A 144,179-nucleotide genomic window follows, 5' to 3' on the forward strand; every position below is an offset into this window, starting at 1 on the left:
CTTTCTGGGCATGATCTGGTTCATGCCATTGGAAAGGGATGATTGTAAACTGTTTGGCGTGGGCGCAAAGCCAATTTTTATGCCCACATGCTATTTTCCAAGATGGCCCCATGTCTGGCGAGGTGGGAAAATTGCCCCCGCTGGTTCTAAATTCCTTGTTAGTTACCATCCCAGAAGGAAACGCCAGTAAAACTTAGGAAATGACAGGTACTGGTCGAAACTGGTCTGGAGTACATTCAAATGGAACTCCAGTTCCAAACGTAACTCTTTCTCTTCTTTCTGAGACAGCAATCACTGAAAGAATGGGATGAGTTTTGTTAGCTAGGTGCCCTGATGATGGTTTTGATGGATGGGACAACACTGCCTTGCCTATGTGGGGAGTCCCGGATGGATTTCAGGCCCATTGTGCAGTTAGTGGAATGCTGTTAGGGCTCATATCCCTCTCAGGGATGAGAGCCTACCTCCAGGTCCTGTTGGCTGATGGGATAGCTGACAGTTCTGTAGGCACAGCAGCACCCACCAGGACTGGTGATCACTATCAGGACTGCGCCCAGCAAGGTTAATGAGGTTGGGGGTTGGTGGTGTCAGTCAGGCAGACTACAGCAAGGGACGCAGTGTGAGGATTTAATGAGGATAGTGGAGAGGTGGCTGGGGATGGCTATTGCTGCCAGAAAGGCCTCCATTGTGCCCAGAAGTCCTGATTTAGAGCCCCCAAACCATGCTGAGACAGATTTCACCAGGAGTTCTCACCACATGGTGCAGCATCCAATGCTGATGGTAAAATGCTAGCAGTGGTGGGGAAAAAAACCCATAATGGCCTTTTAAGAGGCACAATTAGCCTTTTGGGCGGTCCTCCACCTTCCCTACCACTGGCAGAATAACATGGCAGTGGGAAGGCAATGGGCACTTCAGCCTCCCAACCACCCTTCCCCCACCAGTTTATGGGGCTCTCCCACCTCCTCCCCTGCTCTTTCAGGCCCCATGAAGTTCAGCCTAGTTAATAACATCAGTGGTCACTGTGACATAGTGGTAATGTTACTGGACTGCTAACCCATTGGCCCCAATTCTGGGAGCATGGGTTCAAATCCCACCACACAGCAGCAATTCAACCAGTGAATATAACTAGAATTAACAACTAGTCTTGGTAAGGTTGATCATATAATTATCAGATTACCATCAAGTCTATCTCTTTCACTAATGCCCTTCAGGGAAGGAAGGAAATCTATTGTCCTTACCTTGTCTGATTTACATATGACTCCAGAGGTCTACAATGTGTTGACCCTGAAGTGTTCCAGCAAATCACTTAGTTGTACCAACCCACTACAGAATGGTCTTAAAGGAATAAAACCAGGTGGAGCACTTGGCACTGGAAATGAAAATGGCCAACAGTGCCCATTCAATCCTGCAAATCCTCCTTACTAACATGTGGGGGCTTGTGCTAAAGTGGAGGGAGCTGTCCCATGGCCTAGTATATATTAAAAGGAAGTATAAGCTATCAGGAAGAAAATTCACGCAACTCCAGAATATGAAGCCGGCCATTTAGAGGTGAGTCAGACACTGATGTTTTCTTTAAATGAGTAGGGAGCAGCTCAATTGCTTAAATCCATTATGACAACATATCCATTGATGCTGCACTTACAAAGAGGCTTCTCTAAATGCCTGGAGATCCTGTCTCTCAGAATACTTTCTAACAACTTACCCACTACAGACGTTAGGCTCATCAGCCTGTAGTTTCCAGGCTTTTCCCTGCAGTCCTTCTTAAACAAAGGCACAACGTTTGCCACACTCCAATCTTCAGGCACCTCACCTGTGGATGTCGCTGTCGAGAGAATGGAAAGACAATGCAGGGAGGTTCACCGGTCCCATTCCCCACTAATGGGAATCTCGATAGCCTGCTGAATAGGACGCAGGGCTTAAAATATGATTGCCGCCGGGTGTCAAAGCATTTCTGATTCACCCTCATGGCTCCGGCAGCCCCAATCGGGTTCCTGCCCCGGGCAGGCGGCAGTCTGAAATTATGCAAAACCCTTCACTTTAATATAATTAGCAGACTGGACGGCTGATTCAGCAGCCTCCTGACATGTACCTGTCTTCCCAGCCGGGTGCTAAGGGCCGGGGGACCAGGGAAACCCTCATAGTCTCCAGGTTTGCCACTGAGGAGGATAAATGTCCAGCAGTTCCATCCCTAATGGATGGAACTGCTGGACATTTTATCGTTGCCCTTGTGTCCCCACTTGCTCTCAAACCTTGGCTCCCCCTTCCTCCAGCCCTCCTCTCCTTGACGGCATCCAGCATCTGGCCCACATCAGCATCCAGAAACCCAGGGGCTGCTGTTCTGGTAGCCATGGTGCTGGCTGAAATGGGGTTAGGTGTTGCAGCGAGTGCTTATATGCTGCTCCCACTTGTCAGGGCTAAGAGCTGATGCCCAATTCCAGTGAATCAGGCACTGCAGGTCCATTAGAATAGGCTGAGTGGGGCCTGCTGAGCACTGGTTTTCCTGGTGATGTGGACCCTTGGAGCCAATTTGGGTGAATTGCACCCAATATTTATCTGAGTACAATGTCATAAACATCAGCTCCATGAGGTGTCAGCCTTTTCTTCTTTTAAGTTAATTTATTCGCGTCAGAAGTAGGCTTACATTCAAACTGCACTGAAGTTACTATGAAAATCTCCTAGTTGCCACACTCCGGTGCCTGTTCGGGTACACTGAGGAAAAATTTAAGCATGGCCAATCCATCTAACCAGCACTTCTTTGGGAGGAAACCAGAGAAAATCCACGCAGACATGGGGAGAATGTGCAAACTCCACACCGACAGTGACCCAAGGCAGGAATCGAATCCAGGTCCCTGGCACTGTGAGGCCGCAGTGCTAACCATTGTGCTACCGTGCCGTCCCCTTCTACAGCTTCCATCAAGAGAACAAACACTGTTGTTGTCTTTTGGAATACTGAATGCTTGAGGTGCACATCATTCACTGCATCAACCTTAAAACAGCCTTACGTGAAACATCGGTGATCTGTGCATCTCCTTCAGAAAATAATATCTTTTAAACTCAGACTTTCCTGAGATTCAGTTCAAATGTTGTTTTACTGAGACCAGAACATAGCTGCGCTCACAATCTATGGTGACTGAGGCTTTTGTGAGTCATCCAAATAATTAAAAATAAACTTTCATTGCATGACCTCAGGAGGCCAAGTGAACAATGCAGAGTGTGCTGCGGTTCAAAGACTATTTATTGTGCTCTTCTGGGTGGAAATTTCCGGAACAGGCAAATGTCCGAAAAAAACGGCTGAAGAATTTTACAGCCCTGTTCTGTGTTTGTAGAATTCCATTCAATGAATGTAATTAAGTGAAAACAGAAACTTGTACGTTCTGCTGAATTTTATTGTTTTATTTATTGTGAACTGCCAGAGGCTGCCATTTCCAGGATCCTATTAAAAACAAACATTGGGATTAAAACAAACTGGTGCATTTCCACTCTAGATATGAGACACTACAAGGAACTACATGACTAAGTCCATGACTGACTATCCTATGTTACTTCCTCAAGCTAACACAACTAGTTACACTAACCATAATCAGAAGTCAATCGAAAGTAAAATAATTTAAAACAGTAACTCCACAGGCTGGAATTCTCTGACCTCGCCCGCGGCTGGGATTCTCCAGTCCCGCGGCTATGAATGAAAATTTGGCTGAGTGCCGCTGCCAGTGAGGAGTGAATGAATAGGGAATTCTAGCCCACGGCCGGGACTCTTCAATCTTGTACGCCCTGCCACTGGTGCCAGCGAGAATGGAGAATTTGGAGCTCAGCCAAATCTCCATTCACAGCGGCGGGACTGGAGAATCCCAGCCGTGGGCGAGGTCGATGGGCGGCACAGTGGCACAGTGGCTGACACTGCTGCCTCACAGGTGCCAGGGAGCGGGTTTGATTCCTGGCTTGGGTCACTGTCTGTGCAGAGTCTGCACGTTCTCCCCGTGCCTGTGTGGGTTTCCTCCGGATGCTCTGGTTTCCTCCCACAGTCCAAAAGATGTGCTGGTTAGGTGCATTGGCCATGCTAAATTCTCCCTCAGTGCACCCGAACAGGTGCCGGAGTGTGGCAACTAGGAGATTTTCACAGTAACTTCACTGCAGGGTTACTTGTGACACTAATAAATAAACTTTTTAAAAAACTTTTTAAGAATCCTGGCCCACATTACATAGTCTTAATTGTGTTGTAAAATGTAACAACAGCTGAAGTTGTCTCATAGAACACCTGCCTCAGTAGAGATTATTGATATCCTCTGACCACAATTCAGTGATAAATTCCTGAATATGTCTCATTATTACAGCTCTCAACTCTTTCAATTTAGGTTAAAATAGCACATAAAGGAATTCGACACAGATGTGTTAGCCAGTGCTCTGCCAGATAAGATTAAAACATTTAAAGGATGCAACTCCAATTATCAAGCTGTTGATCAGTCCACCTGTTGATAACATTTCCCCTTACTCACTTTATTTTTCAACAGTGAGTTTGTTCCCCTGTTCCCCTGCCAGTGTAGTCCTGGAATGAGTAGGTGTAAAGAATGATTTACATTATCATTTCCCTTGGTCCCTGCAGTCTGTGCAGCCAAGGTTACAAGCTGTAAGGAATTAAAGGTACCAGCTCAAACTTACTGGGCTTTCAACCCCCTCACAGTTTTATACTTTATAAGAAATTGCAATGATGGGCAAAGATGTGCAGGTTAGCTGGATTGGCCATGCTCAATTGCACCTTAATGTCCAATGACATGCAGATTAGCTGGATTGGCCATGCTAAATTGCCCCTTAGTGTCTCAAGAGGTGTAGGTTAGGTGGATTGGCCATGCTAAATTGCACCTTACTGTCCAAAGACGTGCAGATTAGCTGGATTGGCCATACTAAATTGCACCTTAGTGTCTCAAGATGTGTAGGTTAGGTGGATTCACCATGCTAAATTGCCCCTTAGTGTCTCAAGATGTGTAGGTTAGGTGGATTCGCCATGCTAAATTGCCCCTTAGTGTCTCAAGATGTGTAGGTTAGGTGGATTCGCCATGCTAAATTGCCCCTTAGTGTCTCAAGATGTGTAGGTTAGGTGGATTCGCCATGCTAAATTGCACCTTAGCGTCCCAGGATGTGGGTTAGGTGGATTAATGGGGTAAATACGTGGGGTTACAAGGATAAGACCTAGATGGGATGCTCTGTCAAAGAGTTGGTGCAGACCCGATGCACTGAATGGCCTCCTCCTTCACGATAGGGATTCTATGGGCAGGATTTTCCCGCCGCGCTCACTCCAAAACTGGAAAATCCCACCCGAAATCAATGGACCTTTGCATGGTCTGCACCCCCACCCTCACCCTCCCGCCTGCTACAATTCCTGTGGCAGGCAGGATGGGAAACTTCCCCCATTGATTCTATGACTGAGCAAGAATTTATTGTAATTACAAGCTAGAGATTACTGAAATTACTGAAATTACCCCATTTGGAGTATTGTGAGCAGTTTTGGGCCCCGTATCTAAGGAAGGATGTGCTGGCCTTGGAAAGGGTCCAAAGGAGGATCACAAGAATGATCCCTGGAATGAAGAGCTTGTCGTATGAAGAACGGTTGAGGACTCTGGGTCTGTACTCATTGGAGTTTAGAAGAATGAGGGGGGATCTTATTGAAACTTACAGGATACTGCGAGGCCTGGATAGAGTGGACGTGGAGAGGATGTTTCCACTAGTAGGGAAGATTAGAACCAGAGGGCACAACCTCAGGCTAAAAGGACGATCCTTTAAAACAGAGATGAGGAGGAATTTCTTCAGCCAGAGAGTAGCGAATCTGTGGAACATTTTGCCGCAGAAGGCTGTGGAGGCCAAGTCATTGAGTGTCTTTAAGACAGAGATAGATAGGTTCTTGATTAATAAGGGGATCAGGGGCTATGGGGAAAAGGCAGGAGAATGGGGATGAGAAAAATATCAGCCATGATTGAATGGTGGAGCAGACTCGATGGGCCGAATGGCCTAATTCTGCTCCTGTGGTCTTATGGTCTTATGAAAGTAAATTATTGATTTGGTTAAGTGATTGGTTGGACAGTAGAAAACAGAGAGTAGTCTAATGGATATGTACTTGAATTGAAAGGGAATGATTGGTGGATCCGCCCAGAACTTCTGGGGGGGCGATTCTCCTATTCCGATCCGCTAATTTTTTGGTGGGTCGGAATAGGGGACATGTGCGTGCGCTGATTTGCGGGATTTGCGCATGCATTCCTGACGCACATGCATCACCCACCACCGGAGAGCAGGCGCAGTCGGGACTGTGCTGGAAACCGGCGGGAAGACGAGATAAGTGACTTTAATCTATTTGTAATGTAATTTAAATGTGATTACTGGGCCCAGGACTGAAATCTCCAGGCCCGATAGCATCTCCCACCCCACCAGGAGTATTTCACTCTGGCGGGGTTTAGAGTAGCTCCCCACTTTCGGGGAACTAGCTGGAAACCCCACTGGAGTGAAGGGAGGGCAATCGGGGCCCTCCAGGGGTCAGGCAGTGGGGGATGGTGTCCACTTGGCATAGGCACCCTGGCAGTGCCAGCCTGTGCCCCCTGGCACTGCCCAAGGGGCAAAGTGCTCATGCCCAGGGGGCACTTTGGCACTGCCCACTGAACATTGGGCAGTGCCAAGGGGGTGGGGACTCAAGAGTGGGGCCTAGGGGGCGGTGCCATTGGGGGTGGGGCCTAGTGGTGATCTGTGGCATTGGGGGGGGTCCCACTGCCACTCTGCATGGGGATCGGTCGGGGCTGGAGGGAGGCCAGCGATCAAGGTGTCTTTGTGCCCTGTTTGTGATCAGAACTCCCACCCACCTGACGAAGGAACAGCCTGTTCCGAAAGCGAGTGGCTTTTGCTACCAATAAACCTGTTGGACTTTAACCTGGTGTTGTTAGACTTCTTACTGCGTTTACCCCAGTCCAACGCTGGCATCTCCACATCAAGTTCTGACATGCGCAGAGTTCCGGAACTGTCAGACTCTGGCGTGAATAGGCTCCGCCCATGAGCCTTTAATGATATTCATGATTGTGACCTCTGCATTGCACAGTGTGGGAGATTTGAGTCTGAACTCCCACTGAAAAATAGTCATGAATTACACCGTTTTCCCACCAATTCTCTCAGAATTCCTTTGGGAGAATCGCCTCCCTGATCTCTGGATGGTTGCACCCTGGAGATATTCCCCAAGATATGCTACCTTGGATGTCTCATGGGATAAAGGGGGAGGTGGCTAGATGGGTGGAGAACTGGCTTGGTCACAGAAGACAGAGGGTGATAGTGGAAGGGTCTTTTTCTGGCTGGAGGCCTGTGACTAGTGGTGTTCCGCAGGGCTCTGTATTGGGACCTCTGCTGTTTGTGATTTATATAAATGATCTGGAAGAAGGTGTAACTGGGGTGATCAGTAAGTTTGCGGACGACACAAAATTGGCAGGACTTGCAGATAGTGAGGAGCATTGTCAGAAGCTACAGAAGGATATAGATAGGCTGGAAATTTGGGCAAAGAAATGGCAGATGGAGTTCAATCCTGATAAATGCGAAGTGATGCATTTTGGTAGAAATAATGTAGGGAGGAGCTATACGATAAATGGCAGAACCATAAAGGGTGTAGATACGCAGAGGGACCTGGGTGTGCAAGTCCACAGATCCTTGAAAGTGACGTCACAGGTGGAGAAGGTGGTGAAGAAGACATATGGCATGCTTGCCTTTATAGGACGGGGCATAGAGTATAAAAGTTGGGGTCTGATGTTGCAGATGTATAGAACGTTGGTTCGGCCGCAGCTGGAATACTGCGTCCAGTTCTGGTCGCCACACTACCAGAAGGACGTGGAGGCTTTGGAGAGAGTACAGAGGAGGTTTACCAGGATGTTACCTGGTATGGAGGGGCTTAGTTATGAGGAGAGATTGGGTAAACTGGGGTTGTTCTCCCTGGAAAGACGGAGGATGAGGGGAGACTTAATAGAGGTGTATAAAATTATGAAAGGCATAGATAGGGTGAACGGTGGGAAACTTTTCCCCAGGTCGGTGGTGACGTTCACGAGGGGTCATAGGTTCAAGGTGAAGGGGGGGAGGTTTAACACAGATATCAGACGGACATATTTTACACAGAGGGTGGTGGGGGCCTGGAATGCGCTGCTAGGCAAGGTGGTGGAGGCGGACACACTGGGAACGTTTAAGACTTATCTAGACAGCCATATGAACGGAGTGGGAATGGAGGGATACAAAAGAATGGTCTAGTTTGGACCAGGGAGCGGCGCGGGCTTGGAGGGCCGAAGGGCCTGTTCCTGTGCTGTATTGTTCTTTGTTCTTTGTACTAACTATGCGGTATTTACCCAGGAAGTTTGAACTTCCATTGGGCAAGTCTGCTCTGTCCAGACCCTCCGAAAGAGTCTCCAACTCTGAGTTAGAGTTGAGACGTCAGATGAAAAGCCCACCAGGAAAAATTAGAAGGATGGAAACCAATTCTAACTCCTGGGTAACGGTATTACTGACTCCCGAGACTCCCCACAGAACACCTGAATCCCATAAGAAGTCTCACAACACCAGGTTAAAGTCCAACAGGTTTATTTGGTAGCAAAAGCTTTCGGAGCACTGCCCCTTCGTCAGGTGAGTGGGAGTTCTATTCACAAACAGTAAAACCTGAATCCCACCCACCAACACATCCCCCCAATACCTGCTCAGACACAACAAACCCCTGAACTGGGGATCACCCCACCCGACTAATCTCCCCAAACACCTGACTATCCCCTGACGCCTGACTATCTATGCCAACCCCCTTGCTACATCCCCAACACCATGGCGAACTGCTCCGACCCAACTAGCCCACCAACCACCTGACTGTCAACCTGGTCCAACTACCTCAATCCCTATGCCCCATACACAGAAAAGAATCGAGACTTATGGAGATAAGATTGGAGAGTGGAGTTGAAGATTATCATATCAGATCAGTCACAATCTCATTGAACAGTGGAGCAGACTCGATGGGCTCAATGGCCACTTCTGCTCCTACGTCTTATGGTCTAAAACAAGTGAAGGAAGACAATGCATCTCATCAGTTGGACATGTGGAAGAAGACTGCAGCATGTTATGACACGTCGCTGAAATCTGACCACCAATCCCACAAGGTCATGCGGACAATGAACCCAAGATCTTCACGTTAATCAAAATTGGACCTAGACTTTTTCAGGATCTACCCCAAGGTCTGTAGGTTGAGAATCAGCCTGTTCAGTCACATGAAGACCTAACGTCAACGACATCCTCAAATCAAGGGACAGCTGCTGATGGCAACATAGGAAATTGCAATTGTACCAACAGTAGTAATTATACAAAGCAAAACAGTTCATAAAAAACAAAATTGAGACATTGGCCGAAACGCTATCAGAATGGAATTTCCCAGGACAGAAATCACTGTTGGCCTCGGGCGGGATTTTACAATATTGTCCAAGCGAGGCCATAAAATCCCGCCCATAGTCTGCTCATTTTGGTGTATATTTTTAATGGTCAGTACTCCATAGTGTAGATACTTCATTTATGATAGACACAAATAACATTTTCTGCTCAGCAGCAGATCCTGACATCTGCTTGCTATAAAACTGCACTTCTGACATTTGAGCTGACAGAACTTTGTGCAAATAGACGTCAGAAACATCAGCTCCATGAGGTGTCGGCCTTTTTTTCCTTTAAAGTTTATTTATTAGTGTCACAAGTAGACTTACATTAACACTGCAATGACATTACTGTGAAAATCTCCTAGTCGTCACACTCTGGTGCCTGTTCGGGTACACTGAGGGAGAGTTCAGCACGGCTAATCCACCTAACCAGCACATCTTTCGGACGGTGGGAGGAAACCGGAGCACCCGGAGGAAACCCACACAGACACGGGGAGAACGTGCAAACTCCCCACAGACAGTCACCCAATCCAGGAATCGAACCCAGGTCCCTGATGCTGTGAGGCAGCAGTGCTAACCACTGTGCCACCGTGCCACCCATTTGTGTAAGTAGTAAAGCAAATGTGATTAGTTAAAGCTTGAATCAGCTGTTCAGCTTTGTTTTATTGTGATCATGATGAGTGTTGGTGCAGGAAAAGTAAATTTTCCACAATGTGTTATTTCACTAAAGGGGACAGATAAAGCCACAAATGAAAATTCCCAGATCAGAGCAGTGGAATTAATTGACGCTTTTGAGAATAAATCAGAAACCCTGGGAAGGTGAATAAATGAACTCTGAAGAAGGTACGAAGTAAATTCATTCACCTTTACCAAGAATCACACTGCATATAATTTTTCTGAAAAATTTCACGGTTACAATATCTTTGGGCCTCGTCAACGTAGTCCGGGAAAGCTATGGGCCAGAATTCTCCGGTCTCGCCACTTCTGCAGCGAGAATGGAAATTTGGTGCTCAGCCAAATCTCCATTCACAGCAGCGGGATTGGAGAATCCCAGCCGTGGGCGAGGTGGGGAATTCTGTCTCGACGGTCAGTTCACCTGATAGACAATGCAGTTTCAGCTTGAATTCCCAAGGGAAAGGAGAACAATAAGAATTGTTGAGGGGGTGGGAAACAATTGAGGTTGACAGGTGCAATAACTGAAAGCATTTTGAGAAGTTACTCCACTCAAAGCAGCTACATTTCTGAAAGGGGCACTGAAAGGTACATTCTTCCTCCATCAGGCACCGTGTCCTAAGAAGGCATTAGCGACTACAGATTGTTCCATGATTATGTGTGGCCAAATACAGAAATGGTTTGCTGTTGCCTTCTGCAAGTTTAGACCATAAGATCGTAAGACATAGGAGCAGAATTAGGCCACTCGGCCCATCCAGTCTGCTCCGCCATTCAATCATGACTGATATTTTTCTTATCCCCATTCTCCTGCCTTTTCCCCATAACCCCTGATCCCCTTATTAATCAAGAACCTATCTATCTCTGTCTTAAAGACACTCAATGACCTGGCCTCCACAGACTTCTGCGGCAAAGAGTTCCACAGGTTCACTACTCTCTGGCTGAAGAAATTCCTCCTCATCTCTGTTTTAAAGGATCGTCCCTTTAGCCTGAGGTTGTGCCCTCTGGTTCTAGTTTTTCCTACTAGTGGAAACATCCTCTCCACATCCACTCTATCCAGGCCTCGTAGTCTCCTGTAAGTTTCAATAAGATCCTCCCTCATCCTTCTAAATTCCAACGATTCCAGACCCAGAGTCCTCAACCGTTCTTCATACGACAAGCTGTTCATTCCAGGGACCATTCTTGTGAACTTCCTTTGGACCCTTTCCAAGGCCAGCTCATCCTTCCTTCGATACGGGGCTCAAAACTTCTCACAATACTCCAAATGGGGTCTGATCAGATTAGTTTAGCTGACCAGGAAACTGTCCCGCTCTTACTGCCTGCCATCAGGCATAATAGAAGGATTTATAGACTGATAGTCAACCTGCTTGGCCATGACATTAATGTGCCATCCCTGGCTATCATATCCTGGAGTGGGACTTGAATCTGGTGCCTCTTGTCCATAGGTAGGAACACTACCCATTGTGACACAATACCTTCCCAAAACAGGCTCTTCATTTGCATATGCAAAGGGCTCACTTCTTTTAGGCGACCACTCCAGCTGCCTGAAAAATGGATGGATGATTTTCTAATATTCAAAACATTGTGCCCTAAACTTTTTTCCCTTTTTGTGCTTTTTTAATGCCTATAAAATTGCCACAAAAGTCAAGTTTTACCCTAATACATGTGGCACATAAGTTAATTAGGCTTCACGTAGTTGGGTGGTCCAGCTTTTCCTGAAACATGCATGACACATGATGCAGTGCAAATGCATCTTCAGATACTATGACGTTGAGCTTCGGGGGAAACTGTAGTACTCAGTTGCCTATGGATAGGAAAACCTGCCCAGTGAAAACTGACATGTATCAAGCTGGAGTTTTGGGTTATCTAGAATGGTGTTATCTGGCACCACATATGTTCAAAACTGTATGTAGCAGACTTAGGAATGGGTAATGAATGCTGGCCTAGCCAGCGACGTCTACATCTCGTGAATTAATTTTTAAAAAGCAGCTCAGTAAAGTTTTTCATCAGTGCTAGCTTATACTTTCTAACAGATCAAGGAATTTTAAAATGATTGAAGTATAAAATACTTACAAATGTGCCTTGATGCTGACTCTACCACTCAAATAAGTAAGTCTTTTTACAGACTGCCATTTTTCGCAGGACCAAGGTTAAAATGGAAGCTTGGGCGTCTAAATATGGAAGTCAATAGTCTTATATTAAAACTGTACCAGGTTGTGATTAGAAATATTTCAGTACTGGCTTGCATCAGCACTACATGTCATAGTAAAAACCAATATTTTGCAGATAAACATTCTTTCAAAGACCATGGGGGGAGTTTTCCCATCCCGCCTGCCACGGGAATCATGGAGAGTGGGAGTGGGGCAGACCATGCAAAGGTCCGTTGACTTCGGATGGGATTTTCTGATTTTGGAGTGAACGCAGCTGGAAAATCCCACTCCAGATGTTAATTTGGGCAGATGTTTGAGGCACAATTTTGTTTTCTGGCTCTGCCTCATGTAACATTCTAACACGTATCACAATGATTAGAAGCTGTCAGCAAAGAATACTTTCCTTTGACATATTTCATGGATTTGACGCAAATACAGAAAATGTACATCCTTCCAAGAAATGCACTCTTGTTGCTCTTCACATCAAGGAAAGAGAAATGGCAGCAAATCTTCCTGTGGGATTTTAAGAGCTGAAATGAAACCGATTTAATCAGATACGTCTCCTAGTCGTCTACAGTTCTTGAATATTTGTCTGTTATTATTGGCTTTGGTTTTATATCACTCGGTCGATGGAGTCTGTGATTGCAGTGATTCTATTGTCACTGGCAAATGCCCAGAGTCGAAAGATGCATTCCTGGGTAAAAATAGAGTAATATTTCTGAAAGTTTGAAAAGGATAGCAAATGAATGTGGGTGATCCGGTGCAGATGTATACACAGTGGGGAGTCTTCAAGCCCATTAATGGCTATAAATAATACTGTGGGAATAGCTGCTGCTAATTATTGTATTGCAACCATTTCTTTGCAAACTGAGGTCAAAGAGGGAACTTAATGTACTACAGCATTCTAATATAGTTACATGTATTTCAACACTGGCTAAATCCCGGAATTAAATTACAACTACATTTAAATTTAGAACAATTGATTCACGATGGCTCAAGATATTTCTGACTCATGAGGTTCATGAAATCTTGGGTATCTGGGCAATCTAACACAGTGTCCAAATATGTATTCAACTGCCTCTGCTGGTTTTCCATTTGATGAAGAGAACAGAACTGTCCCAAGAAGGGCATGAGTTGAAAGTGAAATTTAAAGTTCCAAAAACAGAGAGCAATATCAATTCCATTAAAAAATATAACAAAGCAATGGCTTTCTTATTCACAAAGAAATTATTTTTGCATATAGCTGAGAGGGACAGGGGTGTCACATTCTTCCTCAGGATCATCAGAAGCATCCTTTCTGGATGTATCACAGCTTGGTATGGCTCCTGCTCTAACCAAGACCGCAAAAAACTACAAAGGATTGTGAACGAAGGCCAGTCCATCCCGCAAACCAGCCTCCCATCCATTGACTTTGTCTACACTTTCCGCTGCCTCAGAAAAGCAGCCAGCATAATCAAGGTCCCCATGCACTGCGAACATTCTCTCTTCGACCTTCTTCCATCAGGAAAAAATACAAAAATCTAAGATCACATACCAACCGACTCAAGAACAGCTTCTCCCCTGCTGCCATCAGATTTTTGAATGAACCTACTTTATCGTAAGTTGATCTTTCTTTACACCCTAGCTATGTCTGTAACATTAAATTCTGCACCCTCTCCTTTCCTTCTCTCCTATGTATTTGATTTGATTTGATTTATTATTGTCACGTATTAACATACAGTGAAAAGTATTGTTTCTTGTTCGCTATACAGACAAAACATACCGTTCATAGAGAAGGAAACGAGGGAGAGCAGAATGTTGTGTTACAGTCATTGCTGGGTGTAGAGAAAGATTAACTTAATGCAAGGCAAGTCCATTCAAAAGTCCGACAGCAGCAGAGAAGAAGCTATTCTTGAGTCGGTTGGTACATGACCTTAGACTTTTGTATCTTTTTTCCAAAGGAAGAAGATGGAAGAGAGAATGTCCGGGATGCGTGGGGTCCTTAATTATGTTGGTTGCTTTGCCGAGGCAGCGGGAAGTGTAGACAGAGTCAATGGATGGGAGGCTGGTTTGCGTGATGGATTGGGCTACATTCACAACCTTTTGTAGTCCCTTGCGGTCTTGGACAGAGCAGGAGCCATACCAAGCTGTGATACAACCAGAAAGAATGCTTTCTATGGTGCATCTGTAAAAGTTGGTGAGAGTCATAGCTGATATGCCAAATTTCCTTAGTCTTCTGAGAAAGTAGAGGCACTGGTTGGCTTTCTTACTTATAGTGTCAGCATGGGGGGACCAGGACAGGTTGTTGGTGATCTGGACACCTAAAAACTTGAAGCTCTCAACCCTTTCTACTTCGTCCCCGTTGATGTAGACAGGGGCATGTTCTCCTCTATGCTTCCTGAAGTCGATGACAATCTCCTTCGTTTTGTTGACATTGAGGGAGAGATTATTGTTGCCGCACCAGTTCACCAGATTCTCTATCTCATTCCTGTACTCTGTTTCATCATTGTTTGAGATCTGACCCACTACGGTGGTGTCGTCAGAAAACTTGAAAATCAAATTAAAGGGGAATTTGGCCACACAGACATTGGGTGTATAAAGAGTATAGTAGGGGGCTGAGAGCCTTGTGGGGCACTGGTGTTGAGGATGATCGTGGAGGAGGTGTTGGTGTCTATCGTTACTGATAGTGGTCTGTGGGTTAGGAAGTTCAGGATCCAGTCGCAGAGGGAGGAGCCGAGGCCCAGGCCACAGAGTTTGGAGATGAGTTTCGTGGAAATAATAGTGTTGAAGGCTGAGCTGTAGTCAATAAATAGGAGTCTGACATGGGTGTCTTTGTTATCTAGGTGTTCCAGGGTTGAGTGCAGGGCCAGGGAAATGGTGTCTGCTGTGGACCTGTTGCGGCGGTAGGCAAACTGTCCGGGAGGCTGGAATTGATTCGTGCCATGACTAACCTTTCAAAGCACTTCATAATGATGGATGTCAGAGCCACCGGCTGATAGTCATTAAGGCACACTGCTTGGTTTTTCTTTGGTACCGGGATGATGGTCATCTTCTTGAGGCAGATAGGGACCTCAGATTGTTGTAAAGAGAGGTTGAAGATGTCTGTGAATACCCCCGCCAGCTGATCCGCACAGGATCTGTGAATGGTATGGTTTGTCTGTATAGCATGCAAAAAACAGTACTTTTCACTGTATTCCAATACACGTGACAATAATAAATCAAATCAAATCAAATCCCAACCCAACCCCACCCCACCATACCCCACCCACCCACCCAAATGAATTCAGAGACTGGGAACATCGGAACCTTGTGAACAACCTCAACAGCAACTGACCTGCGATACCATACTCCGGCACCACGACATCCATATTGCCATCCTGAGCGAGACACGGCTGGCAGGAGAAGACCTGCTTAAACTACAAGGTGGTGGATACACCTTCTTCTGGAGGAAGGTATATCCGCCGAAGGGACAAGCAGAAGACCTCATGGCAACACCCCTGCTCGCAAGTCCTGGCACCAAATAAACTATATCATCATCTGAGTGAGGGACCACAGAAATGTCTGCATCACCCGCCCCATGACCGAAGCCAACGACTGCTGGACTGACCACTGACTAATCCATTCTACCAAAACCCTGGCTCAAACCGGCAGAGGCAGAAAACAATCTGTCACAGGAGACTCAATGTCGCTGGGCTCAAAGGCACTGAGAAGAAATATCTACTCAGTCGGTGCCTCACAGGTAACCTGGTGATGACCAATGAGCAAAAAGCTGCAGAATCCCCGCAGCGCCTGGTCTGCCTTAAAAGCCACCTTACTCAGCACCTGTGAGGAGATGCTCGGGCTCTCGACCATAACGTCAACCCCTCAAAATCAGCTTTTCTCCAATCTATTAGCTTGGTTTCCTTCACACTTATCTCCTTTTCTAGCATCATCTCAAAGCATATTACGTTATGATCACTCTTGCCCAGATGCTCTCCTACTTTTGCTTCTCTTATTTGCTCTGTTTGATCCCACTACTGGATTCAAAAGTGAATGCACCCTTGCTGGGCCTTTTACATATTGGGTTAGAAAAGAGTCCTGTACAAATTGTAGGGGCTTCGCCCCCTTATCCTCTTGACCTACCTCTTCTGCCCAATTAATATCAGGGTAGTTAAAATCCCCCATGATTATTATTCAATTGACATTAGGCTGCTTTCCAAATTTTTCCACCCGCTCATGATGATGCCCGTTGCTGGCAGGATTGGAAAACCTGTGTTTTTTCCCCCAATTCTGTAATTTCTCTAATTTGATTCTTCCCTCATACAAAAGTTCCATGGAAAGCTGGCAGCAAGCAAAACTTGTCTCTTGAGTTAGTTTGTGTTGTTTTTTCATCACTTACTTCGCTGTGATGTCATGCCAGTGTCATGAAGCTTCATTACAATGTGTTGAAATAGGAAACAGCGAAACCCAACTCATGTCTACGCTCTCATTAAATTTGAGGAATTAGACACAAAGCAGCGCAAACAAGTATCTTTGGATCTGGTTAATGAAAAAGCTGCACTAGTACGGAATTTCCTTTATTTCATTCTGAAATACTAAACCTCTCAAACTGTTGATTGCCGAGTTGGAATAGCTGTATTTACACGCTCCTTCCTGCCTGTTGCAAGGCTTGTTACCACAGCCACACCCGAATGATTAATCAAAATTCTTAAAGCGGCAATAGAGTCATAGAGGTTTACAGCATGAAAACAGGCCCTTCGGCCCAACTTGTCCATGTCCCCCTATTGTTTTAAACCCCTAAGCTAATCCCGATTGCCCACAGTTGGCCCATATCCCTCTATACCCATCTTACCCATGTAACTATCTAAATGCTTTTTAAAAGAGAACATTGTACTACTACCTCTGGCAGCTTGTTCCAGACACTCACCACCCTCTGTGAAAAAATTGCCCCTCTGGACACTTTTGTATCTCTCCCCTCTCACCTTAAACCTATGTCCTCTAGTTTTAGACTCCCCTACTTTTGGGAAAAGATATTGACTACTTAGCTGATCTGTGCCTCTCATTATTTTATAGACTTTATTTTATAAGATCACCCCTCAGCCTCCTACGCTCCAGAGAAAAAAGTCCCAGTCTATCCAGCCTCTCTTTATAACCCAAACCATCAAGTCCCGGTAGCGTCCTAGTAAATCTTTTCTGCACTCTTTCTAGTTTAATAATATCCTTTCTATTATAGGGTGACCAGAATTGCACACAGTATTCCAAGTGTGGCCTTACCAATTTCTTGTACAACTTCAACAAGACGTCCCAATTCCTGTATTCAATGTCCTGACCGATGAAACCATGCATGCCAAATGCCTTCATCACCACTCTGTCCACCTGTGACTCCACTTTCAAGGATCTATGAACATGTACCCCTCGATCTCTTTGTTCTGTAACTCACCCCAATGCCCTACCATTAACTGAGTAAGTCCTGCCCTGTCTTGTGTCAGAAAAGCTGAGGCTATTTCTTTTCAAACGCGTATGACAAGTCAAAAACGCACCACTTGTGAGTGATGTTGGCATGCTGGAAATGGTACGCAGGTTTTCTGGGTCAGTCCCAGCACCACAAGGGGAAATGGTAGCCTAGTGGTATCACCGTTAGGCTATTAATCCAGAAACTCTGCTAATGTTCTGGGGACCTGGGCTCAAATCCTGCCACGGCAGATGGTAGAATTTGAATTCAATAAAAAATATTTGAAATTAAGAATCTACTGATGACTATGAAGCCATTGTCAGAAAAAACCATCTGGTTCACTAATGTCCTTTAGAGGAGATCTGCTGTCCTTACCTGATCTGGCCTACATGTGACTCCAAACCCACAACAATGTGGTTGACTCTCAACTGCCCTCTGAAATGACCTAGCAAGCCACTCAGTTCAAGGGCAACTAGAGATGGGCAATAAATGCTGGCCAGCCAGTGACACCCATGTTCCATGAATGAATAAAGAAAAAAGCACAGCGTCACATCCTAGACACCTGTTCACCAACAAAGCAGAGAAGTATAGCCAAGGATGATTGACCAGTGTGCTGGGTCCAGCTCTGAACGTCCTTTTGGGTTGCCTCTAGTTTGCCCCTCCATACGGGGACTGCAGTTTTTGCAATGCCCTGGCTTTTCTTCAGGTTCCCAATAGGAAAGAAACAGCTTAGAACAGTGTTCATATTTCTGAGTTTTTACTGGTATTCCATTTTAAGGTACACAAGACCAGTTTGGATCAATATTCTTATTTCGCCATTTTTACTTTTCGTTTTCTTCTGGGTTCTGAAGGAGTAATGCCAGCCTGAAGTCCCAAGTAATTTTCATATGCACCAACATTTGCTGTTTTGTTACCATGTTCAGATCTATGCTGCATTTCTCCAAAATCTAAAATACCTGGGATGAACTACCGCATCCCAGTTGCGTGAAAGGACTCACAAAGGTGGCACAGTGGTTAGTGTGCCTCACAGTGCTGCTTCACAGCACCAGGGACCCATGTTCAATTCCGGTCTCGGGTCACTGTCTGTGTGGAGTCTGCACTTTCTCCCCGTGTCTGCGTGGGTTTCTTCCGGGTGCTCCGGTTTCCTCCCACAATCCGAACGGGGCAGCATAGTGGCACAGTGGTTAGCACTGCTGCCTCACAATGCCAGGGACCCAGGCTCAATTCCAGTCTCGGGTCACTGTCTTTCTGCCCGTGTCTGCGTGGGTTTCCTCTGGGTGCTCTGGTTTCCTCCCACAGTCCAAAGATGTATGGGTCAGGTTGATTGGCCATGCTAAATTGCCCCGAGTGTCAAGGGGATTAACAGGGCAAATGTGCAGGGTTACGAGAATAGGGCCTGGGTGGGACTGTGGTCAGTATAGACTCGATGAGCCAAATGGCTTCCTTCTGTACTGTAGGGATTCTATGAAAGATGTGCTGGTTAGGTGCACTGGCCATGCTAAATTCTCCCTCAGTGTGCCCGAAAAGGCGCCAGAGTGTGGCGACTCGGGGATTTTCACAGTAACTTCATTGCAGTGTTAATGTAAGCCTACTTGTGACACTAATAAATAAACTTTAAAAAACTTGTTCTCTTTACAACAGGGAAGATTCAGCAGAGTTTTAATAGAGGCGTTCAAAATTATGAGGGGTTTTAGAAAGGTAACAAGGGGAAAATGCTTTCAGGACCAATACATGAATAGGATGGGAATAGAGGGATACGGTCCCCGGAAGAGTCGGGAGTTTTAGTTAAATCAGGCAGCATGGTCGATGCAGGCTTGGAGGGCCGAAGGGCCTGTTTCAGTGCTATAATTTTCTTTGTTCTTTGTTTGTTCTTTGTTCTTTGACTGCAGGGTTGATTTGAATCTGAGGATTCAATTTTGGTGAAGGCCCCAGGGGAAATGAAAAGGGAGTTTGAATACAGGTACCAGACCCCTTGAGCAGCGTCCCAAAATCCAGACCCATAACCCGGCTACATTCAAAGCTAATGTCCTGGGTAGCAATTTGAATAAAACCCTTCTATTCTTTACTTTCCATACTTTGTTTTATGTATCATAAGTACATGTTTGGCATGACATCCAAAATCAATATAATATCCGCCAACCCAGTGTGCATCTGGTCCCGAGATTCCAGGATGCCTGCATAAACTTGACAGGGAAAAATGTGCAGGGCCACGTGCAGAGAATAGGGCAGTTGGGCTCATTGGAAAGCGGAAAGCTCTTTCAAAAAGGCAGCATAGACTTGATGGACAGAATGTCTTGCTGTTGTGCTGTAAAATTCGATGGTTCTATGGAAGTGATGACAAAGGGTGTTCTTGCCTCCACTTACAACTAACTTTGCATCAGATGCTGGCTGTTCAAAGCGGATTATCCAAAAACCTTGACCTGAAGCCGGCACCCAGGAAATCCAGGTCTCTTAGAATCCCTACAGTGCAGAAGGAGGCCATTCAGCCCATCATCGCGTCTGCCCCGACTTTCCAAAAGAAAATCTTACCAAGGCCCACTCTCCCACCCTATTTCCGTAATCCCACACATTTACCGTGGCTAATCCTCCTAACCTACACATCTTAGGACATGAAGGGGCAATTTAGCACGGCCAATCCACCTAAGCGGGCGGCACGGTAGCACAGTGGTTAGCACTGCTGCTTCACAGCTCCAGGGTCCTGGGTTCGATTCTCGGCTCGGGTCACTGTCTGTGTGGAGTTTGCACATTCTCCTCGTGTCTGCGTGGGTTTCCTCCGGGTGCTCCGGTTTCCTCCCACAGTCCAAAGATGTGCGGGTTAGGTTGATTGGCCAGGTTAAAAATTGCCTCTTAGAATCCTAAGATGCGTAGGTTAGAGGGATTAGCGGGTAAATATGTGGGGGTAGGGCCTGGGTGGGATTGTGGTCGGTGCAGACTCGATGGGCCGAATGGCCTCCTTCTGCACTGTAGGGTTTCTATGATTTCTATGATTTCTAAGCTGTACATCTTTGAACTCTGGGAGGAAACCGGAGCACCCTGAGGAAACATACGCAGACATGGGGAGAACGTGCAAACTCCACACAAAGGGTGGAATTTCACCGGCACATCTGCCTGAGGTTCATACGATCCCGCCCGGGGCCAACAGAGAATGCGTTCTCCAAGCCTCGCCCGTCCCTGGAATTGGGATGGGTGCGCTGGTAAAATTCCGGCCAAACAGTCACTCAAGGCCAGAATTGAACCTGAGTCCCTGGCGCTGTGAGGCATCAGTGCTAACCACTGTGCCACCATACCATCCCAGGCTACCATCCCATTATTCCAGTGGACTCCTGCCAAAGCTGTGGCCAGAGCACAGCGGAGCGGATGTGTATATTTAAAGCCAATGCCTGTAAAGCATTTGTAATGCCTTACAAATGTGTAACATTTGTTGTAAAGTCGCTGTCCTGTACTCACCATATGAAAGTAAATTTATTCTCTCTTTTTATTCAGAATCATCAAATGAGATATTTTACAATTTAAGCCATAAATCACGGCAATTAACAGTGATAAATAATATTTATCCCTCAACCAATGTCCAAAAATAAACTGGATCAAAGGCAAAATCCTGGAAATTTACTGAACAGATGAACTGGTCAAGAACATCATTTGCTGTTTACAGGATATGGCTTTGCACTTATTAGCTGCCTTGTTTGCCTTTATAACAACAGTGATTACACTTTAAAATGACTGTAAAACATTCTGAGATATCCTGAGGATATGAAAGCTGCCATAAAAGTTCAGATGCTTTCTTTTGGTAAAATACTGATTTGGACAGATACCCATTCAGTAAATTTAGGAGATACTGGCCATTGTTCAGCACATAGCTGAAGGTACTCATTTGAAAACTCTGAAAAAAACATCCAATAAAGACTGGCCCTGCCAGCGACACAACGCCCACATCCCGTAAATCAATTTAGAAATCCCGCAACAAATTGAGGAAGTAGGCTCCAGACGATTACAAACTGCAAAAGGAAGAATCAGTAGTCAAAATGCATAGTGAAACTACCATCAAGTTTATTTTATTAGTGTCGCAAGTAGGCTTACATTCACACTGTAATTGTGAAAATCCTGTAGTTGCCACACTCCGGCGCCTGTTCAGGTACACTAAGGGAGAATTTAGCATGGCCAATGCACCCAACCAGCAGATCTTTCAGACTGTGGGAGGAAACCGGAGTACCCACAGGAAACCCACGTAGACATGGGGAGAACGTGCAGGCTCTGCACAGACAGTGACCCGAGCCGAGAATTGAACCCGGGTCCCTGGTGCTGTGAGGCAGCAGTGCTAACCGCTGAGCCATCAGTATTTTCTTTTTGCTCCCACTATAACAATGAATGATTCAGTGGTTTTATATTACAGAAATGATGCTCATGTTATTATGCAAATGTGCCTGGCCAATGCTTCCCTGTCATGAGCCTAGATTAGATTTCTCGACTGAAACGGAAATCAACCTGCCTGACATTAAAAACTCCGAACATAAGGGTTGGAACCGTCCCAACAATGTTCAGATTGGCTCAGGTGAGAAAACCGATGTGAAGCTCAAAGGCTTCACTTCCAGGCTCTCGCCATATCAGGGCCCGCCCCTCGCTAACCAAACCCTCCCCCACCCCCCCGCCACCATACAGGCTGTCCACTCCACCCTCCCCATACTTTGCAGGCATCAGAAATCTCCTCCCTGTTCTGTCAGCCCTCCATCAGGCAATAGGGCTCTCCCTTCTCCCTTACAGGCATCAGGGCTCTCCAATCTCGCCCCCACCCCCCCACCACACAAAAGAGGAATTTAACCCCCTCCCCCCCGCCCCCCCCTCACCAATGGAACTCCCGCAAGGCCACCCCAGCAGTATCAATTTGGCAGTGCCAATCTGGCAGTGCACACCTGGCACTGTCAGCTCAGCGCCAAGTGTGCACTGCCAGATTGGCACTGTTGGGGCCAGTGCCAAGGTGCCAAGGGGCAATGTCCTCACCACCCAGGGCTATACCCCTGGCCTGGTCACCACGGATAGTTTTCTTCTTTGAAAACCAGCGGTGATTCTCGCCAGCATGACTTCATGCTGACTGAGTGAGAGGATAAGGCGTGGCAGAAGTTATGACATCAAGGCCGGGTAAGTACATGTTAATTTAGTAAACTGTATGGAAATCAGGAACCTGATCACATCACCGGCGGGAGGGATGGGAGGAGTGGGGTGGGGTGGGTGGGAGATCTCAAACTGAGATCTTGCCGGTGCAAATCCCATTTTGGCCCTCTCGCGAGATTTAGCAACAAGTACGGGATTTGTGCCCGTGGTCAGTGCAGCTGATAGATCACAACAAAGACTTCCATTGTATTTAGGGATTCCGGCACAATTGATAACATGGGGCAGAATTTTTCCCATCCCGCCCGCAGTGGGAGCGGAGAATCTAGCATGAGTCAAAAGCTGGAATTCTCCAGTCTCGCATGCCCCGCAGCCACTAACAGCGAGAATGGAGAATTTGGCACTCAGCCAAATCTCCATTCACAACAGCGGGACTGGAGAATCCCAGCCACAGGTTAGGTCAGAAAATCCCAGCCACAGGTGAGATCGGAGAATCCCAGCCACTAAAAAGTCAGAAACCCGCTGGTGTAAAATCACTCGCAATTCTCCCAATGGAAGGTTAATAGTGGGTCAGTCTTCTTGCTGGCTGGTGGTGTGTACATGATTTGCATTCATTTGCATCTCATGAATGCTCAATAAAACAGTTTGCCACCGGTATCCCATCAGGCCTTCCTTGCGTCAAGCCAACGTGAAATTACATCGGCCTGAAACCCGATTGATAAAGAGTGGTGCACACAAGGCAGTCCTCAGCTAGCCAGAGACTTTGAAGTGAATGCAACAAAGCCTTTTGCCATAGTGCTGCACTGCTCCTGATGCACTGTTCCCCACTCTGCTGAGGCAAACCAGTTCCTGCCTTCTATCTTCATGCTGAGCTGGTCCTCATGGGCTGCACCGTGCTGCTGGGTCCATGGACCCGCCTGTGTCAATGTCTTGGAGCAGCTTTGCACCTGGGGTTAGGTAGTGCAGGTGTCTCCTTCCCCCCCTAGTGCCACACACCAATGTCTATCTGGACTCATGCAGCCACCACAACAAAGGTTCAAAATTCAGCTGAGGTGTAACCTGACAAAGACAAGGGGGGGCAATGTGGAAGGAGGGCTGTGCAAGGAGGGTTGGGGGGGAGGGTGAGGGCTCGTGGTGGCAAGCAAAGAGGCAAGAAAGTGAGCGGCATGGTGGCAAATGGTTAGCACTGCTGCTTCACAGCTCCAGGGACCCGGGTTCAATTCCCGGTTTGGGCCACTGTCTGTGTGGAGTTTGCACTTTCTCCCTGTGTCTACATGAGTTTCCTCCGGGAGTTCCGATTTCCTCCCACAGTCCAAAGGTGTGCAGGTTAGGTTCATTGGCCATGCTAAATTGCCCCTTAGTGTCCCGGGATGCGTGGGTTCGAGAGATTAGCCGGGTAAATATGTGGGATTACAGGGATAGGACCTGGGTGGGATTTTTGTCGGTGCAGACTGGATGGGCCGAATGGCCTCCATTGCACTACAGTGATTGTATGGAAGTGGGTGAAAAAGACAAACAATGGAAGGCAGAAGGAAGACTGAGCGGAGGAAAGTCGGACCCTGACAAGGCTGCATGGCAAGTACTCAAACAAGGGGGTCAAATGAATACCACATCATTTACTGGATGGGCATGCACGAAGACTCAAGATGCGGTGGGTAAAGGTCCAAGGGAGAGATAGGCGCCTCAAAGGTGATGGGCTTGGGGGGGGAGGGTGGTTGAATCGAGGAACAGATTTGTTCTTGAAGCTGCTATCCTTTCTCCTCTTGGTTGCTGGCATCTGCACAGTCTGGTGAAGACAGGTGGGCTGGAGAGAGTGACATGAACGTGCTGGACTGATGTTTAAATATGGTGCTGGGACTTTTGAATCCGCCAGCTCACAGTGAGAAGATGAATCAGCTGCTGACCTGCCTGGTGACTCGGAGGGAACCCGCCTGTGCAATAGTTAGAACATAAGAACATAAGAAATAGGAGCAGGAGTAGGCCATCTAGCCCCTCGAGCCTGCCCCGCCATTCAATAAGATCATGGCTGATCTGACGTGGATCAGTACCACTTACCCGCCTGATCCCCATAACCCTTAATACCCTTACCGATCAGGAATCCATCCATCCGCACTTTAAACATATTCAGCGAGGTAGCCTCCACCACCTCAGTGGGCAGAGAATTCCAGAGATTCACCACCCTCTGGGAGAAGAAGTTCCTCCTCAACTCTGTCTTAAACCGACCCCCCTTTATTTTGAGGCTGTGTCCTCTAGTTTTAACTTCCTTACTAAGTGGAAAGAATCTCTCCGCCTCCACCCTATCCAGCCCCCGCATTATCTTATAAGTCTCCATAAGATCCCCCCTCATCCTTCTAAACTCCAACGAGTACAAACCCAATCTCCTCAGCCTCTCCTCATAATCCAAACCCCTCATCTCCGGTATCAACCTGGTGAACCTTCTCTGCACTCCCTCCAATGCGGTTCCAAGCACAGAACCTGGTGCGGGGATCCCACCATTCTGGTCAGCGGGACATGCAACACCAGAGCCGCCCGCCACCACACTGAGACTCAAAAACGAAGAATCCCTCCCAGGGTGTGCTCAAAGGCAAGATAACCCATAATGATCTGGTGCCATCGACCAAATCACCATGGCGAGAATGTGGAAGAGGACATGTTCGTAGCAAGAACCTGAAGACTTATCTCGGTGAGAGGCACACTGAGAATTGGTGGCAATGTCAATACCAGTCAAGAACTCAGTATTCCTTCTGTGGCTGTTCAAAAATCTGTAAAGGTCCACATAGAGCACTGAAAAGTTGATGTTGTACTGGGAGGAAGATGTGGCAGAATGGGCTAATAGTTACACAATGAGTTAGTGACACATATCATAGTCTAGCAATAACATCAGCAGACATGTACTAAAGATTCAGTAGAGCAGCTGGAATAGTCTGTACACAAGAGGGATGTACTTACTCTGAAGCTTATCATGTATAATAAAGTAATTTTGAAGTAGCATACCTGAATCAGAGCTGTTACTAATGAGGAGAGAGAAACCTTCCCAATATAGATTAGCCCACGAAGCAAATCACAAAACAATGGCATCAGGTCGATAGCATCTATGCTGCCTCAGCAGAGTATTGAGGAAGTGCTGTGCTGTTAATAGATTCCTAGTGCAGAAGGAGGCCGTTCGGCCCATTGACTCTGCACAGACTCTCCAACAGGGCATCTTAGCCAGGCCCCATTCCCTTGACCCTATGTACCTATGTGGTTAATCCCCCTAAACAACGTATCCTGAGACACTAAGGGGCAGTTTTACCATGGCCAATGCACCTAACCCGCACATATTTGGACTGTGGGAAGAAACCGGAGCACCCGGAGGAAACCATGCAGACACGGGGAGAACGTGCAAACTCCACACAGATAGTCACCCGAGGGGGGAATTGAACCCAGGTTCCTGGCGCCGTGAGGCAGCAGTGCTAACCATAGTGCCATCGTGTCACCCTGTTGGAGGAGCTTGCCTTCTGGATGAGAACCGATCCCTCTCAGAGGGATATAAAAGTTCCCACAGCACTACTAGAAGACAGCCAGAGAAATCCTGGCCAACACTTACCTCTCAAACAGCTAAAACAGATCATTTAAGCTGGGGCTGTTTCATCCTCACCATGAAGCCGCTTGACACCTTTCCTATATTACAATAATGATGTCTCTTGGGATCACCTGAGGCCACAAAAGGTTTTATATAAATTTAAGTCTTTCTTTCCCCAGAAGGATTGTAAACTCCATATGCGTATGCATGCCTTAGACATCTTCAGAATGTGAGCAGTAATTGAACTCAGCCAAAGAAAACAATTTAATTTCAGAGTGAGAAAAATAAGTGGCGTGTAAAGCACGCGCACATTATCACTTATTCTAACGTTATACCTATGCTGTCTTCCAATTACCTCTCCTCAGACATATAAGGGTGGCAGGGTGACACAGTAGTTATGACTGCTGCCTCTCAGCGCCAGCAACCCGGGTTCGATTCCGTTCTTCGGTCACTGTCTGTGTGGAGTTTACACATTCTCCCCGTGTCTGCATGGGTTTGCTCCGGATGCTCCGGTTTCTTCCCACACTCCAAAGATGTGCAGGTTAGATGGATTGGCCATGCTAAATTGTCCCTTAGTGTCAGGGGGACTAGCAGGGTAAATACGTGGGGTTACGGGGGTGGGGCCTGGGTGGAATTGTGGTCGGTGAAGACTCAATGGGCCAAATGGCCTCCTACTGCACTGTAGGGATTCTATAATTCAATGATATCGAATTGGTTGGCAATTGTGTAGGAATGGACACAGAGGTCAGTTTATCCACAACCAAGTCACAAGTAGACTATCTTAATGTTGCTTTTCAGATGATAAGCATTTAGGTCTGAAACTCTACTTGGCTTCCCTTAATCCTGAAGACTTGAAATTTAAAAAGGCATGCTGTACTACAAAGACCGTGGCAGAATGCACATTATAATTCCTAAAATATCAGTCTGTACAGACCAGTGGGTGTGTTTAAGTGCACTAACCAGAAAATAAGCATTGTTGTTGCAATATGTTACATCCTGGATGACATCAGCACAAAATGTGAAAACTGAGCATGGAGATTTTTCACTCAAAAGGAGTTTCGCATCCTGCAGCTGATTCCACTTTTGTTCAAATTAAAACATCTGGGTTCATATAAATGAGCGATTGTTTTGCCAAGGCCACCCTCCTGTTCCAGTCATTATTATGCTCAGTTATTATTTTGTTTGACATGCAGTAAACTTGTTGGATCAGACTCACATGCGATTCCTGACAAGGTTAGTGCTTAAAACGAGCACGGCAACATTTTTGGAAGCATTTACTGGGGCAGGACCTGTTTTCATTGACATTACGCTGCATGATAAAAGTGCTGTGTCATTTCCATTATTTCTGGGTACTTTTAGAGTATAGGGGGGAGGTCACTGATATACCTGGTAGGGGGTACAGCATTGGAATGCTGAGAAGCTTTCACTTCTGTTCCTCGAATAGTTAACGGATTAAAAGAAGCATGTCTATTCCAGCATTCGTGGAAATTCATGAAAGTGCTTGACTTTGCAGCCTGAATCTTTGAGAATGAATCATAGAATCCTACAGTGCACAAGGAGGTCATTTGGCCACTAGTCCACCCAGGCCCTATTCCCATAACCCCATGCATTTACCCTAGCTAGTCCCCCTGACACTAAGGGGCAATTTAGCATGGCCAATCCACCTAACCCGCACATCTTTGGACTGTGGGAGGAATCCGGAGCATCCGAAGGAAACCCACACAGACACGGAGAGAATGATTGGTGTTATATTGCTTTCACTCAATAATTGAATGCGTTTTGGAATTGAGTTGTGGTTCTGGAGTGGTGGAGAGAGAGTGCTGCCATTTCCCACCAAATGGCAGGTATGAATCACGCATTTAAGGAAGTTATAAGGAGGAATTTCCTCTCTCAGTGGGCAGTGAATCTATGGAATTCTTTACCGCAGAGGGTTGTAGAGGCTGGGTCATTAGCTGGGTTCAAGGCTGGGATGGACAGATCTTTATTCGGTAAGGAAATCAAGGGTTATGGGAATAAGGGGGAAAGTGGAGTTGAGGATTATCATATCAGATCAGTCATGATCTCTGCAGTGATTGCAATCTGTCTTTTTAAGACAGCGCAGCAGTAGAGGGTCACCTGGCTTGAGGGACCAATGGGAACTGAGAGCGAGTGATCACCCTCGAGGGTGCCTTCTCTCATGTGGAATCATCTAGTAGCCATTGTAGTCAACATGTGCTGGAGCTGCAATCCTCTGTACTTGATTTCTCTTTATCACTAAATGCCTGTTGTTCCCACGGTGGCACAGTGGTTAGCAGTGCTGCCTCGCAGCTCCAGGGACCCGGGTTCGATTCCTGGCTTGGGTCACTGTCTGTGTAGAGTTTGCACGTTCTCCCCGTGTCTGCGTGGGTTTCCTCCGGGTGCTCCGGTTTCCTCCCACAGTCTGAAAGACGTGCTGATTAGATGCATTGACCCGAACAGGCACTGGAGTGTGGCGACTAGGGGAATTCCACAGTAACTTTGTTACAGTGTTATAATGCATGCCTTACTTGTGACTAATAAATAAACTTTTCCTAACGAAGCCTGAAGTGTCTTTACGTTGCCCGAGGAGTGCCACGCAATTACAATCTCATTGAATGGCAGAGCAGACTCGATGGGCCAAACGGCCTACTTCTGCTGCTATGTCTTATGGTAAGACAATTTTCAGCAGTTTCATCCCAGGAGCACCCAGTTTAGTCTTTGACTTAATTGCTGTAAACTTTCCAAGGCTCTCTGACGGTTGACCTCATTAAAAATGTTGTGCACCTCTTTTCTGCCTCCTTTCAAAATTCTATTCCATTCGGTGATTGCCTCTCATGTTCTTCCATTCGGAGACATCCTTTATAAGTGCCACAAAATCCCACATGAGCCATCTATTATAGTTAGCTGACAGTTGACTTGCTCTTTCAATATGTTTAATACTAATCCACTGCTACCAAACTTCAAGCTGTTACATATCTTCAGCTTTCCTTGGCATTTTAAAGGTTGTAGTTCCAAATTCAATAAAGAATAGCTCTTAACAGGGCAAATAATGAAGTTAAAATGGATTTCTTGGCACAGATTGGTGAGAACATGAAATTCACCGTCACATGGAATAGCTGCAGCAGGAAATACACATTTAAGGGAGGCTTGATGAAGAGATGATGGGGAAAGGGACGGACAAATAGAGGGCAGAGTGGAGAAAAAGGTAATTGGATTAGGAGACCATTGTGTGGGAAATAAAGAAGTGTAGACCAATTGGGTCACATCGTTTGTTTCTGTGCTGTAAATTCTGTATAATTTCACTCCTCTGATGCAGTAGTCCTGTGTCACATGATGTGAGCTGGTTTTAGAGAGTTAAATGAGTTGACCACATGATTTATGGCACGGTTCTGTGCTGGAGATAGTTGGTGCGCAGAAGTCCCAACCTAGCAAGGTATCATCATCCGGCAAATGGTATTTATGGCCATTGCTCTTTCGGTATAGTTTTGGGACTGTGATACTGTTATTATTAACCACTGCAGCTGAAGCCTTCTGGAGAACGCACTGTATTATTGCTCAAACACTATGGAACCCAGGACAAAAGGTATGAACAGCACAGTGGCAGAGTGGCTAACACTGCTGCCTCACAGCGCCAGGGACCCGGGTTCAATTCTGGCCTCGGGTGACTGTTTGTGTGGAGTTTGCACATTCTCCCCATGTCTGCATGGGTGCTCCGCTTTCCTCCCATAGTCCAAAGATGTGCAGGTCAGGATTGGCCCTGCTAAATTGCCCCTTAGTGTCCCAAGATGTGTAGGTTAAATGGATTAGTCATGGGAAATGTGTGGAGTTACGGGGAGAGAGTGGGGAAAGAGGGCCTCGATAAGATGCTCTGCCAGGGAGTCATTGCAGACTCGATGGACCGAACAGCCTCTTCTGCACTGTCGGGATTCTGTGAAATTAAGATGAGATGACGGATTACATGACTTTTATCCATTGGCAGCGCCAAAATACCCTCCAAGATAGGCAAGTAACTTCACCAACTTTCTCCTTTATGAAAATGAATTGTCCTGCTCCAAACCGCTGTGCTAACTCTACTCAGCTGCAAAAATGATAATAACATTTTTATTTGCGTAACTACACGTTATGAGAAATCTTTAGCCTGTTGCATGTCCATAACGATGTTTCATTGCCCCTGAGATATGAGTCTAACTCCATATGTGGAAATAGTAAGGAGGCTACTGTTTGCTTTTGTTGCTAGGCACCAAGTAATAACATGTAAAACACATTTTTTTAAACGATAATTAAAAAAGCAACCTAACACGCACTGTGGTGATCTGGCCTGACAGATACTGTAAAGGTATCAGCAGAGAAGGCTGCCTAGTTGACCTAAGCCTCACGTCTCATTATCTTTTCATCAGCCCGGACTAAATTTCAGATGAAACGATGTTTGGTTTTGTCATGTACCTCAACTGTGCTTGTCAAAGTAGCAATATTATCCAGACTCTCACATCTAACCTACTTAATAGTTTTTATCGTGCCAAACGTCATAAGTAGGGAATGTTCCCCGATAAATCATCAGAAATTGAGGTATTGTTAGTAAACCAAATAAAAATCTTTCAACAGGCTCCTGCTAACGCCGCATTCAATGGCAAGGAATTTCTGAAAATTCAACAGGGAAAACATGGAATAACATTGATACGTGCAAATGGCGGCCCCAATGGAATGCTTGCTCCGACTTTTTCTTCAAAGCTTTTCGAACAAGCCATATATTGTTTTTCAAAATAACGATAGCAAGGCAAAGGCCAAGTGGAATCAAAGTATCTGTTACACTCAGATGACTGCGAGCTCTATTCATTCAGCAGTGGCCTGTTGTTATGATCACATGCCTTCTTTCCAGTAACAAGAGAGTGTGTGTTTCATCCTGAAAGCCAATTAAATTGGATACAATCCCGTTGAAGTCACCTTCCGCTAAGTCGTTCGCTATCTTCCTTCCTCTGCTTCAGTTTTCTCCCTGTCTCTTGTGATACTTTCTCACCTATGCCAGCCAATCGACTGGCATCTGGACAAAGTGGCCATCCTTTACACAAGTCTAAACAGTGGATGACGTCGGTAGGCTATTCGGTCGGAGTGGTGCGTCATTGTCATCAGTCCTGTCTGTGTTCAATAGGCATGCAAGCGCATCTCCAGCAATAGGTCACTGGATAATGTTAAGAAGCAGGTAATTGGATGATTCCATCCCCCTCCCACCGCCCCCCCCCCCCCCTCAGGGAAGAGATGTCAGGTCCCCCCCTGCCCCCCCCCCCCCCCCACTCCCCTCAGGGAAGAGATGTCAGACCCCCCCCCCCCTCCTCAGGGAAGAGATGTCACATCCCCCCCCCTAACCCCCCCCCCCTCAGGGAAGAGACGTCACATTCCACCCCACCACCCCCAACCAGGGAAAGTCAAAGGCAGCACAGTCAGCAGTGCTGTCAGCGCTGCCTTTGACTTTCGCGCTCGGGCGCGCTGAGTGCGGTGCTCCAACAGATGCAAATGCGCTAGGCCCCGCTCACTGGACCCGTGCCGAAAAAAGGCATATGGGGGCGCTGGAGCGCGGCTGCCAGGCGCGGGTCTGATTTACAACCGCACCCGGCACTTAGAGCCGATTTGGTAAAATCGGCCCCCTAGTGTATTATCACCACAAGGTAATTTTTTTTTTAAGTTACTGGGCTGGGAGCGAGGAACACCCTGTAAAACCCAGCCTAGCATCTTGGAATCCCAGTAACCACATTTCTTAGCAAAAATCAGGAGGGTTGGAAGCTTGGGATTCCCAGTTTGATAATAGGGAACTCCATTTTCCAGTTAGGCTAATGGAGACTATAATTATTTCCCTGAATTCAAAGGTACCTTTTCAAAAAAATCCAACTGATCCTTAAATCCTGTTCAATCGTCAATAAATCTACACTCTTCTTTTGTAAAACTCAGCTCAATTCTAATAAAGAGTTCACAAGTATCTTCCAGTGACTTTCCTTTATTTAGCTGTCATTGTAGAAGTTAAAGAGAAATTAAAGAATGGTTGACTAAATAAGCACCTAAAATAAACGCCCCCTTTAACAGGACACTGTAGGAGTCAACTTATCATCACTGTGGTTCTTCGAATTTCAACATGTTCACAAGCTCCAGAGATAGGTAAACTGGGAAGTACTTAATTCAGGCTTGTGTTCACCTACGGATTAGAAAGGATAATGATGAAAATCTCAATGAAAGTGGTGAAATGACTCAATATTCCACCTTGGATAAGTGAATAGGTGTGACCAGTAAATGGGTCCATGTTTACTTAAATTTACCTAGATGTGGTTGGAAAGATTATATTCTGTCATGCCCATTACACAACTCGAGAAAATTACATAGTCTGGAGTGCTGTCTGCAGTTTTGGTCTCCTTACTTAAGATAGGATATAATTGCATTGGAAGCGGTTCAGGGAAGGTTCTCTCGCTGGATTACTGGGATGAAGCGGTTATCTAATGAGGAATGTTTGAGCAGATTGGGCCTGTACCTATTGGAGTTTGGATGAATGAAAGGTGAGCTTATTGAAATATATAAGATCTCCAAGGAGGCTTGATAGAGTGAATGCTGAAAAGATGTTTCCCTTTGTGAGGGAACCTAGCACAATGGGACATAGTTTAAACAGTAGGGATCTCCCATTTAAGACTGCAATGAGGAGATTTGTTTCTCTCTTAGTGGGCTTTGGAAGTCTCTTCCCCAGAGAGCTGTGTCTTTAAATATATTCAAGACTGAGTTAGTTGACTGACATGAACAAAGAACAAAGAACAATACAGCATAGGAACAGGCCCTTCGGCCCTCCAAGCCCACGCCGCTCCCTGGTCCAAACTAGACCATTCTTTTGTACCCCTCCATTCCCACTGCGTTTATGTGGCTATCTAGATAAGTCTTAAACATTCCCAGTGTGTCTGCCTCCACCACCTTGCCCGGCAGCGCATTCCAGGCCCCCACCACCCTCTGTGTAAAATGCGTCCTTCTGATATCCGTGTTAAACCTCCCCCCGTCACCTTGAAGCTATGTCCCCTCGTGAACGTAACCACCGACCTGGGTAAAAGCTTCCCACCGTTCACCCTATCTATGCCTTTCATAATTTTATACACCTCTATTAGGTCACCCTTCATCCTCCGTCTTTCCAGGGAGAACAACCCCAGTTGACCCAATCTCTCCTCATAACTAAGCCCCTCCATACCAGGCAACATCCTGGTAAACCTCCTCTGCACTCTCTCTAAAGCCTCCACGTCCTTCTGGTAGTGTGGCGACCAGAACTGGACACAGTATTCCAAATGCGGCCGAACCAACGTTCTATACAACTGCAACATCAGACCCCAACTTTTATACTCTATGCCCTGTCCTATAAAGGCAAGCATGCCATATGCCTTATTCACTACCTTCTCCATCTGTGACGTCACCTTCAAGGATCTGTGGACTTGCACACCCAGGTCCCTCTGCGTATCTACACCCTTTATGGTTCTGCCATTTTTCGTATAGCTCCCCCCTACGTTAGTCCTACCAAAATGCATCACTTCGCATTCATCTGGATTGAACTCCATCTGCCATTTCTTTGCCCAAATTTCCAGCCTATCTATATCCTTCTGTAGCCTCTGACAATGTTCCTCATTATCTGCAAGTCCAGCCATTTTCGTGTCGTCCGCAAACTTACTGATCACCCCAGTTACACCTTCTTCCAGATCGTTTATATAAATCACAAACAGCAGAGGTCCCAATACAGAGCACTGCGGAACACCACTAGTCACAGGCATCCAGCCGGAAAAAGACCCTTCCACTACCACCCTCTGTCTTCTGTGACCAAGCCAGTTCTCCTACCATCTAGCCACCTCCCCCTTTATCCCATGAGATCCAACCTTTTTCACCAGCCTACCATGAGGGACTTTGTCAAACGCTTTACTGAAGTCCATATAGACGACATCCACGGCCCTTCCCTCGTCAACCATTCTAGTCACTTCTTCAAAAAACTCCACCAGGTTAGTGAGGCATGACCTCCCTCTCACAAAACCATGCTGACTATCGTTAATGAGTTTATTCCTTTCTAAATGCGCATACATCCTATTGCTAAGGATCCTCTCCAACAACTTCCCTACCACGGACGTCAAGCTCACCGGCCTATAATTTCCCGGGTTATCCTTCCTACCCTTCTTAAATAATGGGACCACATTAGCTATCCTCCAATCCTCTGGGACCTCACCTGTGTCCAGTGACGAGACAAAGATTTGGGTCAGAGGCCCAGCGATTTCATCTCTCATCTCCCTGAGCAGCCTTGGATAGATTCCATCAGGCCCTGGGGATTTGTCAGTCTTTATATTCCCTAAAAAACCTAACACTTCCTCCCTTGTAATGGAGATTTTCTCTAACAGGTCAACACTCCCCTCTGAGACACTCCCAGTCAACACATCCCTCTCCTTTGTGAATACTGACGCAAAGTATTCATTTAGAATCTCCCCTACTTCTTTGGGCTCTAAGCATAATTCCCCACTTTTGTCCCTGAGAGGTCCGATTTTTTTCCTGACAACCCTTTTGTTCCTAACATATGAATAAAATGCCTTGGGATTCTCCTTAATCCTGTCTGCCAAGGACATTTCGTGACCCCATTTGCCCTTCTAATTCCTCATTTGAGTTCTTTCCTATGTTCTTTGTATTCCTCCAGAGCTCCCTCCATTTTTAGCTGCCTGGACCTAACGTACGCCTCTCTTTTCTTTTTGACCAATCCCTCAATTTCCCTGGTTATCCACGGTTCTCGAATCCTACCCTTCCTTTTTTTTTACAGGCACATGCCTATCCTGCAGCCCTAACAACTGTTCCTTAAAAGACTCCCACATGCCAGATGTGGATTTACCCTCAAACAGCCTCTCCCAATCAACAGCTGCCAATTTCTGCCTAATCCCACTAAAGTTAGCCTCCACCCAATCCAACACCTTACCCTTGGGACACCACTCATCCTTTTCCATCACTATCCTAAAGCTAACAGAATTGTGGTCACTATTTGCCACATGTTCCCCTACCGAAACTTTGAAGACCTGACCGGGCTCATTCCCCAGTACTAGGTCCAGTATAACCCCCTCTCTAGTCGGGCTATCTACATATTGTTCCAAAGAACCTTCCTGTACGCATTTTACAAATTCCTCCCCATTCAGACTCCCAGCCCTACACGATTTCCAGTCTATACCAGGGAAATTGAAGTCTCCCACTACAACAACCCTATTTTTCCTGCACCTATCCATTATCTCCTGACATATCCGTTCTTCGACTTCCCTTGGGCTGTTGGGGGGCCTGTAGTATACCCCCAACATAGTGACTGCGCCCTTCCTGTTTCTGAGCTCCACCCACAGTGACTCGTTACACGACCCCTCTGAATTGTCCTCCCTCTGCACCGCTGTAATATGCTCTCTAACTAATACTGCTACTTCCCCCCCTCTTTTGGCCCCTCGTCTGTCTCGCCTAAAGCACTTGTACCCCAGAATATTCAGCTGCCAGTCCTGTCCCTCTTTCAACCAAGTCTCTGTCACCGCAACCACATCCAAATTCCTCATAAGCATTAAGGCCCTAAGTTCGTCTGTCTTACCTGCTACGCTCCTTGCATTGAAGTAGATGCACTCCAGACCACCAGGCCCAGTGAGGTCATCCTCCCCCAGAGTGCTCTTCTTCTTTGCCAGCCTTGTCCTGGCCCCAAGCTTGTCCCCAGCCTCTATACTTGTAGACATAATTTTTTGATCTCCACCCCCCTGCCATATTAGTTTAAACCCACCCGAACTGCACTAGCAAAACTCCCAGCCTGGATATTCGTGCTCTTCCAATTTAGTTGTGACCCGTCCTTCTTGTACAGGTGCCATCCTCTCTTGAAAACTTCCCAGTGATCCAGGAATATGAAGCCCTCCCTCCTGGACCAGTCCTTTAGCCAAGCGTTCAATTGTACTATCTCCCTATTCCTAGCCTCACTGGCCCTAGGCATTGGGAGCAGCCCAGAGATTGCCACCCTGGAGGCCCTACTTTTTAGCCTATTTCCCAACTCCCTGAATTGCTCTTGTAGGATCCCCCTGCTCTTCCTACCTACGTCATTTGCATCAATGTGTACAATGACATCTGTTTTTTTATCCTCCCCTTTTAAAATGCCTCCTATCCGCTCGGAGACATCCAGTACCCCAGCACCAGGTAGGCAGACTACCATCCTGGAATCCTGTTCGCACCCACAGAATCGCCTGTCTGTGCCTCTAACCGACGCGTCCCCCACCACTATTGCTCTCCTAATCCCTCTCTTTCCTTTCCGGGCCACAGAGCCTGACTGTGTGCCAGTGACCTGGTCACTGTGGCTTACCCCTGGAGAGTCATCCTCCTCCACACTATCCAAAACAATATACTTGTTTTGGAGGGGGACAACCACAGGTGACCCCTCCACTAATTGCTCACTCCCCTCCCCTCTCACACCTGTCGCCGAGCCCTTACTATTATGAGAGACAGCCACCGGAATACTCTCTGGTCCGTTACCCTTATGACCTAGGGGGAAGACACGTGGGTCACAGTTAGGAGGAGTAAAGGTCATAAGGGTAACGTACCAGAGAGTATTCCGGTGGCTGTCTCTCATAATAGTAAGGGCTCGGCGACAGGTGTGAGAGGGGAGGGGAGTGAGCAATTAGTGGAGGGGTCACCTGTGGTTGTCCCCCTCCAAAACAAGTATATTGTTTTGGATAGTGTGGAGGAGGATGACTCTCCAGGGGTAAGCCACAGTGACCAGGTCACTGGCACACAGTCAGGCTCTGTGGCCCGGAAAGGAAAGAGAGGGATTAGGAGAGCAATCCCTCTGAACTGGACCAGCCATATAAATACAGTGGCAACAAGAGCAAGTTAGAGGCTAGGAATCCTGCAGCGAGTGACTCACTTCCTGACTCCTGTCCACAATCTACAAGGCACAAGTCAGAAGTGTTTGGAATACTTTCCACTTGCCTGGATTAGTACAGCTTCAACAACACCATCCAGGACAAAGCAGACCACTTGATTGGAATCCCTTCCACAAACATTCACTCACTTCACCACTGATGCACAGTCGCAGCAGTGTGCATTTGATACAAGCTGCACTTCCAGAATACATCAGGCCTCCTGAAACAGCACCTTCCAAACCCACAGCCACTACCATCTAGAAAGACAAGGGCAGCAGATGCATGGGAACACCACCACTGGAAAGCTCCCCACCATCCTGACTTGGAAATATATCTTTGTTCCTTCACTGTCACTGGGTCAAAATCCTGAAACTCCCTCCCTAACAGCTCTGTGGGTGTACCTGCACCACATGGACTGCAGCGGTTCAAGAAGGCAGCTCACCACCACCTTCTGAAGGACAATTAAAGATGGGCAATGAATGCTGGCCTAGCCTGCGAAGCCCAACTCCCTTGAATGAATTTTAAAAATATAATATTTTTTCTTGCCAGCAGTGAATAATCACATTTCCCCTGGGAGGGACCCATCTGTCTAAAAAGTTTTTAAAGTTTATTTATTAATCACAAGTACGCTGCAATGAAGTTACTGTGAAAATTGCCTAATTGCCACACTGTGGCACCTGTTTGGGTACACTGAGGGAAAATTTAGCATGGCCAATGCACCTAGCCAGCACACCTTTCAGACTGTGGGAGGAAACTGGAGCACCCGGGGGAAACCCACGCACACACGAGGAGAACATGCAGACTCCGCACACACAGTGACCCAAGCTGGGAATCGAACCCAGGTCCCTGACACTATGAGGCAGCATTTTTACTCTTTAACAGTTCTTTCTAACCCACATTATCTTCACCTCCAACAAGCACAAGCAGTTTGTGGATTTCTTCATCACTAAGGTCAGATTGCCCATTGTAGATTCTTGTAAGTTCTTCCTTCCCCTTCTGTTTTCCTTAAGTCACAACTCCCCCAGACTCCCCTTACTGTAGAGCTGGACTTGCATCTTTCTCCTCTCTTTCCCATCTCCCCTCATTCTCTCGCCAAGCTTACTTTAATTCATGACACCCACCTCCTGCTCCCTTGACTCCATTCGCACTAAGCTGCTGACCACTCCACTTTGGTGCTGCCCATCCCCGCCCTCCCTCCACCATGCTATTCATCAGGTGCTGTCCCTTCTCCCTATCAACGCTGCTGTTACCGCGCCACTCCTCAAAGAATAAAAAACTTCTATTCAGCACTTTTATTGACTTTGTTTTTCCTGGCTACACTGCTATCTGCATCAGACTGCTTTTCAACCAGTTCCATTCTGTAAATAATTCCTATTGATCTCAAATTAACGTCAGGAGCAGGTCAGTGTGTCAGTGCCTCATAGCACCTTCTAGACCACGAGTCTGCAGATAACATCAGAGGCTGCCTTGAGACCTATGTATGTCAATTCCAGAGAATGGTAGCATCTGCAGCAGACCTCAGACAGTAGGTAGAGAGCAAGTATGACGTGCATTGTAGAGTACCCATTGACCTAAACCTATTGTTTGGGGCTGCAGTCTTTGGGGCAGCAGTGGCAGAGTGGTTAGCATTGCTGCCTCACAGCGCCAGGGACTTGGGTTCAATTCCAACCTCCGGTCGCTGTATGTGTGGAGTTTGCACATTCTCCCCATGTCTGCATGGATTTCCTCCGGGTGCTTCGGTTTCCTCCCACAGTCCAAAGATGTGCAGGTTAGGTTGATTGGCCATTGCTAAATTAACCCTAGTGTCAGGGGGATTAGCATGGTAAATATCAGAGGTTATGGGAAAATGGCCTGGGTGGGATTGTGATCGGTGCAGACTCGATGGGCCAAAATGGCCTCCTTCTGTAGTGTAGGGATTCTATGATTCTATGATAGTTAGGAATTGCTGAATTGTGCAAGAAGGATGTATAAAAAGATTTTACCAGCAATAGAAAGAGAAGTTATTTGTAATTTGATGGCTTGTCTTTGTCCACGACACTATTGTAACAAGAACGAGTGGACTTGAGGATATTGAGGAAGGTGGCCTGGGTAAGATGCTCTGTCAGAGAATCAGTGCAGACCCGATGGACCAAATGGCCTTTTCTGCACTGTAGGGATTCTATGATTCTTGATTCTAAATTGGCACATCATTGACCATGACTGCTCTTTAGTCACGTAAGTGGTACATTGAAGATTAGAATCGAGGTGAGGAACAGAGCGGACTAGAGGCAGTCTCAAAGTGATCCTTGATTAACCTGTCCATATCAAAGCACTGACAATCTTATGGAATTCTCTGATGCTAATACAGAATAATAATAGACAAATAGAACCACTGATTTCTCACATATGAATGCAATTGCTTGCTCACTTAATACCTCCCCCCACCCAATGCCTTCGTCACTCACCTGATGAAGGAGCAGTGCTCTAAAAGCTCGTGATTCCAAATAAACCTGTTGGACTTTAACCTGGTGTTGTGAGACTTCTTACTGTGCTCATATTTTGGGAGGAGGCACCTGGACTTGGGAAATTTCTTATTTCTTCAAACATTAATTCTCACCTGCACTTTCTCTCAGCTTTTTAAATCCTCTTCTAATTTTTTTAGAGTCGTTTGCCTAACAGTTTACACAGTGGAACCATGCACGTTGATGACTTAAATAGTGAGAAAAGTGATAATTTATTGAAAGCTAATGTTTATAAGGGAAGTGATTCAAAAACTTGAAGGGACAGATGTGATGCCAGATTGAGGAACAGCTTCTCAGTGTCCTATGACTTTCTGGACTCAATATTCAGTTCAACATCTTTAGATCCTAACCTCTGCCTTCATCTTGTTCTTTGCGTTTTTGTTAGTATCCTTTTTGCTTCCTTCGCTTTTAATTCCTTCATGTTACATTTAGGTTGTTACTATAGCCATTGGTGCCTCACTTGAACGTGATCTTTAGTTTCTTTATTATAACCATTATTACTCTCTTTGATTTTACCAAAAATCTCTTGTTAGTTAATCTGCCCTCCAACCATCACAGACCTTCCCTTTTGTCCTTGCTGTCCCGTCCACCCCACCATCCCTGACCCTTGTAGTAGCTTAGAAATTCTCACATTATTTCTACATTCCTTCTGTTCTGATGAAAGGTCACCGACCTGGAACATTCTCTCCACAAATGCAGTCAGGGAAGGAGCGGATGAGACTGAGGAGCTTTGGTGGACAATCAGATTCCCCCCTCTGCCCCCCCCCCTCCCCCCCCACCACCAAAGCATGTTGAGTCCTGCCCTGCTGACAGTGTTGATTGCCTTAGTAAGATCTAAAACATTCTATTGCCTCCACTTATTTTGTATGGATAGGATCATGTTCACTTTAGATCTGCCAGCATGGAAATCACACTTGTTCTCCTGGGTATACTTGATCTGCAAGTAGATGGAGACTTTTAAGCATTGTCCTAGCCAAGGCTTTCCCAGTGAGGGTAAGGTGTGAGATGCTTTGAAGTTCATAGAATTTTAGAATCCCTACGGTGCAGAAGGGGGCCATTTGGCCCATCGAGCCTGCACCGACAACAATCCCACCTAACCCCTATCCTCGTGACCCCAAGTATTTACTCTGCTAGTCCCTCCTGACACTAAGGGGCAATTTAGCATGGTCAATCAACCTAATCAGCACATTGGACTGTGGGAGGAAACCGGATCACCTGGAGGAAATTCACACAGATGCAGGGAGAACATGCAAGCTCCACACAGTGACCCGAGGCCGGAATTAAACTTGTCGGAATTGTTGCAATCTCCCCTGCCGCCTTTGTTTTTGTATAACATAATGATTTCCTCATCGCGCATATCCCATGTGAAGCATACCACCTTCCCATTGAAAAGAAGGTCACCTCTGCCGTGTTTTTACAATAATATACAGGCACCATTCACTCAGAAGGCATTGGGTAAACATGTTGTGATTTAATTTACTTAAAGCAGGTACATGAGAACAGATATACCTGGATAAAAAGCTTGAAGACATCAGCAGCAGAGTTATGTGCTGTGTGCTCTGCTCAAAAGCAAATGTGAAACTAAAACTGGATCACAGGGGAGGCAGCTGTGTAGTGGTATTGTCATTGGACCAGTAATCCAGAGACCCAGGGTAATGCTTTGAGGATCCAGATTCACCAACATGGCAGATAGTGAAATTTAAATTCAATAGGAATCTGGAATTAAAAGTTATAATGACCATGAAACCATTATCGAATGTTGTAAAAACCCATCTGGTTCACTAGTGTACTTGAGGGAAGGAAATCTACCGTCCTTAGCTGGTCTGGCCTACATGTGACTCCAGATCCACAGCAATGTGGTTGACACTTAAATGCCCTCTGAAATACACTCAATTCAATGGCAAATATGGATGGGCAATAAATACTGACTCAGCCAGCAACATCCACATTCCCTGAATGAATAAAAAAGTAGACACACTTCCTTTCTAGTAATGGTATGCTGCTATCCCTTAAAGACATAATTAAGCATCCCCCTTTCTTTTTAAAGATACTTTACCCCCTCCTTTCAAACAAGTGTAACTATCTACAATACATGCTCATGTTTAGTTACCTGTTTATGTTAAGTTTACAGGACAGATGAATGTATGAGTCTCTGAAGTGTACAGGTAATCTGCTGATATGTTCATATCTTGTAATGGTAACTTTGTCTGGAGGTTTCTTTAGTTGCTCACAAGGATCTGTGGGATTATCATCCTTAGTTTTATTCCTGGTTGTATTTGGGACCTTCAGCTGAGTGGATGATCCATCTCGGCTTCCTCCTGAGATCCCCAGCATAGAGTCCCTACAGTGCAGAAGGAGGCCATTCAGCCCATCGACTCTGCATCTGACCACAATCCCATCCAGGCCGTATCCCCATGATCTCATGCATTTACCCTAGCTAGTCCTCCTGACACTAAGGGGCAGTTTAGCATGGCCAATCCACCCAACCCGCACATCTTTGGAGTGTGGGAGGAAACCAGAGAACCTGGAGGAAACCCATGCAGACACGGGGAGAACATGCAGACTCCACACTGACAGTGACCTGAGGCCAGAATTGAACCCAGTTCCCTGGCGCTGTGAGGCAGCAGTGCCACCGTGCTGCCCATTGTGCCACTGTGCCGCATCACAGATGTCAGTCTTCAGCTAATTCAATTCACTCCACGTGATGTCAAGAAACAGCTGAAAGCATTGGATATTGCAAAGACTATGGGTCCTGAAAATATTCCAGCAATAGTACTGAAGACATGTGCTCCAGAGCTGGCCACACCCTTAGCCAAGGTGTTCAAATGCAGTTACAACACTGGCATTTACCTGGCAATGTGGAAAATTGCCCAGGTATGTCCTGTACACAAGAAACAGGACAATTAAATCCAGCCAATTACTGCCCCCTCAGTCTACTCTCAATCACCAGCAAAGTGATGAAAGTGCTATCAACAGTTCTATCAAACAGCACTTACTCAGCAATAACCTGCTCATGGACACTCAGTTTGGGTTCCACCAGGGTCACTCAGCTCCTGACCTCATTATACCCTTGGTTCAAACGTGGACATAAGAGCTGAATGCCAGAGGGGAGATGAGAATGACTGTCCTTGACATCAATACAGCATTTGACCTAATATGGTATCGGGAGACCCTAACAAAACAGGAAATCAATGGGAATCAGGAGGAAGATTCTCCATTGATTGGAGTCATACCTGGCACAGAGGAAGATGGCAATGGTGGTTGGAGGTCAATCACCTTAGCTCCTGGACATCACTGCAGGAGTTCCTCAGGGTAGTGTCCTAGACCCAATCATCTTCATCTGCTTCATCAATGACCTTCCTTTCATCATAAAGTCAGAATTAGGGATGATTGCAAATGACTGCACAATGACTGCACGATTCTCAACTCCTCAGATACTGAAGCAGTCCATGTCCAACTCCAGAAAGACCTGGACAATATCCAGGTTTCAGCTGACAAGTGGTAAGTAACATTCAAGCCATGCAAATGGCAGGCAATGATCATCTCCAACAAGAGAGGATATAACCATCGCTCCTTGACATTTAATTGTGTTATCATCAATGAATCCCCTCACTAACATTCTGGAGTTATCATTGACCAGAAGCTGAACTGGATTAGCCATATAAATACAGTGGCTACCAGAGCAAGTCAAAGTGTAGGAACCCTACATTGAGTAACTCACCTCCTGACCCTCCAAAGACTGTCCACAATCTATAAGGCACAAGTCAGGAGTGTGATGGAATACTCCCCAATTGCCTGGATGGGTGCAGCTCCAACAACACTCAAGAAGCTTGACACCGTCCAGGACAAAGCAGTCCTCATGATTGCTACTCTTTCCACAAACATTCAATCCCTCCAGCATAGTGGCAACAACATGTACCATCTACAAGATGCACCGCAAGAATTCACCAAGTTTGCTTAGACAGCACCTTCCAAACCCATGACCACTACCATCTAGAAGGACAAGGGCAACAGGTACCTGGGAAGTTCCCCTTCAAGTCACTGACCATTTTGACTTGGAAATATATTGCTGTTCTTTCACTGTTGCTGGGTCAAAATCCTGGAATTCCCTCCCTAACAGCACCTTGGGTGTTCCTACACCTCAGGGACTGCAGTGGTTCAAGAAGACAGGTAATCACCACCCTCTGAAGGGCAGCTAGGGATGGGCAGTGAATGCTGGCCCCACCAGCGACATCCACATCTCATAAAAAATATATTTTAAAAAGGCCATTAGTTCTAGAATAACGGCAAGAAGAAGTGGTGTGATCAATTTTCCCACATATCCTGAAATGACTTACCTTTAAATTTTGGCCCATTATTTGCAATGATCTCTCTAAGCACAACAAATCAACTGAAAATAGCAATTATAGTGTGCCTGACAGTTGTGTTTGATGTACTGTGCAATTGTCAAATAATGGGGTACTTGGTAAAGTAGTCAATGTTGACAATGAAGTCAGTGCCAAGGACATAAAAGAGGTCAGATGTGATTTTAGACCAAGAATGAGTAGGAACTTCACGTGGAATCAGTGGTTCTTTGTGCTATCTTGGCATATGATCTTGCCTTACACTTCTTGATGACAACTTCAATGTCATTATTCATGCCCAAATAATAGACTGTCTCTCTTGTGAATCTTCCCATCTAATGCCCATGTGTGAGTGGTGAAGTTGTTGATGAATATCATGGTGCAAAGCTTCCAGTAAATGACCTGCCTGCCTTTGGAATCTTTCACTATTCTGCCTCAGAGCTGCTGGGATTTGTGTTCTGCAACTTGTACCAGATCAGTTGATGGGCTTGCTTTCTCCTGAAGGACTAACATTGCATTTCCTGTACATGGCAAGTTTTTTTACACAGAGGGTGGTGGGTGCCTGGAACTCGCTGCCGGGGGAGGTAGTGGAAGCAGATACAATAGTAACTTTTAAGGGGCATCTTAACAAAAGCATGAATAGGATGGAAATGGAGGAATATGGTCCCCAGAAGGATAGGAGGTTTTAGTTCAGTTAGGCAGCATTGTCGGTGCAGGTTTGGAGGGCCGAAGGGCCTGTTCTTGTGCTGTAATTTTCTTTGTTCGTTGTTCTAATGCGAGATCACGACACACCTGTGGACCAGTGATCACTGGGCTTTTAGTGTTCACAAGGGGTGGCATGATGGCACAGTGGTTAGCACTGCTGCCTAACAGCGCCTGGGACCCTGGTTCAATTCCTGCCTCGGGTGACTGTCTTTGCACGTTCTCCCCGTGTCTGCGTGGTTTTCCTTCGGGTGCTCCGGTTTCCACCCACAGTCCAAAGACGTGCAGGTTAGGTTGATTGGCCATGCTAAATTGCCCCTTAGTGTCCCAAGATGTGGAGATTAGGGGGATTAGCAAGGTAAATATGTGGGGTTATGCGGATGTGGGCTGGGTGGGATTGCTGTCGGTGCAGGCTTGATGGGCTGAATGGCCTCCTTCTGCACTCATGGGATTCTACGAATTCTATGAATGTAGACATCGGTGACACCCTGGAGGATTGGTTGTACTTGCACTCCTGGATTATGGAAGCTGCACTTGGAATAACTGTTGCTGAAAGTTGCGCATGTTTGCCATGGCCCTCCATGTCTGTGGATATATTTCCTTTAGAATTCCCAGAGGTAGTGTGTTGGCACTTTCCCCTATGGCAATCTTGGCCAAAAACAAATAGATGCAACTTTCTTAGGACAGATTATATAAATCTTGGCAAACACTTTGGATGGTGAGATAGTGTCTATGTTTTCCAAAAGGTTGACAGTGCAAAACATGTATTCACCACTCTTTGGCCAGAATGCTACAGCCATTCACTCCAGCACGATTTTCCCATCTCACTCCAGTGAATGGAAGTTTGGCTGAGCGCCAAATTCTCCAACCTCGCTGCAGTAGGAGCGTGGCATGAACTGCCGGTAAAATCGCGCCCTTCGCCTCATCATGTACATGTTGGTTTGTCAGTCACTTCATGAACATATTTCTGACAGGAGACCAAATGGGCATTCTTATTGCTTGAATGTACCTGCAGTGTACAGTCTGTTTGGATCAGTGCATGCCTCTTTGTAGCTGCATCAGCCTTTTCTCTATCATATTGCCACTGCCAATGGTCCTTTCTGCCACATGCCTTGCTGGAATGCTGGGAATTTCCTTGGCATGTACAGAAGGTCACACCGTCCACAAGTCTTGCTAGGTTTGGGTGTTCTAGTGAGTGCTTCGCTGACCTTTGCCGATCAGTTCATACCTATGTCGATCCTTGAGTAGTTCCTTGATGCTGGACATTTTAGGCTTATCCAATAGGTCTTTCTGGAATGTTTCCATGGGAGTCAATGTGCCCAGAAACTCTGTGTTGTAATTCGAAAAATCACAGTGAGTGTCCTTTTCTCTGCATCTGCTGATGAAGCGGTCTGTGGATTCTGTCAGCTCTGTTGAGATGACATGAACTCTAGTTGATTAATATGGAAGTTTAACCTGATTCTGAACTGGTCTTCCATGTTGTCCATATCTTTTGGGAATCCTCTGCTATTAATCCTAACATGTTCAGCCCGTGTAGACCTTCATTCTGCAGTTGAGAATTCTGATTAATTCTAAATACCCAACATTAGGATAATTAGCAGCTAATGTTTCAATATGTGGGTTTGAGAATAATACAAAATACCCAATTCTGCTCTTTGGCATAAAATCTGAGATATTTTGCGAAAGCCTGCTAGCGCATTAGCTGCGTAGGTGGAACCATTGATCTCCCATTTTGGCCAAAATGAGATTTGTCTTGTCCTAACTGTATGTTTGTCTGAATATTGTTAGTTTGTAATGTTTTTTATTCTAACATTTCAATGTTTTAATAAAAACTAGTTTAATTGAAGAATTTCATTAAACTGAATAAACTTTTTTTGCCTTTTGTAAAATGAAATGTTTAATGAAAAGATTCAATCTTTAAATTAATCAGGCCACCTAAAAAAATTACCCACAATAATTCCTATTTGCTATGCATTTTTTTATGGATTGCTTGTCTGGCTCAGGAACACCTGAATCAATGAACCAAAGCTCTGTATGCTGTTCAAACATTTTGAATTTGGACAATCGGACAGCTGCAATCCAATTCAAATTGGAGAATTTTGTGGACATTGTGACAATATCCCTTTGTCCTTCCTTTTTCTATAGTACCTGGGACAAGTGTTGCTGTAGCTGTTTTTGTGCATGTTTCTGTTATTATCGCTACTTTCTCTGGTCAAATTTTCATGAGGATTTCTTTTTTTGCTTGACACTGCCTTGCTATCCATATGGCCCACTCGCTGTTCTCGTCACTCGCCTTTCCAGACTAAGCTAATTCATAGCTAGTCCTCTTGATGTACTGTCCAACTCATGGAATTTACAGGCTATGTGCTGCAATCTCACCACAAGAGATCCATCATCTTACTCTTTATTTGAGCGCTATCCTGGTACTGTGCCATCAAAGCTTTTCTTTGCCGCCACCACGGTGCGATTTTAACACTCTCCGATGCTGTGCTTCCATTGTGGTCTGACCAGAATATTAAGGATCATACCATGTATAATGATCTAAAGCTGTTCCCCATGTTGCATCTGTGCTTAATCTTGCTACCAGGCTGTTTGACTACTGCTGTGCACCACATTGTGTTTATATAATGCTATAAAGGCACCAGTCACTCATGAGTGATTGGATAAACATGTTGTGGATTCATTTATTTAGAGTAGGCATATAAGAACAGATAAACATAGATAGAAAGCTTGAAGACATCAGGAGAAGAGTTGTGTGCTGTGTGCTTTGCTCAAAGGAAAAAGTGAAACTATGACTGGATCACATGACACACTTTCCTTTTTGTGATGGCATGCTGCTAATCCTTAAAGTCATATTACAACAATTTCATCTGGTGCTTTTTTTTCATCATAACTTCCGCATTGATGTTAAAGAACAATGGTGATAGTAGACAGTGTTGTCTCACTCCATGCTCAATTACAGATTTAGCTTCACCAAATACCAGGCTTGCCTGGATGGGTGCAGCTCCAACAACACTCAAGAAGCTTGACACCATCCAGGACAAAGCAGCCCACTTGATTGGCACCACATCTACAAACATTCAATCCCTCCATCACCGATGCTCAGTGTGTACTATCTACAAGATGAACTGCAGCAATTCACCAAAGATCCTGAGACAGCCCCTTCCAAACCCACAACCACTTTCATCTAGAAGGACAAGGGCAGCACATGAATGGGAACACCACCACCTGCAAGTTCCCCTCCAAGCCACTCACCATCCTGCCTTGGAAATATATCAGCCATTCCTTCACAGTCGCTGGGTCAAAATCCTGGAATTCCCTCCCTAATGGCATTGTGGGTCAACCCATAGCAGATGGACTGCAGCGATTCAAGAAGGCAGCTCACCACCACCTTCTCAAGAGCAACTAGGGGTGGGCAATAAATGCTGGCTAGCCAGCGACACCCATGTCCCACGAATGAATTTTAAAATATTCAATTACAAATTTAGCTTTACCAAATACCAGACTGTAGCAATCTGTCCCATGTATGAAGCTACAATCATTATTTTATCACTCTAGTCAACCCTGAGTACTTCCAGCACTTTCAACATCTTTTGCCAGGTTGAAACTGGGGCAGCTAAACCTAAAAAAGGGGCCATTGTTTGTGGTAAAACTTTTTCTGCCACAGATGCCCCAAGTTTTTAGTCAGCACTTATTTTTTTTTAATAAAACCCCTTTACATTTTGTCCATTGCTTTCAACTCCAAATAAACTCCATGCACACTTAAATTGCGCAAATCAAATTTGAACAGTTTGCTATCTGGTCAAAATGTAACATGGACACATCATTGCATTGACTCTTTTCTGGAAGGCAGGCCAAACATATTTACATTTCACAGGTGCAAAGGTCACAAACGGACATGGCTAAAAATCTGGGCAATTAGAACTAATTATCAGCAGTGCCTTGTTATTTGTTCATCTGTGTCAAATATATTTATGCTTCTTGTTAAAAGGTTAATAATAAAAATGTAACAGTCAATAAATATTTCTTTCTACTCTTCTAAGAAACTGGCAGAACATTTAATACTGCAATTTACACCATGAACTTGAACTTGCAAGGCATAGAAGCTGGGCAGTTGTCCATCTGGTACAGATCCAGGGGAAGTTGCCTGTTTTCCAGTTATCACTGTTGGTATTGTTGTTCCTTTGATAGCAAGAGGAGACATGCACCACAAGCTTTGTAGATGCGTCACAAGGGAGGAGTACTGAATCTGTAGCAAAGCTTTAAACGTTTGTGTATTCAGCATGTTACAAAGAAAGTTAAGCATCATGGGGTTGGGGGCAATATTGTTTGAGGAAAAACAGAGTGGGAATGAACAGGGGGAGGCGGTGGCCTGGAGGTATTATCACTACACTATTAATCCAGAAACTCATCTAACATTCTGGGGACCTGGGTTCAAATCCCGCCACAGCAGGAAGTGGAATTTGAATTCAATAAAAAATATCTCAAATTAAGAATCTACTGATGACCGTGAAACCATTGTCGATTGTCAGAAAAGCCCATCTGGGTCACTAATGTCATTTAGGGAAGGGAATCTGCTGTGGTTACCTGGTCAGGCCTGCAAGTGACTTCAGAGCCACAGCATTGTGCTGGACTCTCAACTGCCCCCCAAGGGCAACTAATGATGGGCAATACATTCTGGCTAGCCAGCGACACCCATGTCCCACAAATGAATTTTAAAAAATTCAGAATGACAGAGCATAACTAGTGGGTTAGAAATCATAGAAATCATAGAAACCCTACAGTGCAGAAGGAGGCCATTCGGCCCATCGAGTCTGCACCGACCACAATCCCACCCAGGCCCTACCCCCACATATTTACCCACTAACCCTCTAACCTACACATCCCAGGACTCGAAGGGGCAATTTTTAACCTGGCCAATCAACCTAACCCGCACATCTTTGGACTGTGGGAGGAAACTGTGGTTGATCATTATCTGGGCCTCAACCATTTACAACTTATATCAATGACTTAGGTGAGGGGACCAGTAATCTCTTTAAGATTTATGATTTTTTAAAAATCTAGATGGGAATGAGGAGAACACAGAGAAAGGGCATAGGAATATATATTGGTTAAGTGACTGGGCAGATGGAATATTATGTGGGAAAGTGTGAAATTATCCACTTCGGTAGGAAGAATAGAAAAATAAAATACATTATAAAAAGATAGAGATGAGTAAATGTTGGTACACAGAGGAATTTATGCATGAATCACAGAAAGTTAATATGCAGATGCAAGAAAATGATGGACTAACCATTATTTTGAGGGGGTTGGAATATGATAGAAGAATCATAGAATCCCTATCGTGCAGAAAGAGGCTGTTCGGCCCATCGAGCCTGCACTGACAACAATCCCACCCAGGCCCTATCTCCGTAACCCCACGCATTTATCCTGCTAATCCCCCTGCCACTAAGGGTCAACTTAATGTGGCCAATCAACCTAATCCGCAAATCTTTGGACTGTGGGAGGAAACCAGAGCACTCGGAGGAAACCCACGCAGACACAGGGAGAACGTGCAATTTCCGCACAGACAGTGACCCAAGCCAGGAATCAAACCCGGGTCCCTTGCGCTGTGAGGCAGCAGTGCTAACCACTGTGTCACCGTGGCACCCATAAATAACTTCAACCGGTACAGGAATTGAACCCACACTGTTGGTGACAATCTGTATCACAAACTAGCTATCCAGCCAACTGAGCTAAACCGACCCCTAAAATCTAACCTATTTCACACCTTCTCCAACAGTCTTATGTCCTTCCTATAAAGCCACTCTAGTCCCAGATAACAATAGCCTGCCCTCCCCTTTGAGAGTAGTAGTGGAAAGGTATTTTTCAGAATGGAGATCTGTTGCTAGTGGTGTTCTGCAGGGATCAGTTGTTTGTAGTATATATAAATGATCTGGAGGAAGATGTGGATAGTCAGGTTAGTAAGTTTGTAGATGACATGAAGATTGGCAGAGTTGTTGATAGTGCTGAGGATTGTCAGAGGATACAACAGGAGAGATAGATTGGAGACTTGGATTCAGAAGTGGCAGATGGAGTTTAATCCGGACAAATGCGGGGTGATGCATTTTGGAGGATCAAATGTAGGTGTGAATTATAATGTAAATGGCAGAATGCTTAAGAACATTAACATACAGAGGGATCCAGGTGTGCAAGTCCACAGTTCCCTAAAAGTGACAACACTCGTGGCCAAGGTAATTAAGAAGGCATATGGCATGCTTGCCTTCATCAGCCAGGGCATTGAGTACAGGAGTTGGGAAATCATGTTGCAGCTATATAAAACCTTGGTTCGGCCTCATTTGGAATATTGCGTGCAGTTCTGGTCACCACATTATCAGAAGAATGTAGAAGCTTTGGAGAGAGTGCAAAGAAGGTTCACCAGGGTGTTGCCTGCTCTCAAGGGTGTTGGCTATGAGAAGAGGTTAAATAAACTAGGATTGTTTTCACTGGAAAGACGGAGGCTGGGGAGAGACCTGATAGAGGTTTATAAAATTATGAGAGGCATTGACAGGGTGAATGGTCAGAGGTTTTTTCCAAGGGTGGAAGTGTCAATTACAAGGGAGCACAGGTTCAAGGTGAGAGGGAGAAAGTTTAAGGGAGATGTGCAGGGGAAGCTTTTCATGCGGAGAATGGTGGGTGCCTGGAATGCACTGCCAGAGGAGGTGGTGGAAACAGGCACAGTCATAACATTTAAGAGGCAATTGGATGGGGACATGAATAGGGAGGAAATAGAGAGATATGGACCAAGTAAGGTTAAAATGTTTTTTTCATTTAGAACATCATGACCAGCACAGGCTTGGTGGGCCGAAGGGCCTGTTCCTGTGCTGTACTTTTCTTTATTCTTTGTCCTTTGTTAATCTCCCTAACCCACACACCCTGGGACACTAAAGGGCAATTTATCATGGCCAATCCAGGATGAGGGCAAAGGGAAAGAACGATATTGGTGTAGCGTAGGAAGAGGAGAATTGGAGTTGGAAGAGGCTCAGGTAGAATATAAGCGCTGGCATAGTCCAGTTGGGTTGAATGGCCTGTTTCTTTTCAGTTGATGCTATGTTTGTAATTTTCAATGTAAATGTAGAACTTTGGAGGATTGCCAGGGTCCCTGGCTACCCTTGCCCCCACCCAGCATATTTTCTAGTCCCGTTGATATCAAGGATGTTTTGCGTGCTTTGCACCCTCCACTGCCAGGGAAAGCGCTGCGGGAGATCAGCATCAGAGCAACCGGAAGACCACACCTGCGGGAACTGCCAGAAAATTTTAGCCTATGTTTCTGACAATACTGCTGCCTTACAGTGCACGAGTTGTAAAACTAATTGGTATTTAATATGGGTGCATGACTTTGCAGAATGGAATAAATGTTACAATCTGTACGAAGGAGGCAAACATCAGGAATTGAGTTGCAAAGGTCAGTTGGCCTTCTTGTCATCTGTGAGATACTCTATCTATTTGTCATCAAATAAATAAAATTAACATAATTTTATCATTTCTTCACCTGTCTTGATAAGGGAGGGGAATTCTCCCCAGATAACCTACCTATTCCCTCTTGAATCACTATTGAAATAAGAAAAATTAAACGAGGTAGACATTTTCCATTTAAGTGTAATATTCATTTATTCAACAGAACAAAGTTCTGAAGAAGAGTCACTCAAACAGCCATAAAACAAAACAAAATCCAATAAAAAAAAGTATTTTAATGAGAAACTTCCATTTATGTGAATTTATAAATATAATCTATTTTCATTTTGTATTATTAGAGATGCCATTAATCCATCCATTCCAATTACTACTCTCCTGCAAGAGGGACCCAAAGTCAGGGGTCCCTGAATGATTGACAGTCAGCCTTGCATCTGGAGCCCATTCTGATCACAATTGCTGAAAGGAGCCCAAAAGACAAAAGAGAGATCACAATAAAACTTGTGTCCTTTTAAACTATAGAATGAGTGGCATGGTGGCACAGTGGTTAGCACTGCGGCCTCACAGTGCCAGGGTCCCAGGTTCAATTCCGGCATCAGGACACTATCAGTGTGGAGTTTGCATGTTCTTCCTGTGTCTACATGGGTTGCCTCTGGGTGCTCCAGTTTCCTCCCACGGTCCAAAGATTTTTGGATTAGGTTGATTGGCCACGCTAAATTGACCCTAGTGTCAGGGGGATTAGCAGGGTAAATGCATGGGGTTACGAGAACAGGGCCTGAATGGGATTGTGGTTGGCGCAGACTTGATGGGCTGAATAGTCTCCTTCTGTACTGTTCTATGAGAATCCCTACAGTGCAGAAGGAGACCATTCAACCCATCGAGTCTGCACTGACTCTCCAAAAGCGCATCTTACCCAGGTCCACAACCCGCCACCCCCCACCCCTCCACCCCCCCACCCTATCCCTATAACCCTGTGCATTTACCATGGCTAATTCCCCTAATCTACACATCATTGACCACTAAGGGGCAATTTACCATGGCCAATACACCGAACCTGCACTCTTTGGACTGTGGAGGTAACTAGAGCACCCAGAGGAAAACTTTGCAGACACAGGGAATATGTACAAATGCCACACAGTCACCCAACACGAGAATCAAACCTAGGTCCCTGGCGCTGTGAGGCGCCCTTTGCAGATTTATAATGATACTTTGAGGTTGGCGACTTTCTGGATGCTGTTAGAGAACAGCAACCATATCGCACCAATGGGTGACTCCTGGCCCTCCTTGTCTTTGTCCCTGCTTCCTGGTGCGCTGCTCTGCAGAAGGCGGGCTGGCACCCAGGGTGTGACTGAACCATATTAATAATCAAGCCTACAAGATAAGGGAAGCTGGTGGCACAGTGAAAATGTCACTGACCAAAGACCCAGAATGATGCTCTGAAAACATGGGTTCAAATCCTACTCATGGCAGCTGATGTGATGTAAATCCAATTAATTAATCTGGACAATAAAATTACTATCAGTAATGGTAATTATGAAGCTATCATTTGATGAAGTTTTCTTTTTTTGTCTAAGTGCAGGCTCAAGTGAGAAAAGCTGCCTGTTTTTCTCTCCATATTTTCCAGAACTTAGACAAAAAAAGTGCTGGAGGTGTGTCCCACACCACCTGCTCTTGGCATTGCCCTAACAGGCACTGCCCTTTACTTGATGTGGAGGTGCCAGCGTTGGACTGGGGTATACACAGTAAGAAGTCTCACAACACCAGGTTAAAATCCAACAAGTTTATTTGGTAGCACAAGCCACTAGCTTTCGGAGCGCTGCTCCTTCATCAGGTAAGTGGGAGTTCTGTTCACAAACAGGGCATAGAAAGACACAAACTCAATTTACAAAATAATGGTTTGAATGCAAGTCTTTACAGGTAATCAAGTCTTAAAGGTACAGACAATGTGAGTGGAGAGAGGGTTAAGCACAGGTTAAAGAGATGTGTATTGTCTCCAGCCAGGACAGTTAGTGAAATTTTGCAAGCCCAGGCAAGTCGTGAGGGTTACAGATAGTGTGACATGAACCCAAGATCCCGATTGAGGCCGTCCTCATGTGTGCGGAGCTTGGCTATCAGTCTCTGCTCAGTGACTCTGCGTTGTCGTGTGTCATGAAGGCCGCCTTGGAGAACGCTTACCCGAAGATCAGTGACCGCTGAGGTGTTCCCCAACAGGAAGAGAACACTCTTGCCTGGTGATTGTCGAGCAGTGTTCATTCATCCGTTGTTGTAGCGTCTGCATGGTCTCCCCAATGTACCATTCCTCAGGACATCCTTTCCTGCAGCTTATCAGGTAGACAATGTTGGCCGAGTTGCAAGTGTATGTACCATGTACCTGGTGGATGGTGTTCTCATGTGAGATGATGGCATCCGTGTCGATGATCCGGCACGTCTTGCAGTGGTTGCTGTGGCAGGGTTGTGTGGTGTCGTGGTCACTGTTCTCCTGAAACCTGGGTAGTTTGCTGTGGACAATGGTCTGTTTGAGGTTGTGTGGTTGTTTGAAGGCAAGAAGTGGGGGTGTGGGGATGGCCTTGGCGAGATGTTCGTCTTCATTAATGATGTGTTGAAGGCTCTGGAGAAGATGTCGTAGCTTCTCCGCTCCGGGGAAGTACTGGACGACGAAGGGTACTCTGTCCGCCATGGGCTCTCTTCACCTGGTTCATGTTGCTGCAGGCCTATTGTAAACCTCACTGATGTGATCCCACGTCAGCGAGGGGGAAATCCAAACGTGGAGGTCAATACAGCGGGGAAGCCGCTAATGGGGTGTAAATGTATTCTCATGATGTAGGCCAGATCAGGTAAGGAGAGCAGAAGCACGTCCTTAAGACGTGCTGATTAGGTGCATTGGCCATGCTAAATTCTCCCTCAGTGGACCCGAACAGGCGGTGGAGTGTGGCGACTAGGGGAGTTTCACAGTAACTTCATTGCAGTGTTAATGTAAGCCTACTTGGGACACTAATGAATTTTTAAAAAGGGACTGTTGAAACTTTTGAATAAATTTCCATGAATGCAAATTTGTCACCAAGCATCCGAGAGGGAAACTGTTGACGACAACGTACAAATGTAGGTGGGGTCTCAGGGGAGATGTCTCTCCGAAAGCTTGTGATTCCAAATTACCCCATTGGACTTCAACCTGGTGTTGTGAGACTTCTTACTGTGCTTACCCCAGTCAAAATGCCGGCATTTCCACATCATAGCTGCTGTGGTCGATCAGAACTTCACTCACCAGCCTCAGAGTCAGAGAGGAGTTTACCAGCCTGTTATTTCTGGATCAGACTGCAATATTTTCCTTGGGGGCTTTTTTTGTCTCAGGAGATTCGGGTGAACTAGGGTCAAGAGGGTCATGGTATCAAACTGATGTTAAATTATTTGGTTCAGACTCAATGTAATATCAGACACCACTGTGAAGCACCTTGGGACATCCTATTGAACATGAACGGCGCTATATAAATGCAAGTTGCTGCTAATCTTGCATCTGAGCAACGGTTGATGCCATACTGCGCTTAGCAACAAATTGATTGTTTTGAAAGTGAATGCACTTCAAACAAAACCATTGATGTAAAATGTTCTTGGACATTGTGAGGAAGTGACAAGGTGCTTTATAAGGTTAGTTCCTTTTTTCTTGATACTATTCATATCCACTCTCTTACACAATCACCATTCACTTAGGCGTGATGCTAGATCAACTGGCAAAGTATTGCCAAGCTAAGCTCTGTTTAGAAAGGAAAAAAACAAAACATTGTTCACTGCCAAAGTCTAGCAATTTAAATTGAAATAGCAGCTGTCATTGCAAATGACGTAATCTACTTGTTTCAACAGAACACAAGTAATTTTTGAATACCTTGCACCCCCATCATCCCACACCCTCTGCCATGCTTGCCTGCACTTAAAACCACAGCAGGAAACAACACTTCTGTAAATTTCCACTCATTTTCATTCATTTGTTTTGGTTGCCTTCAACACATGTTCCATATCAGCTTTTCATGTGTACTTAAAATAATGTCTATATTACACGTCATTTTCTTTTTATTACTCATTTGTGGGACATGGGCGTTGCTGGCTGGACCAGCATTTATTGCCCATCCCTAGTTGCCCTTGAAACTAAATGGCTTGCTAGGCTGTTTCAGAGGGCAGTTGAGAGTCAACCACATTGCTGTGATTCTGGAGTCACATGTAGGCCAGACCAGGCAAGAACGGCAGATTTCCTTCCCTAAGATAGGTAAAGCAGCATTTCAAAATTTTTCATCCTTTCCTGTTCCTTATACTGCCCGAAGAAAATCAGACTGTATTTTAACATCTGACAGGCAGTTTCTGAGTACTGTGGTCTAGAAATTGGGCCACAATATGATGTTTTTTCAGGTATTGTGCAGTCACAAAATGGCAATCAGGAATCATAGACTCTTACAGTGCAGAAGGAGGACATTCAATCCCACCCACACGCTATCCCCATAACCCCGTGTATTTACCCTAGCTAGTCTCCCTGACACTAAGGGGCAATTTAATATGGCCAATCCACCTAATTCACACATCTTTGGACTGTGGGAGGAAATCGGAGCACCCGGAGGAAACCCACGTAGACACAGGGAAAATATGCAGACTCCACACAGACAGTGACCCAAGCCGGGAATCGAACCCAGGTCCCTAGCCCCGTGAGGAAGTGCATCGACCGCCATTGTACTGGAGGAGGTAGCATTCTTGCAGGAGTGCACCACAGCAGCAAAAGAAGAGGGTTTCTTTTGGACCACCCCAATGATTTTGGTCAACACAGGGTTGACCTCACTCAGCCCAATGTGTTGCCAAGCGGCCTGAAGGCTCCTAAATCTTTCAATGGATTTTACAGTACTTACAGGCTCCTCGTTGTTGATTTCTGTTTGACTTCTTGGGCCAAGCACACTGCAGACTTTAATTTGATGACACATTAATAAGCTTTCCTGCCTGCACAGCTGTTGGTGGGTTGCCTCACATCTCTGGCTGCATTCACGTTTCTTTCAATCTCTGCTGATTTGTGCCATTACTATTCCAACCAGCGTCACTGGATAATTAGTGCGTAACATGGATTATTACTCCCACGCTCTCCCTCCTTCAGCCATTCCTAGGTAACATGACCGTTCCTCAATACAGAATTAGCCTCTTTGAGAGCTACTGCTTGCCTTTATTGTGGCATTGATACATTGCATTCCCACCCCACCCCACTCCATGCTCCCCCCTTCATGATTGCAGCCAATGAACAATGTGAATAGGGCTGGCAACCATGGAAGTGAGCAGGCAGCCCTGGGTTTGTTCTCAACTGCTGTGGGTGTCCAACAACGCCATCCATACGGTTGCCACACCATTCAAATTCTAGGCCTGTACGTCAGTGTTCCTTCAACAAACAAGGCAACTGCTGTAGAATGTTTAATTCTGTCAATAGAATCATGCGTTAGAACAGGAAAGCTCTGGCAGAGGTCAGGAGGCGATGACACAGGACAAACAAGAACAGTGTGTCAACATGTTCGCAAATAATCCACCCCCCGGTCCCCAACGTAATAAAAAAGCCCATTGATTTTTTTGAGATTTTCTGCTAGTTCATGAAAAACATATTGGCAGCGATGCATGCATCAACCTTTATTAACACCGTCTACATAGGAGATTTGTATCAAAGAAACAAGTGGGAATTGAACCCTTGTTGTTGGCGCTCTTCTGAACCACACTGTGGCCATCTAGCCAACTGAACCGTCCTGTACCCGGGTGGACAACGCGACCATCTTGCGTCACTGTCTGAAATGAATGTGAAGGGTTGATTCTTCCCCAAACTTCAGTGGAAAATTTGGGGCGCCACCTCTCTCGGTCGAATCTCATTTCAATTTGGTCTCCTTTTCATTTAATGCTGGTGGAACTTAAATGTGAGGCCTCAGCAAAGTATCCTGAGTCATCAATGGGTGGAACCCAGTCAAAATGCCATCCCCAGGTTATCTCCTCTGTGCTTGCACTGTCTGAGTCCATTGAAATGACAGCTGCATATCCTCGAGGCCAAACACTCCTTCTCTTGTCATTGTTGCTGACATTTAATAACCTTAGAATTGGATGAGTAATACATCTTTTCTGTGCCACATAGGTACACAACAAATGTGCAGGAAGATCGACCGATCTAAAAATGCCAAAGGTAAAAGAATTGATGAAAGCAGAGGCGCAGAAAGTGAATGAAATATAGTGCAAAAAATATTACATGTTATCTGGATACTTCATAACCAATGAATTATTTTTGAAGCGCCTTCACTGTTGCTATGTAGGCAGAATTCTTTAGGAACAATGGATTAAGCATGTGGAAAGTTGAAAAGGCAAATAACAAGGACGAATAAGTGGTTCAACAGCCTTCATGTACTTGAGTAATGTCTCATTCACAGAAGTGTGATATTTAGGGGGCTAACTTGGAAAGCTCCCGAATTGGGGCACCAGCATCGTGAAGTGCGATTATCCCTCTCCCAATTGAGGTGATGCAGAATGCACACAAACTTCACGCTGCCTCCTCATATCCACGATCATGGTGTGCAACTCAGCACTGACTGAGTTACTGAGCATCAGCACAGCTCTGCAAGGGACCCAGGTATTTGCAGGGCTAGCAGCAATTAAAGCCACGCCACATTTCTTAAAGGTGAACTGCAGCCTGTCCGCAATGGGGACCAAAACCAATTGGGCAACTTGAGGAAACCTTCAGGAAAGATCCAAACTGATGCAATAAGCAAATGAGCATGTCTCCAGATTTTCAGATGCCAGGTTAGAGTCAAGAGAGCAGGAGGCAGACTAGAAGAGAAAGGTTCGCTGCCCACAGTGCAGCAGGAGGCAATGTTCAGGAGGGAGAGGGAGCAGATTGCCGTAGCAGTTAGTGCCAATGGTCTAGCTTCGAGGACATGGCTGCACTGTGGCAAGAAATGTAATGGGCGCACACAAGTGATTATGCTCAGTGAATGCATCCTTACATACCAAGCCCTGCCGACTACACCACTGCCTTCACACGATTCTCTAATTACCATACCACAACCAACTATATCAATCAAACTCAAACCTCATAGTCACTGGCTTCACCTCACCCTTGCACACTTTAGCACTGCTGGAAGCTACATGCTAACACCTCACAATCTGTACACACTGTCAGCTACTCAACTGTGGCAGGCACACCAACCAAACACATTGCACCACACTCACTGACACACATCCCTGGAGGGGTTAGGCGTGGCAGCAAATACCAGCCCCCCCGAGGAGGCGATAAGGCTGGGGAACGGTTGTCATTGAGGGTACTGACATCACCGAAATCATCAAGGATGATGGTATGTCCCTGCCTTCCTAACTTCCCCTTCATCTCGATTCTGAAATCTGTTATATTGTACAAAGACAGACGGTGCATTCACCTCTGTCTTTCTCCCATCAGTCTGTTCCCTCAGCCAATCCATCCCTTGTGCATTAATGCTTTCAGATGCCCATGAAATGCCACCTGATCAGTCAGTGACATGGGTGGCTGAAGTCGTAGAGGGAGACCTGGACTCTGAAAGAGAAAAAGACTTGTCCTGAAACTCAAAGCAAACAGCTTAGATACGAGCACTGGACAAACCTCAGAGGATGGTACAAAGATGGAATCTGCACATGGTATTACTGGGAATGGGCAGACTGCAGTCAGGCATTACCAAGAAGGAATACCATTGTGTAGACCCATGTTGACAAGCTATTTCCATTCTACAAAAATCATATTTTCCACAGTTTCTGCATTTATTTAACTAATTAATATTTCTGTAGTAGTGTGGGGACAGTGGGGTGGCATGGTGGCACAATGGTTAGCACCGCTGCCTCCTGGCACCAGGGACCCAGGTTCAATTGCAGCCTTGGGTGACTGTCTGTGAGGAGTTTGCACATTCTACCCATGTCTGCGTGGGTTTCCTCCAAGTACCCCGGTTTCCTCCCACAGTCCGAAAGACGTACAGGTTAGGTGGATTAGCCATGCTAAATTGTCCCTTAGTGTTGCAGAATATGTAGGTTAGGAGGATTAGTGGGGTAAGTTCATGGGGTTATGGGGATAGGGCGGGGGAGAGGGCCTGGGTAAGATCCTCTGTTGGAGAGTCGATGCGGACTCAATGAGCTGAATGGCCTCCTCTGCACTTTAGGGATTCAATGATTTTCAAGAAGCATAGACCGAAATCATCTGAATGTGCTCACCGCTGGGATTCTCCGATGCCACTGAAAATTAATGGAATTTAGCTGAAATGCCAAAATTTCCATTCTCGCTCGCAATAGGTTCCACCATGGACGAGACTGGCGAATCCCATCCAGTCTGTAACGGATCTATAAAAAGATTTGTGAGTGGGAGCTCAGTTTGATGTAATGGATCATATTCCCTTGCTTTTACCACCCCAAGCACCTTTCCTTTTGCACAGCTGTTGAGACTTTGCTTTGTTTTTTTTTCAAAATGCTGCATAAAACTTTAAAAGCAGAATGTAGAGTTAGCAATCAGCAACATGATTATCCACTAACACCTGAAAGCTACAGGAAATGATTAGCCTGCTTACCTGAAAGAAAAGGCTATAGTCAGAATGACGCAGATAATTATATCAGTGTTTGATCATTGGCGTGTGTCAGTTAATATTTAGAAAGTGTTTATAATGTGGAAGAGAACAATAAATTGTGTGGAGGTAATTTGTTTAAAGTTCAGGTAGAAGGTAATACTTTATCATGGAATAATATACAAAACTTTTTTTGCCAAAATATTTTCTGAGAGAACTAGCTGTCTCTTTCTCTCTATTGAAGAATCAGAAATGTAACAATATTGTGGGACTTTAAGTTTATTTATTAGTGTTACAAATAGGCTTACATTAACACAGCAATGAATTTACTGTCAAAATCCCCTAATCACCACACTTTGGCATCTGTTTGGGTACTCTGAGGGAGAATTTAGTATGGCCAATGCACCATCTAGCACATCTTTCAGACTGTGGGAGTAAACTGGAGCACTCGGAGGAAACCCATGCAGACACGGGGAGAATGTGCAGACTCCACACAGACCCAAGCCAGGAATCGAACCTGGGTCCCTGAGAGGCAGCAGTGCAAATCTCTGTGCCACCGTGCCACCCCTTGTGAGAGGTCATTAAATATTGTTGTAAAACATTTCTGAAATCTTTGACTGAAGTGTTGTTTGCACACTGTTCCTCTCCGTTAATGTTGCTGCTGGATTTTTATTAATGATTTCACATTTTATTGTTGTAAAGCAATGAATCGTTGGCAATTTAAAGTTTAAATTCATTTGGTGGGAAGGCTTCAATATATCAGTGAGAATTCACATAAGCAGTATGTAGAAAAACTTTACACAGAACAATTTAATTGACAAAAATTCTCAATTTCAAACCTGTTATCTTGAATCAAGCTATTCAAATTGCTCACTGCTAAGTAGTAACCTTGACCAGTTGTCATTCTTTCCTGTCCAACTCTGTTCCATTTTATAGTGAAATTCCAGGCTTGTCTACATAAGAACATAAGAACTAGGAGCAGGAGTAGGCCATCTGGCCCCTCGGGCCTGCTCTGCCATTCAATAAGATCATGGCTGATCATTTCGTGGACTCAGCTCCACTTACCCGCCCATCCACCATAACCCTTAATTTCTTTACTGTTCAAAAATTTATCTATCCTTGCCTTAAAAACATTCAATGAGGTAGCCTCAACTGCTTCACTGGGCAGGGAATTCCACAGATTCACAACCCTTTGGGTGAAGAAGTTCTTCCTCAACTCAGACCTAAATCTGCTCCTTCTTATTTTGAGGCTATGCCCCCTAGTTCTAGTTTCACCTGCCAGTGGAAACAACTTCCCTGCTTCTATCTTATCTATTCCCTTCATAATCTTATATGCTTCTAAAAGATCTACCCTTAGTTTTCTGAATTCCAATGTGTACAACCCCAGTCTACTCAGTCTCTCCTCATAAGCCAACCCTCTCAACTCCAAGCTTAACCTAATGAATCTCCTCTGCATCCTCCGCAGTGCCAGTATATCCTTTCTCAAGTAAGGAGACCAGAACTGTACTCTGTCTTTACTTGTGGCAGGAACATTCATCATTTTATACAAGCATTTTTCACCATCTTAGGAGCACGGTTTCTTTCTTTCTCCAGTCATTTGGGTGTCACTGGCATGGCTGACACTTGTCCATCCCTGGTTGCCCCGAGAAGATGGTGGTGAGCCTTCCTCTTGACCCCCTGCGATATGGGGAAGGTGCGACCGTAAGTGCTGTTAATTATGCAGGTTTGGGAATTTGAGCCAGTGATGAAGACACAGTAGTGATACATGTCCAACCCAGGATGATGCGTAAAGGAGAGCAACTTGCAGGCGATTGTGTTCCCAAGTATCTGATGCCCTTGTCTTTCCAGGAGATGAAGGTTGTGGGTCCAGAAGGTGTTGGAGGAGGAGCTTCAGTCAGTTTCTGCACTGGATCCTGTACACTGTGCATTAGTGATGGTGGGCAGATTAGATGTGGACCAAGCAGGTTTGTTCTGGATGGAATTGAACATCTTTATGGGTACATGTGGCATGGTGGCACAGTGGTTAGCACTGCTGCCTCACAGTGCCAGGAACCTGGGTTCAATTCCCCACTTGGGTCACCGTCTGTGTGGAGTTTGCACATTCTCCTCGTCTCTGCGTTAGTTTCCTCCAGGTGCTCTGGTTTCCTCCGGGTGCTCTGGTTTCCTCCCACAGATCAAAGATGTGTGGGTTAGGTGGATTGGCCATTCTGAATTGTGCCTTAGTGTCAGGGAGACTAGCTGGGGTAAATGCATAGGGTTATGAGGGTAGGGCCTGGGTGGGATTGTGGTCGGTGCAGGCTCGATGGGCCGAATGGCCTCTTCCTGCACTGTAGGTTCTATGATTCTATATTATGATGCACAGTTCACAATACTTGCAGATAAATGTAAAATTCTACATGGTTCTATAAGCCAGTTCATTACAGAGAAAGAAATCAGGGGACACAAAGTACCGCAGATCCAACAGGATCACTGTTGTTGTCAGTCAATCTTATTTTAGCGCTTGATACTCATAACATGTTGGGCACGATCTTACCACCTCGCCGTGCCAGCGATCTGGGAAGGTAACGTGCGTGGAGAAAAGTCTGATTCGCACCAGGCGCAAATTAGTTTGCTATCCTCCCGGCCCTGTTTGGCCAGCGAGAATGGCTTCACACCCTTGCACCGATCAACATAATTTTTAAAGCACTTACCTAGTTCAACACTGCTGTCTCTGCCCTCCAGATCCCAGAGGGTGGAGCCGGAGTGAGGGTAAGGCCTGAGTGGGGGTGGGGCTAGGATGAGTGCAGGTATGCACACTGATGGGGTGCTTATGCAGGGGGTAGCTCTGCAAGGGTGGGGCTTGTCAGCAGGGGGGAGCTCTGCAAGGCAGGTGGTCGGCAGGGGGGCGTGCAAGAGGGAATATGCAAGGGGGGGGTCATGCAGGGAGGGGGGTGCCGTGCAGCGTGGGGGTTATGCCACGGTGGGGGGGTGGGGGGGCAGTGGTCATGCAGAAAAGGGAGCTGTGCAGGGGTGGGCCGCAGAGAGGGCCTTGATGGAGGAGGGGGGAGGTTGTCCGGGTCTGCCAGGGGACTCATCGGGTGGGTCCTGATGCCTGATGCAACCCGTGTTGGTGTGGGGGTGGGGGGTAGCATTGCTGCCAGTGATGATGTGGGGGGATATCTGATGTCTGTGTGTGTGAGGTTGGGGGGGTGTGGTGGGAGGTGGGGCGGTGGCAGGAGATCTCCAGGTTCAGTAGGAGATTAGGGCGCCCTGCGCAATGGCACCCAAGTGCTCTGCAACAGGCTTCTTTGGCGTACGTAGTGCCTCCCCACCCTCCCCCCCAACCCCCTCCACTTTGCTGGCGCAAAGCTCCTAGCCGTCTGAAAAGCTGACAGAGTGCCGGAGGATTACAATGCCAAACTCGCTCAAAAGACGGGGTGGAACACTCCTGTTTTCACACTTTGAAAAAATTCCACCCATTATATTTATTATTTTAGCAACTAAGCATCAACACTTATAGACCTATAAAGGAGCATACGTTAGGTCAGGCAGTCACTCTCCATTGAAGGTCAAGTGGAGCAAATGTTTTCTATGTTTCTTCTGAAGCGAACTGTTCTCCTACTCCTCTCCAGTAAGCATTTACGTCTCGCTGATATCCAGATCAGTGGTCACTGGCTGCCCTCTGCTAACTCATTCTTTTGGCCATTCATTATCTGTAACCTCAGACAGTGAATTCTGGCAGGCCATACAACCCTTGTGATTAAACAGTCTGCTGACACTCACTGTCTAGCTCCAGGTTTGAGCACACGATATTTAGTCAGTACAGTGCTGAAGGGTGTGTGTGTGTGTGTGCCTCCCCCCCCCCCCCCCCCCCCCCCACCACCCCCCCGCATTCCACACAAGGTGTGAATTCAGAATCAGGGTATATCCATTTTATTAGGTGGGAGGAGGTGGAATGGGTCCCTGGCATCTCCCCCCTCCCCACTCCCCCCCCGCGCTTAAGGGATATGGCATAAGAAAGGGGAGGGGGGCACTAAGAGCCCTCCTCTGCACTTTCCTCCGACCCTTCTCCACCCTCTCCCACAATTCCTGTCCCACCACCACTTGCCTTTCTCCAGGGATCCAATGAAGATCCCAATGAAGATTTGGGTGGCATGGTGGCACAGTTGTTAGCACTGCTGCCTCACAGCGCCAGGGACCTGGGTTCAATTCCTGGCTTGGGTCACTGTCTATGCGGAGATTGCACATTCTCCCAGTGTCTGCGTAGGTTTCCTCCGAGTGCTCCAGTTTCCTCTCTCAGTCCAAAGATGTGTGAGTTAGCTTGATTGACCATGATAAAAATTGCCCCTTACTCTCAGGGGGATTAGGATGTGTGGTTATGGGGATAGGACCTGGGTGGGATTGTTATCAGTGTAGGCTCAATACGCCAAATGGCCTCCTTCTGCACTGTAGATCCAATGATCCCTGGTAAAGGCCCAAGTGTATTACCGACAGCAGTCATCGCCCCCGGTGACGGTAGCTGCTGTGGGTATTTTTATCACTCACTATTAAGAAGATATGGTTCTAGCGTATTCCTTTGATGTTTGAAGGCTTGAATGAGTCTGTAGACATGTGTAGTCAGTGCCTCATCTGCACCTCAGCTTGTTTTGGTTTGAGCAACATGGGGATAGTGGTCTCCATGGGAGACACGTTTTCCAGTGAGGAGGCGAGGAGGCAGACATTGTGAGGAAGAGATGGTCTCGGGGTGCAAGAGGGTGGCAGACCTGTCCCTGGAGCAAGAAGCTGTAGAAGGCAGGATGCTGTAAACACGGCAAGGATTCTGCTAATTGAGTTGGAGAATGCTTATCTTCAAATTTTTTTTATTAATTCGTGGGACATGTGCATCACATGGGCCAACATTTATTGCCCATCCCTAGTTGCCCGGGAGCAGTTGAGAATCAACTGCATTGCTGTGGCTCTGGAGGTAATGACCATGTAAGGGCGGCAGATTGCCTTCCTCAAAGCTTATTAGTGAACAATATCGGTTTTTCCGACAATCGACAATGGTTTCATGGTCAGTAGATTCTTAATTCCTGATTTTTTTTCATTGAATTCAAATTCCACCATCTGACGTGGCAGGATTCAAACCCGGGTCTCCAGAACATTAGCTGAGTTTCTGGATTAATGGTCTAGCGATAATACCATGAGGCCATTGCCTCAAATGTCCAACATAGATTGCCAGAGGAGATTCAGGCTCTCGAGAGCCACACTAATCTCCCTCCGTGAAATGCTGACAAAAGAGATAGCTTCCAACTGCGATGCTGGTCGCCCAGTGCCAATAGCCATAGAGATTACTGTGGCACTGAACTTCTATGTGACTGGATTATAAGAACATAAGAACATGGAGCAGGAGTAGGCCATTTGTCCCCTCAAGCCTGCTCCGCCATTCAATAAGATCATGGCTGATCTTTTTGTGGACTCAGCTCCACTTACCCACCTGCTCACCATAACCCTCGATTCCTTTACTATTCAAAAATTTATCTATCCTTGCCTTTAAAACATTCAATAAGATAGCCTCAACTGCTTCACTGGGCAGAGAATTCCACAGGATCACAACCCTTTGGGTGAAGAAGTTCCTCTTCAACTCAGTCCTAAATCTACTCCCCCTTATTTTGAGGCCATGTCCCCTAGTTCTAGTTTCACCTGCCAGTGGAAACAACCTCCCTGCTTCTATCTTATCTATTCACTTCATAATCTTATATGTTTCTATAAGATCTCCCCTCATTCCTCTGAATTCCAACGAATATAGTCCCAGTCTACTCAGTCTCACCTCATAAGCCAACCCTCTCAGCTCTGGAATCAACCTAGTGAATCTCCTTTGCAACCCCTCCAGTGCCAGTATATCCTTTCTCAAGCAAGGAGACTAAAACTGTTCACAGTAATCCAGGTGTGGTCTCACCAGCACCTTATACGGTTGGAACATAACCTCCCTGTTTTTAAACTCCATCCCTCTAGCAATGAAGGACAAAATTCCATTTGCCTTCTTAATTACCTGCTGCACCTGCAAACCAACTTTTTGTGATTCTTGCACAAGGACACCCAGGTTCCTCTGCACAGCAGCATGCTGCAATTTTTTACCATTTAAATAATAGTCCATTTTGCTGTTATTCCGACTAAAATGGATGACCTCACATTTACCAACATTGTACTCCACCTGCCAGACCCTTGCCCACTCACTTAGACTATCTATATCCCTTTGCAGACTTTCAGTGCCCTCTACAGACTTTTCTCTATCACTCATCTTAGTGTCATCCTTTCAGGCAGTCTGTGGAGACCTCAGTGGCATTCTGCAGCCTGCTCCCTCACTACACTATCTTTGTGAGGTCATGCCTCACAAATTTGGTTGAGTTTTTGAGGAGGTGATAAAAACGTTTGACGAGGGAAGGGCCGTGGATGTCATCTATATGGATTTTAGTAAAGCGTTTGACAAGGTCCCTCATGGCAGGCTGGTGCAAAAGGTTAAATCTCACGGGATAAAAGGTGAGCTAGTTAGATGGGTGGAGAACTGGCTTAGCCATAGAAGACAGAGGGTAGCAGTGGAGGGGTCTTTTTCCGGTTGGAGGTCTGTGACTAGTGGTGTTCCACAGGGCTCTGTACTGGGACCTCTGCTGTTTGAGATATATATAAATGATTTGGAGGAAGATGTAGCTGGTGTGATCAGTAAGTTTGCGGACGACACAAAGATTGCTGGAGTTGCGGATATTGATGAACATTGTCAGAGAATACAGCAGGATATAGATAGGCTGGAACATTGGGCGGAGAAATGGCAGATGGAATTTAATCCAGATAAATGTGAAATGATGCATTTCGGTAGATCTAATGTAAGGGGGAGCTATACAATAAATGGCAGAACCACCAGGAGTATAGACACACAGAGGGACCTGGGTGTACAAGTCCACAGATCCTTAAAGGTGGCAGCACAGGTGGAGAGGGTGGTGAAGAAGGCATATGGCATGCTTGCCTTTATTCAATGGGGCATAGAATATAAAAGTTAGCATATGATGTTGCAGCTGTATAGAACAATGGTTAGGCCACATTTGGAATACTGCGTCCAGTTCTGGTCGCCACACTACCAGAAGGATGTGGAGGCTCTGGAGGGAGTACAGAGAAGGTTTAACAGGATGTTGCCTGGTATGGAGGGTCTTAGCTATGAGGAGAGATTGGGTAAACTGGGGTTGTTCTCCCTGGAAAGACGGAGGATGAGGGGCGACCTGATAGTAGTGTATAAAATTATGAAGGGCATAGATAGAGTGAACAGTGGGAAGCTTTTTCCCAGGTCGGAGGTGACGAACACAAGGGGTCACGGGTTCAAGGTGAGGGGGGGCAAGGTTCAACACAGATGTCAGGGGGACGTATTTTACACAGCGGGTGGTGGGGGCCTGGAATGCACTCCCAAGCAAGGTGATTGAGGTGGACGCGCTGGGATCGTTTAAGACTTATCTAGATAACCACATGAACAGACTGGGAATAAAGGGATACAAAAGAATGGTCTAGTGGGCACATGAGCAGCGCAGGCTTGGAGGGCCTAAGGGCCTGTTTCCTGTGCTGTATTGTTCTTTGTTCTTTGTTCTCTGATAGAATGTTCCAAAGGGCATGCCAATAAAATGCATTCTCCATCGACCACCACAGTCAACTTGAATGAGCCAGAGGAAGGTTTCGCCAGGGGTCAGGGATTGCACTCAGGTCACCATAAAGGCTCCAGCAGGCAAGCCCTGTACTTTTATAAACAGGAAGGATTATCATGACTCCTAACTCTCAGGTGCCAGACATGTTTAATGGATGGTTGGCTTCTGGGTGACCAGAGCTACCCTCTGAAGAAGTGGCTCATGATGCCAGTGAAGGTCCCGATAACAGATGCAGAGAGGAGCTATGGCAACCGTCGCAACACAAAGAGGGCCATAACTGAGCAGACAATTGGGCGCTAAAGATGAGATTCCGATGCCTGGATAGGGCAGTGCAGTATGCTCCATCCAGGTTGTCACTAATGGCGGTTATGTGCTGTACTCTGCAACAACCTCTTATTTCAGACAGGTGATGCCATGGAGGAAGAGGAGGTAAAAGATAGCAGGCATTCCTCCATTCCTGGAGAGGTGGAAGGGTCTGCATGAGTATGCAGGAATAGCTGTGACACAGGGGAGGCCTTAATAAGGCAGAGGTTCCAGTTGGACAATAATTCGTAGTGCCTGAGCTGCATGTAGTCCATGTCTCAATGTCTTGCACCCACACCGTGATCTCTTTCAGGAAGCCCTGTCAGCACACTCCGCATTGTTGCATCTTTACCGACCTTCTCAGTAGAATATTGAATAATTTATCCCGTCACTTCATTAATCAATAAAAGACATACTCAATTTCTAAATGATGACTAAGAAACAGATGGTGTATTTACAATTGGCCCCTCTAAGCAATACATAAACAACACACACCCATGTGAACCGGTTTGTTTCTATTGTGGGTTGCTCATAATTCTCTTCCTTGTACTGCAGTGTGTTGCTTCCCTGTCAGTTACTGCTGCACTGGAGAGAGGCTGCTGATCTGCTTGTCCCCTTGGCCTAGGGTGTCCTGTGTGTGGCTGAGACCATCAGGGCCGCACCACATTAGAATTTTGCTGCTGAGTGGCAAGAGGACCTACTGTTGCTGCAGCATTGGAAGGTGATTGCGCCAATGGCAGGGGGATGGAGGAGAGGCTACCGCAATCAGAGGTTCCCTGAAAAGTGCTTCCAGATGGCATCTCAAGGCCGCATTGGGCCTCCCTGCCTCCCAGGATCTGGCTGAGTGTCCAGTCTGCTAGTCCCCCTGTGGCCCTGAGCTTCTGAACTCAGAGTCAGAGTAATGGTGTGCAGGTCAGAGCACATGTCGACAATTGCTTCTGCCATCGGAAAGGGTTTACCCCTCCAGGACAGTCACCAGTCTATCCACGGAGCAAGCTTGGCACCCTGAAGAGGGGCTGATTGACAGCACACATGGCATGTCCACAGTCTGTGCCAGAGCATGCAACCCCTCGCCAAATCTCCACACACCTCACATTGGACGTCCACCATCTGCCGTCTTACCGACAGATCCAAAAGCTCATCATCTGATTTGAACTCAGACTCATCTGAAACTTGCTGAATTGAAGTTAAATAACAGAACTGGTTATGATGCACATTTTGACTGCATTTGCAAATGAATGAAGTTTTGCAGGGAAATACTCTGCCAAAGGCTGAGAAACCTAAAAATTCCAACAACGGTTGACATTCAACCTCAGGCTTTCTCAAGACAATCAGCTGACAAACTCGGGCTGAATTGTTGGGCACAGCTCCAAGACGCCTCGCCAACAGAATTGTCGAGAATCATGAAATGTTGTGCCTCGGATTCTATCCCCCTCGCTACAATCACACAATGACCACTGGCAGAAGCTGTAGCTGATGGTAAAAAGATAGAAAATGGTATATTGGGGTTCAGTAAATGAGTCATTCGAGGAATGCCATGTGCTAAGGCTGGCATGGTGGCACAGCGGGTAGCACTGCTGCCTCACAGCACCAGGGACCCCGGTTCCATTCCCAGCTTGGGTGACTGTCTGCGTGGAGTTTGCACGTTCTCCCCGTGACTGCATGGGTTTCCTCCAGGTGCTCTGGTTTCCTCCCACAATCTGAAAGATGTGCTGGTTAGGTGCATTGACCCGAACAGGCGCTGGACTATGGTAACTAGGGGAATTTCACAGTAACTTCATTGCAGTGTTAATCACGGTGGCACAGTGGTTAGCACTGCTAACTCACAGCACCAGGGACCTGGGTTCGGTTCCTGGCTTGGGCCACTGTCGGTGTGGAGTTTGCATGTTCTCCCCGTGTCTGCGTGGGTTTCCTCTGGGTGCTGCAGTTTCCTCCCACAGTCTGAAAGACATGCTGGTTAGGTGCATTGACCTGAAGAGGTGCCGGAGTGTGGCGATTAGGGGAATTCACAGTAACTTCATTGCAGTGTTAATGTAAGCCTACTTGTGACTAATTAATAAATAAATAATGTAAGCCTTACTTGTGACTAATAAATAGATTTTAAAAACTTTAAAAGTGTAGCATATTTGGAAGGAAAATGGTCATTTTGATCCATTATTCCTAAGGTGCAACATATCTGGGTCTGTTGCAGACTATTTGAAAGGATCTAATGCTGCGATTAGCCAACAACTCCCATTATCACTGCATCAGCAGAAGGTAAACAGGATGAATCATTGTCTTTCTTTGGCAGTCCCTATCTTCCTTTGTCACACTCCTGGCCCGTGAAGTTGTGGAATTAAGTTTTTAAAAAATAGGGAGAGAAATGCATAAACATGAAAATGGAAACTCATGCCTTAATATCTTGTTTCACACAGTATCCTTAATAACTATTAGCAATTGAGATCTGTGTTAAATCCACCTCCAAATTACCTCAGTGTCATTTCACAACGCAGAGAAATGCCTTGGGATATTTTGCTATGTTAAAGGCACTTTATATAAAATTTGTTGCTTCGGGGTTATTGTTCGATTCGAAAAGAGAAAAACAATTTTAAAGAATAATTTTCTACGACATGAATGAAGCTTGGAAGTAATTTTGAAGAAGCATTCAAAAGACGTATGGAAAATTTAACCAGGCTACAATCAGATAAAATCCCAACAGTATGACAGTAAGCCACGCATTCCTTTCCTCACAGACGTACATCTGGCGCCAGTGGTATTAGCTGTCAAGTGTTGCTGTTTAACAGTCCTTTTCCTGCAGTGTCACGTGATAATTGTGATGATCGGGTTTCTCTGCTGCTAACTATGCCACAGGTAAATTAAGTAAGAGCAGATGGGCAGGTTCAAAACATCAAAAGTAATGCACCTCTTCATAGAATCATAGAATCCCTGCAGTGTAGGTGGAGGCCATTCAGCCCAGCGAGCCTGTACTGGCAACATTCCCACCCAGCCTCTATCCTTGTAACCCCAAGAATTTTACCCGCTAATCCCCCTGACACTAAAGGGGAATTTATTTTGGCCAATCCACCTAACCCACACATCTTTGAAGTGTGGGAGGAAACCGGAGCACCCGGAGGAAACCCACACAGACATGGGGAGAATGTGCAGACGCCACAGAGACAGCGACTCAAACCAGGAATCAAACCTGGGTCTTTGATATTTCATTCATATTTCAGCCCGTAGCCATCTTTGAGGCTGACAACACTGGCAGCTGTGGGGTGGGCAACAGGATAAATCGTACAGAAGGCAAGAAGAGTTTTTCAAAGAAGGTGGAAGCAAAATTCTCAAGCTCCAAAAAGTTATTTTGCCTGCAGCTGAGCGTGCTATCTCTGTTTATAAAGTTAATGAAAGCATTTTATTATTTTTCAGTTTTATCTAAACTGAAATCCAAAGTTGTGTGTATTAATTATTTTGAGGGGAGTATGCATTTGTAGAATATTGATCGAAAAAAAAATGCTTTTGTCAACAAATTCTGCTTCGCAAAGACTGGCAGAATTTGACTAACAAATAATCTCTGCCTAAAGTACATTGATGTGGAGATGCCAGCGTTGGACTGGGGTAAACACAGTAAGAAGTTTAACAACACCAGGTTAAAGTCCAACAGGTTTATTTGGTAGCAAAAGCCACACAAGCTTTCGGAGCTGCAAGCCCCTTCTTCAGGTGAGTGGGAATTCTGTTCACAAACAGAGCATATAAAGACACAAACTCAATTTACATGAATAATGGTTGGAATGCGAATACTTACAACTAATCAAGTCTTTAAGAAACAAAACAATGTGAGTGGAGAGAGCATCAAGACAGGCTAAAAAGATGTGTATTGACAATACACATGATTAGTTGTAAGTATTCGCATTCCAACCATTATTCATGTAAATTGAGTTTGTGTCTTTATATGCTCTGTTTGTGAACAGAATTCCCACTCACCTGAAGAAGGGGCTTGCAGCTCCGAAAGCTTGTGTGGCTTTTGCTACCAAATAAACCTGTTGGACTTTAACCTGGTGTTGTTAAACTTCTTACTGTAAAGTACATTGATCCAGGCATGACCTGGGTCTGTTTAAAGTGTGGAAATTTGTAAGGATTTAATGGGGGCAGAAAACGGTGGCACAGTGGTTAGCACTGCTGCCTCACAGTGCCAGGGACCCGGGTTCAATTCCGAGCTTGGATCACTGTCTGTGTGGAGTCTGCACATTCTCCCCATGTCTGCGTGGGTTTCCTCCAGGTGCTCCTGTTTCCTCCCACAGTCCAAATACGTGCTGGTTAGGTGCATTGGCTGTGCTAAATTCTCCCTCAGCGTACCCGAACAGGCGCCGGAGTGTGGCGACTAGGGGATTTTCATTGCAGTGTTAATATAAGCCTACTTGTGACTAATAAATAAATGTGGATACAGAGGTGTGTGATGCAGCTGGACAGGGATGCACTTGCAATGGCTTCTCTTCCTGCTGCACCCTCCTATTTCTCAGTCACCATTCAGAAAGACACCATCAGTTTCCCCATGTACGCTGACAGCACCCTGCTTCACCTCATTACCACCACTCGTGATCCCTCCTTTTGTCACTCAGTTGTCAGACTGCTCATCCAATATTGGATTAGCAAAAATTTCCTCCAGCTGAATTTTAGGAACATTGTCTTCAGTCCCAGTCACACAATACATTGCCTAGCAACCAACTCCATCCCTCTCCCCAGCAACTGTCTGAAGCTTTACTTTGGCCTGATATTTGATTCTGAGCTAACCATATATTTGCACTATCATTAAGGCTCTAATTCCACCTCATAAAATTGCTCCACTCTGTCCTGCCTCAGCCGATCCATTATTGAAACCTTTACCCATGCCTTTGTTACCTCACGATTTGAATATTCCAAATGAAGTCAGGATTGACCTCCCTATTTTTTACCCTCCTTAAATTGAAGGTCATCCAAAACTCTGCAACCGATGTACTATTTTATACCAACTCCCAATGCACAGCGGCATGGTGGTTAGCATTGCTGCCTCGCAGCGCCAGGGACCTGGGTTCGATTCCCGGCTTGGGTCACTGTCTGTGCGGAGTCTGCACGTTCTCTCTGTGTCTGCGTGGGTTTCCTCCGGGTGCTCCGGTTTCCTCCCCCAGTCCAAAGATGCGCAGGTTAGGTGGATTGGCCATGCTAAATTGCCCCTTAGTGTCAGGGGGACTAGCTAGGGTAAATACATGGGGTTATGGGGATAGGGCCTGGGTGGGATTGTGGTCGGTGCAGACTCAATGGACCAAATGGCCTCCTTCTGCAATGTAGGGATTCTATGATTCTATGATTCACCCATCACCTCTGTGCTCACTGACCTCCACTGCCTCTCGATAAGGAAATGCCTTGATTTTAAAATTCTTATCTAATTTTTCAACTCTCTTCATGGCCTCACCCCTCCTTATCTCTGTAACTCCCCCAGCCCCAGAACTCTTTAAGGTACCTGCGCCCTTCCAATTCAGGTTTCCTGAGCATTCCCATCAGCTGCCAAGGTCCAAGGCTCTGAAATCTCCACCCTAAATTTCTCCACCTCTCTGTGCACTTGATGATTTGAGTTATAAGGAGAGGCTGGATAGATTGGGACTTTTTTTCCCTGGAGCATAGGAGGCTTAGGGATGATCTTATAGAGGTCTATAAAATAATGAGGGGCATAGATAAGGTGATAGATAAGGTCAACATCTTTTCTCAAAGGTAGGGGAGTCTAAAACCAGAGGGCATAGGTTTACGATGAGAGTGGAGAGATACAAAAGGGTCCAGAGGGGCAATTTTTTTCACTCAGAGGGTGGTGAGTGTCTGGAACAAGCTGCCAGCGGCAGTAATAGAGGTGGGTACAACTTTGCCTTTTAAAAAGCATTTTGACAGTTACATGGGTAAGATGGGTATAAAGGGATATGGGCCAAACACAAGCAATTGGGAATAGCTTAGTGGTAAAAACGGGGCGACATGGATAAGTTGGCCGAGGAGCCTGTTTCCATGCTGTAAACCTCTGTGACCTCTGCCTCCCTTCCTTTAAGATACTCCTCATGTTTTGGTCATCTCTCCATCTGTAGCTTGGTGTCACACTCTGTTTCCTAATGGTGCTGTAAAATGTCTATCTTTTTACCACATTAAAGGCACTGTATAAATACAAGTTGTTGTAACTTTTTAAAATCTTATACAGGCTTAAAAAACAAAAGTCCTTCACAGTAGAAACATGCTTTCAGGTGCAAAGCCTATAAACAGAGAAAGGGGGTTTCGTACAAGTCTCCTCTCTGTCTTACATCCCACCATGTGACTTGCACAACAGATGTCTGAATCATGAGTGTTTTCACTCCTACTTCTTTCTCAGTCATTTTTTTTCTCTTCAAGCATACATTCCTATGCTGCTTACAAATAGACTCATGCATAATACCTCCTCCACAATTCCAGAAATATGCTCATTAACGGTGATCTGTCAATTCTTCTCAGCAATAATTTTGACTTTCCAAAATACCCCAATCTGAGTGAAACTGCTCCAGCAAAGGCCTATCAGGAAAAACTCCATGCTAAATTATTCGGAAAGCAGGGATGTGGCTGTCAGTGTCCCTCTCCAAAGCCTCTGATTAATTGTGGGGCACGGCTTCACTGATTCCAGCGTGCCGCCATTACCTAACCCACCAGTGGCCATGCCTTCTTACTTAATACATACCTGTAAAAACATTGAACATTTGGTGTTAAGGAATAGAACTCTTCCCCATTTGTTCACCCATTCTAAACAGCATCGGAAACAAGAGGACAGGGGTCGCGAAATCACAGTGTAAGGTTCCTCAGCATCAACCTCAGCAGAGCACTCCCTACATCATGTGTGTGATAGACTTAGTTTGGTTTAGTTTATTTATTAGTCACAAGTAGACTTACATTCATACTGCAATGAAGCTACTGTGAAAATCCCCTAGTCGCCACACTCTGGCGCCTGTTCAGGCACACTGAGGGAGAATTCAGCATGGCTAATGCATGTAACTGGCACATCTTTTGGACTGTGCGAGGAAACCGGAGGACCTGGAGGAAACCCACGCAGACACTGTGGAGAATGTGCAGACTTCGCACAGACAATGACCCAAGCTGGGAATCGAACCCAGGTCCCTGGCACTGTGAGGCAGCAGTGCTAACCACTGCGCCACCGTGCCATCCCATGACCCTTAGATGACAAAGGATGAGTGGAGGCTCATATGGAGCATAGGCTTCTACAATTGGACTGAACAACCTGTTTCTGCACCATATGTTCAACGTAGCATTATATTTTTCGGTTCATTCAGTTGGCTGGGTGGCTGGTTTGTGATTTGATGTTTGTGAAAAGCCTAGGGGAGTCTGACTAGATAGCTTTGTAATGCCAACAGTGCGGGTTCAATTCCCGTACCGGCTGAGGTTAGTCATGAAGGCCTGTCTTCTTACCCTCGCCCCTCGGCTGAGGTGTGGCGACCCTCAGGTTAAATCACCACCAGTCTATGGTCATTGGGACTATGGCCACTTTGTTTTACCTTATATTTTTATAATTAACAGGTAGCTTCACTATGTAATTAGTTGGAATCATAGAATTATACAATTATAGAAAGCTGACAGTGAAGAAGGAGGCCATTCAGCCCATCGAGCCTACGCCGACAACAATCCCACCCAGGCCCTATCCCGTAACCCCCACGTATTTACCCTGCTAATCCCACTGACAATAAGGGCAACTTAACATGGCCAGTCCACCTAACCTGCACATCTTTGGAGTGTGAGAGGAAACTGGAGAACCCAGAGGAAACCCACATTTGCACTAATTTGTAATTACCTTGGATAATAAAAATGAACTGTCAAGAAAGGACTAATCTCCCATGAGACAAATGAGGAGTAGTGAAATGATTCATCTAATGAATTGAAACATCAAAAATGTCTCCATTAGTTTCCACAGGCTTGTAGTCGGGAGATGATGAGGCTAAACGCAAAAACCATTTGTTGCAACTAAATGCATGTTAGGATACTTTTTTCTTAGGACACATCGCAGTAGGATCAAGAGACAGATACATATCAAAACAATTGTTAAAAATGATCATGATAGCCTGAAAAAAAACAGAAACCACATTTTTATGGGAGTTTGGTACCACAACATTAACCCAAATGATTTTGCTCTTAAATGTATAGGATTCTAGAATTTATAGGTAATTAGTCGGTAGATACAAAACAAAGATTGTGTGTGACTCCAATTCTGGAATGCATGAACTGGAAATGATTTTTGCCAAACGTGACTTAGAGCTTCTGAATAATTGACAAGCTATACTAGTTCACTGCAACAACGCCTGGGACCTAGTCAATATAATTTTATTCCACCTCCATGATCACTCTTATATTTATGTTCTTTTTGTCCACAGTTGTCGACTGAAATCACTTTCCCACCAGCAAGAGGATTACTATGTAATTCTGCATATTGAATTATGGTCTAGTAGATCTGAACTATGGAAGATTAAATAATGTAACAGTTCATGTAGAAAATCTACACTAGATTTTCCCGTATAGAAACAATTTACCCTTAACTAGAATTATGCTGGGGACTGGTTTGTTGCAGTATTATTACGTAAGGAAAAGGATTGATCTGAGACCTTCACCTATACACATTATCATGTTCCCTGATGTTCTGATTGTCGTGTCAATGATATTTGTGATGCATTCAATGCCATTTTACTCAATGGCCAGTGTTTCCTCAGCCCATCCACACCTACAGCCACTCTACCTGACAATGAAGAATTGCAGTTATCACTTTATGTCATCATAAGCATGACTATTCTGACCGCCTGACCATGGAAAATATTAAGCGCAAATTGCTGCTTTCTATTGCTAAAAGGGTCCTTGGCAGGACCTCTCTCAAACTTCTGAACAAAGACATTGCATCGTATTTTCCTTCCAGAATCCACTGTATAATTTATCTGAATACAATGAGATGGCCTTGTCTCATCTTCACTGCGAAAAAAATTTGGGAGAAATGCAGATCAAATTACCCTAACACTTTAAACTACACTTGATCATTGTCATTTAGGTCGACAATAAACCAAAGCCTAGGGGAGTCTGACTAGATAGCTTTGTAAATATTCCAGTAAATTGTCAAGTAATCAAACAAATCTTTGAATTATTATAATTGCAGGCTGTTTCATAATCAGATTAATGGTTTTGTGTAACAAGGTAGAAAAATCAGAATACTGTCAGCTATAATCTAAGACCTGAATCTAAAAGCACTTTCAAACTGGGTGGCATGGTGGCACAGTGCTTAGCACTGTTGCCTCACAGCGCCATGAACCTGGGTCACTGTCTGTGCGCAGCCTACACATTCTCCCCGTGTCTGCGTGGGTTTCCTCTGGGTGCTCCGGTTTCCTCCCACACTCCAAAGACATGCAGGTTAGGTGCATTGGCAATGCTAAGTTCTCTCGCAGTGTACCCTCAGGCGCCGGAGTGTGGCGACTGGGGAATTTTCACAGTAACTTCATTGCAGTGTTAATGTAAGCCTACTTGTGACACTAATAAATAAACTTTATATTTCTTATATACATTTACACAGCTAATGTGACTCCCAATGTATTGTTGGAGAGAAAATTTGCAATATTAAGGATCAACAGTATGTTATTATTCATACAGGGCTATTTCCAATTGTGATACTGTATTGTCTTAGCCATCTGTTGAAAATTATCTGGTGTTTCCAAATGGCTTCCAGCAGCACCAAATTCTTCTAATTAGTTTTTCACACCCATTCAGAACAATAACAGTATTAAAAGCAAGGAAGTGACTGTCTGTCATCAGAATCACGATCACACTCAGGGAAGTCCACAGAAATAACTTATGTTCTTTTACCTCCAAATTTTAAAAACAAACTATGCGTTAGGATCATTCATAGAATCATAGAATCCCTACAGTGCAGAAGGTGGCCATTTGGCCCATCAAGTCTGCAGCGACCACAATCCCACCCAGGCCCTATTCTCATAATCCCACATATTTACCCTGCTAATCCCCCTGGCACTAGGGTCAATTTAGTACCTCAACCTAAGCCACACATCTTTGGACATCATTACTTAACTGAACAGCCCGGATTGTATTTTATTGCATGGAGAACTAGATTTCATTGATTCCTCAATGAGTTACAGTTACTTCTTTGGGGAAGTCATACACTCAGCATGGGATTTATTAAATTTGCTCTGTGAGTTGGAGTTAGTGCATGAGCTAATGGAGTGGTTAGTCAGTTTTTCAGCAAATGTGGCTTGTCTCACACCCAGGTGAAATCCTCTCACTCCACACAAACTTGTGAAGCAGCTGTACAGGCTAAAGTTATCTGAAGGCTGCTGACACTCATGGAGACACATTGTCAGAAAAGTTTGGCGGGGGTGAAGTAATGCTTTCGATTTCACTTCCATCATTTTTCTACAGGTGCAACATTGTGTGCAGTGTACCTGTAGCTTTACACAAATTGTCTGCAGTGGCAGGGGATTTTGGAAAAATGTACCCATTATGTTGTAGATGTTACCCAACTGCCAAGACAAATTTACCTGCTTGCCTTCTGATGGTGAAAGTCCAAACCTCTATTCCTGCCCTTTGAGAGACTGCTGCATTCCCCCGCTTCAGGTGGGAAACAGACTGACAGCATGCAGGTGAGGCCCGGGAGTTAAAATACTCCAGGCCTCATTCACCCTGAGTGTGTATGTGTTCTACTCTGGCTCTGCTGCCTGCCCACCTAAATCTATCCCCGGTTGAAAAGAATAGAACCCCTACAGTGCAGAAGGAGGCCATTCAGCCCATCATGCCTGCACCGACAGCCAAGCCCTATCCCTGTAACCCCATGTATTTACCATGCTAATCTCCCTGAGACTAAGGATTGATTTAGTATGGCCAATCAACCCAACCCACACATCTTTGGGTGGAAACCGGAGCACCTGGACAAAGCCCACGCAGACACGGGGAGAACGTGCAGACTCCGCACAGACAGCGACCCAAGGCCAGAATTGAACCTGGGTCCCGGGTGCTGTGAGGCAACAGTGCTAATCACTGTGCCACCATGTCACCCAGTTGTTGTAAATGAGTTAAAGTTTATTTATTTGTCAAAAGTAAGGCTTACATTAACACTGCAATGAAGTTACTGTGAAATTCCCCTAGCCGCCACAGTCCAGCACCCGTTCGGGCACACTGAAGGAGAATTTAGCATGGCCAATGCACCTAACCAGCATGTCTTTGGGACTGTGGGAGGAAACCGAAACACCCGGAGGAAACCCACGCAGACACGGGGAGAACATGCAAACTTCACACAGGCAGTGACCCAAGCGGGGACTGAACCCGGGTCCCTGGCGCTGTGAGGCAGCAGTGCTAACCACTGCGCCGCCGTGCCACCCGGTTGCTGTAAACGAAGGCAGAGGTCTGTGAGCACCATCCACACGGTGCACTGCAGTAACTCGCTGAGCCTCATTCAACAACACCTTCCAAACCCGCGAGCTTCGCCACCTGGGAGGAAAAGGTCAGCAGACGCACGGCAGCAGCACCATCTGCAAGTTCCTCTCCAAGCCTCGTATCCTGACTTGGAACTATGGGCTGGATTTTATAGGATAAGGGAGAACATACTTATAAGAGAGGGCCTTAGGGAGGGGAGAAAGAGGACTGGGTGTGTGGGTTTTGCAGTGCAGATGGACTTCAGGGGCACAAAGAGCTCCCCCTCACCACCCCCTCCCTCAGAAGACAGTATCCCCACTTTCTTCCTGCCCACTCCCACATTCCTGCCCATGCAAACCGTGTTACGGCATGGGCAGCATAATAAGGGAGCAAATTGGCTTATAAACAAGTTCGATTGATCCTTAATTATTTATTTACATACAGTGGGCAAGCTTCTGATTTTGACACCCACCCCCCCCAATCCATATTATGGAGGACAGCTCAGGCATGAGTGAGAAGATGGTGGATGAGCCACCCCTCCTATGTTACTTGCCCCACCCCCCCACCCCTTCCTGCCAACACACTTGGCAGGAGGATAGGTGGGGGGTGCTACAATTCAGCCCTATATCACAGTCCCATCACTGTCATAGTCAAAAACCTGCAACTTCTTTCTGAACAGCACTGTGGGTGTACCGAGGCCACATAGACAGCAGCGGTTCAACATGGCTTACCCCCACCAGCATGGTGCACAGTGGTTCGCACTGCTGCCTCACTCGCCAGGGACCCGGGTTCAATTCCAGCCTTAGGTAATTGTCTGTTTGGAGTTTGCACATTCTCTGCATGGGTTTCCTCTGGGTGTTCCAGTTTCCTCCCACAGTCCAAAGATGTGCAGGTTAGATGGATTGGTCATGCTAAATTGCCCCTCGGTGTCCCAAGATGTATAGGTTAGGAGGTTAGCAAAGTAAACATATGGAGTTAAGGGAATAGGGCCTGGTTGGGATGCTCTGTTGGAGAGTCGGTGCAGACTTGATGGGCCAAATGGCCTCATTCTGCACTGTAGGAATTCTATGATTCTCAAGGGTAATTAGAGATGGACAACAAATGTTGGCCCCGCAAGCCATAAAAGAATTTAAAATGCAAGAAATATCCAATACGACCATAAGATTTAGGAGCAGAATTAGACCATTTGATCCATCGAGTCTCCTCCACCATTTGATCATGGCTGATACGATTCTCATCCCCATTCTCCTGCCTTCTCCCTGTAATTCTTGATCCCCTTATTGCTCGAGAATGTATCTATCTCTGTCTTAAAGACACTCAATGATTTGGCCTCCACAGCCCTCTGTGGCAATGATTTCCACAGATTCACCACCCTCTGGCTGAAGAAAGTCCTCCTCATTTCAGTTTTAAAGGAACATCCCTTCACCCTGAGGTTGTGCCCTCGAGTTCTAGTCTCTCCCACTAGTGGAAACATCCTCTCTACGTCCAGTCTGTCCAGGCTCCCAATCTACTCCTTGTACCACATCACCTGGCCGAATTTGCATGGAGTTTTGCCATTTATGGATCTTTTCAGGTTTACTTCTAACAAATTAGTGATGCTCATGTTGCAGTGTTTTTATGTGTTTGAATGAATTCTTATCCAATAGGTCAGGCAATTAAACAGAACTTGCTTTTTCACCAATATACTTGGGTTAAAAATGAATAATAGAGTTTTTGTATTCCTGTTCGAGGCAATCCAGGTAGTGGAAGCCTTGTTACAGTGAGAATCCCACTCGGATGTATTAATTGAAAGTACTAAATAGCATACAATTATAATATAGTTAGACAGCCCCTTGATAATTGCCAGCGGATTTAAGTAAGTGTGTTGAATTGTAGTCTGCAAATTCGGTTAATAGCCATGTTCAATCACTTCACAGAACACTTTGATCCCTCATGCCCCAGCAGCCAAGAATTCACTTTTGTCTCCTGCGTAAGATCAGTGTCGAAAGCTCAGGAGCAGAGATCAGAAATAAGACATGTGTACAGCCCAGGGAGCAGATTGCAGCGTCTGAGACTCCCAGTCCCATGTTTATTTTCAAGCAAAGCCAATGTGCAGCAGACCACAAAATTCGGCAGAAATCAGTTCCGCCTAATTTCAATCGAACTTAACTTTCTGGATGGAATCTTCTTCTTTCAAAGCGACATTAATACGCGAGAGAGGGCGTGGAACATACCAGCTCTGGGTGGGTACACTTAGACACAAGTCCACACTGCAGACAGGATGTACACTGAGGTGTCTTGGGTATTGAATTTCCTCCGATTTTCTTTATCACCGACTTGATCCTTTGTCATTGAAACATGGTCAGGCTCAGGAACATTCTGTATCAGGGAAGCAGAACTCATAGAATCAAAGAATCACTACAGTACAGAAGGAGGCCATTTAGCCCATCGACCCTGCACCGACAGCAATCCCACCCTATCCCCATTATTACCACACGTATTTATCCTGCTAATCCCCCTGATACTAAGGGTCAATTTAGCATGGCCAATCAACCTAACCCGCACATCTTTGGACTCATAGAATAGTATAATGATACCATACAGAACATGGCTATTTGGCCCTTTAAGCCTATGCCAGCTGTTTTGTAGAGCTACCCAATCTCACTGCCCTCCTCTTTCACCAAAGCCCTGAAATGTTTCTTTCCTTCAAGGGCACATCCTTTTGTCTTTTCAATGTTGCTATTGATTCAGATGCATACCAGATCATAACAATCCCCATGTCAAAAAAGAGTTTCTCACGTACCCTCTGACTCTTTTGACAATCACTTTAAATCTGTGTCCTCTGGTTACTGACCACGGGAAACAATTTGGGGGCAATTCTCCCAAAAACCTTTTTGGGAGGAGTATTCCATCACACTCCTGATCTGTGACTTGTAAACAGTGGATGGGTTTTGGAAGTTAGGAAGTGAGATACTTGCTGTAGCCTTCACAGCCTTTGACCTGTTTCTGAAACCAAAGTGTTTTATATGGCTAGCCCAGTTCAGTTTTTGGTCAAGGGTAAACCCCAAGATGTTGATAGTGGGGCACTCACCGATGGTAATGCAATTGAATGTCAAGGGGCGATGGTTAGATCCTCTCTTGTTGGAGATGGACATTGCCTGTTATTTGCCATGTGTTAGCCCAAGCCTGGATATTGTCCGGGTCTCCCTGCGTTTGGACATGGACTGCTTGCTTGCTCTATCCAGTCTTCTAGTAATAAAACCAAGGATCCCATCAGCATTTTTAACAGCCTTTCAAATTGTCCTTAAAAGATGTGTTTACATTCACCCTCAGGACTCTCTGTTTCTTCTCCCCACCCCTTGAAAATTATACCATTCAGTTCATATTTCCACCCCCATACCTAACAGCACTGGGTGTGCCTACACCACAGGTATTGCAGCAGCTCAAGAGGCATTTATTAACTTTCTCAAGGGCAGTTAGAGGTGGGCAGTAAAAATGCTGGCCTTGCCAGCAATGCTCACATTGCGTGAAATTTGTCTTTTATCATACCTTGTTATGGTGCAGCGTATTAGAATACAAACACGCTGTGCCAACAGAGCAATCATTAAATTCTAGCATTTATTTTCAAAATGGTAGCAGAACTTTCCTCCTTAGTCACACTTGGCGAATAGCTATCTCTGACACATAAGGACATACAGGTATCAACATCACTGTTAATAATATTGCAGAACTTAACCAAAAAAGCACATCCCAGGTCAAAAAACAATTGAAGACTTCTTCCTCTGATCAGCTCCTGCTCTGCTAGATAGGGGGCACGATCTTACCAACCGTTCATGCCACACTCCGGCTGCAGAGATGTTGGAAGATTTGGTGGCCAGCTAAATCTCTGTTCACTGCAGCGGGATGGCAAATCCAGCCGGCGTGAATAGTGGTAAGATTCCGGCCAATATCTCAGCAGATTCTAGTCTGCTATCAATAATGCACTCGGAATATTTTCTTGGACTGGTGAAAATGATCAGATGTTGCTATGACACCACAGTTAAAAGAACACTATTAACAATTTAACCCAGATCATAAACAGATCATAAAGCAGGTAGCTCAAAGTAATATTTTACCATCATGTTTACCATCATGTTTACCATCTGCTCTTTGTGATTTTTATTAATGACTTAGAGGAGGGGGCTGAAGGGTGGATCAGTAAATTTGCTGATGATACCAAGATTGGTGGAGTAGTGGATGAGGTGGAGGGCTGTTGTAGGCTGCAAAGAGACATAGATAGGATGCAAAGCTGGGCTGAAAAATGGCAAATGGAGTTTAACCCTGATAAATGTGAGGTGATTCATTTTGGTAGGACTAATTTAAATGTGGATTACAGGGTCAAAGGTGGGGTTCTGAAGACTGTGGAGGAACAGAGAGATCTTGGGGTCCATATTCACAGATCTCTAAAGGTTGCCACTCAAGTGGATAGATCTGTGAAGAAGGCCTATAGTGTGTTAGCTTTTATTAACAGGGGGTTGGAGTTTAAGAGCCGTGGGGTTATGCTGCAACTGTACAGGACCTTGGTGAGACCACATTTGGAATATTGTGTGCAGTTCTGGTCATCTCACTATAAGAAGGATGTGGAAGCGCTGGAAAGGGTGCAGAGGAGATTTACCAGGATGCTGCCTGGTTTGGAGGGTAAGTCTTATGAGGAAAGGTTGAGGGAGCTAGGGCTGTTCTCTCTGGAGCGGAGGAGGCTAGGGGAGACTTAATAGAGGTTTATAAAATGATGAAGGGGATAGGTAGAGTGAACATTCAAAGACTATTTCCTCGGGTGGATGGAGCTATTACAAGGGGGCATAACTATAGGGTTCGTGGTGGGAGATACAGGAAGGATATCAGAGGTAGGTTCTTTACGCAGAGAGTGGTTGGGGTGTGGAATGGACTGCCTGCAGTGATAGTGGAGTCAGACACTTTAGGAACATTTAAGCGGTTATTGGAGAGGCACATGGAGCACACCAGGATGATAGGGAGTGGGATAGCTTGATCTTGGTTTCAGATAAAGCTCGGCACAACATCGTGGGCCGAAGGGCCTGTTCTGTGCTGCACTGTTCTATGTAGTCTTATTCATATTTACAATTTAGCTTTTGAAGAGGCAATGTGCAGCAACACTAATATGTAAGGAAGGGTGAGCATATTATTAAACATAATGGTCTAAATTGGACTGTGCAGTGCTCATATTTTAGGCACTATGTTACCACTCAGTTCTTATAAAGGTTGTCTAAGTTGCATGCCGACATTTCTGACAGGAAGTCGACCCAACCCCATCTTGGCCTGCCACACAATTGTCAACAGCTTGCAATGCAAGCACATCATGCCATTAATCAGTGTGCAGTACTGTTTGAAGTCAGCACTACATTTTTGAATACCATGCTCCAGTTAACACCCTGTTTTAATATTGCACAACTGAACTTGAGGTTGGGGTGGCACAGTGGCACAGTGGTTAGCATTGCTGCCTGTATCCAGGCACCTGGATACAATTCTGGCCCTGAGTGACTGTGTGGAATTTGCATGTTCTCCCCATGTCTGTGTGAGTTTCCTTTGGGTGCTCTGGTTTCCTCCCACACACGAAAGATGTGCAGCTTAGGTGGATCGACCATGTTAAACTGCCCCTCAGTGTCCCAAAATGTGTAGATTCGTGGGGTAAGTGTGTGGGGTTATGGGGATAGGGCCTGGGTAGGATGCTTGGTTGGGTGCAGGCTCAATGGGCCGAATGGCCTCCTGCGCTGTAGAAATTCTATGATTCAATGAATGAAGGACATCCCTTGCCCCTGCCCCACCCCTCTCCCAACATCAGCACAATTTAAAAAGATCATCAGCGCCTGGAAAATCAGATGATAGATTATTCCTACTGGAAGTTGACTAATTTGTAAGTATCTCTGGGACTTATTTTATACTTCAATAAAGTTTCAGTACAGTCTACAATCTACAGGGCGTGTTCTGGATGGTTCTGAAGTACTTTCCTATTCATTCAAAAGTCTGCAATGAAACAAGTTGCTTCCTGACATGATTGGTCATGTAGGGCTTTGTCTGGAATGTGAACATGACTGAAAGGATGAGGAGAGGCCACACAGGTCAGGACAAGCCACACAAAAAGGAAGGGGGAGAAAGGCTCTCAGCAGGTGGCCACCCATCTGCAAATGGCCTTTCAGGAGCAATTCTTTCACATCAGCTTCAGTAAGGAACAACGCATGATATGATTCAGATTACAGGGACATGGCTGCAGGGTGACCAAGGCTGGAAACTGAATATCCAAGGGTATTCAAAACTTAGAACGGACAGAAAAAAGTGGGTAGGAGGTGGGGTAGTATTGTTAGTTAAGGGTGAATCAGTGCTATAGCGAGAGACGACATTGGCTCAGAAAATCTAGATGTAGAATCAATCTGGGTGGAGCTAAAAAGCAACAAGAAGCAACAAGACTTTCAAGTTTGCTGACGACACAACTGTAGTGGGTCGGATCTCAAACAATGACGAGTACAGGAATGAGATAGAGAATCTGGTGAACTGGTGCGACGACAATAATCTCGCCCTCAATGTCAATAAAATGAAGAAGATTGTCGTCGACAAACATAGTGGAGAACATGCCCCTGCCTACATCAATGGGGATGAAATAGAAATGGTCGAGGGCTTCAAATTTTTCGTTGTCCAGATCACCAACAACCTGTCCTGGTCCCCCCATGCCGACACAATAGTTAAGAAAGCCCACCAACCCCTCTACTTCCTCAGAAGACGAAGGAAATTTGGCATGTCAGCTACGACTCTCACCAATGTTTACAGATGCACCATAGAAAGCATTCTTTCTGGCTTTATCACAGCTTGGTATGGCTCCTGCGCTGACCAAGACCACAAGAAACTACAAAAGGTCATGAATGTAGCCCAATCCATCACGCAAACCAGCCTCCCATCTATTGACTCTGTCTACACTTCCTGCTGCCTCGGCAAAGCAGCCAGCATAACTAAGGACCCTACACATCCCGGATATCCTCTCTTCCACCTTCTTCCATCGGGAAAAAGATACAAAAGTCTGAGGCCACGTACCAACTGACTCAAGAACAGCTTCTTCCCTGCTGCCATCAGACTTTTGAATGGACCTAGCTCGCATTAAGTTGATCTTTATCTACACCCTAGCTGTGACTGTAACACTACTTTCATTTCCTTCTCTATGAACAGTATGCTTGTCTGCATAATGCGCAAGAAACAATACTTTTCACTGTATACTAATACATGTCCAATACAGTCCAAAGATATATGGGTTAGGTGGATTGGCCATGCTAAATTGCCCCTTAGTGTCAGGGGGACTAGCTAGGGTAAATTTATGGGGTTATGGGAACAGGGCCTGTGGAATTGTGGTCGGTGCAGACTCGATGGGCTGAATGGCCTTCTTCTACACTGTAGGGATTCTATTCTATGATGCAACAATAATAAATCAAACCAAATCAAATCAAAAAGAAGGGTAGGTAAAGATTAGTGGGAGTTGTCCAAAAGTAGGGATGGCCTTAAACAGGAAATTCGAGATGCATGTAACAAGGGTGCTACAATAATCATGCGTGACTTTATTCTACATATAGAATGGCAAATCAAATTAGCAAACAATGCTGTGGCAGATGAATTGCTGGAGTGTGTACGAGATGACTTTTTTAGAGCAGTGTGTTAAGGAACCAACTGGCTTCCTAGATTTGCTAAGCTAGGTTCGGCATAATGCAATGAGAAGGGGTTAATTAATAATTTTGTTGTTCAGGGTCCTTTAGGGAACAGTGACCATAACATGATAGAATGCTTCATTAGGATGGTAAGTGAAGAAGTCCAATCTGAAACTAGGGTCCTAAATTTAAACAAAGGAAACCATGAGGGCATGAAGCGTAAGTTAGCTAAGATGGATTGGGGAACTTCGTTAGAGTCATAGAGTTATAGAGGTTTACAGCACGGAAACAGGCCCTTCGGCCCAACTTGTCCATGCCGCCCCTTTTTTAAACCACGAAACTAGTCCCAATTGCCTGCGTTTTGCCCTTATCCCTCTATACCCATCTTACCCATGTAACTGTCTGAACACTTTTTAAAAGACAAAATTGTACCCGCCTCTACTACTACCTCTGGCAGTTTGTTCCAGGCACTCATCACCCTCTGTGTGAAAGGATTGTCCCTCTGGAACCTTTTGTATCTCTCCCCTCTCACCTTAAACCTAAGCCCTCTAGTTTTAAACTCCCCTACTCTTGTGAAAAAGATATTGACTATCTAGCCGATAGTCATTAAAAGCTACGACAGTGGATAGGCAATGGTTAATATTCAAGGAACAAATGTATGTAGTGCAACAGTTATGCATTCCTTTCTGGTGAATAAGTACAGCAAGAAAAGCAGCCCAACCCTGGTCAACAAAGGAAATTACAGATAGTATTAGATGCAAAGAGGAATCATATGGAGTTGGTAGATAAAGTAGCAAGCCCGAGGATTGGGAGAAATTCAATATACATTAAAGGAGGACAAAGACATTGGTGAAGAGGGAGCCTGTATTCATTGGAATTTAGAAGAATGAGAGGGAATCTAATTGAAACATATAAAGTTCTGATAGGACTGGACAGACTGGATGTACAGATGATATTTCCTCCGGCTGGGGTTGTCTAGAACAAGGGGTCACAGTCTCAGGATATGAGTAGGCCCCTTAGGACTGAGATGAGAAGGAATTTCTTCACTCAGTGGGTGGTGAACTTGTGAAATTCTCTACCACAAAAGGCTGTGGAGACCAAGGCACTGAATATATTTAAGAAGGAAATAGATTTCTAGGGCAGAACTTTGTCAAGATTTGTCAGTGTCATGTTCGGACTGAAAACCAGATGCAGAGCCAAGTTCTGACACTCAGTGAATGGAGAATATGGGTGCATGGTTTGCGCCATCACTCTGGGCCCGATAGAGCTGGCAAAGCCAGCTTCAAAGTGATCAGGGCACCATCTTTAAAGGATGTCCTTGATCTGCATTGATAATAAACTTCCCCCCCATTCCACCACCGACTTGGAGGACACCCCCTCACCTCTCAAACATTGGGGCACTCCTCCCCCTCACGGGCATCGCACCCCCACCCCTGACACAGGCACTGGGAATGCCCAGTCCATACCACACATAAGGAGATCACCCTCAAATATGACACCCCAGAGGGCCCGACCTTGGCACTGCCAACCAACCTAGCATATTAAGCTGACACTGCCGGGTTGGCACTGCCAGGGAGCAATGCCAGAGCACTGCCCCGCATGTCTCTCACGCCCAGCGGCTATACTTACCTGTGCACCCCCCAAATCATCATGACTGGTTTTCATTTTTGAAAACCAGTAGTGATTTATGTCGGCGTGACGCCTCATGGACTGGGGGGTGGGATGACAGGTTGAGGGCAGAAGTAGCAGCATTAAGCCCATTAATGATATGAAAATATATTATAATATATGCTAATCAGACCCACACCCTTCCTGGGCGTGAACCTGATTGCATTATTGGAGGGGGCTGGGAAGATCACGTTCAGAAATCCCATTGGCTCAAATCCCATTTTTAGCCTCTCGCGAGATTTAGTGGCCATTACAGGATTTGCTCCCATAGCTAACTTGCCCAGTAAATTGTGGCTGCAGACTCTATAGATGTCAAAGGTTAATGGGAGAGTGCAAGAGTATGGCGTTGAGATAGAGTATCAGCCATGATCATATTAAATCGTGCAGCAGGCTCAAAGGACTGAATAGCCTCCTCCTGTTCCTATTTTCTATGTTTCTACGTCTATAGCATTCCGACCTTGGACAGAAAGTGTTTGTGCTGCAAAGTCAGCTGTGGCACTAGTCAAGGGACACTGTCCATGGTGAGTTCCACAGGTCTGCATATGGAGGTATCCACCCATTCCATGTTGAAAGGGTTGACTCCAAGCTTTGGACAAGGTCCTCTGCCAAGATGCTGCTGGACCTTTCATGCTCCATGACATTATATGCAGGCTTTCTGGCACGCTTTCCATGCACCAAGCATTTGATTATACATGCCCAGTGGCCGTCCATTTCACTTGGTCTGTCAAAGTCCTCATGTAACTTCTCTGCAGAGAAACCAGTATGCACCCTTGTCCTCCAGTGAGTTGACACCAGTCCTCTCTGATTTACCGTAATCTTGACCCCCTGTGCACTTGTGTCCATTGTCTCACCAAGTGTGGATCCCTCCTCAAGCCTCTAAAGTACATGCAATGTCATTCTCTGAGCTGGTAGCTACAAGTTAAAATCAAATAATGGCAATGTGTCTCCTTCCTCTTCCGCGTTTGACTAGGAAGGTTCCAGTTCTTGGATAGCTGAAACAAAAAACAGGGCAAGGGTGGATCACAGTGGAAACATTAAAAAGCTTGCGTCAGAAGGGATAGTGCAGTGAGGAGGAAATGAGATGACAGAAGGTTCCTGCAGACACCCTCATTGTGATTCAAATAGTTTGCTGCTAATTAAATGATAGGGATGTGTGAAGTGAGCAGTGAAGGAGATGGGTGGTGTAGTTCTGAGGATGTACCATTTAAAAATGTCTTCCTGACAGTGACAATTCATGTCAGATCACTTCCTCTTCTACCACATCCATGTTCTTGGGACAACATTCCTGGCATCAACCTCTGCCTCCATTCCTTCTCACTGTCTGCTGAACATCTTGTAAGTTTTGATGTTTGCGAGTTACTGATTAACTAAAATAGGTGGTTGAGAACTCATGAGTGATTTTAATGTACTCTACTAAATTTATTAAGAAACAACGGTTTAGATATGCATCAGCTGAACAGATAGGAAAAGCACACTAAAGGTTAGAGTGGTCTATTGATCCTGGAGGGCAAACAGACAGATGGCACAGAGTGGGTTAATGTCTGTAGCTTGTGGCAGCAGCCACCTGCTCGACTGCTGGAAGTGTTAGGCAGATCTTCCAACCCCTGCCCCCAACCTTCCTCCATCTTCCCTGGTCTTCCTTTTAACCTGAAGAAAGCAGCTACGTGACAAGAACTGCCCTGCCACCGAATAACCATTAATATATCTTATTTCCAAGGGCTGGTTGTTTACCCTGTGTCAATCACTTGTTCAAAGATCTCTGGCCAATGACCGCAGGTGTCACCTCACCGTGTTCATCAGTTGAGGTCATCTTTTAGCTTATCTCATGCTGGGCACTATTTGCTAGTCTTTACTAGACAGTAGTATGGATAAGAGGGTAAAAAAGATGTTTGACTAACTTAGGAATGTCAACTGATTGTATGTAGAGACATCTTAAATAGGTAACAGCGTGAATTTTAGATGCTGCTTGCGTCTCAATGTATATGATTGGTTTGATCATATATCTCAATCATTACTCCCATTTTCACAGACTAGGCAATTTAATCCCCACTGGTTCAAAGACAATTCTTTATTTATTTAATTGATCTCAAACTTGGTTGGTAACCAAGCTAAACAGTTCAATCTGCATTGCTTATCTTTTAAAAGAACAGAAAATGATGGAGCAACTCAGCAGGTCTGACAGCATCCGTGGAGAGAGAATAGAGCCAAGGTTTCAAATCTGGATGATCCTTCATCATCTTCGTCGTATGTGATCTCACCTGACTTGTCAATCGTCCCCTAATCAAGCTCTACTCAGCAATCCCCAAAGGACCATTGAACCACAGAACACTGCATTGGGCCAAATTAAAATCAGCATGATGTCCATTATATTGCTTCAGTAACAATTAGAGAACACCAGTTACAGACATCTCGGTGCCAACAACTTCCAGGGCCTGCTAGAAGCATCCTGCAAAGGAACATGATTAAAATACATTTCTTAAAGGCACAGTGCCATCACAATCCCATAGGGGAGATTGCAAATTGTACCGGGTATATAATGCCAAGTTCCTCCAGACATTCCAATTCGGCCTCTACCTTGCCACATAGGGCATAGGGTATCGGCCATGCCTTGAAGTATGTAGGTCGGGCCTCTGGGTCCAGTTAGATTTTGGCCATGGTACCTAATCTTCCCAAAGCATTCTTGGAACACTTTTGGACATGTATGCAATGGTAACTAAACATGAACATGTACTGTAAATAGTTATAACTCTTTGGAAAGAGGAAAAAAATCTTTAAAAAGAAAGGGGGAATGTTGTAAAATGCCTTTAAGGGATAGCAGCATGCGTAGAAAGGAAATATGTCACGTGATCCAACTTTAGCTATGCTTTTGCTTTCAATAAAGTGCACACACATAACTCTGAAGCCCTGGTGTCGATAAGCTTTCTAACTATGTATAAATATTCCCACATGCCTTGTTTCAATAAATGAACCCCCAAAATATTTACGTTTATGGGTGACTGGTGTCTTTATATCATTGTCGAAATGTGACATACCTCAACTTGTTTCCCCAAGTTTGCAATAATAGGGCTATGGAATGAAAAGCATTTCCGCATCTAGCAGGAATGGTTTGCTTTAGTTAACAACAGTTTTGATCTTTAAAAGAACAAAGAACAGTACAGCGCAAGAACAGGCCCTTCAGCCCACAAAGTCTGTGCGACAGATGCCTCTCTAATTTAATATTTTCTTGTCTCTCTGTGATCCATATTGCTCTATTCCCTGCCTCTTCATGTATCTATCCAGATGCCTCTTGAATGTTGTTATAGAATCTGCTTCCAATACCAATCCAGCAGCGTATTCCAGGAATTCACCACCCTCTGTGTGAAAAACTTGCCCCTTCCATCTCTTTTAAACCTTCCCCCTCTCATTTTCAACCAATGCCACCGAGTAATTGACCCTTCGACAATGGGAAAAAGACTCTGACTATCCACTCTATCCAAGCCTGTCATAATCTTGTAAACCTCTATCAGGTCCCCCCTCACCCTCTGACACTCCAGTGAAAACAATCCAAGTTTGTTCAACCTTTCTTCATAGTCCATATCCTCCAAACCAGGCAACATCCTGGTAAATCTCTTCTGCACTCTTTCCAATGCATCAACATCCTCCCGGTAGTGTGGCGATCAGAATTGTACACAATACTCCAAATGCGGCCTAACCAAAGTCTTATACAGCTGCAACATGATTTTCCAATTCTATACTCAATGCCCCGACCGATGAAGACCAGCATGCCATGTGCCTTCTTGACCAGCTTGTCCACCTGAGTTTCCACCTTCAGAAAACTGTGGATCTGCATGCCTAGATTCCTCTATGCTAATATTTCTGAGGGGTCTACCATTTATTGAATACTTAGCTTCTGCAGTATACTTTCCAAATTGCATCACTCGCATTTGTTTGGGTTCAATTCCATCTGCCAACTTTTGGCCCAGGTCTCCAGCCGATTTATATCCTGCTGTATTCTTTGACAATCCTCCTCAATATTTGCTACTCCCCCAAATTTTTGTATCATCTGCAAATTTACTAATCAGACCACCCACATTTATAGATATTACAAACAACAGAGGCCCCAGCACTGCTCCTTGTGGAACACTGCTTGTCACAGATCTCCAGTTGGAAAAGTGCTCTTCTACTGCTATTCTCTGCTTTCTATGCCCAAGCCAGTTGTGTATCCATCTTACCAGCTCACCTCAGATCCCATATGACTTCACCTTCTGTATCAGCCTGCCATGAGGAATCTTATCGAAGGCTTTACTAAACTCCACTATCACTTCCTCAAAGAACTCAATCAAGTTTGTGAGACACGACCTCCCCTTCACGAAACCATGCTGCCTCTCGCTAATAAGCCTATTCTCTTCCAGATGTGAGTATATCTAAGAATCTTCTCCAATAATTCCCCCACCACTGATGTAAGGCTCACAGGCCTGTAATTTCCTGGATTGTCTCTTCTGCCCTTCTTAAACAGAAGAACAATGTTAGCTACTCTCCAATCCTTTGGTACCTCGCACGTGGCTAAAGAGGATACAAAGATTTTGGCCAAGACCTTAGCCATTTCTTCCCTCACCTCTCTCAGTATTCTGGGATAGGCCCTATCTAGCCCTGAACTTGTCCACCTTAATGTTTTTTCAAAACCTCCAATACTTCCTCCTTTTTTATCTCAACATGTCCTAGAATGTCAACATCCTTCTTTCTGCACTCACATCCACCACATCCTTCTCCTTTGTGAATACTGATGCAAAGTACTCGTTAAGGACCTCACCCATTTCATCTGGCTCCACACACAAATTCCCTCCACCACCCTTGAGTGGACCTACTCTTTCCTTAGCTACCCTCTTCCTCTTTATATATGCATAAAAAGCTTTGGGATACTCCTTAATCCTGCCTGCAAAGGGCATTTCATGTCCCCTTTTTGCCCTCCTAAGTCCCTATTTAAGCTCTTTCCTGCTATCTTTATATTCCTCAATTATCAATTTCCTGAAATTCATGTATGCCTCCTTCTTCTTTTTCACTAAGCTCACAATCTCTTTTGTCATTCAGTGTTCCCTTGCCATCTTTATCCTTCATTTTTACAGGGACAGACTTGTCCTGAATTGTTAACAACTGACTTTTAAAAGGTTCCCACAAATCAGATGTGGATTGACTCTCAAACAGCCGTCCCCAAGGCTACATCCCCTAGTTCCTGCCTAATATTGTCATAGTTAGCCTTCCCCAGTTTAGTACTTTCACTCTAGGACTACTTCTATCCTTTTCTACATGTATCTTAAAACTTATAGAATTGTGATTTTGTTCCCAAAATGGTCCCCCACTAAGATAGCAATCAATTGTCCAGGCTCTTTTCCCAGAACCAGGTCTAAGATAGTCCCTTCCTGAATTGGACTACCTGCATATTGCCTCAAGAAGCAGTCTTGAACACACTGAACAAACTCTGCCCCATCCAAGTCCTGGCACTAAAGGAATCCTAGTCTATGTGGGGGAAGTTAAAACCACCCATCACAACAACCCTGTCGTTTTTACATCTTCCCATAATCTGCTGACGTATCAGTTCCTCCACTTCACGCTGGTTGTTGGGAGGTCTGTAGTACAACCCCAACAGTGTGGTTGCACCGCCCCTGTTCCTGAGTTCTATCCATATGGCCTCACTGCATGGTCCCACCAAGGTGTCCTCCCTCTGTATAGCTGTGACATTCTCCCTAATCAGTAAAGCAACACCCCCATCTCTTTTGTCACCCTTTCTATCTCGCCTGAAGCATCTAAATCCTTGAATGCTAAGTTGTCACTCCTGCTCTTCTTTCATCCAAGTCTCCATCATAGTTCCATGTAATAATCCAAACTTTAAGTTCATCCGCCCTACCTGTCATACTCCTTGCGTTAAAGCAAACTCACCTCAGGCCATCTGCACTGTCATGTTTTGTACACTCTGCCTGTGTTTTATTTCTCTTAGCCTTACTGGACCCATTCACTGAGTTCTCCACAGTCTCTGTACTCTGCACTGTGGCCCTTTTTGATTTTTGTCTTTGTTTCTGCCCCTCCCCCCCCCCCCCACTTTACTTCCCTCTGACTTCCTGCATTGGTTCCCATCCCCCTGCCACATTAGTTTAAACCCTCCCCAACAGCACTAGCAAACACTCCCCCTTGGACATTGATTCCAGTGCTGCACAGGTGCAGATTTGTACTGGTCCCACCTCCCCCAGAACTAGTTCCAATGTCCCAGGAATTTGAATCCCTCCCTCTTGCACCATCCCGCAAGCCACATATTCATCTTAGTTATCCTGACGTTCCTACTCTGGCTAGCACATGGCACTGAGAGCAACCCTGAGATTACTACCTTTGAGGTCCTGCTTTTTAGTTTAACTCCTAACTCCCTAAATTCAGCTTGTAGGACCTCATCCCATTTTTTGCCTATATCGTTGGTGCCTTTAAGCACCACAACAGTTGGCTGTTCACCCTCCAAAATGCCCTGCAGCCGCTCCGAGACATCCTTGATCCTTGCACCAGGGAGGCAACACACCATCCTGGAATCTTGTTTGCGTCCGCAGAAACAACTACCTTTTCCCTTTCCATTGAATCCCCTGTCACTGCAGCTCTGCCACTCGTTTTCCTGCCCTCTTGTGCAACAGAGCCAGCCACGATGCCATGAACCTGGCTGCTGCCACCTTCCCCGGTGAGCGTTCTCCCAATAGTATCCAAAGCGGTATATCTGTTTTGGAGGGAGATGACCGCAGGAGACCCCTGCACTGCCTTCCTACTCTTTCTCTGTCTGGTGTTCACCCATTCCCTATCTCCCTCAGTAATTTTTATCTGCGGTGTGACTAACTCACTGAACATGCTATCCACGACTTCCTCAGCATCGTGGATGCTCCAAAGTGAATCCGTCCGCAGTTCCAGTGCCGTCAAGCGGTCTAACAGGAGCTGCAGTTGGACACACGTCTTGCACATGAAGGAGCCAGAGGCATATGAAAGTTCCTTGAATTCCCACATCTCACAAGAGGAGCATGACATGGGTTTGGGATCTCCTGCCATTAAGGGTTAACTTAAGGGACTTAACCCTTAAGTTAACTTACAAGAACAACTACAATGCCAAGAGGAAAAAAAAGAAAAAGAAAAAAGAAAAACTACTAACCAGTCATCAGCCAATCACTTACCTGCTGGTTGTGATGTCACGATTTGATTTATTTCTACCTCCCACTTGCCCTCGAGTCTCCCTCGCAGGTCCGTCTCTCCACTCCTCCCGAAGATCAGCACCTCTTTGATTGTGGTAACAAAATACTATTTCATTCTTCAAGAAAAAATGTTAATAACTCTATACAGGACACCAGAAGTGGCTGAGGTGAACTACAAATCATGTGTTCATGAAATTCAAATGTTAGAAATGGAAGGTGAAGGAATCATAGAATCATCGAATCCCTACAGTGCAGAAGGAGGCCATTTGGTCCATCATGTCCATACTGACTCTCCAGCAGAGCATCTTACCCAGGTGCATTGCCCACGATTTCCCAACACACACCAACATTGCCACCGTAGGATGCAGACAATTTGGCCCAAAGAACAGGAGCAGTTGCAAATCTCCACCAAAGAACAGCTCCATTTTGTACACCAGTTGTGCTTCAGAAGAGAAATCATTTGACAATTTTTTAACACATTGAGGGAGTGGAAAAGTTTACATTTCACTCATTATTGGAAAGAGAATGCATTATTACTAAAAATTATTGTCACTCAGAAGGTGGCATGTTACAGTTGCAATGAAAAGTTGCCAATCTCCCTAGTGGGCATGTGAAGGCTATCAATAAACTGAGCAGTGGAAAGATACAGCCAGAAACAAGCACAAAGTGGAGGGGTGTAATTGGAGCGTGCACCCAGGGATGTCAGGAAAAGACACCTGCAAAGTTTGTGTGCGTTCTCCATTTGATAAGGTTGTTGAACCGCCAGCAGTAAACATGTTGTGCCCCAGGAGACCTGCAGTCATGGGGCATCTGTTGATCACAGGAACAATTGACTGTTGTTCAGAAGCAACAAACAAAAATCCCATACACCAAAAGATCAATGGCCTTTCTATCTATTGCCACAGAGCCTCCGCACACCCTACTGCCTCCCCTCACAAAAGCATAGCCTCCATCTCGCCACTCGCAATGCTATAGGTAATGCAATGATAGCAGGCAAACAATTTGAAAAATATATATTCAGTCATGGAATGTGGGTTATGCTGGAAAGGCCAACATTCATTCCCAATTCCTAATTGTTCTTAAGGTGGTGGTCAGATGCTTGCCTCCGCCAGTGCCGTCCATGCAGTGATGAAGGTATCTCTACAATGCTGTTAGGTATGAAATTCCACAATTTTGAATCAGGAATTTGGGGGGGGGGGGGGGGGGGAGATGGTGGTATGGTGGTCGTGACATTGGACTGGTAACCCAGAGGCCCAGGCTAATGCTCTGCAACATGGGTTCAAATCCCACCACGGTAGCTAATTAAATTTGAATTCAATTAAGAAATCTGAAATATAAAGCTAGTTTCAGTAATGGTGTAGGTACAATGGCATTACCACTGTTGACTCCCCGGTCACCAACATCCTGGGGGTTGCCATTGACGAGAAATTGAACTAGAGCTGCCAATAAATACAATGGCTACAAGAGCAGCTCAGAGGCTGGGAAGTCTGCAGAGAGTAATTCACCTCCTGACGCAACAAAGCCTGTCCAACAGCTACGAAGCACAAGTCAGGGTATGATGGAATATGCTCCACCTGTCTGGATGAGTGCAGCCCCAACAACACTCAAGAAGCTTGACGTCATCCAGGACAAAGCTTGATTGATGCCTCATCCATCACCTTCAGTGTTTACTCCCTTCAACACTGATGCACAGTGGTAGCAATGTGTACCATCTACAAGATGCACTGTAGCAACTCACGAAGAAGCCTTCGACAACACCTTCCAAACATCTCAAACCTTCACAGAGACTGCAGAAGAAAATTAAAATTCTGTAAAACTAAAGGAAAAAAATAATTATTCTAAGCTGAAGAAAAGCTTAAGAAGTGCAGGCGCAGAAAGAAACCACCAGAAAACATCTCCAAAGAATGGCTTGGAAGCTGAAGGCCGAAATTAAATTTGTCACTGCATCAGAAGACTCCATTGAAATCCATAAAGGTGTAGCTTCAGTACCCAGACTGTACAATGTCAGCAAACCTAGCAGGGGTGAGCTAAAAATTTAAATCTTTGGACAACACAAGTCGTGAAAAATAAATTAAGTACTGCAGTTATCAGAAATTGCAATTTGAAATGTGATGCGCGTCTGGTAAATAGACAAAGCTGATGTTGCCAGAAACAGAAGGCTTTTATTCACTAAAAAAGGAACGATGTGGAACAGACAATAAACAGACAATACTGAGCATGTGGACCTCCCGACTGAAGGCCGGAGGGGGAGGGCTGCAGCCTTTATACCCTGAGGGCGAAGCCTCCAGTTAAGGGTGCAGCCGAATTAAAGGTGTCAGGGAGTGTCTCATATATGAACAGTAGTGGCAACAATATATACAGCTCAACCGTGCCGAAGGCACGACAGTAGTTTACCACAAAATGCAATCTGAGAAATCTAATTAGCAAGTTGACACCTGAACACGTGGCAACAGAGCTCACTCTGAGCAAAGAAAAAATACGAATTAATGAATTGTGACTGAGTAGGTGGCTTTAGTAAAAGCCAGAATTTGATGCTGCCTAGGCCTGACTACATTGTGCTCAGGCAGGGAAAACTCAAACCAGCCGATCTAGGCAGAAATTATTGACAAAATGTCAACGCTGAGATTGCGAACACCATTACTGCGGGAGCCTGCCAAAACCAGGAAATGCTGGAAAAGCGCTGCATGAAGGGAGTACGCCATCTTAGATTTTTGAAAGAGCAAATCCTGCCTTTAAATGCAGAAAAGGAAACTTCGAAGAAACAAATGGAAGATCTAACGAATTAATTGAAAGAGTCTAAGGAGCAGTTAGTGACCATGGGCAAAAGATTCTGAACGTCACATGTCACTGGGTCAAAAGCCTGGAATTCCCTTCCTAGCAGCACTGTGGTTGTTCCTACAACACATGGACCACAGCAGATCAAGAAGGCAGCACACCATCAGTTTTCAAAGTCAATTAAGATGGGCAATAAATGCTGGCCTAGCCAGCGATGTTCACATCCCATGAACAAATGTAAGAAAACAGCGCTTGTGAATAGTGGACAGCACTTGTCTTCCTTAGCCTTCTTACCCAGTGTTTCTTTCTTCATAACCCTGAGTAAAACTTTCACTAACTAGACACTCTGCTCAGAAAAGCTTACTTTTTTCTCTCTTTCCACCCTCTCTCACAATTATTTATTTGGTTTAATTAAGTTGTTCCCTCTTTTTCACATCTTTTCCCACCATCACTGAAGCCATTTGTCATCTGAATTTAGATAAGCTCTTTGACATTGCATACATGGAGCTGCCTCCCTGACAGCCAATATAAATAAGTAGTATTCCATACAATGTTATGCATGTGACTGCAGGGTCTCGACTACAACAGTGGGACACAGAACAAACAGAATATAGAAATAATAAAGAATACTTCGAGTCCATTGAGGTTTTTTTTAATGAAAAGGGAAGGTAGATTTTCTGACATGTTAGTCTTCCGGCTTCAATGTCATCCATACTAATGACTGAACCCTTGATGATCACCTTTGCTTAATCCACCTACTACCCAACCCTATCTTAGAGTCAGTCAGAGAGCAATGACCACACCTCTCTCTCTCCATGTGCGTGCTGCCGATGGAACACAGTTCAGCTGAAATCGGCTGGGTTTTTGCTTATCCCCTTCGTCAAAATCATAAACCTAGTGGAGTAGCCTCACATTCAATTTTATTTATAATTGAATATTGTTAATTGTCATATTGGTTGTTGGTGTAAGAACCACACGAGAGAAAGGATAGCATTTGATTCTACAATCAAACGTGGGTGGCACAGTGGCACAGCGGTTAGCACTGCTGCCTCACAGGGTCAGGAACCAAAGTTCGATTCCCAGCTTGAGAAGTGCAGAGTCTGCACATTCTCCCCATGTCTGCGTGGATTTCCTCCGGGTGCTCCAGTTTCCTCCCGCAGACCCAAAGACGTGCTGGTTAGGTGCATTGGCCATGCTAAATTCTCCCTCAGTGCACCCGAACAGGCGCCGGAGTGTGGCGACTGGGGGATTTTCACAGTAACTTCATTGCAGTGTTAATGCAAGCCTAATTGTGACACTAATAAATAAACTTTAAACTTTTAGTTTAATGTTTATCTAAATGCACGTACTCAGTAAGGACAGGCGACAACACCTCCTCCACGATCACCCTTAACGCCAGTGCCCCACAAGGCTGTGTCCTCAGTCCCTCAGCGGAAGCTGAGCTCACAGTCTAGTCCTGCATGCTGTTCAGGAACTCAGGTGAGAAATTCAATGTGCCAGGCTAGAGACAAAGGCAAATGGATGAACACATCGAGGTGCTTGGTGCATTGGGATCCTGACACAAGGTCTGCATTCAGTATTATGGTGAACAGGGCTTTGCACAGAAATTGCAGCCCATCCTATTTTGCAAAGATTTAATGCTCACCAGCATTAACAAATCTTTAGAGTCAAGCATGACACAATTCATCACAAGTACCAACCACCTAATTTTTTTAGTGTTGCAGAAGCTCACAATGCTGTTATCATGGCTCTGAACACTCATGTGCAATGGGGGCTTCCAGAGTATCAGGGCATAATTAAAACCAGTCCTCCGAAGCATCTGCTCCACAATGTCCCTCTGTCATTATATTCTCCTGCAGAGAATCTTTCTACGCCTCCTTCTCCTTCCTCTTCTCACAGCTCCTCTTCCTTCCCTCTTCTCACAGCTTATCATACTCTATGTAACCTCTGCTCGTTCTGCAGTCAGGCTCAATGCCAAGAGAAGCCCCTGTAGGCCATCACTATTTGATTTTAACTGGTTTGTGAATAAGCCTTGAAGACACAAAAAAAGTACTTTAGCACCAGCCAGATCACTTCCTCCAAAATGTTCAAAGGTATAACAAATATGGAAAAACACCCAAAACGCAAGAGAATATCATCCAAAATAAACATTTCAGCAATTAGTTGATTCTCCCTTTTGGAACTTCAAGGCATCTCATAATACAAAATGGAATCTTGCGACTGAGCCCGATTTTATCCCCATTGTCTTTGAATTGTTTCCCCTGCTGGGCTGAATATTTGAAGTTGAAGTTTTAAAATAAACCCAACTTTTTGTTCGATGCTCAATGTCTCAGCTATTGCGCAAAATTTGGAACTGAAAAGGGGACTCACTTTACAGAGGAAGTATCCCCCACTGCCAGTCACTTTTCACATGTCGAAACTAACGATATCCGTTTTGAAGCAATTTTCTATGAATGTCTGATATAAATAAAAGTGTTACAACAGTACATGGAACCAAATAGTTTGTCAACAATTTTAGTGACAAAAACTCTCTACTTTGGTAATCTTCTATCTGAGGGCTTAACCCATTGATTTTGGACTAGCTTTCCTCCCTACCAAAATAGGGGGCACAGGACTATGAGGTGAATGCACTTTTAGCACAGCTCAGCTTGTAACCCTTATGATTGATTCCCAAAGTTCCAGAGTTCAAGGCCCATGCCAAGGCTGGTGTGTAATATCAAATGTGATAGGTCAATTCAACGCTGAAAATGCTCTGCCTTTTGAATGAAATGTTATTGTAGTGATTATGTTATGGGACTCCTAATCTAGAATCCTAAACAGAAAGTCTTTGTTGTCCAGCTGCCATCCTCTAGTCTGACATGAGCCAGAATTTTACTGTCTGGGCCAGGTGTGTGCCCAATCCAGAAGTGCATAAAATCCTACGAGAAGACAGTTGTACAAGACATTGGCAAGGCCACACTTGGAATACTGTGTACAGTTCTGGTCACCCTATTATGCAAAAGGATATTATTCAACGAGAAAGAGTGCAGAGAAGATTTACTAGGATGCTACCGGGACTTGATGGTTTGAGTTATAAGGAGAGGCTGGATAGAGTAAGACTTTTTTCTCTGGCGTGTAGGAGGCTGAGGGATGATCTTATAGAGGTCTATAAAATAATGAGGGGCATAGGTCAGCTAGATAGTCAATATCTTTCCCCAAAGGTAGGGGAGGCTAAAACTAGAGGGCATAGGTTTAAGGTGAGAGGGGAGAGAAACAAAAGGGTCCAGAGGGGCAGTTGTTTCACACTGAGAATGGTGAGTGCTTGGAGCAAGCTGCCAGAGGTAGTAGTAGAGACGGATACAATTTTGTCTTTTAAAAAGTGTTTAGACAGTTAAATGGGTGAGATGGGTATAGAGGGATATGGGCCAAATGCAGGCAATTGGGACTAGCTTAGAGGTTTAAAACAAAAGGGCGGCATGGACAAGTTGGGCCGAAGGGCCTGTTTCCATGCTGTAAATCCCTATGACTCTATGACTCTATACTCCTTATATACCTATGACTGTGTGGCCAAATTCCCCTCCAACTCGATTTTCAAGTTTGCTGATGACACCACCCTTGTGGGTCGGATCTCAAACAATGATGAGACGGAGTACAGGAATGAGATAGAGAATCTGGTGAACTGGTGGCGATGACAATAATCTCTCCCTCAATGTCAACAAAACAAAGGAAATAGTCACAATTTCAGGAAGCATAGTGAAGGACATGCCCCTGTCTACATCAATGGGGGCGAAGTAGAAATGGTCGAGAGCTTCAAGTTTCTAGGTGTCCAGATCACCAACAACCTGTCCCTCCACACGGATGCTATAGTTAAGAAAACCCATCAATGCCTCTACTTTCTCAGGCGGTTAAGGAAATTTAGCATGGCCGCTACAACTTCCACCAACTTTTACAGATACACCATAAAAAGCATTCTTTCTAGTTGCATCACAGCTTGGTATAGCTCCTGCTCTGTCCAAGATCACAAAAAACTACAAAGGGCCGTGACCGAAGCCCAGATCATCATTCAGACCAGCCTCCCAGCCATTGATTCTGTCTACACGTCCCGCTGCCTCAGAAAAGCAACCAGCATAGTCAAGGACCCCACGCACCCCAGACATACTCTCTTCCATCTTCTTCCGTCGGGAAAAAGATCCAAAAGTCTGAGGACATGTACCAACCGACTCAAGAACAGCTTCTTCCCTGCTGCCATCAGACATTTGAATGGACCTACCTCGTATTAAGTTGATCTTTCTCTGCACCCTAGCTATGACTGTAACACTACATTCTGCACACTCTCCTTTCCTTCTCGAAGTAGTGTGTGCTTTGTCTGTATAGCGCACAAGAAACAATACTTTCCACTGTATACTAATATATACTAATATATGTGGTTAATAACAATCAAATCAAAAATTTTAAAATTTTTAAAAAACATGAATAGATAACAACAATTCTTGTTTGCCCCCCTACAGAAAGTATAGTTCATTTGGGTGGCGGAGGCCCTTTTTCCTTTGAGTTTTGAATTTGTAAGTTTGGCTCTGTTTGGTTCTGCTTTGCGTCGGGTCTTGCCTCCTCTCCTTAACTGAAAATTCTTGTTCGCTCTGCCTGCTTCTCACTGTTTTGTTTATTCTTGATCTCAAGCAAGAGAAAGTCAGAAGGTAAGTAATTTGTCTGTTTTCATCAACGAATCGTAGAGAAAGATCAGCTTAATATACGATAGGTCCATTCAATGGTCTGATGGTAGCAGAGAAGAAGCTGTTCTTGAGTCGGTTGGTACGTGATCTCAGACTTTTGCATCTTTTTCCCGATGGAAGAAGGTGGAAGAGGGTATGTGCGGGTTGCGTGGAGTCCTTAATTATGCTGGCTGTTTTTCCGTGGCAGTGGGAAGTGTAGACAGAGTCAATGGATGGGACACTGGTTTGTAGAATCATAGAATCATAGAATCCCAACAGTGCAGAAGGGGGCCATTTGGCCCATCGAGTCTGCACCGGCAACAAGCCCACCCAGGCCCTATCTTTGTAACCCTACATAACCCCCCTGACACTAAGGGGCAATCCCACCCAGATCTGTTCCCCATAACCCCAAGTACTTATCCCGCTAATCCCCCTAACCTACACATCTTGGGACACTAAGAGGCAATTTAGCACAGCCAATCCATCTAATCTGCACATCTTTGGAGTGTGGAAGAAAACCAGAGCACCCGGAGGAAAGCCACACAGACACGGGGAGAATGTGCAAACTCCACACAGGCAGTCACCCTAGGCCGGAATTGAACCTGGGTCCCTGGCACTGTGAGGCAACAGTGCTAACCACTGTGCCACCGTGCCACCCCTACGGGATGGACTGGTCTACGTTCACAACACTTTGTAGTTTTTTGCGGTCTTGGACAGAGCAGGAGCCATACCAAGCTGTGATACATCTGGATAGGATGCTTTCTATGATGCATCTGCAAAAATTGGTGAGAGTTGTAGTGGATATGCTGAATTTCCTTAGCCTCCTGAGAAAGTAAAGGCATTGGTGGGCTTTCTTAACTATAGTGTTGGTGTGGAGGGACCAGGACTGGTTGTTAGTGATCTGAACACCTAGAAACTTGAAGCTTTCGACCATTTTCAGCAGTGGATTTTTACATTTTGTTACTGTGGGTCGATAGACATAAAGGTCCCACCTGAAATGTTCACATGTTTCATATTCAAATTCAAAGCTTTGATTTGATTTGATTTATTATTGACACAGCACGGTAGCACAGTGGTTAACTCTGCTGCTTCACAGCTCCAGGGTCCCGGGTTCGATTCCCGGCTCGGGTCACTGTCTGTGTGGAGTTTGCACATTCTCCTCGTGTCTGCGTGGGTTTCCTCCAGGTGCTCCGGTTTCCTCCCACAGTCCAAAGATGTGCGGGTTAGGTTGATTGCCAGGTTAAAAAAATTGCCCCTTAGAGTCCTGGGAGGCGTAGGTTAGAGGGATTAGCGGGTAAAATATGTGGGGGTAGGGCCTGGGTGGGATTGTGGTCGGTGCAGACTCGATGGGCCGAATGGCCTCCTTCTGCACTGTAGGGTTTCTATGATTCTATGCTGCTTCACAGCTCCAGGGACCTGGGTTCGATTCCCGGCTTGGGTCACTGTCTGTGTGGAGTTTGCACATTCTCCTCATGTCTGCGTGGGTTTCCTCCGGGTGCTCCGGTTTCCTCCCACAGTCCAAAGATATGCGGGTTAGGTTGATTGGCCATGCTAAAAATTGCCCTTAGTGTCCTGAGATGCGTAGGTTAGAGGGATTAGTGGGTAAATATGTAGGGATATAGGGATAGGGCCTGGGTGGGATTGTGGTCGGTGCAGACTCGATGGGCCGAATGGCCTCTTTCTGTACTGTAGGGTTTCTTTCTTTCTACATGTATTAACATGCAGTGAAAAGTATTGTTTCTTGAGCGCTATGCAGACAAAGCACACCGTTCATAGAGAACAAAATGAGAGAGTGCAGAATGTAGTGTTACAGTCGTAGCTAGGGTGTAGAGAAAGATCAACTTAATGCAAGGTAGGTCCATTCATAATTCTGACAGCAGCAGGGAAGAAGCTGTTCTTGAGTCGGTTGGTACATGACCTCAGACATTTGTATCTTTGTCCCGACAGAAGAAGGTGGAAGAGAGAATGTCCAGGGTGCGTGGGGTCCTTAATTATGTTGCTGAGACAGCGGGAAGTGTAGACAGAGTCAATGGATGGGAGGCTGGTATGCGTGATGGCTTTTTAGTTGGTTAAATACCAATCCTAATGGGGTGCCGTAATTAAATTCATCACCACTAAACATTGTAACATCATGGAGCTTTAATGCTTGTGAAACCATCTATAGTGAATCAATGAAAATCACATCTCCGTGCTTCTTCAAATCATCAAATTAGTGACGATCCTATTCATTTGTAGATTCTTAATGTACCATGAAGACGAATAATAGAATAAATAAAAACCAAAAACAGGCAAATAAATAAAACACTGCTTGTGCTATTTATTGGATAATTTTCAAGTATAAAATACAAGCATATGCATGCACTTCTGGCTGACAATCTAACAACTCTTAATATTCAACATATAATCTCAATGAATTTATGTATTATTTTCAATGATTTAACTTAGGAAACCATTACTTACTCAAATAAATGGTTTTAAATGGGCACTCCAATTAATTGACATTCTTCTTAAATTCAAAGCAACTGGAGGGATTCTCCAACCTTGGCCGGAATTCTCTGGCCATTCACACCAGCCAGATTCTCCAGTCCCACTGGCAGCACACCCCCGCCCGCAGGTTTCCTGCCTTGGGTGACTGTGTGGAGTTTGCACCTTCTCACCGTGTCTGCGTGGGCGTCCTCCAGTTTCCTCCCACAGGTTAGGTGCAGGTTAGGTTAATCGGTCATGCTAAATTGACACTTAGGATGGAATTTTCCCCTTCTCAAGAGACTTTGGAGTGAGGCATAGATGAATGGGTGTATAAAGCATGGGGACAAAGGCTTGGGGGGGCGATGCACAGTAAAGGGTTAATGATAGCTATACAGTGGCACGGCGGTTGGCACTGCTGCCTCACATCTCCATGGACTCGGGTTCAATTCTGACCTTGATGTCTGTCTGTGTGGAGTTTTCATGTTTTCCCTATGTCTGCGTGGGTTTCCTCCAGATGTTTCAGTTTCCTTCCACAGTCCAAAGATGTGCAAGTTAAGTGGATTGGCCATGTTAAATTGTCCCTTAGTGCATACGTTAGGAGGGCTAGCAGGGTAAATGCACGGGGTTTCAGGGAAAGAATGGGGGTGTGGTCCTGTGTGCGATGTCAGAGAGTCTGTGCGGGCTCAATGGGCTGAATGGCCTCCCTCTGCAGTGTAGGAATTCTATGGATTCTATTTTTCTATTGAGCATATGCGTAATGAGCGATGTCACTCACTGAGATGGAAATGGTGTGAAGCATCTCAGAGAGTACCTCCAGCTATATCTTGGTCTTATTTAAACTTTTAAAATAGCGTGTAAATAAATGTTATTGAACAAAAGACCACTGCCTCCAGCAAGGGTTCTTCTCAAGTAACCCTGAGATAATCCCACAATAACAGTAGTACAATGGTTGGTCATTAATTACACACTGCATTTTACATAAAGTGAAGGACAGAACTTCAGGTGTACATTTTCACTGAACTTTTCTGGCATTTTTTTGCCACAGGACTAACACTTAAGTTAAAATCAAAGCCATGATTCATATTTTAACTTGCCCAGTGGGAACAAGACCAGAAACAGAAAATGCTGGAGGAACTCAATAGATCTGACAGCATCTGTGGCGAGAGAAGAGAACCAACTTTTCGAGTCAAGGTGACCGTCCGTCAACGCCGACTCGAAACATTGCCTCTATCCTCTCTCCACAGATGCCGTCAGATCTTTTGATTTGATTTGATTTATTCTTGTCACATGTATTAACATACAGTGAAAAGTATTGTTTCTTGCACGCGATGCAAACAAAACATACCGTTCATAGAGAAGGAAACGAGAGAGTGCAGAATGTAGTGTTACAGTCATAGCTAGGGTTTAGAGAAAGATCAACTTAATGCAAGGTAAATCCATTCAAAAGTCTGACAGCAGCAGGGAAGAAGCTGTTCTTGAGTCGATTGGTACGTGACCTCAGACTTTTGTACCTTTTTCCCGAAGGAAGAAGGTGGAAAAGAGAATATCCAGGGTGCATGGGGTCCTTAACTATGTTGGCTGCTTTGCCGAAGCAGTGGGAAGTGTATCCAGTGTCAATGGATGGGAGGCTGGTTTGCATGATGGATTGGGCTGCATTCACGACCTTTTGTAGCGCCTTGCGGTCTTGGGCAGAGCAGGAGCCATACCAAGCTGTGATACAACCAGAAAGAATGCTTTCTATGGTGCATCTGTAAAAGTTGGTGAGAGTTGTAGCTGACATGCCAAATTTCCTTAGTCTTCTGAGAAAGTAGAGGCGTTGGTGGGCTTTCTTAACTAAAGTGTCGGCATGGGGAGACCACGACAGGTTGTTGGTGATCTGGACACCTAAAAACTTGAAGCTCTCGACCCTTTCTACTTCGTCCCCATTGATGTAGACAAGGGCATGCTGAGTTTCTCCAGCATTTTCTGTTTTTGTTTCAGATTCCAGCTTCCACTGTATTTTGCCTTTATCTTAGGGAACAAGAACAGGCTTGGGCTGGATATGTCCAGCCCAATTTCAATATTAATTGATTTCAAAATTGGACAAGATGTAAAACATATGTACGCCTAATGTCTGACTTCCATTAAAAGTGGCTAACAGCCATAAACGCTTGCATTCAATGAGCTTTTGGGTTCAGTGGACTTCACTGAAGAGGCATCCTAGTAGTTAGGGAATTGTCAATTACTAACTTCACCACTTCCTACCATATGCTGAATCAGCCTTGCCACCCACTTCCTCTAAGCCTAATTTCAGTAAGAAGAAAGTTTATATTACTCCCTGAAAGGTTTGCTGTTTGCTTCTGTTGAAACCATGTTTAACCTTCCTGTACACTTGGTTCTTCTCTTAAAGTGCTCTGATTTTTTAAAAGCTTCAGCTGCACTCATAGAATGGTTTTTATCCACTCCCCCCACCCCCCCCCCGCGCCCCCCCCCCCCCCCCCCCCCCCCGCCACCACCACCCCCCCACACCGCCATACCATCATAAACACTCATGCGGCAAATTTCCCCAGCTCCCCCAAGTGCAGTGTAACAATTGCTGGGCAAACTGCCCAATTAATAATATTCTAATGAGTTCATAGAATCCCTACAGTGCAGAAGGAGGCCATTTGGCCTATTGAGTCTGCACTGACCACAATCCCACCCAGTCCCTATTCCCGTAACCTCACATATTCACCATGCTAATCCCCTGATACTAGGGTCAATTGAGCATGGCCAATCAACTTAACCTGCACATCTTTGGACTGTGGGAGGAAACCGGAGCACCCAGAGGAAACCCCCGCAAATATGGGGAGAATGTGCAAACTCCACACAGACAGTGACCTGAGGTCGAAATTGACCCCAGGTCCCTGGCGCTGTGAGGCAGCAGTGCTAACCATTGTGCCATCGTCCGGCCAATCCTTACAATCGTGACACTTCTGAATATTCAGTTTCATTGAAATAACCATTCAAAATGGATGCCTGTGCAGCAAATCATCTCTTGAACTCTGTGGGGGTCACAGCCCACCTTGACTCTTTGAAACAAGCGTGACAAGGAATTTAGTTGCACAATGAAGAGGAATGCAAGGTGAGTAGGTGAGCAGCGCAGATTACTGCTCCCAAAGCCAATGTGTAGTTGGGGAGATCAATCCCGTTCAAGGTGTGACAATGAGCATATGGGACCCCGGAACAGTTTCTTAGGCAAGGCATGTTTATCACCTGAAACTAGCTGGTACTGTGCTCAGCTGGAGAAAATCACATGCATACTGGTTTGGGTCAGTCTAGACATAGCCAAATTCTGTATCTCTTTGATGTCCTAATACTATTCTGAAGTGCACATTACCATGAAGTGTTAGGATGGTACTCAACAGAATTATGCCATTGTAAATTAGGCTCAGGATAATGAGTCCTGATCCTAACGTGAAACAGACTGTTCCACAATCCAAAGGAATCCGCTTCATACTGCAGGGTGGTCAAAAAGGATATTGGATATGCAATTATCTCTAGATACAAGGTTGTACCACGCATAAAATCTCCTGTAAACCAGGGTGGATATCACCCAAGTAAGATTGTTTTTAATGGAGCATAAATACTGTAGAGCACAGGGACATGAGATAGATAGCAGTTTGTTCCAATCTGTGATTTATTATTGAAAATGCGTATGTACTGTAATTACATCCCTTTGTTTCAAAAAACACAGCCTGGGTATCAGTTGTATTCGACTGGATTTTGCACTTGCTTTTAAATCTGATTCCAGTCACTTAGAACCACAGAACATAGGGATTGCCAGAGGTTACAAAATCATGATTCATTTGGTCCACCTCGTGATAGTCATAAGACACAATGATGTTAATTAATCATAGCTATTAATTAATTTGTAACAGACAGAGAGAGGCATGACATGAGGAAACAGCAAATGGTATAAGGCTTTGAGAGCTAAAGGTCCAAAGTCACCAGTCATAATGACTTGTGACTTGGACGGGACTTCATGCAGTCCAGATCTAAAGCTGAGGATTCCAACATAACTGCATTCTGGTACGTCTGCACTTCTGACTCTATTCTGTGAGTGGTAAAGAGTATCCAGGATAGGAGATGGGAGTGTGTTGAACAATCTGCCATACACGTATCCCAGCTTGATGTTAGAGGAGGACTTTGCAGAGTTAACTGGCGAAGATTGCTTAAGTTGTGCCTTATATGATTCCTGGGTCTTGTAGTATAAGGATCTGGCACATGTTGGGTTAAAGTGGGACTGAGCACAGTACCACCCACATTCTGATGTAAGAGAACACGTGACCCACACCTAGGGGCCTGTCTAGTGTTAAATAGAGCCCTGTGCACAAACAAGCACGGAGACAGCTTCTAGATTGACCCCCTTATTGTTTATATACATGTACATAGCTCTTGTAGTTAATAAATACCTACAGCGAACCTACTTAAAATGCCAAGGAAAAGTTCCAAAGAAAGGTTTGGAATCTGAAGGCAGACATTTAAAATTCCTGGCTGCCGCAGAGGAATCCATGGGATTTCTTGGAAGTCCAACTTCAATTCCCAGAGTGCAGAGCCAGTAGACCTAGCAGGGGTGAGCTAAAACTTTCAAATGCCATGAAAAATATCTTAATAGATCAGTGGTCAGAAATTGCCATTTGAAAATTCCATCAGAGAAGCCTAATCCCCGAGCCGGTGTCTTAACACGTGAGATCCGTACTCGCTCCAAAAAGGAAAACAAAACATTAATTTATTGATTCGGAAGAATGACGACTAAAGAACCAGCTTTAAAGATTAGCAAAGTTAAGGATTCAATGATTTTGTGGCCCTAAAAATAAGTTAAAAGTTTATTTATTAGTCACAAGTAGGCTTACATTCACACTGCAATGAAGTTACTGTGAAAATCCCCTAGTCGCCACACTCCAGCACCTGTTCGGGTACACTGAGGGAGAATTTAGCACAGCCAATGCACCTAACCAGCACGTCTTTCAGACTGTGAGAGGAAACTGAGCACCCGGAGGAAACCCATGCAGACACGGGGAAAATGGGCAAACTCCACACAGACAGTGATCCAAGCCAGAAATTGAACCCAGGTCCCTGGAGCTGTGAGGCAGCAATGCTAACCACTGCACCACCATGCCATAACAATGAAAAGGAAAAGTCTGCGCCTAATAGGTCCAACTAGCCATTGTTTACATTTTTGCAAGGCAGAGCGTAAGTGCCGCTGCAGTGGGTGGTCACCAAGGTTGGTCTTTGATTTTGCCATCAAACAAATGGTGACGCCATCTTGGATTTCAACAATCTCTTAAAGCTGAAACTACCATTTAAAATTTTTAACCATGCATCAAAAATCCAACTTCAGTTGGATCAGTTTGGACTCATCCAAGGGCCAAAACTAACAGAAAATTGGATGCACCTCGGGGTGCTTATCAATTAGGAGCCCTGAGTATTGCACCCCCCCTGGACATAGCAGCCTATTGAATGGCAGCCAATCAGCACTCCGAGGGATGCATGACACTCAACCGAATGCAGCCTTCAAAATTTCTCACAAGTATTTGTTGCCAACTGGTCCTTGACTGGCCGCACTCACTGCACCTGCACTCCCCTAATAGGTCAGAGCTGTATATAAGCTGCAGGAATGGACACACAGCCAGTCACGCCACAAAGATATCTGCACACAAACCTGCACCCAGATTCACTGAGGCCGACCAGGAGAACCTGCTAGGTACTGTGGAGGAGAGGCATGAGTGAATCTTCCCCAGCCAGGACCCTCACCCAAGGGATGTATCTGCCACGGCATTGTGGGAGGAGGTGGCTGAAGTGGTGAATGCCAGGAGCGTGACACCATGCTCTGGCCGGCAGTGTCGGAAAAAAATGTACGACCTTCTCTCAGCAGCAAGGGTGAGTGAGCATCCCACTTGGAACCCCGCACATGCTTGGCACGGATCTCAAACCCTGCTTAGACACCTGAAGGGCATGCAACAAGTGACCCTTCCCCCAGGAACAGAATCTAACCCCTTCCCCTCACCCTTCAACAAGCACCCTTCAGTGGTGACCGCTTTCCCCGAAACTGCCAGCACAACTCTCGAGACACAGGCACGCATTGCGCACCATGCACTGCAATATATTAATGCTTGTTATCCACCTTATGTTCCCACAGGAAAAGGACATTCACAATGTACGGGAGACGACAAGACTGGTGTGGGTGTGCCTGACCTGCGGCAGCTGAGTAGCATGGAGGAGCGTGCCATGGAGCTGGCAGGGGGTGATGGACCTTCCCAATTGGTCACCGACAGCCAGCATGCAAGTGAGCAGGAGCGCTCTCTCAACCTAGGTCCTCCTCGAAGTAAATGCGATGTTTTTGCCTCCCTTTCCTTAATGTGTGTTCTTTTTTCCAGCTCTGGACCCAGAGGAGCCCGGCCGTTCGGGTGTTGCCACCGCCCCTGCTGCTCTGGAGCAAACTGCCCATGACCCCCTGGATGACACCTCGGAGGGAGGCACTGAGGAATCCTCCGAGGGCAGCACCACTGAAGCGTCACCAACATGTACCATACAACCCACCAACACAGAGACTATCACCAGGGTGGATACCTTTAGTGTTGAGGCTTCTGGGTCACGAACTGATGAGCGCATCACAGGCGCTGATGCACATCAGGGGGAGATGGGCACATCCGAGGGCTCAGGCACATGGAAGTCTGCCGGAGGCCAGGATTTAGCTGTCCTCAAGCCAGCTGCTGGGCCTCTGGGTTTGTTCCTCCCAAGATTAGTGGAGATGCATCAGCAAACCCAGGGAGTTGTGGAAAGGCTGTCAGCAACCATGCTGCAACTGCAAGGCTGTTTAGGGGAGTCCAACAGAGTGCTGTTGCAGGAGGTGGTGCCGACACAGCGTGCGAACCAGGCCAACACTGCAAGGGTGGCGATTGCAGTGGAAAGTCTGGCTCAGGGGTCTGTCCTCATGGGTGGCAGGGTCCAGGCCATCCTGGAGACACAACGGGCCATGGGTGAGTGTGTTTCTGGCATCCAGGAGGCACAGCGTTCGATGGCCATGGGTGTTGGGGGCATGTGGGAGACACTGCTGGCCATGGCTGGCATTCTCGCTGGCATTCTGGAGACACGGCAGGCTGTGGCTGTGAGCCTCGACAACTTAGCCCAGGCTCAGAGGGCTACTGCTGAGGGGCCCCAGAGCCTGACTCGCTCACAGAATGCTGTAGCGGAGGGGCTCCAGAGCTTTGCCCAGTCTCAGAGGCCAGAGCGGAGGGGTCACAGATCAAGGAACAGACGCATCGAGGCCTCCAGGACTGGCAGAGCCAGGTGATGCCGGAGCTTCTGGAGCTCAGGCCAGCTATCCTGGCGTCCCATGGAGTGTCCCCGGGGCCTCTGGGCACCCCAAGGGAGGAGAAAGGGCTCGAGCCCATGCCGGGGTCTTCCACCCAGGAGAACCCGGACATCCCGAGACTTTCCAGTTCCCCCCTTCCTCACAACGGGGCATCTCAGGGCCAGTGAGATGAACAGGGTGACACCAAAACAGTGCCAAACGCAGGTCAGCTGGGGTCCTCCAGGTCCCAGCCACCCAGGGAACGTCCGCCAAGGGCATCACAGGCAATGGGGTGTGCATCAGAGCTGGACACCTCCGCTTCCGATGTGCATCCTGGAGTAGCACCAAGAAGAAGCAATAGACCGCACAAAGTAAGAAAGTTGTAGTTCCCTAAGAGGGCCCGGATGAAGGTCACAGATAGTCAGGGTTTATTAATCAATAATGTTAAGGACACAATAAACCGTTAATTGCACCTCAGAGCTGTGACTAATGTGTCTCTGATCCCCCCCCGCCCCCCTCCAGTGCTGAGTGGTCCCCATTGCCATACACAGAGGTGTTGTCTGTTGAACCTTGCAGACTCAGCCACATGTTACAGAGTGCCTGCCCTACCTTCCCCAACATCCACCAGACCCTTGGTGCAAGGCGTCCCCCCCACCACCTCCCCCCCCCCCCCCCCCCCCCCCACTGTTGGCCAAAAAACATGTGTCCCCAACCCTTACAGCTACATGGGCCAGGGTGGCAGCGTGCATTCGGAGTACAGGTAGGAGTCAGACTTGACCCTGCACCAGCATAACAGCAAGTCGTCATCATCCTCCAGCCTTCAACTAAGACTCGCAACCATTGCCAGTCCAGGCACATTAACAGGTTTGGGTGTTTCTGGGGAATAGGGTGATGGGATGACAGAGGTTGGGGAAGGGTGATGTGGTGGTTTGAGGGCCCAGGTCAGTTTGGAGGGGGACTAGTGGCTGCATTTGCTCCTGGGGTGTGGTGGATATGTGGTGGTTGCATCACCAGCGGGTTGCAATCAAGGTGTCCCTCGCTGCCCTTCCCACCTGGACACCTGCCATCGCCACCCGCCCTCTTTCCTCCAGCTCTTCATATGGTGGAACGCTCACCTCAGCCCTCGCCACTCCTCCTCCTCCTCCTCCTCCTCCTCCTGCTCCAGCTGGCCTCCCCGCTGCTGGGCAATGTTGTGCAGAGCACAGCAAACGATGATGATGCGTGAAGCACGCATAAAGTCATACTGGAGGACCCCTCCCCCCAGAGCAGTCCAAGCAGCGGAACCGCATCTTAAGCAGGCCGATGCACCGCTCTACGACAGACCAGGTGGCTGCACGGGCCTCATTGTAGCGGGTCTCCACCTCAGGCCTCCACAGAGGCGTCATCAGCCATGACCTTAGCGGGTAACCCTTGTCACCCAGGGAGCCAGGGCTGGTCTTCAAAGACACCAGGGATGTCCGACTGCCAGAGCACAAGCTGTCACGGACACTCCCTGGATGGCGTGCATCGACCTGCATGATCTTATTTGATGGTCGCAGACAATTTGGACGTTCAGGGAGTGGAACCCCTTCCTGTTCACAAATTGCTGCGGCCCTGAATGTGAGGCCTACAAGGCGATGTGTGTCCCATCCACTGCTCCCTGGACATTGGGAATCCCAGCAATTGGGAAGCGAAGCCGAGAGCCCAGGCCACCTGCTGTGCACAGCCCACATCGAAATTTATGTAGTGTCCTACCCGGGTATACAGGGCATTGGCTGCATAGACCCAGCACTACCCCAATCCCTCACTTGGGCCAGTACCCCCACTTATGGGTGTTGGCAAAACCACACGATCCATGGTGCCTGATTAGGGTTGTGTGAGATTCCCATCATGACAAATGCTGGCACAGGTTATGCAGGTCAGTGTGCAGACGTGGGCAATGCGCACCCTTGAGCCATTGCTATGTGTGCAACTGCAGCATCCATTACAGGCATGTGTTGCTGATCCATGTCACAGGGCAGAGACAGACTCCAAATCGGCACCAGATGTGTGCCCGGTGACAGCAGAATACATGCAGTCCATGTCTGAACCTCTACACCCAAGCCTGGAGCAGCAGCTGCTTCAGCTGGTTAGGCCTCAGTCAGCACATGGTGCACTCCTCCCACACCCCGGAACACCAGCACTCAGTCGAGTCCCTGACCACACCCCGCGGCAAGACAATGCCACTGCAAAGTGCCCTGGAGGGGAGGGGTCAGCAGGACTCCTTGATGCGGCCTCCCACACTGAGTGCTATGAAAATAGAAGCCCCGCCGCCAACCCCTACCCCCAGATATCACTGGTCCATGGACCAGCACCTGAAGACAGCAGGAAGAAGACCACCGGGCATCTCCAGGGCCTGTCTGCAACATTCCCCGTGCTCCGCTAGCAGCACTTACCTCCTCACGCCAGTTCAAGGCTGCCACGCCAGGTTGAGGCTTTTTTTACCTACTCTGATTCACATCAAAGTGACATCACGCCAAAGAGGTGGGAGACCCTAACGTGGGCGGAGCTTGCCGTGTCAATCCCAATAATGGCATGCTAAGGTATGGAAAGTAATGCAAATCAGCTAGTTTTCTGCGTGGCCCTGGTGGTGCCATTTTTTTCCGTTTGGGAGATGCGCGTGGGTCGTAAATGCTCGCAAGGAACCCGCAAAATGGCCGACACACCCATCTCCCGATCCAACCTGCCAGAAGATTTGCGGTTCGCGATTTCTGCAATGACCTCTATTTTTAAATCTGCAATTGACGTGCCAGTTTTTTAAAAAGTGTACTTGTTGAAAGACATTCAGAGATCGTTTTGCACAATGGAAAATTCAGTTCTTTGTTTAGACATCATAAATTTAGGTAAGTCTGGACCTGAGTTTTATTAATGTTAAACTTGCTGAGGCTGAGCTATGACTTTGTGATCTTGACGTTCCATTGATACTTTAGATTCGGTTCAAATGCATTTCGTATTGTGAACATTAATTTACTGAAGTTCCAACTGGAGTCTAATAAATTAATTTAAGTTGAATTCCTTTCGCCCGAACTTTTCTTGCTCGAAATTGTTTTTTTTGAGATTTCTCCATTTACATCAAGTTTAGGGGCGTGAGAATATATCTATTGCATTTCACATTTTGTCACAGTTCTCATATACAATGTGTACAGTACAAACTCAACCATTCAGTTCAATACAGAATCTATGTTCCTGAGAATCAGCTGCTCGCTCAACTTGTCCATAAATCTATCTAAAATCTGGTGAGAGGATTTGTGTCTCCCGACTTTATTATAATATGTTAGGAGCTAAGCAGTGACCTTTAATGTGCTGCATTATGTCTCACAAGCATGGGAAAAGAACAGCTGGCAGTGAATGGAACACCAAATGATACTTCTGTAGATAGCAGCTGATTTCTGAAATGGTTGATAATTGTTAACTTTTGATGTTCTGAACGATTAAATTGGGATTAGCCAGGATTAAACCCTTCATTAACATAACATCTTTTGCTTCGGTTTGATTCCTATGATCAACTCTTCCCAGCTAATAATTGCCTAGCTTCCCAAAACATTGTTACAATGATCGAAGGAGCCCTCAGTATCTATTGCCATCACTAATTTTACTGTTCTAATTGATTAGTATGGTGACCGTTTCGGCCATTTACCACAGCCATTCTGACTTTCCTGCAATCCACTGATTAACAATGTGGAATCGACAATCCATGGCCTTTACAGTGCATCCTACTATAAGACTCACCCCTCAAGAGCTGCACACCTTTCAGGGATATACAGACTAGGTCCTGATCTCAGACTGGGATTCCACAGGCCTTCTAAGATATGGAACCTCTGCCCACCTCATGAGAGAGTGGGATGGGAAGCCAGAGGCTGACTCCAATGCTCCCATCTTCTCAGGATCAATGAGGATATGCCAAGTTTTTAAATAACATTTGGCATCTCCTTTCCAGACCTGGCAAACAGCGCCACAATCCTGTGGCATTCTTCAACCACTGCATGCCTCTGATTTTCACTTCGTAATCCAGGCGCTCACCTCCAGCATGCAAAGGGGGAAATCCCCACGTTGGGCCAGTGTCAATGGTGGAGGTCTTCAGTGGACACATTCACATTGCAACTCAAACTGATTTTCAGCAATTTGGGTCTTTAAGTGCCATGTCTGACTTATTTTGTTTCTCTAGCCTTGGCACAATTAGCAGCACTCGTTTTTCTGTGGGTTCAAGTCTCACAACCTACACACCTTTCAGGGATCATACACATCACAGACAAGAAGGGCCAAAAGGCCTGTTTCTGAGCTGTAATTTTCTATGGTTTCTATGGTTTCTGCATCAGGTCCTGATCTCTGACTAGGATTCCATAGGCCTTGTCAGAAATACAACCCCTGCCCATTCTATACAAGGCCAGAGGTGTATGAGAGAATGGGATGGGGAGGTGGAGACTGATTTAAATGCCATGAGTGCCCAGGCTCACATCTTCTCAGAATCAAGACTTGAGCACAAAGGTCTAGGCTGACACTCCAGTACAGTACATAGGGACAAACTGCTCTGCCAGAGGTGCCAATATTTGGATGAGATGTTAAATCCAGGCTCTGCCGGACCGTTCACATGGGTGTAAAAGGCCTCATAGAGTCATAGAATCATTGAGTTTACAGCATGGAAACAGGCCCTTCTGCCCAACTTGTCCATGCCGTCCCTTTTTTTTAACCACTAAGCTAGTCCCAATTTCCCATATTTGGCCCCTATCCCTCCATATCCATCTTACCCATGCAACGCTTTTAAAAAGACAAACGATTTTTAAAAGACAAAATTGTACCCGCCTCTACTACTACCTCTGGCAGCTTGTTCCAGACACTCACCATCCTCTATGTGAAAAAATTAACCCTCTGGACCCTTTTCTTTCTCTCCACACTCACCTTAAACATATACCCTCTAGTTTTAGACTCCCCTACCTTTGGGAAAAGATATTGACTATCTAGCTGATCTATGCCCCTCATTATTTTATAGACCTCTATAAGTTCACCCCTCAGCCTCCTACGCTCCAGGGAAAAAAGTCCCAATCTATCCAACCTCTCCTTATAACTCAAACCTCATGGGACTACTTCAAAGAAGAGCAGGGGAAGATATCTCCTGCATCATAGCCAATACTTATCACTCAATCATACGTCACTAAAAAGCAAATTGGTCAATTATTACCACATTGTTCTTGGTGGGAGCTGGCTGTATGCAGATTAACTGCCACATTTGCTCCATTACAACACTGACTTCATTTCAAAAGTACTTTGCTGAAAGTAAAGTGCTTTGGGACATTCCACGATTGTGAAATATGTACAAATGTAAACTTTTCCTTCTCAGATTCCATACATAAGAATGGGTCATGGGTAGAGTAAAGAATGGCAAACAGGTGAATGGGCTTATTACCCCAGTAAAACTCAGTAGAGTCAGAAGAAATGAGGGAAAGGCTGGAAATAAAAGAAGCAAACTAACAGGCAGGAATTGAAATGCTCAAGGAGGTAAACATTACAATTACCGGGACAGCCAGATACCAATTTTATCAATTTTTTTCACTTTTCTATCCTCCTCTCTGGTGCCCAGATGCTGTATCACAGGCTCCTAGGCTAGTTGACATTTTTTAATGTGTGGGTGGAGGGTTTAAATGCTGCTTGGGAAAGGGAGGGATTACAACTAAACGTAATCTTGACCTTGTCCAGTGTCATTTGCAGCAGGTGCCACCATGTCACAATCAGAGGGAAAGACTTCTTTGTGCACTTTACACAGCAAAATAGTGTTTTTGCACACAAGTTTACTTTGTTGAAACTTGTAGGACACAGACAATATCTGCACCCTTCCTCAGGGGCAGGAACCCTGCCTGAATTGCATACTCTTCCCCATCAAGAGGTACTGGTTCAAATTGCAGCAGTCCTAATGTCTGTGATCTCCCTTTAAATTGACTTTACCACATTAACATTGGACAATTAATCCAGCTCTTTAATTGGGTTTTTCATCTGAATCGCTGTTTGTACATTGTTCATTAGACCTCACTCGCGGCTCCTATACAGAGACTGGTATCATTGCCTGTTCTGAGGCCATTGACATTACCAATATTTTTCTCGCAGGTAAGAGTAGCCCGGAATAACTTTCCCTCTGAACTTTTCTTCCAATGGACAGGAGTTCTGTAGACTGCAATAATATCATGATCAAGGCTCCAGAGCTCATCACCATGAGGATTGTACATGTGAACCTACACCCAGTATACAATTGATGCTCCGATGCACAAGTATCCAGTTTCAGCCAAAATTCCGTTCATTTTGTCATTTCTAATGGCTGGCTGAGTAACTTCTGACTGAAGAAAAACACATTAACAGAAACAGCTGATCCACACAATGGAGAATAAATACCCCAGTCAACTCTCACAAGAGGGTAATGGACTGACATCTGCCTCCTTCTTTGAATACTATAGCTATTCTCCTCTAATCACAACCTGCCTTGGGGAATTCTTGATACTGTGAGACTGACTGTTGGGGAGTAGCAGTATTGGTGGGAACGGGAGGCACTCCTGTCAAAGGCAGCTGCCAGTGTTATTTTTGTTCCCCCACCTGTGGATTAAATGTGTTTATTAGCAGCTTTATGAAAGTGTGGCATTCCTCTCTCAGATAGCCCTGTACACTAAACAGGAGGGAGAGATAGGGCTTTATAAAATCACATTAATCCCCAAAACAACCATCAGAATATCTCTAATAAAGTTGTTGAATCTGTGCATACCTGAATCCTAGTACACTGATGAGTCAATGTGTGGCAAACTTTCTAATATGAGTGCTAGAGTTGCCTTTGCTAGTTTAGACCTGTACCTTGTTGTTCTATTCTTTTTATTTATTTACTGGTGTCACAAGTAGGCTTACATTAACACTGCAATGAAGTTACTGTGAAAATCCCTGAGTCACTACACTCCGGTGCCAGTTCAGGTAAACTGAGGGAGAATTTAGCATGGCCAATGCGCCTAACCAGCACATCTTTGGAACTGTGGGTGGAAACCAGAGCACTGGAGGAAATCCACGGAGACATGAGGGAACGTGCAAATTCTACACAGTCAACCAAGCCTAAAGTCGAACCTGGGTCCATGGCGCTGTGAGGCAGCAGTGCTAACAACTGTGCCACCATTCTGCCCTCATAACTTAGTATAAAGTAATTTTCTAAATCTACCTTTTTCACACGAATGCATATCTTATAGCTTTGTACATAGGAAGCTAGGAATATAGGAACAGAAAAAGGCCTTTCAACCCTTCGAGCATGCTCCACCATTTAATACAGCGTTAGGAACCAGATCAGAAACTCCAGGGGATGTTATGAAGTCAGCCTAGACCCCAACTATTTTTGATTTTGGTATTAGTGTGAGCATAAGATGTTTCACTCCAGGTGTAATTCTATTGACCTACCAGGAAGCTTTCATTAAACAAGCTTTAATTAGCCATACAGTTAAAATATAACAAAAAGAATTAGCATAATTTTTACCAATTGAAATACTTAAATATAGCAAGGTATAATTGTTAACAGTTAGCTATCTATCAGTTCCAATTTAAGCAATATTCCCATAGATGTAAACTCCTCTTCAAGATCAGTTAGCAAGACACATAAGCTTACGCGAGTTGCCAGACCTCCAGCCTTTTAATCCCTCTACCAGAGATACAGAGAGATGCCTGTCTTGTGATTCTCAGACAGCAGCCTCCAGAGAAAAATCTGTCTTCACACAACAGAACTCCAGAGAGAGAGCGATACAAAGGGAGAGGGAGAAAACATTTCTTGCCCTTTGCAGACCTCTGGAGAGAGATACTTATTTTCTAGCAGGTCCCAAACTTCAATTTCCAAGAGAGACAGAGAGAGAGAGAGGAAAATAGCTCCTGCTGTTATAAATTCAAAAAGCAACTGCCTGATTTTTCTCTCTGCAATCCTAGCTCGACCCATTCACATGATCTTCTTCTTGTCAATCAACATAATTAACCCCTACTCTGAAATCCCAGGGAACAAACCTAAGAATAACAAAAATGCATTAGCTCAGATTAAAGTAAGCACTCCAATAATTAGGAGCAGTTATCCTTCTGCATGCTCAGCATGTGGGCTGCCAGTCGTAGACAATTTGGCATTGTTAAACAGAGCTGTCTTTTAAACATACCCTTCAACAGAAATATGATGTGAAATACGTTTCTGAAAGGCACTGTATCGTCACAATGACCATGGCTGCTTGAACACGTCAATGCTTTCAACACCCAACAGGAACATCTATGCTTATGTAACATAACGAGGTCACCTTTCAATTTCCTCTTTGAAGACATGAAAGTCCAACATTTTTCAATCTTTAGATTTGTATCTTAGGTGATGCATTTGCTTTGTACTGTCCTTTGACCCCCCCCCCCCCCCTCCCTCCCCCACCCAAGTGTTTGAATATCTTTTTGTAGGGTATTTTGTTTTACCTGGTGGGGTAATGAAAGAGAAATCAATCAAGATTGAATAATCATGATCTGGAATTGCTGCCTAAAGGGGCAGTAGAAAGGGTGTTAATAAATAAATTCCAAATGAAATTGGAAAGGCACCTCAAGGGAAATAAGCCTGCAGGGCTACAGGACTGAGTTGCATATACAGAAAGTCCAGACTCAATGGGCCGAGTGGCCACCTTCTGTTTGTAATGACACTGACTTTAAACATCTCCAATTAATGGTTTTATTAGCATTAGTGCAGTAGAGGTTGATAGAGATCTTTAAATCAGGAATACAATTTGAAACTTATAAATGGTTGATTCTTTTGACGCATGAAAATGGAAGGTTAATTCTCAGCTGACATGTTGCTTGTTAAAAGGTTAATAATCCACCAACATCCTGAATCATGAATCATGTTCTTCCGATCTAACCCATGCAGTGAGCACTGGTCGGTCTTGTAGAATGGTGCTTATATCATGTTTGCTGGCAATCAGAACTTCTCGGTAATTTTCCATTGTCTTTTTTTCCCATGGTTGCAAACACTAAAACTGCCAAAGATGTCTGTGCTTGTTTTTGACTTTCAAAATCTTCTTTACCTATAGATTTCGAGACAGGTTGTATAACAGTATTGGAGTTTGGTCATGCCTCCAGCGCATCATTGAAAATGTCCACTACAACTCTCACCAACTTTTATAGATGCACCAGAGAAAGCTTCCTTTCTGGATGTATCACAGCTTGGTATAGTTCCTGCTCTGACCAAGACAGCAAGAAACTACAAAGGGTTTTGAATGTAGCCCAGTCCATCATGCTGACCAGCCTCCCATCTATTTACTCCGTCTACACTTCCCAGTGCCTCAGAAAAGCAGCCAACATAATCAAGGACCTCACATACCCCAGACATGCTCTCTCCCATTGGGAAAAACATACAAAAATCTGAGGTCACCTACCAGCCGAATCAAGAGCAGCTTCTTCCCTGCTGCCATCAAACATTTGAATGGACCTATCTTGTATTAAGTTGACCTTTTTTTACATCCTAGCTATGACTGTAACAACTGCACCCTCTCCCTTCCTACTCCCCCATGTATTCTATGAATGGTATGCTTTGTCTGTATAGCACACAAAAACAATACTTTTCACTGTATACCAATACATGTGATGATATCAAATCAAATCAAAATCAAGTCATTTTAATAGTCTTTTAACCAGATTCCATTCCTTTAGCAGTTAATGAATTCAGGTGAAGTCCAAAAATCCTATACTTTCTTGTCTTGATAACCAAAGGTGGGCACTGCACTCAGGATGAATTCCAACAGAGCACCATACATGATTTCCTCTGTCATTAATGCACCATTGTGCTCAAGAACTTCTGTTCCCCTTTGAATGCTGACTGATCTATGACACGTTTCCTCTTTTTTTGATGTTGTGACTTCCAGCATTTACAAAGTTTGTTTTAAAATAGTTCAACATTCCATTTGCTTTGTTGATTACTGCTAATCCTCCAGGATTGTTCTGGAATGTCCAGGAAAACAAAGCTTAATCGCCTCGACACTATCGCAAGCAATCTGGGAAGAAAAAGTCAGCAGCATTAAAAATATGTTCTGTTTTAGTTTACGTTTGACATTTTAAGTTATAAATATCTTGGAAGTTGGGAGGGAGGCTGTTTAACCTGGCTGGGCTGTTGTAGATGGTGAGGGAGGGGGAAGGTTCTATCTGACAAGGCATCCAGAAATACGTTCAAACAGAGTTCGAAACCCTACCAATGACGTACAGATCCGGTCCACTGCTCCATTTTTTTATTCATTCGTGGGACATGGGCATGGCTGGCTGGCCAGCATTTATTGCCCATCCCTAGTTGCCCTTGAGAAGGTGGTGGTGAGCTGCCTTCTTGAATCGCTGCAGTCCACATGCTGTGGTTTGACCCACAATGCCGTTAGGGAGGGTATTCCAGGATTCTGAACCAGCGGCTGCGAAGGAATGGCAATAAATTTCCAAGTCAGAATGGTGAGTGACTTGGAAGGGAACTTGCACACTCCTAAAGCTATTACCATAGAATCCCTACAGTGCAGAAGGAGACCATTCGGCCTATGGAGTCTGCACCGACCACAATCCCATCTAAGCCCCATTCCCATAACCCCACATATTTACCCTGCAATTTAGCATGGCCAATCAACCTAACCTGCACATCTTTGAACTGTGGGAGGAAACCGGAGCACCCAGAGGAAATCCATGCGGACACAGGGAGAGTGTGCAAACTCCACACAGACAGTGGGTCCCTGGCGCTGTGAGGCAGCAGTGCTAACCACTGTGCTGCCCATTCCAAATTTCTGCAACAGTTCTAATCAATTCAGGGTTTACTGGTCTGAACCGTCTGACTTAATGATTGGTGATTTGTCAGTACATTTGATTTCAAAACTGACCAAACTTCCAACAAAGAAAGGAGGATGTACTTCACCCAGTATTATATATTACTGCATTTCCTTTGACGGCGAGATTAGCCTCACTGTGAAAGATGTCAGTTAAAACGCCTCAATTATCTGATGCAATTTCTGTTGGTTTCTTAGATGTTGCACAGAATATTCCAACAGGTGGTGCGATTTGCTGTAAGAGAATTGTGCTTTTAAATGCATTTGCATTCAGTAGCATTGTATCCTATTTAAAGGTAGACGCATTTCGGGTTAAAAATGGGAGTGATTGTATGTCTATTGCAATTCCATGTGTGTTCAGTAGATTTTATGATTCTGATCATGTAATTCGCTCCAGACACGTCCTTGGCAGCGCCCATTCCGCTGTATACAAACATGTGTATGTGTGATCCTAACCCTAACCCTAATCCATTCCAACAGGGATAGTCACCCTCTGGGTAAGTTGAACTAAGGGACGGCTGCAATTTGAGTCACTGTGACGCATGAATTCTTGAGTCGACCGGTCATGAGTAATTGAGTTTTTATTCTTTGACAAGACTCGTTAACTGGGGGCGATGGAAATAATAAAAGGAAAGTGATATTTTTCCAGCCACGTGTTCACCGACAAAGAAACATTTAATTCACAATGTAAACAACAACTAGCTGTACCAAAAATACCTGTTACTCTGGGGATTGTGAGTTCATTATTTCCCTATGGGGATCACCGGCTAGATCTGAAAAAGCATCGTATCTCTGTGTACGTTAATCTGTAACCCTTGCATGGGTTACATTTGTTAACGATTTCAATTTGCCAGCTAATTATATTTTAATGTCTTTTCCACAAAAAAAGGTTCCATTCATCGTGTGAATATTTAAAGTGGCGGTGTTTAAATAATGGCGTGTTGCCTTACATCGCTCTCTGTAACGCCGACCTTAATTTGAACGGGTGATTTCCCCCTCTCGTTCGAAGCAAATGATTTACCCACGTTTAAATTCAACCCTGCGGTGTTTCGTGTTATAGCTTATTTTGAGGTTGGGGTGGAAGGAGGGGATTTGATTCTGATGTCAATGTGCATAAAATACGCGGCAGGAAATGCAGAAAGGGTGTCAGATGATAAATATTTGTATTTATTCTAACATTCGCCCCCCCCCTTCCAAAAAAAAGCATTGCCCCTGCAATCACTGAAACATTGTGTGAATCTGTGTAAACGCTTAATGCAGATCAATGTAAGGTTCTGTTTACAAACACTAAATTCTATACATACATCTTTCATTTACAGTTGGGGCGAGGTTTATGCTCACTAACGAATGGCATGGAGCTTCAAGACAGAAGCCACTCCCCGCCTGATGCAATTCCAACTGCTTCTTATATCAGTCAGAGAGACCTACCTTTCATTCGAGATGAGATACGCGCCGGAGTAACATAGATTTAGTCATTGTGCTGTGGATTATTCGGACATAACCTCAATCCATTAATGTACAGCCCTCAATTAATTTATATACAGATATATATATATCAACTGGAACAACGCTCAAAGCAGACAGCCTGAGAATTAACCGTTTGAAAACATATCTCTGCCACTTGAAATAATTCGAACTCTTATTAAATGCTGATTTCTGTTTTACTTTGGATCCAAAACAGAGATTTGCTTATTTCATATACCAATCTGAATTGTAAATAAAGGGGCAAAGAGCCAGATCGAGAAGGTCATCGCCTGGGAGGTGAGATTGTGTTTGAGCTATTGTCTATGTAACGAATAGATTAAATGTATTATCCTAGAATGATTTGATATACTGCTAAACAATGTTACTTTTGGAGGTATATATCTAACATGGATTGGATTTTATTGCGGGCGGCATTTTTATATATTTGGATACATTTACATACATTTAGCATTGATATGGGGATGTGTAATGCGGATTCTCAAAAGGGGAAGATGATGTAACAACTCGATTTTGTCTGCTCGCTTCCTGTAATAAAAACACATGAATGATCAGGTTTGTGTGTGTGTGTGTGGATATATTTGCGTGTGTGTTTCGAAGGACATATTTTCATTTTATATGCACGATGTGTGAATCTGATTTTATTTCGACCCTACATATCTCGACTTTTGTTTCCCTGTGTGAATTGGCGCTTTAATCAGCCATGCGGAAAGGAATTGTATTCATCTCAGTGTTGTAGCCTCATGAGTCACTGTGCCACCCTGCCCTCCAGGTGGGATCAGCAGAAGTGGTCACCAGCGCAGAGCAGTGTTTTGATCGTGATCTGCCTTTCTCCCACGTTAGATATGTTTAATTTCACAACAGGGGCGACTATCAAAAATAAATAAAGGTTAGCTGCAAATGTGAAACTGACTTGTCAGGAAGGACAAATGTGAGAGATTGCCGCATCATTTGTCTGTAAGTGCACAGGCTAATTCTCGGTTTGAATGTATCCAGGATTTGTTGTTGCTGTGTGTCGTAGCTGCTGGTGTGTTGACGGTGTTTTACACCGCTCGCACTCCAGCACATTGCCGCTCAGTATTTTTCCATTCGACGTTGCTTCTACTCATTGCGGAGTCACGTGTGAAGAAGACAATTAAAGCAGGCTATTCTGCCGGTGACTTGGTTACTGATGTTTCACTCATTCCTTAGGGACCGCACGGACCAGTGCGCAGGCAAAAAAGGAGGCAAGACTCCGGGGAGGGGAAACAGAGAGACAGGATTGCATCTCCCAGCGCCAGCAACAACAAGAGCAGAAGAACCCCCGACACAACATTAGCAGTGTTCTAGAAAATCCGCTGGCCATACCATGACTATAACGGAGATGAACAAATTTAACATCAGTCCTGATGACGACAGCAGCAGCACTAACAGCAATGAATACAGCTACCCAGAAAATGCTACCACTAAAAAGGTTCCCATCAGTAGGTAAGGGGTGGCTTCTAATCTGTCAGAATGAGAAATGGCAAGTTGAATTGTATAAAATACTGTTGTTGATTCTACTTAATAGAACACTATTTGCAACATCTAATTATTTAATACCATCGCCACTGCATTGAAATGGAAAGCCCATCACATGGTGTAATGAATAATTCAAATCTCTCAACTCGTGATTCGATGCATTAAAAATTAATGATTTACATTTAGCATTAGTGTACCAGCAAATCAGTTTTGTATAATACCACAACTGTATTTTTTTTACAGTCAGTATGTTGATATCGATCCAGAAAGCCAGAATTTTCTGCCAAATCTATACTATGGGAAGAAGAAATTTGAAGAAGAATATGTAAGTGTACCATGTTCTGTTTATCATCACCCTCCTTCGAGTGTCGGGCATCTGATATACCTGAAAACCTGCTACTGCGGAGCAGCTGTGACTCTGGTGACCTGTATTATTATTTTCTTTCTGTAGAGAGCGGGCAATACCTCATTTGGAATTTCTGCATTCAACCTCAGCAATGCAATCATGGGCAGCGGAATCCTCGGACTGGCATATGCCATGGCCAACACTGGGATCGCACTTTTTGTGTAAGTGGCTGAAATACGACAAAACAAAAAGCACGTGTTTTCTAAGATGCAGCTCTTAACCTGCTGACACTGCAGTGCAGCACTGACTGCAGCAGAACCTAATGCGGTCCTTTACTGTATGCCTTACCTCCTGTTTAATCACATGCCTGGGAGAGGGGGGGGGGGGGGGAGAACAATACAGTGCTTTAAAATCATGAGATTTCAGGATACCAACAACCCTCGGCATTTGGGTTGACATTTGAAATATTATTGCAGATAGATACACTGGCAGCAACAATCCATTGTTACATATAAGAATGTGCTGTCTTGATAAAATAGGTATTGGTAGCTTAATGGGGGGAGGGGGGGGATGGAAAGCTGATAATAGCTTCCGCACGGTTACCAGCGAGTCAATAATTCAATATGGAAAAACTGCAGATTTTAAAAAGGAGGGAAAGTTGGGGCCTCTTGTCACTGTCTCTGGCCATTCTATGTTCTGTGGTAACTTCAGTATTTTAAATCATCCTGAGATGTCATTTTAACAGTCATAAGCCAACCCAGATAATAATGAGTAATGGATACATCTGTATGTGTTGGGATGAGTAGACGAAAGCAGCATGGAACAGTTCAGACTTGGTTGCTGGTTCAATGAGTTCAAGATTAATCATTTATTAATAGAACTCGAGGTGTCTTCCTTCTGTTCTGATCAGTTACTCATTAAACGTAACCTTGAGTAATTGTGCAAGACAGGCTGAGACGCTGGCAATATTTCTTCGTCGGGGAGGGGTGTGTGGGGGGGTGCAGTGGGCAAGGGGTGTTTACAAACAAAGCATTCAACAGTGATCAGTTGCATTCAATTGAATGAATGAATTAACGGAATTATGTTTCTAAGCCTGTTTAAGAAGGTCAGACTTGTGATAAATACTGTAATTGCCTTAATGATCAGACAGTAGATTATGTTGCAGGAATGGATTTATCATGTGATTGCAGCTAGGCAAAACGTAACAGGGCAAAATATGCAGGCTGTAGTGTAGCAAAACAATTATTTATTTGATATCTTTTTAAGAGATGAACATAATGAAATGTGTGTTTGGTAGTATTAATAAGGGAAGCTGTTGTCATTCATATCTTAAACTCATAGCCAAGGGACATTTAAATATTTGGCCTCAAATGACTCACCTAATAAGGATGTGCTTCTTTGAATCAACAAAGTAAATAATTGAGCTCCTAAACTTATAGTTTAAGACAAGTGATCTTGTAACAACCTCAAAGAAGGAGGATCAGATCTTTATCCCAGTGAGATTAGTCATGTCCATATAGCGACAGAAGCTTTAATTAAACAACATAGTGGTTCATCGATGAAAATATCAAAATTTTCTTAACTGTGAAGTGCATCTGTGTTCAAATAACATTTTAAAAAGCCAAGTATGTTTAGTGTTGCTGCTGTTGTAGTGCGCAAAGGCACAGTTGATCCACATTTACAAGAGTGGACAAAGGAACATGGAATAGTTCAGATTTGATTGCTTGTTCAATGCATTCAGGGAAATTGAAGGTGCTATTCCTGAAATCTAATCTTGAGGATCATTGTAAGAAAGTAACTTCCTAGGTTTATTTACATGCTCTGAATTTTTCATTAAAAACATTGCCTTTTAAGGATGTCTGTAGCCCAGTACAGTTCTATTGATCTGCTTATTTTGAAAGGTCTCCCAGATAGAGCAACTGAAAAGGGTTAATGTATACCTTTAAAATGGAGTCAGGAAACAGTAAGAGAAGTGGCCAGTTATTCATGCATCTTTGTGCTGGTTTAATAATATCATGAATGATCATAAGATCTGCCCAAGCTTCACAAAGGTTTGAACAAAGGAGTGAGTTCAATGTTTGTATGTGGCACATAGTTTTCATGCCATTGGGGAAGGAAGACAATGGATTGCAAAGACAATGGATTACACTTTATTCCGAAAGGAGCTATTTATAGTTCGAGTGTAGTATCAGTTGATTCGCATTTGCTGTTACTCTGAGAATTTGATCTGCTGTGGATGAGAGCAATCCATATTTAAAATGTTCAATACAAGGAAGAGATTGTCAGGAAGTGTCCCTGGTATGTGAAACTCAGTTCTGTACCCAATAAGTCAGCCATGTGCTGAAATCTATGAAATCAAATAAAGACACTTTCTAACGTTAGATATAGTGGTAAAGGTTGCAGTAAATTCTGCTTTATAAGATATTCCATTCTTAATCGGCACAGTTTAATAATGATTTAATATTGTCAAGACTGCCTGCTTTTTATCCAAATTCAAACCTTTAACATTTTAAAATTAATTTTGTGGACATCAGTTTTCAAACCAGCTAACCAATTTTTCTTTTGAGCGAAATAATGAAAAATTGATTGTAATCACTTCATTTCATTACAATTAAAGACATGTTTGTTCATACTGAAGCCAGTTATTTTGATTTTAGTGCAAATCAAATTCCAAATGCCAGTTAAGGAGGATTCACCCTACTGTCTTTTATTCATTGCTTCTCATCATATTAAAAATATTGCGTGTTGCTGAAAAAAGAGACATAATATCAAAGCTTTTCATCATACACTCATCAGGACAGAAACAGTAGATAAAGCATCAGTAAAGGGAACAACAATTTGTACTGCATGTGAAGGGTGTGCTGACTGGTTGGCAAGTGGACTCTGACTGGTAGCGGCTTTGCCATGGAGAATGCGGCAGAGACAGTTAACGCTTTTGTTTCAATTCTGTTTGTTAATATGTTTTGTTAATATTCTCATTACAATGTGCTTTTCTTCCTTTTGCAGGATCCTTTTGACTGCTGTAGCAATATTTTCATTATATTCCATACATCTTTTGTTGAAGACTGCAAAAGAAGGAGGTAATGGATAAACTCTTGGCTTAAATGACTCTTCTAATCTACCAATGTTTATTAACTATTTCCTTTGCCTCAATTTATTACACCTTTTTTTGTTGTTCTAGGTTCACTGGTCTATGAACAGCTGGGTTTCAAAGCATTTGGATTGCCAGGGAAATTGGCAGCGTCTATTTCAATTACGATGCAGAATTTTGGAGGTAAAATCCTACTTGCCTCCCTAAAATAGCAGTTTATTCATTTAAAAGGACAACCTCCTCTCTAATGTCTTACTTATTCCAACATGAACACTTTTAGACTAAATATCATAGTGTAGAGAGTCTATAATTTTTTTGGTTTTCTCCCCCTTTTCATTTTCTGACTGCAGCTACATCAAGCTACCTCTACATAGTGAAATACGAGCTACCAATAGTCATTCAAGCTTTCCTGGGACTTGAGGAAAATACTGGGTATGTTGAATCAGTTGCTTAATAATATTAGGCACACCTTGACAAATACATCTTCAATATATTTCAGCTCTGTTCAAGAAATATTAATCTTTTCCCTCACCTACTAAAAATTACCACGGCAGTTAAAGGTCTTAAATCACATTGTTACAAGAAGCACCTAGGCTTAGATTTAAGGTGACAGTATTCTGGTTTCTTCAGAATCTAGCTCAGAATGTTGCTTTGTAATAGTACCTTGGTTAAGTAGAAAGCTTCATTTGATTCAAAATATGAGGATTTTGATACCACACATGTTATAGAGTAATTGAGCATGGAAACAGGCCCTTCAGCCCAACCAGTCCATGTCGACCATGGTGCCCTCCCAGCTAGTCCCAATTGCCTATGTTTGGCCCAATAGAGTTGTTATCCATCATTATTCTAATAATGCTACTTACTGATTTAGTATCCCATGCTTTGTGAAAGGCTAATTTTCATTAGCGGAAAAAGATATCCAGCCACAGCCCTGGAATGTAATATGGTGCCACCCTTCTGTGTTTCAACTGAGATAGACAGATGGCAAAGGATAGAACTGGAGCATTGTCTTTTAACACTTAACAAATTTTGATATGTATGAGTACAGCTGAATCCCCAGTGAATACTGACCTCGTGAATACAATTAAACATTTAATTTATATACTAGTAACATCTTTAGTTTCTAACTAAATGATGGGCGGCACGGTGGCACAGTTGTCAACACTGCTGCCTTACAGTGTCAGTGACCCAGGTTCAATTCCCGGCTTGGGTCGCTGTCTTTGTGGTGTTTGTACATTCTCCCCGTGTCTGCGTGGGTTTCCTCCGGGTGCTCCAGTTTCCTCCCACAGTCCAAAGATGTGTGAGTTAAGTGGATTGGCCATGTTGAATTATCCCTTAGTGTCAGGGGGACTAGTTCGGGTAAATGCATGGGGTTATGGGAATAGGGCCTGGGCGGGATTGTGTTCAGTGCAGAATCGATGGCCCAAATGGCCTCCTTCTGCACTGTAGGATTCTATGTTTCAATAATTCTAACCAAAATTGCATTAGCCAAAACACAATCCAAGAAGAATAGTATGTGTGCTTGGCATGTTCCTATGATAGATTGCATGTAGAATGCCACAGGCCACCAATTTGTTTTGGCTATGCTGAAGTGAAGTGGGGTTTCTGTGCTCCTGGCATGTATAACCCTCTTTTGCCAGTGAATTCTAAGGTCAGCACAGAGCCACAGTCATGGCTTTTGGCCAAGCATGTGCATTTACTTTAAAGTCACAATTGTGACTTTTAACTCTACAAACACAATCATGCCCAAGTGAGAAGCAAAAAAAAAACTGCAGTTGCTGGAAATTTAGAACAGAGGATGATTGAAATGGCCAGTAAGTGAGCCAGCTTCTGTGGAAAGAACAGGCTCGCTTGCATTTCAGCTTTGGAGCCAAGTGATGTTGTTTCAAGATTGTCACTGGTGCTGTGAATTCTATCACAAGAGAGCAAACAGTTTGAATTCAAAGCACTGGTCACATTGATAACCTAGATTTTACAGTTAAGAATGAGGGTGAGGCTAGCAGCACAATTATCAAAGTGAAAATCAGTCAACAACATCCGTTGACTGCACAAGTGCAATTAAAAATGGAAACCAGGAAATTGGGTTCAAGTTGCTCTGCTCCTCCAGAAGCTTTGCTATATCAGTATCTTGCAAAATGACTTGGATTTTTCTTTCACTTCTTTCTTTCTGTCTCTCCAATCTCCCTCTCTCTCTAAATCTCTTGCTTTTTCCCTCTCTTTATTTCACTTTACTTGCTTGTTTTCGCATTTAAGTAAATATTCCAACTTGCAGCACCTGTTTCAAACCATGCAGTCCTGGGTCACAATTTCCCAATCTGCTTAAGAAGATAAACTGTTGCTTGTCCTGTTCGTACGGACCACATGTAGAGGATGCTGCCCCAAAATAGCTTACTAATCCCTGCAAGTTCCAATGCAAAACCCCTCAACAAGGCTATGGGCAAGTGTAAGTGCTTGGTGCCATCAGTTCACCAATGACTGAAAAACTCAACCCACTGTATTGCCAAACTGAAAGTTATTCAGCAATGCAAATATATAATGTTCCTAATTCTAATACACAATAATGGGAAACCTTGTAAATGATTCATAGAATTTGGAACAACGTAATGGAATAAGTACAACAGTGATTGGGAACTCAAATTAAAATGTGAACCTTCATTCTTCCTGGAATTTTCAACACTTATTGTTATGTGATATGAACTAATTACTTTAGAAGAGATAATGTAACATTAGAACTTGGGCTTATGTTTAGCCTTAGGTTAACTATCCTAAATCCTTTTCTAAAGCATGGGTGCCTTCTAACAGTAAAGAATGGCATAGTAATTTTTAATAACTGGATTACTTTTGCACTTTGTTCACAGTGTAACAGAAATTAGTTTCACAATGGCACATTTCTGCCTCTCTCCACTTCTAATTAAATGACTCTTGCAAATAAATATTTAATTCATTTTTGAGTCATTTGATGTATTATGACACAATAGCAATGACAAATCAATTGACGTGAAACCTGGAGAAGCAAGTTCGCATGAATATGTATGATGTTGGAAGCTATATGAACTGGTGCATAATCCATGGTTACAGATCAAAGTATCAGTCTACGTTCAGTTCGTTTCAAACCATAAGGTTGGCATTAGGAACAATAGGGTGGCAATGCTGCCAGTAACTACAAGCTACCCTTCTCCATGAAAGAGTGCTCCATTAATAATGACAAAGTGCTTGGGCCAATTTAAAAATGCTTGGCAGCAAAATAACGAGTTGGAAACTCTTAATCCTGGACCAAGAAGGCTTAGACACCACAAAGCTGCCTGGCAATGATTAGAAATCAACCTGTGTCAAGGGTAAAAATAATTTCTGGATTTTCTTTAAAGAAATGCTGCAAATTTTTCCAGTTAATTTTGTACAAGTGGTTAAATGCATTTCAGTCACAAATTTTGATATGAATACACCAGTATTAAGGCAAATAAGAGCTGTAAACTTTAGTTATTTATCTTTCCATTTATAAAACTGCGGCGGAGTCTTTCTGCTGCATCGGGAATGGTTGTGACCTGTTTTTCCTTTTTGCGCCACTCGGTCTCAGGTGTCATCTGGCTAATGAATGTTTTGGACCGGTATTATCTAGTTCCATTTTTATGTTTTTGTTTTGGAGTAAGCCTCCAAACTGGTTCTAACCGGTTCCGATCTCAGTGTCTTGCAATGCTTCCACTTAGCTGAAAGGATGGAGGAAACAAGTCACAGTTGCATTGCAATGAAGTTTAATTTAAATTGCAAAAGCAACTCTGATATCAAAGCTTTAAACCAAATTTCAGAATTTATTACACTTTTAAGAAGGATGTAGAATGTTAAAATAACTATGTTAGGAAAATTCCAACATTCTGTTCAAAGTAATACTCATAGAAATTTGTTTGTTTTTTTTTGCAGACATTGGTATCTGAATGGTGACTACTTGGTCCTTATGGTGTCTTTCATCATAATTCTTCCTTTGTCTCTTCTAAAGAACTTAGGTGAGCAGCTTGCACTGCAAGTTTGTCGCCAATGAGTGCATAAAGCCTTGATTTATGGTAGTCATTACTTTTGGAGCAGACTGTCTGGTTTTTACATGGTTTGTCGAGAAATTTCCAAAATTATAATCTCGATACAAAAAGATCGGGATACCATAATTCATACCTATTTTCATTTAATTTTTTGTGATATGATGTGCACAAGTTGGTCGGTAATAGTATTGAGACAGTCACTGAACTTTAGTCTTTAGCAAGGCAAATGACAGAACTCAAATCATGTACATCCAGCTCTAGATCTATCCTGTAGCCATGTTCAGTTTTGAACTTGACAAACAGCAGTCGCTGTGTGTGCCAAATGTTGCATACCTCAGCGCAGTTTAATGGTACATTCAAAGTTGAGGAGGGATGGTAGTCAGTCAGTTTCTTCTGTTGTGTTTTACCTGTTCACCACTGGGGGGAAGTATCTGAATAGCAACTTTTGGCACAGTGGTTAGCACTGCTGCCTCACAGCGTCACAGACCCGGATTCGATTCCCGGCTTGGGTCACTGTCTATACAGAGTCTGCACGCCCTCCATTTGTTTGGGTGGGTTTCCTTCGGGTGCTCCGGTTTCCTCCCACAGTCCTAAAGATATGCTGGTTCAGTGCATTGGCCATGCTAAATTTTCCCTTAGTGTACCCAAACAGGTGCTGGAGTACGGATTTTCACAGTAACTTCATTGCAGTGTTAATGCATGACTACTTGTGACACTAATAAATAAACTGAAACTTTAAACTTAACGGAAGAAAATTCAGGGAAAATGTCTTTGTGTGTGGCAAAATTGTATATCTCCTCATTAAAAATGTATTTCCAATTTTGCTACAGTTATTATGCGCACGTATTAAATCATTAATTGGAGAAGAGTTGAAAGTTATTGCTGACTCCTAATCATCACATTTTTTTGTCCTATTTTACAGGTTACCTGGGCTATACCAGTGGACTGTCTCTTCTTTGTATGCTTTTCTTCCTAATAGTTGTAAGTATGAGATTAGTTTAATACTGTTAGCAAAGATAACGCAGCCTGAGTAAAATATTGAATGCCAGACTCAGTCTTGCAGAGGGTCTTATTGACTTTGACTTTCCTTTCAATGCCAAGTAGCATTGTGTTTATATTGTTTGCAGGGAAATGGAAAGTAGGTTTTAGTTCATAATTACCCCACATTACAGATTCCTCCCCACTTCTCCTTAAATGCTAACTCTGGCAAAGGTCTTGCATCCTTGCATTCAGGGTGGCATGGTGGCACAGTGGTTGGTATTGCTGTCTCACAGCGCCAGGGTCCCAGGTTCGACCAGGTGACTGTCTATGTGGAGTTTGCACGTTCTCCCAATGTCTGAGTGGGTTTCCTTCGGGTGCTCCAGTTTCCTCCCACAGTCCAAAGATGTGCAGGTTAAGTGGATTGGCCATACCAAATTGTCCCTTAGGGTCCCAAGATGTGTAGGTTAGGGGGATTAGTGGGGTAAATCCGCGGGGTCATAGAGATAGGGTGGGGGGGCGGAATGCTTAGGTAGGAGGCTCTGCAGGAGTGTCGATTTCTAATTGTCATTCAAAAGCAGAAACTTTGGCTGATGTTGTCCCCTCCCGCACTGGGAGATGTTGACATCCATTATGATAAGCTTACTGCTGCATTTCTGAGAATCATTAGTTCAGTTCAGAGCATGCACTGAATCTGGAACCTTCCTGGTTTGTGTCACATTACACGAGGCATGAACTCAGTGAGCCATCACTGGTGATCTGGTGGCAAGGGGCTGGGCAGGAGAATTAAAATATCTTTTAAAAATTGAAGTATCTTTTAACCGCAAATAAATGTGTTTTCCATTCATCATCATTCTGTATTGTAGCCATTCATTTGTAGCCCTTTAAACCATAATCTCACTTTCCAAAAACCTGCAGGTGATTCACAAGAGCGCTCATATTCCTTGTCCATTGCCTGACCTGGAACAAGATCTAGAGAATGTAACCTTGAACGCCACCATAATGGCGACCGTGACGGCTGCATATAAAACAGTGACAAGTGGTTCCGAGCCCACTTTACTGTATAATGCGACCGAAGAGGACGTCTGCAAGCCAAAATATTTTATCTTCAATTCACAGGCATGTATGAATTAATCATATAATGTGTACTTTCATACTTATTGAAAGGATCGTAATGTTACGGCACACCAATTTATGACCCATGATATTTGTATGTAATTGGGACACTGTTAATTATGATATTTCACAGTGCAATTATTGTACTGCAAAACATCCCCCAATATCTGTTATTGAAATTCATATTGAGCACTTCCTTTTTTTGTTGATGTGTGATTAACACATCCATTCTCCTTTTATTTTGCAGACTGTCTATGCTGTGCCAATTCTGACATTTGCATTTGTGTGTCACCCAGCTGTACTTCCCATCTATGAGGAACTCAAAGAGTAAGGATACCTTAATTTTTATGTTGCTTCAATCTAGGATTAGAGATCCCCTTTCTGGGTTAATTGGAAGTGTCCTCCATTAAATAAATTGGGGATGGTTCTAATTCAGTCCCTAGGCTGTATAGATTTGCAGATTAAAACTGTCCATTGTTTTGGAGAAGTGGACACTGACTAAAAGAGACCTCTGGTATATGTACCTAATGAAGGCAGTTGAGAATTCACAACAGGGACTCTTCAGAAGTTGACAGTGAAGTACATCTCAGGAGCAGCTTAGAAAGAACGAGCTCTCTGTTTTTGGCACCTGTCTTACCAAAGCTTGCAACATCTACATATGGGGAGGTGATGGCCTAGTGGTATTATCGCTAAGCTATCAATCCAAAAACTCAGCTAATGTTCTGGGGACCCAGATTCGAATCCCATCACAACAGGTGGTGGGATTTGAATTCCATTAAAAAGAATCTACTGATGACCATGAAACTATCGTCGATTGTCGGAAAAACCCATCTGGTTCACTAATGTTCTTTAGGAAAGGAAATCTGTCGTCCTTATCTGGTCTGGCTTACATGTGACTCCAGAGCTATAGCAATGTGGTTGACTCCCAATACCCTGTGAAATGGCCTAGCAAGTCACTCAGTTCAAGGGCAACTAGGGATGGACAATAAATGCTGGCCAGCCAGCGATGCCCATGTCCCACGAATTAATAATAAACAAATCTGATCCTAACACCGGCTTCCCAGAGTGAAAAAAACATTCTGTTCTTCACAGTCGACACTTGCCAATAAATGGATATTTCTTGTTAATTTCCTAGATAAGATATTCAGTGTCACATTTCAAAGCTGTAGTTTGAAGTGCATGATCATTTACTAATAAGTTATTATAATCGACTTCCATAAATCCAATAATTTCAGCTTTCTGATAAAATTAATATTTATACGCAGTTAGGGGATGAATTAATCAAAGCAACGTTTTCTTTCTCTTTCAGCCGGTCTCGCAAGAAAATGCAGAGAGTGTCCAATGTTTCATTTCTCTTTATATTTGTTATGTACCTGTTGGCTGCTCTCTTTGGTTATCTGACCTTCAATGGTAAGTTCCACTTAACATTATCTACCCTTTTCACTCTGTTGTATAAAATTCTGATATATTTTGTGAGAGCTTCAATAAATGATCATTAATGTTTTATGCAGATTGCATTAATTTCAGCTGAAGTGAAACTCATTGAACTAAACTTTTAGAACGTCTCGTTTAAATTTTATGTATTTTTCTGAGTTAGAAACATAGAAGATAGGAGCACGAAGAGGCCATTTCAGCCCTTCGAGCCTGCTCCGCCATTTGTTATGATCATGGCTAATTGTCCAACTCAACAGCCTAATCCCCATAACCTTTGATCCCATTCGCCCCAAGTGCTATATCTAGCCGCCTCTTGATAGAAGCAGAGAATTGTTGCCTGTTTTACTAGCCAGTAAATGCATGACTGAGGCGACCTAGTTGTATATTTTAATACAAAGTGGTGGTTCTGATAATATTAAAGAGCCATGGAGTCAGCAAAATAGTTTGTAAAAAAATAAACATGATAGTTCAAGCTTTATTATACAGCATAACTCTTGAGTTCACATCTTAACTGCATTTGGTGATGTAGTCATGGTAACTTGACTATTCATTATAAATGATCAAATAAGCCATTACAAGAAAGGAATTGACAAATTAGAGTCAAAACATTAAACGCCAGTTTTCAGAATCAGTCATAAAATGATTGCTGCTAATTAAATGAGAGACATTTACCAAAATAAATGACTGGAAATCTTTTGGAATATACCCTGAGGCATTTTCTTTCACTGCATATTTCAAAGCAAAGTAAATCAGACTTAAAATGAAAACTAATGATCTGAATCCTTTTTGCAGGAAAAGTTGAGCCAGAGTTGCTTCACACTTATTCAAAAGTGTACCGATCTGATATTGTCCTTCTTATTGTTCGTCTGGCTGTGCTCGTTGCTGTCATACTGACAGTTCCAGTTGTTCTATTTCCAGTAAGTACATTCAGTGAAAATAAATCTTCTCTTCAATACAGTCGAGTGCTTTCACTCACATCTACCATCAAAATAAGGCTCCTGACTCAAGTTCATTGTATATAAATTTCTACATTTTTTTTTAAACCATTCTGGTTATGACTTTCTGTTACACTAAAAGTTAACTAGGAAAGATTACATCTAGTTCACTTGGGAAAAGATGTAGGCCGGAATGTTGCAGCCATTCACACCAGCAGGATTTCCCCATCCTGCTGCAGTGAACGTAGGTTTGGCTGAGCGTCAGGTTCTCCAACCTTGCTGCAGCAGGAGCGCAATGTGAACGGCTGGTAAGATCACACCCGTAGTTCAAGTATACTTTCTCTTATAAACTGATAAAGCTGATATCAACATATTGTTGGCCAGCTTTGTTAACCCACTTCATTATTTTTTTCGTGCTCTTCTTTAAATACTCTTGTGAAATATCATCCAAATCATCCAAAGATGTGCAGGTTAGGTGGATTGGCCATGCTAAATTGCCCCTTAGTTTCAGGGGGGCTAGCTAAGATAAATGCATGGAGTTATGGAGATAGGGCGTGGGTGGGATTGTGATCAGTGTAGACTCAATGGACCGAATGGCCTCTTTCTGCACTGTAAGATTCTATGATCATGGGATATTAAATTCTGCTTCAGAATAGTAATTTGTTCCATTAACCTTGTATTTCGTTTTGGTAAAACATAGCACAATTCTGATAAAGGTAAAGCTGTATTGCCTCACAGCTTGAATTGTTATGCCCTACTATTGTGTCCTAGCCCCAACCTGAGAACAGAAACACTTGCTGCATCAATGTGGTTTTTAAAACCAGTTATCCTGTGACTTTGAATGAGACAGAGTTTGGACAATGTAAAGTCCAATATTCCCAATCTAGTCTTACTTGGAATCATTATTCTCAATAGGGAAGTAATTTTAATTTCCATTGTTGATAGACCTGAATCCACCTGCAGTCTATCCCATGGTGGCATGGGTGCACAGCAGTTAGCACTGCTGCCTCACAGCACCAGGGACCCAGGTTCGATTCCCAACTTGGGTCACTGTCTGCGGAGTCCTCACATTCTCCCTGTGTCTGCTTGGGGTTCCTCCGGTTTCCTCTCAAAGTCCGAAAGACGTGCGGGTTAGGTGCATTGGCCATGCTAAATTCTCCCTCAGTGTACCCGAACAGGCGCTGGATTGTGGCAACGAGGGGAATTTCACAGTAACTTCATTGCAATGCTAATGTAAGTCTACTTGTGACACTCATAAATAAACTTTAAACCATTGCGTTGCCCATTTCCTTAGGTGGTTTATGTCAGGATGAGAAACTAATAATGTTGCAGCAGTGGTGTAACCCAAGCTTTGACCTTATTTGCGTGTCATTGGTGGCATAATACTTGGAGCTTTGATAAATGTTGTGTCAGATGAAGGAATGTTGAAATGATGATAATCTTTTCCCACAGATCCGTACCTCTGTTCAGCAGCTGCTATTTTCCAGTAAAGAATTCAGTTGGGTACGTCACACCATAATCACTATTGTGATTCTGGGTTCCGTCAATTGCCTGGTCATCTTTGTTCCTACCATTCGAGATATCTTTGGGTTCATAGGTAAGTGTACATATGAAACAAGAGATGTTTCCTTTTCAATGCCATTCACCTGCATTTCAGAAATGAACTGAGCTTCATGTAGGTCCATCTATTCTAACTTTGTTCCTCATTTCGTTCAGGTTCCTCTGCTGCTGCTATGTTAATCTTCATACTGCCTTCTGCATTTTACCTCAAACTTGTAAAGAAAGAGCCTATGAAGTCAATGCAGAAGATTGGGGTATGTACCAAACTGGCTTTTGAAGAATAGTTTTGTTGATAATAACAAAGACCCAATAATTCAGTTCCTATTTAGATATAAGCAGATTCCTTGATAGATGACCATAAATTTCCACTGTCCTATTTACCCATTGCTCCATGGTGGCACAGTGGTTAGCACTGCTGCCTCACAGCACCAGGGACCCGAGTTTGATTCCCGGCTTAGGTCACTATTTGTGCGGAGTTTACATGTTCTCCCCGTGTCTGCGTGGGTTTCCTCCGGATACTCCGGTTTCCTTCCACAGTCCAAAAGACATGTTGGTTAGGTGCATCGGCCTTGATAAATTCTCCCTCATTGTGCCTAAACAGGCACTGAAGTGTGGCGGCTAGGGGATTTTCACAGTAACTTCATTGCACAGTTAATGTAAGCCTATTTGTGACACTAATAAATCAATCAAATCATTTTGGCAGCATGTAGTATGCATTTTTTCATTCGAAATTATAGCTGCTGTTATATAATTCAAAAGGTTGAGGGAAATAATACCGCTTCAGATCTAAAGGAAAATGGAGTGCGGTGGGAGGCCAATTGTTGTGTAGCGCTGCCAAATTGAATTTTACCTCGTATGTCTCTTCATTGTAAACAGTAATCCTTTCCAAGGACTTCAGAATTAGGCAATGAACAGACTTAAATAACCCATGTAAAGTTGAATTTTACACCCATAGAATAATTAAGGGACCTAATTTTAACTTTGTACAAGTAGGAATGTGATGACCTGGTGGTATTATCGCTAGACTATTAGTCCAGAAACTCAGCTAATGTTCTGGGGACCCGGGTTTGAATCGCTCCACGGCAGATGGTGGAATTTGAATTCAATTTTAAAAATCTGGAGTTAAGAATCTACTAATGACCATTGTCAATTATCGGAAAAACCCATCGGATTCACTAATGTCCTTTAGGGAAGGAAATCAGCTGTCCTTACCTGGTCTGGCCTACATGTGACTCCAGAGCCACAGTAATGTGGTTGACTCTCAACTGCTCTCAGGCAATTAGGGATGGGCAATAAATGCTGGCCGGCCAGCGATGCCCATGTCCCACAGATGAATTTTTGAAAAGTTGGGTTTTGGTTAGATTAAAATCTTGCTCAGTTATATCTTGTTGTGAATCGTGTTACATTTGTGCAATGCATCTTTACTTTAACTGCATAAATCAAGTGAAAAGAATTCTGTATTAAGTAGTTTTTCTTTTTTTGTCTAGGCATTAATTTTCCTTATCAGTGGCATATTTGTTATGATTGCAAGCATGACACTCATCATCCTGGACTGGACCCACCATGCACCAACGAGCGATGGTCACTAAGCTGTGAGCGAAGTAAACCACATACTCAACTGAAAGGAAAAAGACATTCTATGAATCTTTCTCCCTAAGAACAGTAACTGCATTTTTTTTCCCCCTTCAAAATTCCAAGAATTCAGGAAGGCAAACTTCACATTTGCTCTCTTCTTAGAAGATAGCAATTGTTTTGCAAAGAGTAGATTATATGTCATATAATCATTATTGAGTAATGTGGGACCCCAACAGTAATAATACCATTCCTAAAGAATGGACTAATTGGTGTACAGATGTATTTATAAAGCCACATGTTTGGCAGAACAAAATGTTACAGACCCTTAAAATTGTTTTTTGTTTGTAGATACAGTATCTCAATTCCCATAGGTGTGCCTGAATAGTTCACTGTATATTGGTAGATTAAAAAGTAGCACGTAAACATATAACAATATTTTTGACCTTTTTTAAAAAAAGGCTATTTGTGGGCATTGACTTGAATAGTTCAACTTTGAGACAGTAATCTGAATTTTTAGTTGAGAGTTGTGTTTACTTCAGTTCAGAATAATGTTTATAAAAAGAACACATTAACAGATAACACACAGTGGAAAGCTCTGACTCTGAAACAGCCCGATTTACTTTATAGAAGTGCTATAACTTCCCTTAATTGGCAAAAGCTTGAGGAGACAGTGTATAGAGTCAAGCATGGTATCGTACATTGTAAAAAAAAATAGCATGTTCAGAGTATTTCTGTGAAGCTGGGTTTTCATGTTTAATAATGCTGTTTGTTACAGTGCTACAATGTGTATAATAAATATGAGAAAATTAGCATCTAGAATCCGAATTAACAAAACTAATTTAAATAGATTTTACACTTTTCAAATAACTTTTGTACCTTGTGTTCATCACAGTTCTGTAGGTTTATTATTTATTCCACTTCTCAAACTTTAGTCTGTATTTGCTAAACTTGTTGTCAGCAGTTGCTGGACATGCGATGTAAGTGGGAGAGTGGTCTCTTTTTGTGGAGTGCCATTTTGTTTTCTGCTAATAAAATCACTGGTACACATTGCCGTACCTGTATTAAGCCCTTCACAAAGTGAACTCGTGACAACGTATGAGCAGAAAAGCAACACTACATTGTCCCTTCTATATCACATGTCTGAAACCATGCAACAATTGTTGGGAGTTGAAATTGTGTGATTGTAATGAACAATATGGTACTTTTATCAACAACTAAAGCTGAAAAAAAAACACCAAACTACTCACTTCTGGTCCCTTTACATATCCCTTTGCCATCTGTTGCTAGTACAAAAAAAACGTTTTGTCGTTTTTAACATTGTCACAAATAAGTGACAACAAAGTTATGGAAAATGGCAGTGGGGGAACTTAGAAAGAGGGATCTAAATGAAAATGTAAAATTGCATTCAAAGTTA

At 44.6% G+C, this 144,179-nt stretch overlaps 2 protein-coding genes and 1 long non-coding RNA gene across 3 annotated transcripts in view; 2 read left to right on the plus strand and 1 right to left on the minus strand.

Annotated features, from left to right (window-relative positions):
- Positions 1-2,628: 2,628 nt before the first annotated feature.
- On the minus strand, positions 2,629-12,240 carry LOC144498504 (uncharacterized). Its single transcript, XR_013498721.1, has 3 exons — positions 12,147-12,240; positions 4,491-4,540; positions 2,629-3,430 (listed from the first exon to the last, which is right to left on the minus strand). It is a non-coding gene; the product is annotated as an uncharacterized LOC144498504 (long non-coding RNA).
- Positions 9,981-113,983, plus strand: LOC144498503 (uncharacterized). Its single transcript, XM_078219712.1, has 3 exons — positions 9,981-10,009; positions 112,737-112,883; positions 112,975-113,983. The coding sequence occupies exons 2-3, from the start codon at positions 112,811-112,813 to the stop codon at positions 113,889-113,891; spliced, it is 990 nt and encodes a 329-aa protein (XP_078075838.1). The 5' UTR covers positions 9,981-10,009; positions 112,737-112,810; the 3' UTR covers positions 113,892-113,983.
- A 12,056-nt stretch (positions 113,984-126,039) lies between these two features.
- Positions 126,040-144,179, plus strand: part of slc38a2 (solute carrier family 38 member 2) — a 19,319-nt gene continuing 1,179 nt past the window's right edge. The window contains exons 1-16 of the mRNA XM_078219713.1: positions 126,040-126,481; positions 127,394-127,669; positions 127,946-128,027; positions 128,154-128,269; positions 131,055-131,128; positions 131,230-131,322; positions 131,490-131,571; positions 135,055-135,137; positions 136,090-136,148; positions 137,064-137,264; positions 137,509-137,588; positions 138,571-138,671; positions 139,488-139,612; positions 141,083-141,227; positions 141,347-141,444; positions 142,678-144,179. The exon at positions 142,678-144,179 is cut by the window's right edge and continues 1,179 nt beyond it. Coding sequence (XP_078075839.1) covers positions 127,551-127,669; positions 127,946-128,027; positions 128,154-128,269; positions 131,055-131,128; positions 131,230-131,322; positions 131,490-131,571; positions 135,055-135,137; positions 136,090-136,148; positions 137,064-137,264; positions 137,509-137,588; positions 138,571-138,671; positions 139,488-139,612; positions 141,083-141,227; positions 141,347-141,444; positions 142,678-142,779 — 1,560 coding nt within the window. The 5' untranslated portion in view covers positions 126,040-126,481; positions 127,394-127,550 and the 3' untranslated portion in view covers positions 142,780-144,179. The remainder of the gene's footprint in view (positions 126,482-127,393; positions 127,670-127,945; positions 128,028-128,153; positions 128,270-131,054; positions 131,129-131,229; positions 131,323-131,489; positions 131,572-135,054; positions 135,138-136,089; positions 136,149-137,063; positions 137,265-137,508; positions 137,589-138,570; positions 138,672-139,487; positions 139,613-141,082; positions 141,228-141,346; positions 141,445-142,677) is intronic.

This window comes from Mustelus asterias, chromosome 9 (assembly GCF_964213995.1).
Source record: "Mustelus asterias chromosome 9, sMusAst1.hap1.1, whole genome shotgun sequence".
Classification (NCBI taxonomy): Eukaryota; Metazoa; Chordata; class Chondrichthyes; order Carcharhiniformes; family Triakidae; genus Mustelus; species Mustelus asterias.

Coding starts and splice junctions, on each gene's coding strand:
- LOC144498503 (XM_078219712.1), top strand. CDS start 112,811: ATGGAGGAGCGTGCCATGGAGCTGGCAGGGGGTGATGGACCTTCCCAA. Junction 112,884..112,974: donor CACCGACAGCCAGCATGCAA/GTGAGCAGGAGC, acceptor TCTTTTTTCCAG/CTCTGGACCCAGAGGAGCCC.